This window comes from Siniperca chuatsi, linkage group LG9 (genome assembly GCF_020085105.1).
Source record: "Siniperca chuatsi isolate FFG_IHB_CAS linkage group LG9, ASM2008510v1, whole genome shotgun sequence".
NCBI classification, from domain to species: domain Eukaryota; kingdom Metazoa; phylum Chordata; class Actinopteri; order Centrarchiformes; family Sinipercidae; genus Siniperca; species Siniperca chuatsi.
Window position 1 is genome coordinate 2916038 of NC_058050.1, and position 143062 is coordinate 3059099.

The 143062-nt window shown below is 40.3% G+C and overlaps 10 protein-coding genes and 1 long non-coding RNA gene across 19 annotated transcripts in view; 2 read left to right on the top strand and 9 right to left on the bottom strand.

The window, feature by feature from the left end:
- Positions 1-484: 484 nt before the first annotated feature.
- Positions 485-6473, bottom strand: LOC122882266 (zinc finger protein 391-like). Its single transcript, XM_044209480.1, has 3 exons — positions 6198-6473; positions 5604-6035; positions 485-2442 (listed from the first exon to the last, which is right to left on the bottom strand). The coding sequence occupies exons 1-3, from the start codon at positions 6367-6369 to the stop codon at positions 1328-1330; spliced, it is 1719 nt and encodes a 572-aa protein (XP_044065415.1). The 5' UTR covers positions 6370-6473; the 3' UTR covers positions 485-1327.
- Positions 6474-7151: 678 nt separating this feature from the next.
- On the bottom strand, positions 7152-19835 carry LOC122882268 (zinc finger protein 436-like). Of its 2 annotated transcripts, none has more exons than XM_044209482.1 (3): positions 19583-19835; positions 15959-16291; positions 7152-9281 (listed from the first exon to the last, which is right to left on the bottom strand). In XM_044209482.1, the coding sequence occupies exons 1-3, from the start codon at positions 19752-19754 to the stop codon at positions 8155-8157; spliced, it is 1632 nt and encodes a 543-aa protein (XP_044065417.1). In that variant the 5' UTR covers positions 19755-19835; the 3' UTR covers positions 7152-8154. The 2 variants fall into 2 exon arrangements, with proteins under 2 accessions (XP_044065417.1, XP_044065418.1); XM_044209483.1 differs by lacking the exon at positions 7152-9281 and adding an exon at positions 9331-10372.
- LOC122882270 (zinc finger protein OZF-like) lies at positions 15444-34492 on the bottom strand. 5 transcript variants are annotated; one of them, XM_044209489.1, is made up of 4 exons: positions 34200-34488; positions 33603-34034; positions 29313-29395; positions 26796-27375 (listed from the first exon to the last, which is right to left on the bottom strand). In XM_044209489.1, exons 1-4 carry the CDS (start codon positions 34369-34371, stop codon positions 27208-27210), a joined length of 855 nt encoding a protein of 284 aa, XP_044065424.1. In that variant the 5' UTR covers positions 34372-34488; the 3' UTR covers positions 26796-27207. The 5 variants fall into 5 exon arrangements, with proteins under 5 accessions (XP_044065421.1, XP_044065420.1, XP_044065422.1 ...); XM_044209486.1 differs by lacking the exons at positions 29313-29395; positions 33603-34034; positions 34200-34488 and adding exons at positions 15444-15810; positions 27541-28334; XM_044209485.1 differs by lacking the exons at positions 26796-27375; positions 29313-29395 and adding an exon at positions 26075-26752 and having other exon boundaries at positions 33140-34034; positions 34200-34491.
- On the bottom strand, positions 20472-23372 carry LOC122882271 (zinc finger protein 664-like). Its single transcript, XM_044209490.1, has 2 exons — positions 23070-23372; positions 20472-22907 (listed from the first exon to the last, which is right to left on the bottom strand). The coding sequence occupies exons 1-2, from the start codon at positions 23239-23241 to the stop codon at positions 21790-21792; spliced, it is 1290 nt and encodes a 429-aa protein (XP_044065425.1). The 5' UTR covers positions 23242-23372; the 3' UTR covers positions 20472-21789.
- Positions 34493-40658: 6166 nt separating the features above from the next.
- On the bottom strand, positions 40659-44776 carry LOC122882272 (zinc finger protein 229-like). The gene is made up of 2 exons (XM_044209491.1): positions 44471-44776; positions 40659-43932 (listed from the first exon to the last, which is right to left on the bottom strand). Exon 2 carries the CDS (start codon positions 43527-43529, stop codon positions 42378-42380), a length of 1152 nt encoding a protein of 383 aa, XP_044065426.1. The 5' UTR covers positions 43530-43932; positions 44471-44776; the 3' UTR covers positions 40659-42377.
- Positions 44777-47324: 2548 nt separating this feature from the next.
- On the bottom strand, positions 47325-49396 carry LOC122882267 (E3 ubiquitin/ISG15 ligase TRIM25-like). Its single transcript, XM_044209481.1, has one exon. It carries the CDS (start codon positions 49368-49370, stop codon positions 47715-47717), a length of 1656 nt encoding a protein of 551 aa, XP_044065416.1. The 5' UTR covers positions 49371-49396; the 3' UTR covers positions 47325-47714.
- Positions 49397-56597: 7201 nt separating this feature from the next.
- mettl6 (methyltransferase 6, methylcytidine) lies at positions 56598-60479 on the bottom strand. Of its 2 annotated transcripts, XM_044209497.1 has the most exons (6): positions 59966-60479; positions 59255-59389; positions 58601-58771; positions 58219-58360; positions 57819-57868; positions 56598-57537 (listed from the first exon to the last, which is right to left on the bottom strand). In XM_044209497.1, exons 1-6 carry the CDS (start codon positions 60272-60274, stop codon positions 57475-57477), a joined length of 870 nt encoding a protein of 289 aa, XP_044065432.1. In that variant the 5' UTR covers positions 60275-60479; the 3' UTR covers positions 56598-57474. The 2 variants fall into 2 exon arrangements, with proteins under 2 accessions (XP_044065432.1, XP_044065430.1); XM_044209495.1 differs by lacking the exon at positions 57819-57868 and having other exon boundaries at positions 59966-60476.
- A 254-nt stretch (positions 60480-60733) lies between these two features.
- Positions 60734-70953, top strand: eaf1 (ELL associated factor 1). The gene is made up of 6 exons (XM_044209501.1): positions 60734-60990; positions 62271-62365; positions 63756-63892; positions 64775-64947; positions 65498-65716; positions 67340-70953. Exons 1-6 carry the CDS (start codon positions 60888-60890, stop codon positions 67387-67389), a joined length of 777 nt encoding a protein of 258 aa, XP_044065436.1. The 5' UTR covers positions 60734-60887; the 3' UTR covers positions 67390-70953.
- A 766-nt stretch (positions 70954-71719) lies between these two features.
- bmper (BMP binding endothelial regulator) lies at positions 71720-108517 on the bottom strand. Of its 2 annotated transcripts, none has more exons than XM_044209478.1 (16): positions 106771-108517; positions 100696-100781; positions 89798-89897; positions 86723-86805; positions 85866-85956; positions 85239-85321; positions 84650-84749; positions 83554-83663; positions 83167-83301; positions 81505-81609; positions 77694-77739; positions 76773-76942; positions 75674-75875; positions 74453-74795; positions 73522-73652; positions 71720-72920 (listed from the first exon to the last, which is right to left on the bottom strand). In XM_044209478.1, the coding sequence occupies exons 1-16, from the start codon at positions 106874-106876 to the stop codon at positions 72739-72741; spliced, it is 2073 nt and encodes a 690-aa protein (XP_044065413.1). In that variant the 5' UTR covers positions 106877-108517; the 3' UTR covers positions 71720-72738. The 2 variants fall into 2 exon arrangements, with proteins under 2 accessions (XP_044065413.1, XP_044065414.1); XM_044209479.1 differs by lacking the exon at positions 106771-108517 and adding an exon at positions 91958-92020 and having other exon boundaries at positions 100696-100775.
- Positions 100679-108934, top strand: LOC122882280. Its single transcript, XR_006379323.1, has 4 exons — positions 100679-100810; positions 101929-101972; positions 102293-102928; positions 108511-108934. It is a non-coding gene; the product is annotated as an uncharacterized LOC122882280 (long non-coding RNA).
- Positions 108935-122688: 13754 nt separating this feature from the next.
- The window catches only part of bbs9 (Bardet-Biedl syndrome 9), a 176697-nt gene continuing 156323 nt past the window's right edge, over positions 122689-143062 (bottom strand). For both annotated transcript variants that reach the window (XM_044209474.1, XM_044209476.1), the window contains one exon: positions 122689-123194. In XM_044209474.1, the coding sequence (XP_044065409.1) occupies positions 122845-123194 (350 nt within the window). In that variant the 3' untranslated portion in view covers positions 122689-122844. The remainder of the gene's footprint in view (positions 123195-143062) is intronic.

A 143062-nucleotide genomic window follows, 5' to 3' on the forward strand; every position in this document is an offset into this window, starting at 1 on the left:
ATGCTGTTGCTCAAAAATACTGTAATGTATGTAAATACAAAGACACACCTATCGCAAATCTGTGAGGTTATAAATATTTTTACTGAACTGAAAATTTTGCTGCATGTTTTGCAAGAATATGGCTTCTCACCTGTGTGGACGCTCTGGTGTCTCTGCGCTACTTTTCCATGCATCACATTTGACTTTTTACGTGTGCACGTATCACGGTGAATCTTTAACATGGCAGAGTTATATACATTGTTAGTGTGACTATTGATTTTGTGAGGACTTCTCTGTGGTTTTGGATCTGCGTCTCTAACTGATACGGAGTCTCAGTGCTATTCTTTAAAATGAGCAGGCATTAACTGACAACTGTTTTGATAATCAATTCATGTTTTAAGTCATTTATCAAGAAAAAATGTGGCTTTTATTCTGTTGGTCAGTTAAAGGGAGATTCTTTTGTCTTGGATCCAATGAAGTTGAAATCAACCAGGCCACGAGTCGATTATTAGTTAAGGCTGGTTTATTTACACACACGGTCAGACCCAGAGTAGAACCAAAGTACCATCCAGAATCTGCCCCGAGGTAAGGCAGACACAGCTTATATAGTACTGAGTCAAGTTTATCCACGTGATAAGGGTACACTCTCTGTCAGAGTGAAAAATATGGTTACAGTGACACCAGCTGTTCTTCCAGCTAACCAGGGGAACCTTCAGGTCCATCCATACATACTGAATCAGGTGAATAATACAGACATGGTATCTTATAAAAGATAATAAAAGATATAAAAGTTGATATGAAATTATTATAAGTATATGAAAGCATAGTAAATATGGTTATCTTGTTGAACTTTAAACTAAAAATGATTCCGAGATGGTTCATAAATGGACATTTGGCAAAACCAACAATCAAGAACACACCGTGACTTGAACAGCCACTACTGTGCACTCAGTGTGAAACAAAAAAAAATCCTCCATTTAGGAGATTACCATTGTTTCAAAGAAATACTGCTGCTAACAGAAATATAAATAATACAGTCATATGAAGGAAAACTTTACAATAAGAAACTGACGTCTCATTTTATGGAAAACATTTTAAATGCAGTTGATAGATGTAGATATTGGAAAAATGTATTTCATACATAGGTGAACTTGTCTCCACAGGAGCTTCAGCTCGATGGTGTCTCCTGTGTATATTGATCCTCAGGTGTTTTTTCAAGTATGTGATTTGAGTAAAACTTTTCCCACAAGTGCTGCAATAATACGGCTCTTCACTTCTGAGTTCTTGGGTGTTTTCACCACAAACCACTAGAACTGAATCGTCTCCCACATATTTTGCAAATACAAGACTACTTGCCTGAATGTGATCTGCTGTGCTGTGCCAAACTAGACGCATCAACATATCTTTTCCCACAGATCGTGCAAATATACGGCTTCTCACCAGTGTGGGCTCTTCTCATGTGGACTTTCAAGTGACCAGTAACTCTGAAATCTTTCCCACATGTTTCACAAGTATATGGCTTCTCACCTGTGTGGATTGTCATGTGTTTTTTCAATGCTGAAATGTCACCGAATCTTTTCCCGCAGGTCTTGCAAAGGTATGGCTTCTCACCTGTGTGGATTCTCATGTGGACTTTCAAGTGACCACTTTCTCTGAAATCTTTCCCACATGTTTTGCAAGAATATGGCTTCTCACCTGTGTGGATTCTTATATGCCTTTTCAATTTTGACATTTGTCTGAATCTTTTCCCGCAGGTCTTGCAAAGGTACGGCTTCTCACCTGTGTGGGTTCTCATGTGGACATTCAAGTTACCACTAACTCTGAAATCTTTCCCACATGTTTTGCAAGAATATGGCTTCTCATCTGTATGGATTCTCATATGAACATTCAAATCTGATGTCTGACTGAATCTTTTTCCACAGCTGCTGCAAGAATATGGCTTCTCACCTGTGTGGGTTCTCAGGTGTTTCTGCAATCTTGACTTGTACTTAAAATCTTTTCCAAATGTGTCAGATTTTAAAGACTTTTTACCTGCGTGAGGATTACGGTGAATCTCTGACATGGTAGACTTGTGTACATTGTTACTGTGGCTTCTGCGTTTGCGATCTGGATTCTTTTGTTTTGGCTCTACATCTCTAGTTGATCCTGAGTCTTCATGCTTGCCTCCTTTCTGATCTTGGCTCTCAGCTACATGACAGTCGTGAGAGACGAGCTGGTGGTCACTTTTCGGTTCTGGTTCACTGCGGTCACTTTCCTCGTAAGCAGGAGTCAACATAAAGGTATCAGTCTCCTGCTTCAGTACAAGCTGCTCTCCCTCCTGCCTGCTACAGAGTCCCTCCTGTTCCTCTTTAATCTGTGGAGGCTCTGGGTCCTCTTGGTCCAGACTGGAGTTCCTCTCCTGAATACAGAGCTGCTGGTCAGCGAGAACCTCCTCCTCCTTACGGACATGTTGCTGTGGGAGCTCTGGAGGGACAGAGAACAACAGGAATAGGATACTACTGTGATGGTAAAGGAAAAAATGCAGACATGCGAGGAAATGAGTACCAGTATATATTTAAACAATTTGGATTACATATATTAATCAAATTTTTCTGTTTTGCGTTACTAAAACAGTGATGTTTTACACACCTATCCTTAAAGAACTTTTACCATTAGTTACCAATTGGCATTAAAGGATCCGCACTAAGCTGGTTTAAATCCTATCTATCAGATCCGTCTCAGTTTGTACATGTTAACAGTGAGTCCTCCGTGCACGCCCAAATTAGTCACGGAGTTCCACAAGGTTCTGTGCTTGGACCGATTCTATTTACCTTATATATGCTTCCTTTAGGCAATATTATTAGGAAACACTCCATAGATTTTATTGTTATGCAGATGATACCCAAATATATCTATTGATCAAGACAAATAAACTAACCAGTTAGCTTAACTTCAAGCATGCCTTAAGGACATAAAAACATTGATGACCTGCAATTTTATGATGCTAAACTCTGACAAAACTGAAGTTATTGTACTTGGCCTCAAACGCCTCCGAGACACGTTATCTCAAGATATAGTTACTCTAGACGGCATTGCCCTGGCCTTCAGCACCACCGTAAGGAACCTCTGAGTTATCTTTGATCAGGATTTATCCTTTAACTCCCACATGAAACAAACTTCAAGGACTGCCTTCTTTCACCTACGTAACATTGCAAAAATCAGACACATCCTGTCGAAAAATGATGCCGAAAAACGAGTCCATGCATTTGTTACTTCTAGGCTGTACTAGGCTATTCCTTATTATCAGGCTGCCCGAATAAGTCCCTTAAGACACTCCACTTGATCCAGAATGCTGTGGCACGTGTACTGACAAGAACCAGGAAAAGAGATCACAATTCTCCAATATTAGCTTCTCTGCACTGGCTCCCTGAAAAAAACAGAAGCCTTCTCCTCACCTACAAAGCTCTTAATGGTCAGGCACCATTGTATCTTAAAGAGCTCATAATACCTTATTACCCCACTAGAACACTGCACTCCCAGGATGCAGGGTTACTTGTGGTTCCTAGAGTGTCCAAAAGTAGAATGAGAGCCAGAGCCTTCAGTTATCAAGCTCCTCTCCTGTGGAATCAGGTCCCAGTTTGGGTTCGGGAGGCAGACACCATCTCCACATTTAAGAGTAGGCTTAAGACTGTCCTCTTTGATAAAGCTTATAGTTAGGGCTGGCTTGAGTGAGCCCTGAACCATCCCTTAGTTATGCTGCTATAGGCCTAGACTACCAGGAGACTTCCAATGATGCACTGAACTCCTCTATCCTCCTCTCCTTCTCCACATGTTGACATCTTGACATCTTCTCTCTCCCGTAGTTTTGTGCTTTCTTGTCTCTCGCCTCTTTCCTTCTGTCGCTTTCAGCACCTCCGGAGCTGCAGAAACTGGATCTTTGGTTATGGGCCACCTGCTGCCCCCATGTTCCTGCTCAACAACTGCTACTACAGTTGTTGTTATTGGCCTTGTTACTTGTCATTATTATTCCTATGACTATCATTCCTATTATTACTTACTTATTATTGCTGTAACAAAAGAGTTTCCCCTCGGGGATCAATAAAGTATTGCTGATTCTGATATTAATATTAATATTACTACTACTGTTACATTATTATTATTTAAAATTCTAGGTGGAATTTGCATTGTGCTTCTCCCACCCCCCCACAACCCAACAACATGGCAGCGGCGGATGGCCCAGTAATCAGTAATCAGGCCTATTGTTTTCTGGCTGCAAGAAAACAGCCAGAAAACAATAGGCCTGATTACTGATTACTGGGCCATCTTGAAACTATTAGGTCAGTTCCAGGTGAAACTAGCTATTAACAGATACTCAAGCAGGGCTTATGTAACTCAGAGTAGCTTAAATTTCCAGTTCCCGTCCAATTTTTTCACAATTGAGAATGACTTCCGGATGGGAGCCGAAACGTCTTGATTCTGAAAACAGTGTCCAGATGACTACAACTGAAACCCTTTCTAAGATATTGTAACTACATATAACTATGTAGCTAAGTACAGCTACAAAACTGCTTAAATAGTAAGAATTATTTCATTACAAAACTGATGCTTTTTTCAGTTTTTAGTCTTGTTTCCTGTCCATCAAACTGATCCAGATCCGCCTGTCAGTCTTTTAAAGTGATTGCACACTAGAACTACTGACAAAAACCACAAGACGCTGGTCTTTTGAAAAATAAACATTTATGAAATTTGGCAGATGCTCTTATCCAGATGACAATTGGCCATTCATATTATACCATTAGTTTAACAGCTATTACTGTGCACTCACTGTGAAACTAACAGATTCCCAGGATATAGAAAACTGTGACTGATTGTTCTAAGAAATGCTGTTGCTCAAACATACTGTAATGTATGTAAAAAGACGCAGCTATTGCAAATCTGTGAGGTTACACATCTGTCATCATACAATAACCACCTATCAGTCAGTGTATAAAAATAGCAAAAAGGAGGCATGTTCACAATTTAACAGGACTTCTTATATGGTAATATTAAGCAATGATGTCAGTAAGCCTCAAATGTAAAATCTGACTACTTGAAAAGATGTGTAGGACGCTTCATATGGAACGATGAAATACTACTTAAGGTAAATGGATTTTAAGTCCTTGTTGAACTATAAACAATTACATTTCTTCATAGAGACGCTTCATAAATAGACATTTGGCAAGAACAACAACAATCAATCATTCATAGGTGAACTCATCTCCACAGAAGGAGTTTCAGCTCGATGGTGTCTCCTGTGTATATTGATCCTCAGGTGTTTTTTCAAGTATGTGATTTGAGTAACTTTTCCCACAAGTGCTGCAATTATACGGCTCCTCACTTCTGAGAGTTCTTGTGTGTTTTCACCACAAACCACTAGAACTGAATCGTCTCCCACATATTTTGCAAATACAAGACTACTTGCCTGTATGTGATCTTCTGTGCTGTGCCAAACTAGACGCATCAACATATCTTTTCCCACAGATCGTGCAAGAATATGGCTTCTCACCAGTGTGACTTCTCAGCTGTGTGGGTTCTCAGGTGTGTCTGCAATCTTGACTTATACTTAAAATCTTTTCCACATGCGTCACATTTTAAAGACTTTTTACCTGCGTGAGGATTACGGTGAATCTCTGACATGGTAGACTTGTGTACATTGTTACTGTGGCTTCTGCGTTTGCGATCTGGATTCTTTTGTTTTGGCTCTGCATCTCTAGTTGATCCCGAGTCTTCATGCTTGCCTCCTTTCTGATCTTGGCTCTCAGCTACATGACAGCCGTGAGAGACGAGCTGGTGGTCACTTTTCGGTTCTGGTTCACTGCGGTCACTTTCCTCGTAAGCAGGAGTCAACATAAAGGTATCAGTCTCCTGCTTCAGTACAAGCTGCTCTCCCTCCTGCCTGCTACAGAGTTCCTCCTGTTCCTCTTTAATCTGTGGAGGCTCTGGGTCCTCTTGGTCCAGACTGGAGTTCCTCTCCTGAATACAGAGCTGCTGGTCAGCGAGAACCTCCTCCTCCTTACAGACATGTTGCTGTGGGAGCTCTGGAGGGACAGAGAACAACAGGAATAGGACACTACTGTGATGGTAAAGGAAAAGATGCAGACATGCGAGGAAATGAGTACCAGTATTTATTTAAACCTGGATTACATATATCAATCGAATTCCTCTGTTTTATGTTATTAAAATAATGAAGTTTTACACACCTATCCTGTGTAACTTTATTTCGGGTTTCCAAACGATATCCAGCAGTCTGCGCTGACGGCAGATCTCTTTCTCGTACTCGACGATAGTTTTTCTAAAAACTCCGAATATTTCTTCAGCAGCAGCAGTTAGTCGCTCGATGACAAACTCTCTCAAACACTCAACTGAAGACATTGTTGCTTAATTACAAATCAAATAATTAGCGGCGCGTGAATTCAAAACATGCAGCTAACTCTTGTATTGTTTACTTCCGCTGGATGTCACACTTTTTAAGTTCCGACAGTGGAAGTGCGGGAGCTTTAAGTCCCGCTTTTAACAGATGGCTTTTTATTCAAAACTTGTGTTTATTATCAGCAGCAAGGATTTACATCTACCTCGCTCTTTTTGTTACTTTGCAGATAATAATTTCACACAAAAAACAAATAAGCAGTGGTGGAAGAAGAATTCAGATTATTTAAGTAGAAATACCACAGTGTAATCCACTGTGCATTCAAAATGTTAGTTAATTAAAAAGTTAATTAAATATATTTAAAACAAGAAACGTTAAATTAATCACTAAGCAGAATGGCCTCTGTCAGTGCTACATAATTATACAACATTTAATTTTAATTACTGATGTCAGAACATGTAATATTTGTATGTAGCAGTGAGTCTATGTATATATATATATATATATATATATATATATTTTATTTTATTTTATTTTATTTTTTTTTATCGTAACCTGCAAAGTAACTACTGTAACTACGTATAGCTGTCATATAAATGTTTTGGGATAAAAGGTGGCGAAGGATTACAACACTGCTTACATGTCAACAATTATTTAATTACAAAACTAATTCTATTTTAAGTTTTAAGAGTCTTGTTTCCTGTCCATCAAACTGATCCAGATCAGCCTGTCAGTCTTTCGAAGTGATTGCACACTAGAACTACCGACAAAAACCACAAGACGCTGGTCTTTTGAAAACATTTATGACATTTGACAAATGCTCGTCCACACTACAACTGGCCATCCACATTACACCATTAGTTTAACAGCCACTACTCACTGTGAAACAAAGATTCCCAAGATACAGAACTGTGATTGTTCTAAGAAATGCTGTTGCTCAAATATACTGGAATGTATGTAAAAACAAAAATGCACCTATTGCAAAAGTGTGCGGTTATTCATCTGTCATCACACAAAAACCACCTATCAGTCAAACACATAAGTGAGGCAGTGTATAAAAATACCAAAAAGACTTCTTATATGGTAATATAAAGCAGTGATGTCAGTAAGCCTCAAAACTAAAATCTGACTTCTTGCAAAGATGTGCAGGAGAGTTCTTATATAAATATGAAATACTACTTGAGTAAGAAGGATTATTTTAAGTCCTTGTTGAACTTTGAACAAAAATCATTTAGAGATGCTTCATAAAAGGACATTTGACAAAACCAACAACAATCAAGATCACACCGTGACTTGAACAGCCACTACTGTGCACTCAGTGTTACTAAAAATGTTTCCTCCATTTGGGAGATTACGACTGTTTCAAAGAAATACTGCTGCTAACAGAAATATAAACAATACAGTCATATGAAGGAAAACTTTACAATAAGAAACTGACGTCTCATTTTATGGAAAACATTTTACATTCAGTTGATAGATGTAGATATTGGAAAAGTGTATTTAATTCATAGGTGAACTCGTCTCCACAGGAGCTTCAGCTCGATGGTGTCTCCTGTGTATATTGATCCTCAGGCGTTTTTTCAAGTATGTGATTTGAGTAACTTTTCCCACAAGTGCTACAATAATACGGCTCTTCACTTCTGAGTTCTTGTGTATTTTCACCACAAACTCCAAGAACTGAATCATCTTCCACATATTTTGCAAATACAAGACTACTTGCCTGAATGCGATCTTCTGTGCTGTGCCAAATTGGAACCATTAACACATCTTTTCACGCAGATCGCACAAAGCTACAGCTTCTCACCAGTGTGGGCTCTTCTCATGTGGACTATCAAGTGACCTTTCTGTCTAAAAGATCTCCCGCATGTTTTGCAAGTATATGGCTTCTCACCTGTGTGGATTGTCATGTGTATTTTCAATACTGACATGTCACAGAATCTTTTCCCGCAGGTCTTGCAAATGTACGGCTTCTCACCAGTGTGGGCTCTTCTCAGGTGGACTATCAAGTGACCACTCTGTCTAAAAGATCTCCCGCATATTTTGCAAGTATATGGCTTCTCACCTGTGTGGATTGTCATGTGTGTTTTCAGTGCTGAAATATCACAAAATCTTTTCCCACAGGTCTGGCACAGGTACGGCCTCTCACCTGTGTGGTCTCTTCTCATGTGGACTTTCAAGTGACCGCTTTCTCTGAAATCTTTCCCACATGTTTTGCAAGAATATGGCTTCTCACCTGTGTGGGTTCTTATATGACCTGATAAACCTGATATCTGACTGAATCTTTTCCCGCAGGCCTTGCAAAGGTATGGCTTCTCACCTGTGTGGGTTCTCATGTGGACTTTTAACTGACCACTAACTCTAAAATCTTTCCCACATGTTTTGCAAGAATATGGCTTCTCAGGTGTGTGGGTTCTCATGTGTGTCTGCAATCTTGACTTATACTTCAAATCTTTTCCAAATGTGTCAGATTTTAAAGACTTTTTACCTGCGTGAGGATTACGGTGAATCTCTGACATGGCAGACTTGTGTACAGTGTTACTGTGGCTTCTGCGTTTGCGATCTGGATTCTTTTGTTTTGGCTCTGCATCTCTAGTTGATCCTGAGTCTTCATGCTTGCCTCCTTTCTGATCTTGGCTCTCAGCTACATGACAGTCGTGAGAGACGAGCTGGTGGTCACTTTTCGGTTCTGGTTCACTGCGGTCACTTTCCTCGTAAGCAGGAGTCAACATAAAGGTATCAGTCTCCTGCTTCAGTACAAGCTGCTCTCCCTCCTGCCTGCTACAGAGTTCCTCCTGTTCCTCTTTAATCTGTGGAGGCTCTGGGTCCTCTTGGTCCAGACTGGAGTTCCTCTCCTGAATACAGAGCTGCAGATCAGCCAGAACATCCTCCTCTGCACAGACATGTTGCTGTGGGAGCTCTGGAGGGACAGAGAACAAAAAGAATAGGCCTCTGTGATGGTAACTAAAAAAATACAGACACATGAGGAAATGAGAACCAGTATATATTTAAACAATCTGGATTATTTATAAATTGAATCCCTCCGTTTTGTGTTAGTTAAAAAATTTTATCTAAAAAGATTTACACACCTATGCTGTGTAATTTTATTTCGGGTTTCCAAATAATATCCAGTAGGGATGTTCCTAATGACTAATTTTCCTGTCAATTAAACGGAAATTTAAATTTAAACTAGTCGACTCGTCTAAAACTAAGAAAACATTCAGAAAACAGTCAAAATTTAGCACAATTTAATCAATAAGGTTAAATATTGTCTGAAAAAATATTGCAAGTATTTAAGAACCATTTGAAGGAGGAAGGGGCTGCCACATACAGCAGGAGGCCAGGCATTTAATTGACTCATTGCGCACATCCCTAATATCAAGAAGTCTGCGCTGATGAAGACTGTGGGGACTGAGTCGCCAATCACTGGCCAGCAGAGGGCTCACCTCCTGAATCACCTCCTGAAAACCAAGAGAATGCAGCTCTGAGGCACCAGTCTAGCCAAGTACCTGGACTCGTTGCAGCATTAAAGGAGATGAAGCAAGCCAACGCCGAGCTCCGCCAACAGTTCCAGACTCTGGTGACTGAGCTGAGAGACCCCCACAGACCTGCCACACCACAGCCACCTCCACACTCACGCCTGCCACCAAGCACAGACGACTGTGGGAAAAAAAAGATATCACCCAGCACCGGGCCTGATACAGTGCATCCTGCTGGCCGCAGAGAGGCACACCTCTCCACTCCTGGCCCTGGTGACATGCTGGCAGAGGATTTCTCCCACTTCAGAGTTTCACACCAGGTGGAAGAAGGCCCCTCTCACTCACTCATACTATTCTACCCATCCTCGAGCAAGCTATCCCTGTGCAGACCAGTGGGGCCAGAGTACCCAGCACACACTATTCTGTACACCACGTGAGCCATGGTATGGGTATACAGATGGAACAACACCATCCTCCGGGGAACAGGGAAGGCAGCCGAGACAAGTACTCCTGCACCCCCGCTTGCCAGGAGCTGCAAATACAGACAAGTTATCAGTTACACGTGACTTTTGCTACACGTCTGCTGTGGCAGAGATCTGCAAATGCGTGTGGCAATTTGCAAATGTGTGTGTGTCTCAGTTGCTAAACAGCCTACATACCACCAGTCAGCAGTAGCACCCACATTGCTGGGCTGGGTAGTGGTTGTGAAAATGCAATCTGCATGGATGTATTATAAGAACTAGCTGTCATATGTCAGCCTTGGGGGAATAAAAGTAAAAGAATGCAAAATAATTTAGCTTACCATTTTCAAAGATAAAATGGAAAGCGCCTTCAAATGAGGATTTTCTAAAAAAATTGTAAATTTGTACTCTAGTTGGTACAAATAAATTCTTTGACAGGCACTCTATTAAGTTATTTTACATTCTTCTACTTATATTCCCCCAAGGACGACATATGTCAGCTAGCTTGGAAAATAGCTATATGGGGCACTGAATTTGATGGATTTACTGTTTATCAGACCACACATGAGACAAGCATTGGTTGGAAAAATTTTATTCTTGGGGCTAGACCTTACTACTGTAAAAAAAAACACAACTTTATTCATTGATTTGGGTGGAACTGGATCATATTTTAAGGAGAAAATATTTTCTGGTTTTCCCTCTAATGTCCTCTGTCTCAACTCTCGGTGATTTACGTGTTTCCTGAAGGACAGATGCTTTACTTGTTGTTAAAAGTGCTAACTGCTGCTAACTTTAGCTGCTGTTAGCTAGCTCAGCCCGGTTGGGAGTTTGGAGCATTTGGGGAATGTGGTGCTGTTCACACTACTAGCACAGGAGCTCTGGACCGCCGAGAGAAGGATGTTTTCATGGCCAACGTTACTGTATTTCTTGTCGTCAAACTGGTCTCTGTCGGCCTCGGAGGTTGTGTTCACTGTGAGGCTGCTGAGCCTGGTTCTGGTTCCCATTCTGGCGCCACTCCCTGCCCGCATTCCCTGCTCAACCCCCCCCACCCCGGGTCTCAGAACATCCTCCTCCAGGTGGTCCAAAGTTCCTATACTAGCGGTGTAAACAACACCAACACTGCCCTGCTTTTCCGAGCTCCCAGTCCATCCGGGCAGAGTCCGCTTTCAGGTTGGTAGGTAGAACCAAAGATGCTCTATAATAGAAACGTCTCTGGTAGAACTGTTAATTAACAAAATGACTTAACGAGAAAGTGACAAAAGTGACATATTTACTTACTTATTTGTCTACACATTCATAGATCTACGTACGCATTTACAGATTTGTCTACACATTTACAAATCTCAATACACTTGCATATCTGAATACAGATTTGGAGATTTTTTACACTTGCAAACACAGATTGTGAATACACATTTGCAGATTCCTATACACATTCACAAATCTCAGTACGCATTTAGAGACTATTTTACACATTTACAAATCTGATTATGCGCACACGGATTGAGATACAGTTACACAACTCTCCACTCACATTTGTAAATAGTTCTGTTACAATAATAGCCCCATATGCCTTCCATTCAGGACTTATACATGTCCAGAGTTGCTTGTGCTGCACAAGGTGAATGAGAGAGCAGAGGGCACAGCTCCGGAGACAGCCACGGCAGAGAACTGTCTTTTGAACACCGCCAGCAAGGTCCTGTACATTGACTGCCCATCATACAACTGCAAGGTGCTCCTGAAGATCAGCAAGGTTATTATAAGGAACGGCAACAGGTCACTGGAGGCATATGTGGTCCGAGGTCTCCATGCAGCAGCAAGAAAGGTAGGCCTAAAAGGCAAGAGAGCAAGAAGCAAGAGTTTGACCTCTGCACAGTCAGACAGGAGATGTAGGTGCTTCATGGGGCAACGGCATCTTTCACTACATCCCCTGTTGCAGAGCCAAAGGAGAAATTCCAGATCCAGAGTGCATTCACAGCTGAGCAGCTGGGGCTGGCCAAGCACACTCATCCCGTCGGTACACTGCAGCAGAAGTACAGACACTTAACTGGGTTGCCTCTTCAGTCGTTGAACAGAGTTCACCCAGTACTACTGATCGGCTCTGACTGCACACACCTTATAACCTGTTCGTTTGGCCCGGTCAGAGGGCCAGCCGTGGTGAGAATACGCCTGGGATGGACTCTACAAGGCCCAGCTCAAGACATCAAGCGCAGCCTTGATGCACCACATTGCTTCTTCACGTCCACATTGTCCCCAATTGACCTATTCTCTCATGTGGAGAAATTGTGGCAGATGGACGTGCTTCCTTATCGCGGGGAGAAGTTGACCATGAGATCACGTCAAGACCATGCTTCAAGAGCAGACGGTGAAAGTGGACGTTGACGACACATAGCAATACGACACACCGCTCCTGCGAGTCAAGAACATGCCTCAGCTGCATGCCTCACTGGAAGCTGTGCAGCCACAGCTTAGAGGCATTGAGAAAAGGTTGATGAAAGGCCCCAGAGCTAGCTGCTGCCTACCAGGCAGAGATTTGCAAACTGGAAGAAGCAGGCTATGCTGTGAATGTAGGGCCAGATCAGGTGAAGAAGACAGATGCATGGTATATACACACCATATAGTCCATCACAATGGAAAGAACCGGGTGCTGTATAACTGCTCCTTCCAATATCAAGGCCACAATCTAAACAAGCTCCTACTGCCAGGTCCTCCCTTAGGCCCCTTGCTACTGGCCTTCAGCAATGACATCCGCAGGATGTTTCACCAAGTGCGGCTGCTCCCGACAGAAAGACCAATGCTGCGGTTCCTGTGGAAAGATCTTAAGCAAGTCAGCTCACTGAGTGTGTGAGAGTGGCAAGAACTCCCCTTTGGAACAACCTGCAGTTCCTGCTGTGCGATATTTGCAGTGCAGAAGCATGTGATGGACCACAGCCAGCCAGAGGAGGACATCCGAATTGCCATAGAGAAGTCATTACATGTTGTTAACTGTCTACAGAGCCTGACATCATGAGAAGCTACTAGGGCTCTGGTAGACAAACTGTGCCATCTCCTGGCTGAAAGGGGTAAGTAATGATCCCTCCATCATTAACCACCTCCCCTCTGAAGCCACGTCAGACAGCTGTGAGCTATGGCTCAGCCACAGCCAGCCCGATGTCCAGGTGTCAGCCAAACTCAACACCCGAGTGCACTCATATTTATCTCGGGTGACTTCAACCATGTCAAGGGTGGGATGACCCACAGCTACCTGAAGACCTGCTGTGTTCATGCCGTTCGTGGGAGGTTGAGCTGGAATACCTGCCAAAGATAATGCTGCCGAGGTGCTATGCCAGCCCTGAGATGGACCAACCCAGCAGTATGAGAGATATTCATGTGTTCGCCAATGCTTCAGAGCAGGCATATGGATCCGTGGCTTTTCTTAGGACTGAGAACCCTCAGGGCAAGTTGGAAGTCTCCTTCCTCGCTGCACAGTCCCACTTTGCCCCCAAGAAGCAGCAGTCCATCTCTCACCTGGAGCTGTGAGCTGTGCCTCACTAGTACACAGCTCTCCAAGGAAATTGACCCTCCTCATTCGTAGCCTCACACTATGGTCTGACTCATTGACTGTTCTCATGTGGTTGTTGTCAGACTCGTGTCGCTACAAAGTTTTTTGTAGGCACTCGAGTGGCTGAGGTGACAGGATCTGCTACATGGCGATACGTGCCATCAGGGGACAATCCAGCAGATGACATCACCCAAGGACTACTCTTCTTGACCTGGTTGATGGTAGTATGTGGGACCCATGGCCCATCATTCCTGAAGCGGCAACCAGAGGAGTGGCCTGAGCGGCAGTGCTCACCCCACAACAAGCCAGAGTTGAAACAACCTGCTGTTGCTGTTCTGGTAACTTCAGTTGCATATGTGCCAGATCCACAGCAACACCAGACCCTGAGTAACTACCTGGAAGTCACTGCCCGCCAGCTGCATGGGGTGGCAGATCCTGGAACCCCTGCAGCAGCTGATGACTATGCTGTTGCCGAACTGGAAGCTCTGGGACAGTGGCGAAATACAGCCGCCTCATGTCACTCGTCCCAGAACTCGATGAGACCACAAGATTCATCAGGGTGGGAGGATGTCTACACTGCAGCAGCAACCTTGCATCAGACACAATTTACCCCATGGTCCTTGACTATCAGCATCCCTTCATCAGGCTGATCATAGCTGTCAAGCTGCATAGCCTGAAAGGGAAAGGCCTCATGAGCTCCTTTGCCCACCAACTTGAGCTTCAAGACCAACTTGCCAGCCAGCAGATTTTAGATTTTTTTTTTATTTTATAAGCTTTTTGTAACTATTGTTAACTACTGTAACTACATATAGCTGTCATATAAATGTTTTGGGGTAAAAGGTGGTGAAGAATTACAATACTGCTTACATGTTGACATTTATTTAATTACAAACTGATGCTATTTTCAGTTTTTAGTCTTAAACTGTATCCAGATCAGCCTGTCTTTTTAAGTAATCGTACACTAGAACTACTGACAAAACCACAAGACGCTGGTCTTTTGAAAAACATTTATGACATCTGGCAAATGCTCTTAAGCACACGACAATTGGCCATCCACATTACACCATTAGTTTAACAGCCATTATTGTGCACTCACTGTGAAACCAAAATGTTTCCTCCATTTGGGAGATTATGATTGTTTGTTGTAATACAGTAATACAGTCATATGAAGGGAAACTTTACATTAAGAAATTGACATGTTAAGGAAAACATTTTACATTCAGTTGAGAGATGTAGCTATTGCAAAAGTGTATTTAATTCATAGGTGACCACATCTCCACAGGAGTTTCAGCTAGATGGTGTCTGCTTTTCAAGTATGTGATTTCCGTAAAACTTTTCCCACAAGTGCTGCAATTATGCAGCTCCTCACTTCTGTGAGTTCTTGTGTGTTTTGACCACAAACCAGTGGATCTGAATCGTCTCCCACATATTTTGCAAATACAAGTTACTTGGCTGTATGTGATCTGCTGTGCTGTGCCAAACTAGACGCATCAACATATCTTTTCCTGCAGACTGTGCAAATGTACGGCCTCTCACCAGTGTGGGCTCTTCTCATGTGGACTATCAAGTCACCACTCTGTCTAAAAGATCTCCTGCATGCTTTGCAAGTGTATGGCTTCTCACCTGTGTGGATTGTCATATGTGTTTTCAATGCTGAAATGTCGCAGAATCTTTTCCTGCAGGTCTTGCAAAGGTACGGTTTCTCACCTGTGTGGTCTCTTCTCATGTGGACTTTCAAGTGACTAACTCTGAAACCTTTCCCACGTTTCACAAGAATATGGTTTCTCACCTGTGTGGATTCTTAAATGTGCTTTCAGTGCTGAAATGTCACTGAATCTTTTCCCGCAGGTCTTGCAAAGGTACGGCTTCTCACCTGTGTGGGTTCTCATGTGGATTTTCAAGACACTGCTAAGTCTTTCCCACGTTTTGCAAGAATATGGCTTTTCACCTGTGTGGATTCTTATATGACCTGATAAACCTGATATCTGACTGAATCTTTTCCCGCAGGTCTTGCAAAGGTACGGTTTCTCACCTGTGTGGGTTCTCATGTGTGTCTGCAATCTTGACTTATACTGAAAATCTTTTCCACATGCGTCACATTTTAAAGACTTTTTACCATCTCTAGTTGATCCTGAGTCTTCATGCTTGCCTCCTTTCTGATCTTGGCTCTCAGCTACATGACAGTCGTGAGAGACGAGCTGGTGGTCACTTTTCGGTTCTGGTTCACTGCGGTCACTTTCCTCGTAAGTAGGAGTCAACATAAAGGTATCAGTCTCCTGCTTCAGTACAAGCTGCTCTCCCTCCTGCCTGCTACAGAGTTCCTCCTGTTCCTCTTTAATCTGTGGAGGCTCTGGGTCCTCTTGGTCCAGACTGGAGTTCCTCTCCTGAATACAGAGCTGCTGGTCAGCGAGAACCTCCTCCTCCTTACAGACATGTTGCTGTGGGAGCTCTGGAGGGACAGAGAACAAAAGGAATAGGATACTACTGTGACTAGCTGCAGTTACATGGACAATATTTCTTCAACCTGATTGAAATCATTCTGATTAGAGATTCTAATTTAACTGTTTACATGGACGCTAAATAAAGTGATTCGATAAGATGTGCGTGCCCCAAAGCATTTAATCAGAATAGAACTCTTGTGGTTCCTCCCGCTGTGAAGCGTCTAATCTGCCGGAAATATAAACAGAAGATGTTCTGCTGTTCTGTTTCTGTTTCAATCCTTGCTGCATTCACATGGATTCAGGCAGACGGTAGACGGCAAACCAGACAACATTTTAGTGGACGAGACGGTAAAGTTAGGTGATCAGCACAGAGCTGGGTGGAATACCAGGTAGATAATATTGAAAGTGTGTTATGCTATATTAGCTTAGCGAGCTATCTGGCTAGCTATTAACTTTGTGCAGCCGACATCACCATAGAAACATATCGTCATGCGTGTTTGGTTTCGTCGTCCTGCCATTCCATCAGACTGTTTTCCCATGCCGTCCAGAAGGTGTTGTCTGCCTGAATCCATGTGAATGCAGCACGGTCTCCAACAAAAAAATGTTGTCTCGGCCACAGACCAGTTATGTTTTGCTACCGCCATGTTTCTGTCCCTCCCAGAAACTTGTTCACGTCACCTAATGGTAGCCCCACATGGGTCAAACATGCACAGAAAGAATATATGTATTTCAACCAGACAGAAACGGTCGGATTAAGCGTTACATGGTTATTAAGCGCTACTATTTTTCCAATGAACGAATTATCAAAGGTTTACACCACCCCTTTCAACCTTCCGATCGGGCCGGATCGGGCTGGATCGGGCCGGTCTCTTCCGATTGAGGTGGTTACAAGAGGCATTTTTATTCTGATTGACCTTATTCCAATTATTAGTGGAATATTAGGGTCCGTGTAAACACAACTATTTATTTATTTAGGATCCCCATTAGATATTACTGCAGTAACAACTATTCTTCCTGGGGTCCACTCAAGACATTCAAACATCACATTATATATATTCAACAATATCAACAAAATGAAATAAATATATAATGGCTCTCTTACATTCAGTAAATGGTTAAAACAAATAATAGTTAGTAAGATGGGTATATATAGTATAAATAACTGCACAATACCACTAGTATACAGTGAAGCATTACCCAAGTTAGCACCACAAGTCTAATCAACCATCTCATACAAAATCTCATATGTAGCCTAAACTGATTTATTTCTGAATAATTGTCGTTCTTAATTTCTTTTTAAAACTGATCTAACTGGTAATCGCGTTTAAATGTAGTGGTAGTTTGTTTCAGTGTGACACAGCTCTATACATTACAGTTTTCTTTAAAGCATTGGTTTTAGGTAAAGGTAATGTAAATCGTCACATGAAGGCATATCTAGTGTCATAATAATGTCTATCTCTGGTGTGTGTTATCTGTGAATATAAGTATGTAGGTTTTCCTACGGCACAGATGGTTCCTATATACTGCATCAGGCTACATGCCAGTCTCTCTTCAACTCTCATGACAGCCTGGCATGCATCCCTTCCACATAGTGCCTCATTGAGCAGTTAAGAGCAAGGCGGGCAGCTCTGTTTTGAGTGAGCTGGATCTTATTAAGCTCTTGTTTTGAGGCACTAGACCAGATTGCAGAACAGTAATCGATGTGGGATAAGACTAAAGATTGTTTTACTTATTTAATTGTTATTTCTATTCAAAAGTAAGCGGACCTTCTGATGAGATGCCTCTACTCATTTTAGCATCCATATTATATTAATGTGAGTTGACCATGAAAGTGTTCCCTCAATTGTGACACCCAACAATTTTCCCTCTTTAACCTGCTCAGTGGCTACCCCTTGCAAAGTGATACACAGCTCTTGATCTGTCCTTAGAGCTTCGCCTGGAGCCAAATATCAGGCTCTTGGTTTTTGAGATGTTCAACTTTAGCCTGTTTTCAGAAACCCAATCAGAAGCCAGCATCAGCTCTTCTTGAAGCATTTTGTTAAGCTCCTTGGTATTTTCTGCAGATGCATATATTGTAGTATCATCAGCATAAATACACATGGTAGATCATTAGTAAATATGGATAAAAATGAAAAATAAGACTGTCCTAGCTGACAGCTGTAGTAATATACCATCCAGATTATCATAGCCACACGGTTTATCACATTGCAGTGACAAGAGAAGCTTTTCCATTTCTTCTGTTTACATTAATAAATTCAAATTTGCACTTTTTGTTGTACATAATATGTTGTTTAATTAGTGACTCAGCTGACTCAGACAGCTTACCAGTCACTGGCAACATTTGATTTCTTATTTTATCCACTTTACCTATGAAGTAATTATTAAAATAATTAGCTATACCCTGAGGTTTCAATATAAATCCACCACTAGATTCAATAAATGAGGGAGTTTTATTCACTTTATATGATTACCCATTACTTCATTAAGGGCTGTCCATAACTTTTTGCTGTCACCTTTAATTTCCTAAATCTCGGATTGATAATTTTGCTTTTTCTTCTGTTTATTAATTTTTGTGACACCGTTTCTCAGTGAACTGTAAACAGTTGCATAAATAATTGTAAGGCAGCTTCAGTATAAGTTAATTTAAGCACATTATCCCACTGTATCTTTTTCATGCCATCAACAAATGCGTTTTCACATTTTCTTTGTATTAATTGTTTTGTATATAACTTTAGGCCCCGCTTTAGGAACCTTTGTTTTCCTTGCCACTGTAATGAAGTTGTGATCACTGAAGCCTACTGGTACAGATACAGCCTTAGAGCACATCTCCACTGAATTTGTGGAAAAATGATGTATGCGAGTTGAAGAGGACATTCTTGAACACCTGGTATTAACTCTTGTTGGTAGATTCACAATCTGGGATAAAAGACATACAGTAGCTACTTAACATGTACAAGTATTGGAGAACCAGTCAATATTAAGCTTTCCAACTAAACATGTTTCTCTGTCAGTATCAGTGACTGTCTGTAGCATTGTGCATATGTCCTTGAGGTACTGTGTATTAGAGCCAGGTGGTCTTAGTTCTTGCATATTGTTTGTTAGGCTACAAATGTTGACTTGGGCAATTCTTAGTCGTTTATTTGGTTATTTTATAGATATTTACTGGCTAATGACAGTCTGTGATGGTAAAAAAACAATCGCAGAGGTAATGAGTACCGTCATAAATAGTTAAACAATCTGCATAATATAAAATCGAATTCCTCTGTTTTATGTTACTACAATAATGACGTTTTACACACCTATCCTGTGTAACTTTATTTCGGGTTTCCAAACGATATCCAGCAGTCTGCGCTGACGGCAGATCTCTTCCTCGTACTCGACGATAGTTTTTCTAAAAACTCCGAATATTTCTTCAGCAGCAGCAGTCAGTCGCTCGATGATGAACTCTCTCAAACACTCAACTGAAGACATTGTGGCTTAATTACAAATGAAATTTCAAAACGTGCAGCTAACGCTAGCGCTTGTATTGTTTACTTCCGCTGGATGTCACACTTTTTACGTTCCGACAGTGGAAGCGCGGGAGCTTTAAGTTCCGCTTTCAACTGCCGGCATTTTATTCAAAACTTTTGTTTGTTATCAGCAGCAAGGATGTACATCTACCTCGCTTTATTCCACAAGGACATTTGGTGCTCTTTTCTGAACTACTACTTTTAACTGACACAAGTCTTTTTTGTTACTTTGCGGATAATAATTTTGCACAAAAAACAAATAAGCAGTGGTGGAAGAACTATTCAAATTAATTAAGTAGAAATACCACAGTGTAATTCACGGTGCATTTATAGTATTAAGTAAAAGTACAGAAGTACTATTAGCAAAATATATTTAAAGCAAGAAACGTTAAATTAATCACTAAGCAGAATGGCCTCTGTCAGTGCCACATAATTATACAATATTTTATTTTTATTACTGATGTCACAAGATGTAACATTTGTATGAATCAGAATCAGAAATACTTTATTGATCCCCGTAGGGAAACTCTTTGTTACAGTAGCAGCGAGTCTATGTTGAATAGTTTGACAAAGCATTATATTTTATAAGCTCATTATGTTGTTTATTGTAACTACGTATAGCTGTCAAATAAATGGCTTGGGGTAAAATGTGGTGAAGGATTACAATACTGCTTACTTGTCATGTTAAAAAATATTTAATTTCAAAACTGATGATATTTTCAGTTTTTAGTCTTGTTTCCTGTCCATCAAACTGATCCAGATCAGCCTGTCAGTCTTTCGAAGTGACTGCACACTAGAACTACTGACAAAAACCACAAGACACCAAAACATTTATGACATTTGACAAATGCTCTTATCCACACAATTGGCCAAAGTTTAACAGCCATTATCGTGCACTCACTGTGAAACAAAGATTCCCAAGATACAGAACTGTGATTGTTCTAAGAAATGCTGTTGCTCAAACATACTGTAATGTATGTCAATACAAAGACGCGCCTATCGCAAATCTGTGAGGTTAAACACAGTAGTGAAAGAAGTAATCAGATGAATAAATGAAAATGCTCCACTAGAATGTGAAGGAAGGGTATTAAAAATTGTAATCTAAAAAAATGAGACAAATGAAGTGGAGTAAAAAGTACAATATTTGCCTCTGACATGTAGTGCAGTAGAAGTAAAAAGTTACAACAGATGCAAATACTCCAGTAAAGTACAAGTACCTCAAATTTGTACCTAAGTACAGTACTTGAGTAAATATACTTAGTTACATTTCACTACTGGTTATTCATCTGTCATCATACAAAAACCACTTATCAGTCAAACACATAAGTGAGGCAGTGTATAAAAATACCAAAAAGGAGGCATGTTCACATTTAATAGGACTTCTTATATGGTAATATAAAACAGTGATGTCAGTAAGCCTGAAATGAAAAGATGTGTAGGGGGCTTCATACAGAACTCTGAAATACTACTTGAGGTAGATGGATTTTAAATCCTTGTTGAACTTTAAACTAAAAATGATTCAGAGATGCTTCATAAATAGACATTTGGCAAAATCAACAACAATCAAGATCACACCGTGACTTGAACAGCCACTACTGTGCACTCAGTGTTAATAAAAATGTTTCCTCCATTTGGGAGATTACGACTGTTTCAAAGAAATACTGCTGCTAACAGAAATATAAACAATACAGTCATATGAAGGGAAACTTTACAATAAGAAACTGACGTCTCATTTTATGGAAAACATTTTACATTCAGTTGACAGATGTAGATATTGGAAAAGTGTATTTAATTCAGAGGTGAACTCGTCTCCACAGGAGCTTCAGCTCGATGGTGTCTCCTGTGTATATTGATCCTCGGCGTTTTTTCAAGTATGTGATGTGAGTAAAACTTTTATCTACAAGTGCTGAAATTATGCGGCTCTTCACTTCTGTGAGTTCTTGTGTGTTTTCACCACTAGAACTGAATCGTCTCCCAGATATTTTGCAAATACAAGACTACCTGCCTGTATGCAATCTGCTGTGCTGTGCTAAATTAGACGCATCAACATAGGTTTTCCCGCAGATCGTGCAAATGTACGGCTTCTCACCAGTGTGGGCTCTTCTCATGTGGACTATCAAGCCACCACTCTGTCTAAAAGATCTCCCGCATGTTTCACAAGTATATGGCTTCTCGCCTGTGTGGATTGTCATGTGTGTTTTCAGTGCTGAAATGTCAAAGAATCTTTTCCCGCAGGTCTTGCAAAGGTACGGCTTCTCACCTGTGTGGGTTCTTCTCATGTGGACTTTTAAGTGACTACTAACTCTGAAATCTTTCCCACATGTTTCACAAGTATATGGTTTCTCACCTGTGTGGATTCTTATGTGACTTCTCAATTTTGACATTTCACTGAATCTTTTCCCGCAGGTCTTGCAAAGGTACGGCTTCTCACCAGTGTGGGTTCTCATGTGGACCTTCAAGATACTGCTACTTTTTAAATCTTTCCCACATGTTTTGCAAGAATATGGCTTCTCATCCGTGTGGATTCTTATATGAGCGGTCAAATCTGATGTCTGACTGAATCTTTTTCCACAGCTGCTGCAAGAATATGGCTTTTCAGGTGTGTGGGTTCTCATGTGTGCCTGCAATCTTGACTTGTACTTAAAATCTTTTCCACATGCGTCACATTTTAAAGACTTTTTACCTGCGTGAGGATTACGGTGAATCTCTGAAATGGCAGACTCGTGTACAGTGTTACTGTGGCTTCTGCGTTTGCGATCTGGATTCTTTTGTTTTGGCTCTGCATCTCTAGTTGATCCCGAGTCTTCATGCTTGCCTCCTTTCTGATCTTGGCTCTCAGCTACATGACAGCCGTGAGAGACGAGCTGGTGGTCACTTTTCGGTTCTGGTTCACTGCGGTCACTTTCCTCGTAAGCAGGAGTCAACATAAAGGTATCAGTCTCCTGCTTCAGTACAAGCTGCTCTCCCTCCTGCCTGCTACAGAGTCCCTCCTGTTCCTCTTTAATCTGTGGAGGCTCTGGGTCCTCTTGGTCCAGACTGGAGTTCCTCTCCTGAATACAGAGCTGCTGGTCAGCGAGAACCTCCTCCTCCTTACAGACATGTTGCTGTGGGAGCTCTGGAGGGACAGAGAACAACAGGAATAGGACACTACTGTGATGGTAAAGGAAAAGATGCAGACATGCGAGGAAATGAGTACCAGTATTTATTTAAACCTGGATTACATATATCAATCGAATTCCTCTGTTTTATGTTATTAAAATAATGAAGTTTTACACACCTATCCTGTGTAACTTTATTTCGGGTTTCCAAACGATATCCAGCAGTCTGCGCTGACGGCAGATCTCTTCCTCGTACTCGACGATAGTTTTTCTTAAAACTCCGAACATTTCTTCGGCAGCAGCAGTTAGTCGCTCGATGATAAACTCTCTCAAACACTCAACTGAAGACATTGTTGCTTAATTACAAATGAAATAATTAGCGGCGCTGCGAATACAATAACGCCTTCCAGCGAACTCAAAACATGTAGCTAAAGCTAGCACTTGTATTGTTTATTATTGTTTTCTTCTTCTTCTTCTGCTTCTTCCGCGATTTTACTGGCGGACTACAAACCAACGTTGAAGGTGCATGCCGCCACCTACTGTATCGGAGTGTGTAACATCATGACTTTAACCAAAACTAACAAACGGAAAAAACAAAACAAAAAACTTTGTAAAGATTTTATACTCTAGATATTATATTAGATTTAACAATGCACCTAATTTTATAGTCATAAGTTTTGTTTCTTAAATCTTAACTGCAAAGTAACTATTGTAACTACGTATAGCTGTCATATAAATGTTTTGGGGTAAAAGGTGGTGAAGAATTACAACACTGCTTACATGTTGACAATTATTTAATTACAAAAATTGATATTTTCAGTTTTTAGTCTTGTTTCCTGTCCATCAAACTGATCCAGATCAGCCTGTCAGTCTTTCGAAGTGATTGCACACTAGAACTACTGACAAAAACCACAAGACGCTGGTCTTCTGAAAAATGAACATTTATGACATTTGGTAAATGCTCGTCCACACGACAGTTGGCCATCCACATTACACCTTTAGTTTAACAGCCACTACTCACTGTGAAACAAAGATTCCCAAGATACAGAACTGTGATTGTTCTAAGAAATGCTGTTGCTCAAAAATACTGTAATGTATGTAAATACAAAGACACACCTATCGCAAATCTGTGAGGTTATAAATATTTTTACTGAACTGAAAATTTTGCTGCATGTTTTGCAAGAATATGGCTTCTCACCTGTGAGGACGCTCTGGTGTCTCTGCACTACTTTTCCATGCATCACATTTGACTTTTTACGTGTGCACGTATCACGGTGAATCTTTAACATGGCAGAGTTATATACATTGTTAGTGTGACTATTGATTTTGTGAGGACTTCTCTGTGGTTTTGGATCTGCGTCTCTAACTGATACGGAGTCTCAGTGCTATTCTTTAAAATGAGCAGGCATTAACTGACAACTGTTTTGATAATCAATTCATGTTTTAAGTCATTTATCAAGAAAAAATGTGGCTTTTATTCTGTTGGTCAGTTAAAGGGAGATTCTTTTGTCTTGGATCCAATGAAGTTGAAATCAACCAGGCCACGAGTCGATTATTAGTTAAGGCTGGTTTATTTACACACACGGTCAGACCCAGAGTAGAACCAAAGTACCATCCAGAATCTGCCCCGAGGTAAGGCAGACACAGCTTATATAGTACTGAGTCAAGTAAATCCACGTGATAAGGGTACACTCTCTGTCAGAGTGAAAAATATGGTTACAGTGACACCAGCTGTTCTTCCAGCTAACCAGGGGAACCTTCAGGTCCATCCATACATACTGAATCAGGTGAATAATACAGACACTGTAACTTATCAGAGATAATCAAAGACATAAAAGCTGATATGAAATTATTATAAGTATACAAAAGCATAGTAAATATGGTTATCTTATGTCATCATACAAAAACCACCTATCAGTCAGACACATAAGTGAGACAGTGTAAAGAAATACCAAAAAGGTTGGCATGTTCACATTTAATAGGACTTCTAATATGGTAATATAAAACAGTGATGTCAGTAACCCTCAAATGTAAAATCTAACTACTTGCAAAGATGTGTAGGAGGCTTCATATAGAACTGTGAAATACTACTTGAGGATTTATCCTTTAACTTCCACATGAAACAAACTTCAAGGACTGCCTTCTTAACATTGGCTGCCTACGTAACATTGCAAAATCAGGGACACATCCTGTCTCAAAATGATGCCGAAAAATGAGTCCCTGCATTTGTTACTTCTAGGCTGGATTATTGCAATTCCTTATTATGAGGCTGCCCGAATAAGTCCCTTAAGACTCTCCACTTGATCCAGAATGCTGCGGCACGTGTACTGACAAGAACCGGGAAAAGAGATCATATTTCTTAAATATTAGCTTATCAGCACTGGCTCCCTGTAAAATCCAGAATAGAATTCAAAAGCCTTCTCCTCACCTACAAAGCTCCTAATGGTCAGGCACCATTGTATATTAAAGAGCTCATAATACCTTATTACCCCACTAGAACACTGCACTCCCAGGATGCAGGGTAACTTGTGGTTCCTAGAGTGTCCAAAAGTAGAATGGGAGCCACAGCCTTCAGTTATCAAGCTCCTCTCCTGTGGAATCAGGTCCCAGTTTGGGTTCGGGAGGCAGACACCATCTCCACATTTAAGAGTAGGCTTAAGACTTTCCTCTTTGATAAACTTATAGTTAGGGCTGGCTCGGGTGAGTCCTGAACCATCCCTTAGTTATTCTGCTGTAGGCCTAGACTGCCGGGAGACTTCCCATGATGCACTGAGCTCCTCTCTCCTCCTCTCCCTCTGTATACATTTTTATCTCATTACTGCATGTTACTAACTCAAATCTATATTTCTGCCTCCAGAGCTGCAGAGTCTGGCTCTGTGGTTGTGGGCCACCTGCTGCCCCCGTGTTCCTGCTCGACAACTGCTACTACAGTTGTTGTTATTAGTCTTATTACTATTATTATCATCATTATTATTCCTATCACTATCATTTCTATTATTATTATTAATTATTATTATTACTTTGTTAACATTACAACTACCATTAAATTATTATTTTAAAATTCTAGGTGGAATTTGCAAATTAACTGTATTTGAACCTTGACGCCTTTTCAGGTGTAAACCACCAAATGCATTATTACTGGATCAGATTGTAAGTTTACAATCATGTCTCTGTGTCTTTGATCGATATGTTTTTCATCATCAGTTACTGGCCCCTGGGTTTTGTCAGATTAAAGCTAAACAAATGTATTTAAAGTGGAAAGTAGGCAACACAGTCAGATTCCATCACTTCATCATCCATTAAACAAATGTAAGTCTGGTAAATGATGAATTAATAGACAACACAGAATAAAAAGTTATGGACACTTTCCCCGCTCTCGGGCTAAAAAAAAAATTGCACAGTCCGCATGTACATGTACGTCCACTGGATTAAAATGGAGGCTCTGCCTTTTATTTACCTGTTGCCCTGGTGAATCATACTATTGGAGCTCCATTGATGATGGCTTTTTTCATTCACCATGCACGAGCTTAACTTGGATCGGACATACTCAGAGTCGATTGAACTGACTCTGACCGGCTGTTCTGAAACAGGTACCTGAAATCGTCAACCACATATGTTCCCGCAGGTCGTGCAAAGCTACAGCTTCTCACCTGTGTGGGCTCTTCTCATGTGGAACATCAAGTGACCACTAAGTCTGAAATCTTTCCCGCATGTTTTGCAAGAATATGGCTTCTCGCCTGTGTGGATTGTCATGTGTATCTTCAACGTTGACATGTCACAGAATCTTTTCCCACAGGTCTTGCAAAGGTACGGCTTCTCACCTGTGTGGGTTCTCATGTGGACCTTCAAGTGACCACTGACTTGAAACATGTTTGCAAGAATATGGACCTGTGTGGATCTTTTGAGCGGTCAAATCTGATGTCTTAGTGAATCTTTTCCCGCAGGCCTTGCAAAGGTACGGCTTCTCACCTGTGTGGGTTCTCATGTGTGCCTGCAATCTTGACTTGTACTTAAAATCTTTTCCACATGCGTCGCATTTTAAAGACTTTTTACCTGCGTGAGGATTACGGTGAATCTCTGACATGGCAGACTCGTGTACAGTGTTACTGTGGCTTCTGCGTTTGCGATCTGGATTCTTTTGTTTTGGCTCTGCATCTCTAGTTGATCCTGAGTCTTCATGCTTGCCTCCTTTCTGATCTTGGCTCTCAGCTACATGACAGTCGTGAGAGACGAGCTGGTGGTCACTTTTCGGTTCTGGTTCACTGCGGTCACTTTCCTCGTAAGCAGGAGTCAACATAAAGGTATCAGTCTCCTGCTTCAGTACAAGCTGCTCTCCCTCCTGCCTGCTACAGAGTTCCTCCTGTTCCTCTTTAATCTGTGGAGGCTCTGGGTCCTCTTGGTCCAGACTGGAGTTCCTCTCCTGAATACAGAGCTGCTGGTCAGCGAGAACCTCCTCCTCCTTACAGACATGTTGCTGTGGGAGCTCTGGAGGGACAGAGAACAACAGGAATAGGACACTACTGTGATGGTAAAGGAAAAGATGCAGACATGCGAGGAAATGAGTACCAGTATTTATTTAAACAACCTGGATTACATATATCAATCGAATTCCTCTGTTTTATGTTACTACAATAATGACGTTTTACACACCTATCCTGTGTAACTTTATTTCGGGTTTCCAAACGATATCCAGCAGTCTGCGCTGACGACAGATCTCTTCCTCGTACTCGACGATAGTTTTTCTAAAAACTTCGATTATTTCTTCGGCAGCAGCAGTTAGTCGCTCGATGACAAACTCTCTCAAACACTCAACTGAAGACATTGTTGCTTAATTACAAATGAAATAATTAGCGGCGCTGCGAATACAATAACACCTTCCAGCGAACTCAAAACGTGCAGCTAACTCCGGCGCCTTTTCGGGCTTTTCTCATTGTTGCTCCTCGCACCCCGGTCCTCCTGCCTGTGACCCGGAAGTCGACCTCAGCGCGTCTCCTTGAAGGCCGTCTCAATTCCTAAAATGCGTCTCGAGGAGAGAGGAGGTTCGCCGGAGGAGCTGTGAGTGAGGACACACCGGTGCATCCTTTGCGGAAGTCTTTTCTGCACGTGTTGTACACAAGAGGCGTCACACAGCTGGAGCAGACAGACTTCCAGATGTGATCCTTTTGTTTTCACAAGTGGTATTAATGATTTAAGATGATCAAACTTTCTGCCCTTCACCGTTTCCGCGTAAGGTGCGCTGTTCTAACCGCAGTTCACCTTGATATTAATTGCGTTTTTGTCGGCTACACCCAATTGAACTGCTATCGTGACGTGATGTTTACAGCTGCAAACAGCTGCAAACGTCCCATTATTATATCAACAACAGCATGCTCTTCTCAGCACTAATCTGCTGTATTTCATGTTGGCATATAGTTTATTGCCCATTATGTTGTCTGCAAATGCTGCATTTGAGATCAATTTTACTTTGTCAGTGTGTTTGTGTATTCCTATATAACTCAGTCACTTATATAACTGTATATCCCTCAATCACACACACACATATATATATATATATATATATATACACACACTGTATGTCACTTTATCTGTATAGTACTTTTCATACAAACATTTGCAATGCTTCACACAATAAAATATATAAAGGCTATATACTGTACGTGTGTGTGTTAAATAAAAGGAAAAAGTGTGACATCCGTACATTCTTGTCTCATTGACACGTTGAGTTATGATCACCTGACAGAGATAACTAAACAAACCTAGCCCATAACAGTGGACAGATGATGCAGCTGACGTCGCTTTAAAATGACGTCTCATTTCGTTAAATGCCTGTTGCCTCGACTCCTCTCTCCTTTTTTTTTTTATTAATATTTATTTCAAAAACCATACAGGCTTATTAAACATTCAATATTTCAAGAAGAGCAGGTCGAACAATTGAACAAAAATGAAACCAAGAACAAAGAAAGCCATAATTACAAAGTTACAGGGTTCAAAGAAAGAGCTTCCAGATTATTACATAGCCAAAGTGCATTCCTAGAGTTACAGACATTCAAAGACTCTTTTAAAGATGACATATCATGAATAAAAACATTAAATAAAGGCTTAATATTGCCAAATTTACATTTGTGAATGAAAAAAATTGCCATAACAATCATGCTATTAATTGTTAAATCTTTTGATTTGTCCTCCAGTACAACGCCAAATTTAACATCATTGTAATTGAAAGAACGGACACCTAAGTTGTTTTGATAAACCCAAATACAAAAACTATCCCAAAATATCTTTGAATAAACACACGAGAAAATGAGATGCTCATCTGTTTCAATGTTAGCTAAACAAAAAGTACAAACATTGTCTTCAATATTAAATTCTGAATGTAAAAATTCTTTGCATGGATAAACATTATTTAACAATTTGAAACGTACCTCTTTAGAACTCCTCTCTCCTCTCCCGCACCTCCTCCTCCAGCGTCTCCGGTGGGAGGGACTGCGACGCGAGGAGGTACAAACTGAGAAATGAGAAAGGCCTTTTACTTCCGCTGGATGTCACACTTTTTAAGTTCCGACAGTGGAAGCGCAGGAGCTTTACGTTCCGCTTTGAACTGATATTTTATTCAAAACTTGTTTATTATCAGCAGCTTGGATATACATCTACTGAACTGCTACTTTTAACTGACAGACGACTTTTTTGTTACTTTGCGGATGATAATTTTGCACAAAAAACAAATAAGCAATGGTGGAAGAAGTATTCAGATTAATTAAGTCAAATGTTAGTTAAGTAAAAGTGCAGAAGTATTATTAAATGGATTAAAATATATTTGAAGTAAGAAACATTAAATGAATCATTCTGCAGAATGGTGTCTGTCAGTGCCACATTATATAACATTTGATTTTCATTGCCGACGACATAACATGTAACGTGTGTATGTAGCAGCGAGTCAACGTTGAATAGTTTGACAATGCATCTTATTTTATAAGCTCGTGGTTTTTTCATTTTAACCTGCAAACTAACTGTTGTAACTATGTATATCTGTCATATAAGTGTTTTGGGTCAAAGGTGGTGAAGAATCACAATACTGCTTACATGTTGACAATTATTTCATTACAAAACTTTCAGTTTTCAGTCTTGTTTCCTGTCCATCATACTGTATCCAGATCAGCCTGTCAGTCTTTTGAAGAGATTTCACACTAGAAGAAGATACAGAAGACTGTAATTGTTCTAAGAAATGCTGTTGCACAAACATACTGCAATGTATTGTTGTGGTTCCTAGCCGATACCCCCTCCAAGCAAGGATATATTACCTAATGACGGCTGACTGATGGCCTATGACCCCGGTATCAGGCCGGACCATCTACCTACGCAGTTAAACATTATGTTAGAGCCTGCTTAAGAGACCTTAGTTAACTGTTGAAAACCAGCTTGGTTGTATCACTTCTTTCAGGCCCAAAATGTCTTAGTAAATGTTCAGAGACAGGCTGGATAGCAACCGAGTGTATGTGCTGCAGTTTAGGAGAATCTGGTGGTACCTCAAATAGTCTGGGACTGCCTGAGGGAGACTCGAGACTGGGTTCAAGAGCCTCGCCCGGTTTACCGAGGCGGAATCAAGCCTCTTACAACCCTATCACTTTAAACAAAAACTCAGATTTGATTCAAAACAAATCCTCCGTTCACATATTATCAACCAATCATCTACACATCAACACCCCTAGCAGCCAGTCAAAGTCAAATCAATAGCTGTAACAGCAGATCAAATACAATTCAATGCCTTCTGGAACTAATCAAATTCATGACAGTATTTTATAGCAAGGAATCAAATATAACTCAATACCTTTAGACACCAATCTGTGAGTATTCTATAGTATTAGCAACAATCTCAAAATTATTCAGTAGTATTAACAACAAATCAAATATTATTCAACAATATTAGCAACAAATCGTAGAGTTGACCTATAACTGCTCAATCATGCATCAGGTATTGGAACTGAGGGATGTAATTTTAGCAGCAAACTGTTCAACACCAATTTGATTATTTTGCATCAAATAATTACTGAATTTGTCCACCGATCCCAAGGAGAACAATACCTTTTAGATGTTAGGCTGTCGCAGTCGGCGTTCAGAGAAGAGTCCTACAGAAACTGTATTCTGACTGTAGAGTATACAGTCTGTTTTTATTTAAAGCTGCACAAATCTGATATGGATTATCAAAATACTCTATGCAAAAAGCAAAAGCTTGCTAAAAATGCTATATTAACTGGTAACAAAAACTTCCCTCTCTACCTCTCAACAAAATGGTCAATCAAGAATATCAAATCTAAAAGAGTCTAGTCCACAGAGACTAGAACAGCAAAAACCAAAATGAAAAAAGAAAAAGAACAAGCTGTTATCAGCAAGCCATTATTCATTTTAAGTATGCATAAAGTTGGTATATAAAAAGGTGTTGATGTCAGTCACAACCTGAAGACACTTATACAGGATGTTTTGCACAGCGAGAGGCCCCTAGTTCAACCGCCTGCTCAACTGGAGGTGAGAACTTAACCTTTAGCACAGGTCACACAGATGCTGCAACTGTTGGAGCAGGATGTTGTGGTCAAGTACGTGCTACTGTTCGCGGTGGCAGGTGCTGCCAGAATTCGTGAAGACATGGCATAAACTGTCAGATGTGCAAACAGTGCGTGTCATTCTTGTGTGTCCGCTGTCATTGTTTAATTACTGTCCTCAATTGTATATCATAGTTCCGTGGGGGATATCAAGGGGTGAGGCTCGACCATACTCCATCCAGCCGGACCCTCAACAGTATGTAAATACAAAGACACACCTATTATACATCTGTCATCATACAACAATTACAGGTTTTTGTGTCAGTCAGACACATAAATGAGGCAGTGTATAAAAATAACAAAAAAGGAGGCATGTTCACATTTTATAGGACTTTTTATAAGTTAATATAAAACAGTGATGTCAGTAACGCTAAAATGTAACATCTGACTTCTTGTAAAGGTGTAGGAGTCTATGGCTGCGTTTCATTAGTAGTTCCACTTCCCTCAGCCCTTGGTATTGTGTAACAGCATACGTTACACAGAGGACACTTGCTACGGGTTTATATCTTGCAAAACTGCAATTTTCCCATGCGTTTACAGGTAATGTTGGGAATAAAGAAACCACACAAGCTAAACAACAATCCAAGTAAATACTAACTGCAATTAGTTATATGGCATTTTTCAGTGAATGACATTTTTCATACATTTTTCTTTTAGGAGTTTTATAAACATTACTGCCACCTAACCATGGATGTATTTTCTTGCAACAAATGCGTAAGTGCAATGCATTTACACCTCAGAGTGACCATCGTTGTGGACTCGCTCCCTCGGCCCTCCGGGGGTCGATCTCACCAAGTTTACTTCAGTTTTTCAGACAAATGGAGACACTTATGATGGCGGCAGGGATTCCCCCGAGGGCAAGTGCCGAGGGGAACGAGGGCTTGTTGAATAACTAATGAAACGCAGCCCTTATACAGAACTCTGAAATACTACTTGAGGTAGAAGGATTTTAAGTCCTTGTTGAACTTTGAACTAAAAATGATTCAGAGATGCTTCATATACGGACATTTGGCAAAACCAACAACAATCAGAATCAGTAACTCTTTGTTACAGATCACATCAGAGAAACTGACGTCCCATTTTATGGAAAACATTTTACATTCAGTCGAGAGATGTACATATTGGAAAAGTGTGGTTCCTTCATAGGTGAACTCGTCTCCACAGGAGCTTCAGCTCGATGGTGTCTCCTGTGTATATTGATCCTCGGGTGTTTTTTCAAGTACGTGATGCGAGTAAAACTTTTCCCACAAGTGCTGCAATTATACAGCTCCTCACTTCTGAGAGTTCTTGTGTGTTTTGACCACAAACCACTAGAACTGAATCGTCTCCCACATATTTTGCAAATACAAGACTACTTGCCTGAATGCAATCTGCTGTGCTGTGCCAAATTAGACGCATTAACATACGTTTTCCCACAGATTGTGCAAATGTACGGCCTCTCACCAGTGTGGGCTCTTCTCATGTGGACTATCAATCCATTACTCTGTCTAAAAGATCTCCCACATGTTTTACAAGTATATGGCTTCTCACCTGTGTGGATTGTCATGTGTGTTTTCAATGCTGAAATGCCACAAAATCTTTTCCCGCAGGTCTTGCAAAGGTACGGCTTCTCGCCTGTGTGGATTCTCACGTGGACTTTCAAGTGACTACTTTCTCTGAAATCTTTCCCACATGTTTTGCAAGAATATGGCTTCTCACCTGTGTGGATTCTTATATGACACGATAAACCTGATAACTGAGGAAATCTTTTCCCGCAGGTTTTGCAAAGGTATGGCTTCTCACCTGTGTGAGTTCTTATATGACCTGATAAACCTGATAACTGAGGAAATCTTTTCCCGCAGGTCTTGCAAAGGTACGGCCTCTCACCTGTGTGGGTTCTCGTGTGGACTTTCAAGGCATTGCTAGTTCTTAAATCTTTCCCACATGTTTTGCAAGAATATGGCTTCTCACCTGTGTGGGTTCTCATATGACTTGATAAAGCTGATATCTGAATGAATCTTTTCCCGCAGGCCTTGCAAAGGTACGGCTTCTCACCTGTGTGGGTTCTCAGGTGTGTCTGCAATCTTGACTTATACTTAAAATCTTTTCCACATGCGTCGCATTTTAAAGACTTTTTACCTGCGTGAGGATTACGGTGAATCTCTGACATGGTAGACTTGTGTACATTGTTACTGTGGCTTCTGCGTTTGTGATCTGGATTCTTTTGTTTTGGCTCTGCATCTCTAGTTGATCCCGAGTCTTCATGCTTGCCTCCTTTCTGATCTTGGCTCTCAGCTACATGACAGTCGTGAGAGACGAGCTGGTGGTCACTTTTCGGTTCTGGTTCACTGCGGTCACTTTCCTCGTAAGCAGGAGTCAACATAAAGGTATCAGTCTCCTGCTTCAGTACAAGCTGCTCTCCCTCCTGCCTGCTACAGAGTTCCTCCTGTTCCTCTTTAATCTGTGGAGGCTCTGGGTCCTCTTGGTCCAGACTGGAGTTCCTCTCCTGAATACAGAGCTGCTGGTCAGCGAGAACCTCCTCCTCCTTACAGACATGTTGCTGTGGGAGCTCTGGAGGGACAGAGAACAACAGGAATAGGACACTACTGTGATGGTAAAGGAAAAGATGCAGACATGCGAGGAAATGAGTACCAGTATATATTTAAACAATTTGGATTACATATATTAATCGCATTCCTCTGTTTTATGTTACTACAATAATGACGTTTTACACACCTATCCTGTGTAACTTTATTTCGGGTTTCCAAACGATATCCAGCAGTCTGCGCTGACGACAGATCTCTTCCTCGTACTCGACGATAGTTTTTCTAAAAACTCCGAATATTTCTTCAGCAGCAGCAGTTAGTCGCTCGTTGACAAACTCTCTCAAACACTCAACTGAAGACATTGTTGCTTAATTACAAATGAAATAATTAGCGGCGCTGCGAATACAATAACACCTTCCAGCGAATTCAAAACATGCAGCTAACGCTAGCGCTTGTATTGTTTACTTCCGCTGGATGTCACACATTTAAGTTCCGACAGTGGAAGCGCGGGAGCTTTAAGTTCCGCTTTCAACTGCCGGCATTTTATTCAAAACTTGTGTTTGTTATCAGCAGCAAGGATGTACATCTACCTCGCTTTATTCCACAAGGACATTTGGTGCTCTTTTCTGAACTACTACTTTTAACTGACACAAGTCTTTTTTGTTAAAAAACAAATAAGCAGTGGTGGAAGAAGTATTCAGATTATTTAAGCAGAAATACCACAGTGTACTTCACGGTGCATTCAAAGTGTTAGTTCAGTAAAAGTACTTAAGTACTAATAGCAACATATATTTAAAGTAATAAACATTAATCATAATTATATAATATTTGATTTCAGTTACTGATGTCACAACATGTAACATTTATATGTAGCAGCCAGTCAATGCTGATATCAGTTTTGCCTATTTTACATCCTGTTGGATAGTTTAACAATGCACCAAATTTTTTAGTCATTATAAGTTTTGCTTCTTAAATCTTAACCTGCAAAGTAACTATTGTAACTACTTATTGCTGTCATATAAATGTTTTGGGGTAAAAGGTGGTGAAGAATTACAACACTGCTTACCTGACAATTATTTAATTACAAAAATTGATATTTTCAGTTTTTAGTCTTGTTTCCTGTCCATCAAACTGATCCAGATCAGCCTGTCAGTCTTTTGAAGTGACTGCACACTAGAACTACTGACAAAAACCACAAGACACCAAAACATTTATGACATTTGACAAATGCTCTTATCCACACAATTGGCCAAAGTTTAACAGCCATTATCGTGCACTCACTGTGAAACAAAGATTCCCAAGATACAGAACTGTGATTGTTCTAAGAAATGCTGTTGCTCAAACATACTGTAATGTATGTAAATACAAAGACGCGCCTATCGCAAATCTGTGAGGTTATACATCTGTCATCATACAATTACCACCTATCAGTCAAACACATAAGTGAGGCAGTGTATAAAAATACCAAAAAGGAGGCATGTTCACATTTAATAGGACTTCTTATATGGTAATATAAAACAGTGATTCTTCAAAATAAGACGGTGTAGTCCCTCATTCGTCCAGGAGTGTTCTATCGTAGAAAAGGTTTCAGTCGTAGTCATCTGGACACTGTTTTCAGAATCAAGACGTTTCGGCTCCCATCCGGAAGTCATTCTCAATTGTGAAAAAATTGGACGGGAACTGGAAATTTAAACTACTCTGAGTTACATAAGCCCTGCCCTCAGGAAGGAATCTGCCTGAGTATCTGTAAATAGCTAGTTTCACCTGAAACTGACCTAATAGTTTCAAGATGGCCCAGTAATCAGTAATCAGGCCTATTGTTCTCTGGCTGCATCTACTTCATCACTGCTAAGTGCCTGATTAGCATGTGATAGGCGTGACCAAGGTGATAATACACTCTGATAGACTTTGGGCAGATAAAATCTCAGACCACCATTTCTGTTCAAAGAGGGGTTCTCTTTCTTCACAAAAATGGCTTCCTTGACGCCCCGTTCAAACCAACTCTTCTCTCTACTAAGAATCTTCACCTCGCTGTCTTCAAATGTGTGGTTTGTAGCTTTTAAATGCAAATGCACGGCGCTCTGTAATCCTGAGTTAGCGTGTCGTCTGTGCTGATAAAGTCTTTTGTGCAGTGGCTGTTTGGTCTCGCCTATGTACCGTTCTTTGCAGTTTTCCTCACTGCACTGAATGGAGTAGACAACATTGCTCTGTTTCTGGCCAAAGTCTATCAGAGTGTATTATCACCTTGGTCACGCCTATCACATGCTAATCAGGCACTTAGCAGTGATGAAGTAGATGCAGCCAGAGAACAATAGGCCTGATTACTGATTACTGGGCCATCTTGAAACTATTAGGTCAGTTTCAGGTGAAACTAGCTATTAACAGATACTCAGGCAGATTCCTTCCTGAGGGCAGGGCTTATGTAACTCAGAGTAGTTTAAATTTCCAGTTCCCGTCCAATTTTTTCACAATTGAGAATGACTTCCGGATGGGAGCCGAAACGTCTTGATTCTGAAAACAGTGTCCAGATGACTACGACTGAAACCTTTTCTACGATATAAAACAGTGATGTCAGTAAGCCTGAAATGCAAAGATGTGTAGGAGGCTTCATACAGAACTCTGAAATACTACTTTAGGTAGATGGATTTTAAGTCCTTGTTGAACTTTAAACTAAAAAAATTCAGAGATGGCAAAATCAACAATCAAGTTCACACCGTTGTGCCACTACTGTGCACAAATGTTTCCTCCATTTGGGAGATTACGACTGTTTCAAAGAAATACTGCTGCTAACAGAAATATAAACAATACAGTCATATGAAGGGAAACTTTACAATAAGAAACTGACGTCTCATTTTATGGAAAACATTTTACATTCAGTTGAGAGATGTAGATATGTGAAAAGTGTATTTAATTCATAGGTGAACTCGTCTCCACAGGAGCTTCAGCTCGATGGTGTCTCCTGTGTATATTGATCCTCAGGCGTCTTTTCAAGTATGTGATGTGAGTAAAACTTTTATCTACAAGTGCTGAAATTATGCGGCTCCTCACTTCTGTGAGTTCTTTTGGGTTTTGACCACAAACAAATAGAACTGAATCGTCTCCCAGATATTTTGCAAATACAAGATTACTTACCTTTACAGTGATGTTGATAGGTTTTCAATGTAGTGAGTCCCCGGGACCCATAGGTGGTCATTTGAGTGGGTCCCAGTGAAAATGAGTAGATCCCCAATAAAATGTGTGTTTTTGACAAATTGTAGTGTAAAACTTGTGTTTGATGTTATATGGTTAGAATTATGGTTATTCATGTACGTTGAAAATGTATCTGAAAATAAAACAAATAAAAACCTCAAATCTGTAAATACGCTACAGAAACACGGCAGCTGTTATATTAAACACAGAAATATTAGCTTTTTCTGGGTGAATAAATGTTAAAAAAGAAAAAAAAAACAGCAAAGAGAATGCTGAGCTTTCAAGTTTCATCATTGAGTCATAATACCATCAAGCACATCATGCTTAATTAGAAAAGTATTTTAAAAACATGCACACAAAGGGCAACCATTTACCGCATACTGCTGCAAACTGAGTACAATTAGCTGATAATTAGCCTGATCAGCCACCATCAGTAATCAATACAAACACACATTATTAGACTGTAAACCAATAACTACCCGCAGTCAACGTCAGACAACTTTATCATACTTTAGCAGTTACCTACTGTTTCTGTAACGGTGACAAAACATTAAAACAATATACATCTGCTAATACTGTATTTTTTAGCATTTAACAGAGGTTCCCTGCACGCTCTGGGGAAAATATTACGCCAAACTCCCTTTAAGAAATATGACATATTAACAATTCCTTATGTGTCCGCTAAAACACATAACTCTAGAAACACAAGATAAAAGGCGTCATATGTCGACAGTCTTCTTGTCAATTTGGCATCAATATAATCCATAAAGATAAACTGTATTTCCGTACTTACATACTTTCCGTACTTCGCATTTTGGATTTTGTCGCCTCAACTCGCTACCAGCCTCCATTGTTTAGCTGTGCTACTTTACTTTTTGTTTTTTTTCACATCAATACATTCATCATTAAGACATTTACTCATTCCATTACCACATCACAAACATACATATTCATTGGCATCCTCTCAAATTGTCATTAACACCAACCGTCCATCGTAGCCCTAGCTCATATATACAAACAAATAAATAAACGAAATGAAATAAAAACACATCAGAAATACCACAAAAACATATTCATCTATAGTTGCCCCTCTATTTTTTGTATGTTGCTAACAAGTTTGCCCCATATTCTATTAAATTTCATTGGTTGCCCTTTAACATTGTACATTATTTTTTTCTGGGGTGCAATATGACAGCAATTGTCTCCACCATTATTTAATTGATGGTGAGTGCTTAGCTTTCCAGTTAATTAATATCATTTTTTTTTGCTGCAGTCATTATTAATAGTATTCATTTCTTTTCATCATTATTAAATTCTTTGAGCATTTCTACGTCTTCCAATTTAGATATTCGAGGGTCCGGTGTAACTACTTTCTGCAATATCTCTGACATATGTCCATAAATGTTATTCCAAAAATACTTCAAGTGTGTACATTTCCAAAACATATGTATGAGATCCCCAGTATCTGAGTTACATCTTTGGCATTTAGAAGATGCCTTGGGGTTGAACTGATGTTGCCTCTGTGGAGTATAGTACACGCGATGAAATATGTTGAATTGCATAAATCTGTTTGGTGTTAACCAGGATTTTTTGTGACTTTTGCAATAGATTTCCCCCATTCTTTCAGTGTGTAATCATATCCAACATCTTCCTCTCATTTATGTTTGTGCTGTACAGAGTTATGATTCGTTTCACTGTTCATAGCATTATTTAGTTTAGATATCATTCCCTTTTGTGAGTTAGTGTTCAGAATATTTTTTTTCATTTGGAGTGTCTGGAATATTGGGAAAGTTCTTGATGATCGTTTTTAACCAACTCCTAATCTGCAAAAATTTAAATAAGTGTGCATCTGGAAGCTGATATAAATCTTTCATTAAAGTCAGCAAATACATCATTATCGCAGAGATCCCCAAGTTCTTTAACCCCTTTTTCTTTCCAGCTGGCAGTAATACCATCTATTATATTGTCTGGGACTAGAGGGTTAAACTCCATAAAGGAGTATGTTTAAATAAAACATTACATAGACCCATTAGCTTATGGCTTTCCTGCCAGCATTCAAATGTATGGCACACAATCTGTTTTTTGTAAGTTTGTACATTCTTTAAAGAGCCAATAAATGGAACTGATCTTAAAGAGATAGGATTAACCATTTGTTGTTCTATAGTTGCCCAGGATGGGCTTACAGTGTCTCTTTGGGTCCAGGACCACACAGCCCGCAGTTGAGATGCCAAATAATATATTTTGAAGTTAGGAAAGTTCAACCCTCCTTTAGATAGGCGGGCTTGTAATATTGAAATCTGATATTTTTTCCTGCCCATAGACATTTAGAGATTATTTTATTTATTTCTGTCAACATTTTGGAAGGATATTTTATTGGGAGTGATTGGAACAAATACATACATTTCGGCAAGACATTCATTTTAATATTATCCCTACTGATTAATGATATATGGAAAGCTGTCCATTTCTGCAGATCATTTTTTACCTTCTCTAACAATAGTAGATAGTTTGCTTGATAAGCTTTATTTAAGTCATTTGTTATAAAAATCCTCAAATATTTTAATAATTTTGATTGCCATTTAAACTGCGAAAGCAACCGATGAGTATTAAGGTGTGTGAGCATTAAGTGGCATCGCTTCCATTTTTCCGTAAAGTTTATATCCTGATAAATCGCTATATTCTTGTAGTGTTGTAAATAATTCTGGTAATGACTGATCTGGTTTAGTAATATATAGCAATACATTGTCAGCGTATAGTGATACCTTAATCTCTTCCACACCAAATTTTATTTAATTAATGTATGCATTAGTTCTAATAACAGCTGCCAAAGCTTCAATGGAGAGGGCAAATAATGAAGGTGAAAATGGGCAGCCCTGCCTGGTCCCTCTTCCTAAGGAGAAGGATTTTAAAAGGATTCCGTTTGTAAGGATCTGGGCTTTGGGAGTTATGTATAGTAGTTTTTTATAATCCATGAATGTCTTGCCAAAATTCATTCATTATAATAATAATAATAAATAATAAAACTTTATTTATAGAGCACTTATCAAAACAAAGTACAAAGTGCTTCACAACAAGAAAAATAAAATAATAATTATATAAATAATAATAATTTTTTGGCAAGAGTCAATACGCATATTTGAATATGGAGTGAGGAGCCTATCTCTAAATGTCCTAAAAAACTCTATCAGGAAGCCATCAGGTCCCAGGACTTTCCCTAATTGCACATGGTCCATTGCCTTTAGGATTTCATTTGTTGTGATGTTTTCATCAAGCTTTTCTTTTAAATCTTCTACTAACCCCACCTCATAGCAGAGAATAAGAATCAAAACAGCACCGCACAGGTAACCCATTTTCTGTTGGCTAAGAGTACGTCTCTCTACTACAGTATCTACCCCCTTAACCCTGCTTTCCTCCAGATCATATATAAATGTTACGAAACAATTCACAAAAAATAAAATAATTAATTGAGCAGTAATATTTTATTTTAATCTAAACAGATCCGCAACAGAAAGAAAGAGGAAAAAAGGAAAAGAAACCCTGAACTAAACACTCCCTTTCACTGTCTCTCACACACACACCTAACTCTCTGTGGTCATTGATATTTTGAGAGCCCAGTATATCATCATCAAAAGCAAAGCTTATTTCTAGGAACAAAGGATGTATGAGATACAATTCATCATAATCACACTTCATCAATAAGCAGTTCATTCAGTATACAGTCACTGCAGCACTTGTAAATGTGCTATCTTACACTGTTTTAATTTTATCTGCTGTTCTTGAACTGTCTAAAGACAAAAACAGACCAAGTTCAGTTGGGGCTGGACCGGTACATCAGGCATGCGTTCATCAGGTTTTCAATATCCTACCCGCCAGGCAACTCCAACTCTCGAACAAAGTTCTCAGCTGCAGTTAGAGTATTAAATATTGTTGTGGTGCCTTTATATTGAACTCGAAGTCTGGCAGGATGTAGTATGGAGTATGTTATTCCTTTTCCCCTCAGTTTCTGTTTCACACGGTCATATTCCTTTCTTTTGCTCAGTACGTCAGGGCTGTAATGGGGGGGGGGGCTTTTGTGGTGTTGTAGTAAAGAGCTTTTTTCTCACGTGCCAAGCAGAGGATTCCTTCCTTGGCTCTTATGCTTTGAAGACGAATGAAGACAATTCTCTGGGAAGCGGTGCAGCCACATGTTGCTCCAGGCAACAAAAGCAACCAGGTCCCGCTTCTCGACGCCCTCGGGAAGCCTCACCAGGCATAAGTTTGCCCTTCTCATTTCATCTTCTCTTTCTTAGTTTTTACATTTCAACATGGCAACTTCTTTCTCAAGTGTTGCAATGGTGGCTGTGGCACTTAGCGCTGACCCTTTGTTGAATCTCCTCGATTTGTTCTTCCAATGTTGTCATGGAGATTTAAATGTTCATTAGTTGACTTTGCACATGGCCAATTTTAGAGTCAATGTGTCGGTGCCATTATCTTGTTTTATGAAAAAAAAACAAGATAATGACTCTTTCTCCTTTAGTTCGGCATGATCATGAGGACTTTCTTTTTTCTAAGCTTAATTCTTATATTTTGCTCAGCATTGCAAATTGTTTATTTTAAAAAGACAAGCCTAAACACGATGACTCACTCAGCAGCAGCCATCCTGAAGCACCTCCAGTCAGATGGCTGAGAGGAATACTGCTGCGCTACTTTAGTGGGAGAAGACTGTGGGAATATGAGGCAAATGTTCAAAAATTAAGATTTCTCACTAAAACACATGCTGGTTGGTGGATCAGATACATGCCGAATTAAACACAGACTCATAACACTGTTAAATCACCATCTATCACGTGTGAGTGTGAGACAGTATTTGAGTTTTTTCGGCTGTTACCAAAGTAACTAACCGGTTTGTGCTGGAGAGACAGTATATGCGCAGATGGTAAGAAACAGGTTTTTTGACAGCAAGGTTTCTTTTGTTTATTTCAATGATTACAACACGGATTTGTTGTTCACAATGTAGCATTATCAGGGAACAATGTTGCGTGTTCCCTGGACTCATCAACAGTGAGTTTACTGCGTCCTTTTGGATTTTAACATCATAGACGAAGGACGCATACCTAGCAACATCACTGCCTTCATATGATCTGCTGTGCTGTGCCAAATTAGACCCATCAACGTATCTTTTCCCGCAGATAATGCAAATCTACGGCTTTTTACCAGCGTGGGCTCTTTTAATGTGCACGTTCAAGCCACCACTCTGTCTAAAAGATCTCTTGCATGTTTTACAAGTATATGGCTTCTCACCTGTGTGGATTGTCATGTGTGTTTTCAATGCTGAAGTGTCACAGAATCTTTTCCCGCAGGTCTTGCAAATGTACGGCTTCTCACCAGTGTGGGCTCTTCTCATGTGGACTATCAAGTGACCACTCTGTCTAAAAGATCTCCTGCATGTTTTACAAGTATATGGCTTCTCACCTGTGTGGATTGTCATGTGTATTTTCAATGCTGAACTGTCGCAGAATCTTTTCCTGCAGGTCTTGCAAAAGTGCGGCTTCTCACTTGTGTGTTCTCTTCTCATGTGGACTTTTAACTGACAGCTAAATCTGAAATCTTTCCCACATGTTTCGCAAGTGTATGGTTTCTCACCTGTGTGGATTCTTATATGTGTTTTCCACGCTGACATGTCACGGAATCTTTTCCCACAGGTCTTACAAAGGTACGGCTTCTCACCTGTGTGTTCTCTTCTCATGTGGACTTTCAAGTGACCGCTAACTCTGAATTCTTTCCCACATGTTTCACAAGTATATGGTTTCTCACCTGTGTGGATTGTCATGTGTGTTTTCAATGCTGAAATGTCAAAGAATCTTTTCCCGCAGGTCTTGCAAAGGTGCGGCTTCTCACCTGTGTGGGTTCTTCTCACGTGGACTTTTAAGTGACTACTAACTCTAAAATCTTTCCCACATGTTTTGCAACAATATGGCTTCTCACCTGTGTGGATTCTTATGTGACTTCTCAATTTTGACATTTCACTGAATCTTTTCCCGCAGGTCTTGCAAAGGTACGGCTTCTCACCTGTGTGGGTTCTCATGTGGACTTTCAAGTTACTGCTACTTTTTAAATCTTTCCCACATGTTTTGCAAGAATATGGCTTCTCATCCGTGTGGATTCTTATATGAGCGGTCAAATCTGATGTCTGACTGAATCTTTTTCCACAGCTGCTGCAAGAATATGGCTTCTCAGCTGTGTGGGTTCTCATGTGTGCCTGCAGTTTTGACTTGTACTTAAAATCTTTTCCACATGCGTCACATTTTAAAGACTTTTTACCTGCGTGAGGATTACGGTGAATCTCTGACATGGTAGACTTGTGTACATTGTTACTGTGGCTTCTGCGTTTGCGATCTGGATTCTTTTGTTTTGGCTCTGCATCTCTAGTTGATCCTGAGTCTTCATGCTTGCCTCCTTTCTGATCTTGGCTCTCAGCTACATGACAGTCGTGAGAGACGAGCTGGTGGTCACTTGCACCGGTTCTGGTTCACTGCGGTCACTTTCCTCGTAAGCAGGAGTCAACATAAAGGTATCAGTCTCCTGCTTCAGTACAAGCTGCTCTCCCTCCTGCCTGCTACAGAGTTCCTCCTGTTCCTCTTTAATCTGTGGAGGCTCTGGGTCCTCTTGGTCCAGACTGGAGTTCCTCTCCTGAATACAGAGCTGCTGGTCAGCGAGAACCTCCTCCTCCTTACAGACATGTTGCTGTGGGAGCTCTGGAGGGACAGAGAACAACAGGAATAGGACACTACTGTGATGGTAAAGGAAAATCAGAATCAGAAATACTTTATTGATCCCCGAGGGGAAACTCTTTTGTTAGAGCAGCTCACTGTCACGTCAGTGCACACAGGAATAGAAGTACTAGCAAAAAATATAATACACTATAATACAGGTCAGAAAATAAATTAAGTACCAAGTGGGTTTACCGGTTGATGATAATAATATGGTATAAGGTAATGGTGCATGAACTGTCAAGTTAAGTGTAGCTTATTTAAGGTTATAATGAGACGGAGGATATTGCACAGCAGTAATAGAGGGATGAGTAATATCAATATCAATAAATCAATAGGGAATTTTAAACTAAAATATTGCACAGGAGTATTACACAGAATATTGCACAATTATGTCAAGTAGATGATGCAGATGTTTGACATGCGAGGAAATGAGTACCTGTATATATTTAAACAATTTGAATTACATATATCAATCGAAATCCTCTGTTTTATGTTACTAAAATAATGACGTTTTACACACCTATCCTGTGTAACTTTATTTCGGGTTTCCAAACGATATCCAGCAGTCTGCGCTGACGGCAGATCTCTTCCTCGTACTCGACGATAGTTTTTCTAAAAACTCCGAATATTTCTTCGGCAGCAGCAGTTAGTCGCTCGATGATGAACTCTCTCAAACACTCAACTGAAGACATTGTTGCTTAGTTACAAATGAAATAATTAGCGGCGATGCGAATACAATAACACCTTCCAGCGAATTCAAAACATGCAGCTAACGCTAGCGCTTGTATTGTTTACTTCCGCTGGATGTCACACATTTAAGTTCCGACAGTGGAAGCGCGGGAGCTTTAAGTTCCGCTTTCAACTGCCGGCATTTTATTCAAAACTTGTGTTTATTTTCAGTATATGTACATCTACCTCGCTTTATGTCAAGGTAATTTGGTGCTCTTTTCTGAACTACTATCTCAACTCCTTCTTCTTTTATGTTTATTGGCGGTTGGTATGCCCCCTCGTGGTAGCAACTTCCGGTTATGGTGCCTTCCGGACACATACATACTCAATCACACACACACACACACACACACACACACACACACACACACACACAGCCTATATACAGTACTTATGATCACACACACATACGTACTAATCACACACATATATACATACTCAAGCACAAACATAAATACATTCTGACACACACACACACACAACATGTATTCTCACATTCATATACATACATACTGAAATGCACTCATATACTCATACTCATACAGACATATTCTCATGTGTATGTATGTATGTGTTTATGTATATACACAGTATACTGTATATATTTATGCATGCCTGTATGTATGTACATGCATGTATATACTGTATGTATGTACAGTAATTAATATATATATATATATATATATATATATATATATATATATATATATATATATATATATATATATATATATATATACATATATATATATATACATATATATATATATATATATATATATATATGTATGAGAGTGTGTATGTATGTGCAAGTGCTTTGTATCGGTATATACTGTATAATGTGTAAGTGAAGTATTACATTTTGGCCTAGGCGGCCAATTCTACATCCATTTACGGCGGACTGTGGGAGTGGAAATGAGGCTTGTGGATGTTCGCCCAGTTCCACAAAGATTAAGATTTATAAAACAGAGCAAGGTATACGGGTATGCAGGTATGCAGCTTTATAAATGTGATGAAAAGAATGCATCTGCAAATGAGTTTTATGCATCTGGCCACAGGTGAGTGAATATTGGACATTAGAGGGCAGAAATACAATTCCAGTGCAATTCTAATGTTGCTGAGAATTGTTTGCTGACCAACAAGTCAGCGGTATGTTTCTGTTGAGTTTGTTTTGGAATTATTCTGCCGCCCCTTTGATATAAAAGATCTTTGTCATACTCATGCTCTACCTCATAGGCCGCACTTTTTTATTTTCTTGCTGTTGTAAATGATAAAGATGGCGACAATCTTCAAAACCTCCCTTCAAAAACCCAAGGGTGGCGTCACAGATGTCACGTCCATGTCATTATTAAAGTCAAGTGACGCGTGATTTCTGGAAATTGCAGAGCATTTATAGTTTACAATTGAATCTGAGGCTACTCTTTCAAATGACTTTATTTTTTAACCCCTCTGACAATAATGGGACAATAATTACAAAATCAAATGGTGAAGCAAAGCTTTGTGCAAACCCAAACAACTTTATTTTAAAGTCCATAAAGATCCAAATAAGGCTCTGTTTTTTGGGGGGAACAGGTATAATATGTTGCACAAGACATCTAAAATATACTAAGTTGGAATAATGGCACAGCAATGAAAATCTTGACTATTTCATTCAGTGTAAAACAAGGTGATGGAAGAGATACCGATACAGAATAAATATATGATATTGTTACAGAGTATTTCTGACTTCTAACTTTCTCAATCTAAATAGCAACTTCAGGAAAATGTAAGAGGAAAATCAGGATCCAAGCGGTTTAAAATAAATCTATTCTCATCGAATACAGACATACAGTGCCGTGCAGTAAAAGCGAATTTTTCAGACAAGCTACGTTAGACATATTCCTTAGATGTCCTCTGACAGATGACAGCTGCCTGAATCATTATAAACTGATCAGTGAAACAGGATGCTGCATTCAAGGCAACATAAAAATGTTACTGTGCAATGCCTTTTGGTGCAAAACAAAACTCAGTAATGGAACGGATATCTATCAAAGATCAAAAGAAAGTGCTAAGTTTCTAGTGGTCAGAGGGACTGGAAACACTGCTGTATAAATGAGCACAGAGATACGTATCCTCCACCCACACAACAGCAGTACATCATGCAGGTTATGCATCTCAGTGAATGTGAAATCAGTAACTGAGTGTTGTGATACTTTCAGCTTGTCTCTGCCATTTTTAACTCGTGCTGTGTGGTCCTCGTGTTCACCTTAAGTGTAACCTTCCAGTGTGTGTGTCGGATCATGACTTGGCTTACTGGACCTGCGGTGCTGTTGTTGGTGACTTTGTGTGTGTCGTCCGCCCAGGAGAGAGGTTAGTAAACAACTTTACACGTTCTTTGTTTTCTTGATACAAGATGCAGCCTAGAGTAGAGCTACATGTGAAGATTACTTTGCTGCAGTATATATTTGCTGCGCACTGTCCCTGCCAAATAAACATGACAATAAATAAGAAACAAATGCATATTGAAGGATGTATCTTAGGTTGAAAACGTTTCTGTAAACTTCATGAAATATTTGCAGACAAAAGCCTCAGTGTAGCAGCATATACTTCTATGCTTTCCATGTAAGGATCCACATTAACTTCATCCATACATTTACAGTAACCTGTTGCGCTTTTAATTGATTTAATAAGTAACAAAACAAGGAGAGAGCATAAAATATTAGAGAAAACATAAAGATGCAACAATCAGAAGTGACTCAATTTGCTGCTGTAAATACTTGCTGGTTTCTGGGGAAAATCCTCTGCAGGACAAAAAGTGATGCACAAGTTTCCAGTTTGAGTGAAAAAAGAACAAGAGCTGGGTCACCAAACACTCAAACTGCATCAGCAACATTTTAAAGGAAGAAGACACAACAGTCCAGCCCACCTTGTTAGATTAATAGGTGATCTCTAAGAAGTCCAGTGTCCACTGCAGAGAACACAGTGCAACATAAGGCAAACTTATTTTAAAAACTAAAAACAGAATCTGTCCTATTGCCTCTTTTAATAGCTCTTGTCTACTTTAGCTCACACAACTCAGCAGTGTCTCCAACCCAGTAAACCCAAAATCCAGCATAGAGCGGCTGAGTGAATGTGGTCTGGACTTTGTGAAGGAGAGTCATGGTTTCAGAGATGCTGTAGAAGGACAGAGTTCCTGCCTTGTGATCCAGGTACACTCCTACTCTGGAGGACTGAGGGCCTGAGAGTAAAGTTCTGATATTGTTATGTCTGAAATAATAAGTAATGTCGAAACATCCTAACGCCCAAGACTTGTCATTGTTTCCAAAACCACTTTCACTCCCTGTTCTGCTGATGTCCTTGTATGCAACAGCTACTGAAACTCCCCCACTGCTTCTCTCCACCTCCCAGTAACACCGTCCAGTCAGACTCTCTCTACTGAGGACCTGAAGCCAGTCAGTGAATCTGTCTGGGTGACTAGAATATAATTGCTTTTCTCTCCTTACTGTTGCTTTTCTGTCCCCTTCAGATAACGACAGCCAGGCGTTAATTGTGTTGGGATTCAGTGTGATTTGACGGGTGTATTGTAAGAATTCATCTCTGGTCTTGGGCTCTGGTTGTGGCAGTAAAACATCTACATCAATGACTTTTAGTGAGATCTTCGCCCATTCCTCATTGAGAATATCCTGTAGTTTATCTTGGGCCTCTGATACAGCCTCTATCACATCTTCAAAGTATCGCAGAGGCTGGATCTTTAAGCTGGGTGAGTCTGTAGATTCACTGAGATGTGACAGCACAGGGTAATTAAGTAGGAAATGGATGTGATCAGTGTGCGAGACCTCCTCCAGCTCCGCATCCTTCCTCCTCAGTTCAGCGATCTCCTCCTCCAGCTTCTCCTCAAGCTCTTTGGCCCGACTAACTTCGATTTTATGCTGGGATCTGATTAGTTCCTTCACAGCAGAGCTTCTTTTCTCCATGAGACGGATCAGCTCAATGAAGATCTTCTCGCTGTCCTCTACTGCTTTATCAGCAGAGCGATTGATCGCCTCCACCTCCTGCTGAAGCACCTTCACATCTTTCTCTCTGTCCTGGATTCTCTGCTGGATTTTTTGCCGACTCATCCCAAGCTGCCTCTGCTTCTCGTTCCTTTCTACTGTAGCTGAGACTGTGTCGTGGCCTTTATGTCCATCCATGGTGCACAAAATACATATGGTCTGCTGATCAGTACGGCAGAAAATCTTCATCATCTCATCATGATGAGAGCAAAATTTCTCCTGCAGATTTTTGGAGGGTTCAATCAGCTTGTGTTTTTCAAAGGCAGGGGATTCATAGTGAGGCTGAAGGTGGAGCTCACAATAAGAGACCCGGCACACCACACAGGACTTGAGGGCTTTCAGCTTTCTCCTAGTGCAGAAATCACAGGCAACATCTCCAGGTGTGGCATAGTAGTGATCAGCTAGAGCAGCTTGAAGTCTTGTCTTCTTTAGCGCTTCCACTAAATCAGCAAACATGGCACTTTTCACCAGGACAGGCCTCTGTGTGAAGGTCTGTTTGCAGTGAGGGCAGCTGTAGATTTTCTTTGGATCCTCTTCATCCCAGCGGCTTTTAAGACAGCTCATGCAGTAGCTGTGCCCACAGGGAATTGTCACCGGATCCTTCAGGAGATCCAGACAGATAGAACAGCAGAGTTTTTCCTGGTCTAGCTGCAGCGCCATTTCACTTCACAATAAATGTGAAAGTAAAACACAATGTGAATATTAAATAGACTCCCCGAGAAGGAAGTGGGAGTGGTGGTCAGGTTTCGCAACATTCCAGTAAGAGGAGCGGTTTCAGAGACCTGCCGTGTATTTAGTCCTTGTTTACTCAATGGTTTACAATGGAGCCTCAGAGAAAGTTGATAGAAAGCAGATTCACTTAGGAAACACTGTTCAGCTCAGTTTTCAGTTGGCAAATAAGGTTCTCCCGTTGGGTGCAGCAGGTCTCAGATATTGTTAGGCGTCCATTGTTTCACTCTTTTCTTTTTGTAGTTTTTTGATACCTAAGCAGCTCTGTTATGCGTGTAGTTAGAAAAAGTTGATGAAATAAAGGAGGAAGGAAATATAATCCCAATTTACATGATAATAATCAGACTGATTTGCCAATTTGATTTCACTTTATTATTTAGTCTGACATGGTATTCACATTAGCTGTTTTCTGTGTAGGATGGGGGCAAATGGCAACCTGACAATGATGAAGACTTTCTATATAGTTTCTGCTCCTGGCCAAGAAAAAAATCGGGCACAAAACCGCAACTTGTGTGTCTTTCTACGTTTTCTTTGTACATATACTGGATGTGAGAGTGATACAAATCCTCTCATCTAACTCTCGGCAAGAAAGTAATCAAATGTATTTCCCAAAATGTTAGTTAGTAAATCAATGAGTTTATGTGACCAAAGTGGAAACTGCCTAATAACTTTTGGTTTTTCTTTCACATTGTTTCCTTTTGTGCTCCAGTTGAGGTTCGTTACCAACAGAAAAACATCACTACTGCCAGAGGCTCATCGGTCAAACTATCCTGCGAGGCATATTATGACTTCGAGCACTGCGGTCTGCTGCATGTTGTATGGTGTCATAAAAATGTTGAGCTGACTAACCCCAGCAAGTACTTCACTACAGTAAACGAGACAGTCTCTAATGACAACTTTAGACTCAGACATGTCGTGACAGAGATTCTCAACCTGACAGAGGACCACAATGAATTTCAATGCAAGGCTAAATGTAACAGTGGAGAAACAGCAATGGGACATTTCATCCAGATCACTGTCAAAGGTATTGCCGTCATCAAGGAGGAAAATTATATTAACTCATTACATTAACATGAAATGTTGTATTCATGGTCCCCAGAGTCCTGAATCCTACCCACTTTCTTTATCGTGGCTTCTCACTTCATTCTTTCAGCGATTTATCAGTTAAATGCAAAACAGCCATTTTATGCTGTACATGCACACTGATGCCTTGTTCTGCTCTATGTCCTCTTGCAGGTTGATCAACTGACTGAGTTGGCTCTGTTCACAAAGGATTAAAATGTTCCAACAAGTTTAAGTGCACCAGGCTATATTTTCCAAAAGCATCTTGAGACAAACCTCATCTTTGTTCTGTTTTAAGTGAATGAAATCAGTTGAACAACGATGAAGTTTCACAAAGGTTTATTCCAAAGCAACATTTTGTTTTGTCTTTTTGATGTTTCGCCATCTATTGTAACTGCTTTAGTGGCCTTTGCTCAGCAGATTAAAGATCTACAATATGACTCTGTCCCAATATTTAAAGACATTACATTAAGGGTGGGCAATATGATGATGATTGTTATTATTGCAAAACAATATACATTTGTCAACCATCAGAGATGTTTTGGTATGTATTAGGTTGTATTGTGTTGTGGATATTGGGTTTTTGTAAGATTTTTGCATAAATGCAATGAAGTACTTTCGTTGTTAAGTTTCTAATTTGCTGGATTAGCAAAAAAAAACAAACTGTGTTCCTGTGTCTGGGTATCTTATCCATTTACAATATCTCCTTTGATTTTCCCGAAAATGTATTATATCACATACAGGTATAGTATAGTACAGTACAGGTACATACAGGATTTTATTCACATTACCCACCCCTAATTTACATTGGGACAAAGACAGCATTGCCAAAATAATCAGTTTCTGTGCCCAAAGTCAAAATAATGTCATTAAAATTTGGAAATTTTCATGGCACTGAACTAGAGATTGTCAAGATTGTTTTGGGAAACAAAGCCCTGCACACATTTCTAAAGTGAAGGCTGAAAAACCAAGGAACCCAGTCTGACAACTTCTGCAACAAAGATTCAACTGAACAAACAAAACCGTCAAGTATCACAAGCATAATAGCTGATTGTGTCAAGGTGTGAAACGCCACTGACACTATCAACATCTAAACTTTGTGTCAAGGCTGCAAATTGTTAGTAGCACTGTAAGCAGTCTGCCCTCTGTCACAGTCTGTCTTGTTCTCTCCAGTCACTCCTCTTCACTCTGCACTCCCTCACCTGAGTATTAATTCCCAGCACCTGTCACCCATCGCACACCTGCACGTAATCAGCCACTCCACTCACCTATATAACCCAGCTCCTCACTACAGTCAGTGTCTGGTCTCGTTAATGCCACAGGACAGAACGCTAGTTCCCCTGACTTTGTTAACGCCTTGGACTCTATCTACCTGTACGGATAATACCACATACCCCCAGTACCCAGTATCTCTTCTCCGGTTCCTACGTGCTCCTGTCCTCAGAGTCATTCTCTTCGGCTCCAGTCTCCGTGAGTCTCCAGGCCTCCGTGAGTTCTTCTCTCCAGCTCTGGGTCCCTTGTGTCTCTCTTCAGCCGTGAGTGTTTCTCCAGTCTCCTAACCCGTGTGGATCTTCTCCTTTGTGCTCCGCCACCTCCATTCAAGAGACTGTATACTTCCCTCCATTCCCGATCTTCGCACCTGTGTTAAAATAAACTATACTATACCTGCCTTGTGTCTCCGGCCAGTTCTGTCCGTAACACCCTCATATAATTTACTTCTCACTATTGTTTTTTTAAGGGCTGAACAACCCCAACTAGAGAGTACAAAGCCACATCTGTAGAAGTAACAGCAGCAAGAATTAACCTAAACTATGTAGTGATTTATAAAATGGTCAGGTACAACCACAGTCAGATTTTTTTAAATCACATTCAACAATGCTGATAATCTCCATAAAGCACGGAAGTCCTTACTTTATTAGAATCAGTTGCTCTGTTAATTTTGATTGTTAACCAAGATCTGCTGTGCATTCAACTGCTTTTTGTTCTTTGTACAAATCATTTAATTCAGCACACAAGCACTGAGTGCAACGGTTGAAAAGCCATAAAAACTGAGATAGTTGCATTGCTCTGTCATATCCATCAAGAATAAACTTGCAGATGTGAAACCATTTCACATACATTTGTTTTTCATCACACTAGTGGAGGGCTGTACTAGCCAAACCACAGGACAGGAAACTGCATCGGTTAGAGCGGATTGTTTCGAAACCACGTTTAAAGTACTGTGCACAGTCAGATTAAAAAGGAATACCACACATCATATAATCCCGTGTCATGGTTAGGGGTTTTTGAACTGTGTAAAAAGACATCTGAGTACAGTTAGTTTAAACTACAGAATTCTGTTTGATAAACGTTTTGTCCCTGATGTGAGAAGAGTTTGTAGCTTTGCAGGTAAGGAGATAACAGTAGATAAAGTAAAATTTGTGATTAGAATAATCATTTTAGCCATACTAGCGGCGTGGCTCTAGGGATGGCAATGTCAGTCTGTTGGTCCACCACTTTGGTCCAGACTGAAATATCTCAACACCTATTGGATGGGTTGGCATGAAACATTAATTTTAATTTAAAATTCAATTTGTTTCCTCTAGTGCCACCAGCAGGTCAAGGTTTCACTTATTCATATATATATATTAACATCTACCATTGGATTGGCACCACGTTTGGTTCAGATATTCCTTTTTTCCCAGATGATGATGAATCATAATGACTTTGGCGATCCCCTGACTTCCTTTTCAGTCTTTTACCAAAATATCTTGACAACAATTGGATGACTTGCTTTGAAATTTGGTTCAGACATGGTCCCCAAAAGATGAATTGTTTTAACTGTTGTGATCTTAGTCACTGTGAGCATGTTAGCATGCTGATGTTAGCACAAAGCCCCGCTGTGCCTAAGTACAGCCTCACTGAGCCGATAGCATGGCTGTAGACTCCTAAACTGGAACTGTGGGCATAAGCGAACACACACAGGTGTCGTTCTGACACGTTAGCGTGTGTGTTTCTTTTATACTTGTATGGATTGAGGGTATAACATTGTGTCAACTAGAAAGCAGTGTCATGTTTAGCAAACCACAATGTAAAGAAAACATAGAAGAAATCAGGAAATGGAAATCAGTTTCACCCCAGTTTAAACAAACCAATACATTCCTTGAAACAAACATAATAATTTGGATTTATCAACATAAAAGGATGGGACTATGACAAAATGTGCAACAATATTAAGTTCCTTGACGAGAATTTAGTTTGCTATGCTCTGCTAGAAAATCCTTTGTGGTAATACCATACCATGTGAAGAAATGGAGAAACCTTCCCGACAGGCTCACGCACTACATGTTGAGATTTTTGAGGTGTGCTCATTGGCTCCTCTGCAAGCTGACCCATGGTTATCAATAATAATAATAATAAAACTTTATTTATAGAGCACTTATCAAAACAAAGTACAAAGTGCTTCACAACAAGAAAAATAAAATAACACAGTGAATGACGAAATATAAAGAAATAAAACACATGAAATACAGAAAAGCAATAAAATAAACAGTAAAATAAACAGCCAGTTCAGGTAAAATCAGGATATGCTTTTAGATAAAAATGTGTTTTGAGACGAGACTTAAACGAAGACACTGACTCAGACAACCTAATTTCTTGGGCAAGTTGTTCCAGAGCCTCGGTGCCCTGATAGCAAAAGCTCTGTCCCCTTAGTTTTCATCCTGGACTCAGGAACAGACAGGAGACCCCTGCCCGAAGATCTCAAACTACGTGAAGGTTCATAAGGGATTACAAGGTCTAAAATATAATCTGGGGCCAGGCCATGAAGAGCCTTAAAAGTAATCAACAAGATCTTAAAATCAATCCTAAAACCAACAGGGAGCCAGTGTAAAGAGGCTAAAACAGGTGTTATGTGGTCGTACTTCTTGGTCCTGGTTAAAAGCCTAGCAGCTGAGTTTTGTACAGTCTGCAGTCGTGTCAGAGTTTTTTGATTAAGACAAGTGAACAGGCTGTCACAATAATCAAGGCGTGAGGAGATAAAAGCATGCACAACAGTTTCTGCATCACTAAGATTTAAAATAGCGGTTCCACATAACACCCTTCTCTGCATAGGTTCACAAAGACTTTTCCATGTACCTCCGCAGAAGCATAATTCCTGCTTTAGTTAGTGTTTTCCTATACATTCTCCCATGCTGATAATGTCTTGTGAATAAAGCGCCTAAAATTAAAGTAGTGCTTGTTTGGCAGGAGATCCCTCGTAACTTCTTCAGTTACAGGGGATCTCGTCAACAGTTTAGTAAGCCTGGACAACAAGGCTTTGTCACTGGTAAACATCAACAACACTCTCAAAGCTAGTACACAGAGAAGACTCAAAATAGTAACATCAGGGTTTTAATCTAAACCTGCCCCACAAGACAATGATTATAAAAAACAACAAATACCAAAAATACAAAACACAGATTTTAACTGTAGCTATACATAATGGCAAACATTTTAAAACAAAGCTCTTTTGCTTTTTTGACACACCTACGTTTAATGTGATTTCCAATATGTTTACTATATAAAATCCTTCATAACATGTTGAAAATGCACTTGGTCAAACTCTTATCAAATATAAAATTCCGTTTCTAAGACGTGCTGAGAAGTACTGTCGACTCGCTGCTTCCTGAGTTTCTCTCGACATAATATTTTCACCTTTTTTTTTCCATTTGTGCGTTTCTGTGGAAAGATTTGTCCCCGTAGTTAACAGTGGGTGACACACTAACTAAACAGGAAGCCATATTTGGAGCATGTTGCAAGACCACAGTGGTCTTATTTACAATAACAGTACCATGCACGCTGTGCTATAAAGATACATGGTATTATGCTATATTAAAAAGGTAAATACTGTGTGATGAGTGTTGTGAAAAAGTAAATAATTCCTTCTTCAGTCAATTTCTATTGTCATTCATGTATAAAAGGCCTTAAAGTTTCCAGACTTAACCACTGACAGTCACAATAACCTTCACCTGCTTGATCCAGTAGGATAAATGGGGTTTGGCTGTACAATCTCATTTTCTAATCAACATTCGGCCTTTGTGTAGCAATGTTTACAAATCACATGAACCCTGATGGCTTCCTGCTCAACAGACATGCTGCTTGTTGGTGTTTGTGCTTCAAAAGGCAAAAGTTTTACACCTTCCCCAAGGTGATCAACCTTATATTCTTGTCAAATCCTTTGCTTCACATGGGACCCTGCTAATGGATGGTTGTGGCAACATTATTTTCTACTTTTATTCACTGGCATTTTGAAAGCCTCGTATCCAGTGGATGTCTCTTCCAATAAATGAAATCTAACTTTATGCCAGTACAAACCAAAATTTATGAGAAAGCACCGGAAGTCACAAAGCTAGTAAAACTTTATGGTTAACATTAAAGGTTTAATTACTGAATCTTTCCAATATTTCTTCTAATTTTTCACCTTTCAATTAATTGTTACTCCAGAATCAAAAGAGGAAATGCAACAAATGTTTAACGCCGATATTTGGATCCATGAGCATTGTGACGGGAGGTATGACATAATGGATTCCAATGAGTTACTTAGGAGCAGTAACCAAATATATTATCAAAACACAAACTCATCTATAAAATGGACATCGATGCATAACTTGGTACTTTAAGTATATCTGGCAGATAGTTATGGAATGAAATGTTTCGGTCTACAAGCTGACAGAAAATGTCCGAGCAATGATGCGATTAGGAAAACTGTGTCACGCACTCAAAAAAAAGCATGGTTACTTGGGGTATTAGTCACTGTTACTATTTCAGGGCTCTGCTATGAGCTCAGACTGTACAGGAAGTTTATGAATAACCATCATGAGTCACTGATAGTGCTAGACTGACAACAGGACATCTAGGTCTTAATATTGTCTAAGATTGTCTGCATTGTCTTGCGAGCTAACCTAAGTTTGTATGCACTTTGAAACCAGTGACAGTCACTTTTGGTGGGCGTTGAAATAACCTGAGGTTGATGTTTTGATTCCTCTACACTGTAACTTGCCGACAGCGCACTCCTCTGTGCGACTTGTGTAATGTCAAACAATCATCTGATGATTTTAAGACACTTGAAAAACCACCTAACCACCAAAATGTTTATTTTTAAAAAGTCACAATGTTGATGTACACGTATGATTATTATCTGCCTCTGTGGTTTACAGCAGAAAATATTTTTATGTGAAATGACATAATGCAGTTGAACACTGTTTTTGTTTCGAAGTAGATGTAGGCAAAGATGGTGAAAAGCATTAAAATTAATTAACACATAATTAAAAGTACTCACCACATTGAAAAATGATCACATTAACTTAATTTCAGGGGGAATAAGGGGTAGAGAAAATTACACTGGAGACAATCAAAAACTTCTCATGGTGATGTTACATGCTGGTCAGAGTTTGACGAAGACAGTGAAATGGAGTTTAAACTGACCTGAACCACTAAATACTGTTCACAGAGATTCACTATTGAATCCAGCTAAAGGCTTTGCCGAACAGTCATGCTCCTGTTGGCATTTTTGTGCTTCACGTTCATATAGTTCCACCTGATTCCCAGTACAAGCACCGTCTTCATCTGTTGGTGAAGGAGCAGCTTCAATGTGTCAGTGAGCCAAAGGGCAAAAGACAGCAGTTGATTAGTGGGAGGAGACATTATCAATCTATCTTACCCACCTCCATCTCCCTCATGGTCTGAAGGATTCAAAACCAGCAGCGTGTAGGCCACAAGCCCCCTTCTGTAACGTTTAGGCTATCAATTCTCCCAAAGAATATAATAATTTCTTTGGCATCCAATGTCAAGAAGACATTTCAGTTTTATGTTTCTCGGCACCTTTGGAGATTTATGAGGTGACAGACACAGGCCAAGTGACATCAGCAGCCCTATGATTGGCCGGGCTTGGTGAATTTGCTCTGTAGGAACACTCTGGGAACACAAAGCCCCTCCTTTTTGTTAACCGTCTCTCTCAGGACATAGTCATTAGCAACAGATTGGAGGCCTGCGTCCGCAAACAGCTCAGCCAGCAACTCTGAAAGCAGACGAAAAGAGAAGAGTGAGACTTTAGAGGGAGGGAACAACCCAGGAAAGATTCGACTACTGACTGTTGTTATGGTACGTCACCGTGTCCTTCCCATATTGTATGGGAAGCTGTATAATTCACGTGATAAATGGTTAAACTGTTGAACAATTCAAATCAAGAATTTGCAGAGGGTTAGGGTCAGACCATTATTCTATGTTAATTCATACAGCAAACACCCCTGGGGCAAATAAATATGTATTAGCTCTTAAAACAAGTGAAAACTTGCTTACTGCTAGTTGCAAGCTGACCACTTCTGTTTGTGAAGCAGACCAACCAAGAACTGAAATAAAAAATGGTTACTGCATTGAAAAACACATTGAGGAGACTGGAAAACGCTTTAGCTGCTTTTGTTTTGGACAGTGGAGGAGGATGCTGTACAAAAAGAAGAATATTAGAAAAAGAGGGATCCATGAAACTGGAAAGTAGGTAAAAAAAAAGTATATATTTTTAGTATCTATCCATCTACCTATATCTATATGCAGTATCTATCTATAGTATATTCATCTACATGGCTATAGTATCTAGGCACCTATAGTATCAACCTACCTATCTACCTTTCTATCTATCTCCCGAACAGTCTCAATTCCACACACAAATATAAAAACGACTTTCCTGAAGTAATTTACTGACCTTTAGAGAAGAAGTAGGACCTGGTGCAATCTTGGCGGACGTAGAAGTTCTCCCCCAGCTTGCTGCCAGCTTTAAATCGGAGCATGGCGTGGTCATGCAGGCCGTAGTCCCTGAATAGGACGATGCCTCCGGGCTTCAGCACCTTAAAGCCACATGTATGTTACATTACATCATTTGAACCAGCTTGTATTAGGGCTAACAAAAACAACATGGGAACTTATCACCAGACACAAGCTTGTCAGTTGCTGCCTTGAACTCAGTCACATTAAAAATTTCAATACATTTTGTACAGCATTGTACCATTTATTTCTACACACACTGGATTATGTGTATATTAGACATGTATGTATATCATTGTGTACTTTAGAGAAGAAAACCCCACCTTGCTGATGTTCTGCAAAGCCAGCTTCATCTTGTCAGGGTGGATGGCCGACAGGACAAAGATGAGAGTGACAACATCCACGCTGCCCTCAGGCACATTTTCCCTCAGATCATCTTTAGTTAAATCACACTGGAAGGCACAGCAGCGCTCAGGGGAGTACAGAGGGTTTTGCTGTCAACAGAAAGTGGATAAAGTGGTTTTATTTGTATTATTATTATTAAAGTGTCATTATTGGCTAGAGATTTGCTGACCTGCTTCATATTTTGCTTTGCAAACTGTCCTGTACGACCAGTCTTCTACTGTTATGTGCTACTGAACAGATCTACTGCAGTGGCTCAGCCATAATGTTTTGAGAAAGTGGTGGCCTAGAGGTTGGAGGCTTGTGACCAATGGCCAGTGATAAAAAGTCTTCCTGTAAATTTAGTATGAAGCCATGAAATCCTCCAGCAGAACTGCTCAGCAGCCAGCAGTACAAGACTGAGTTTGTACTGTTCAGCTCGCAGGTGTAAATGTGTCATTCTGAGTGAATGTAAAGCAGTGCGACACTAGAAAAGAGCCTGGAGCTTAGTTGACCTACAAAAGTAAAAATAGAAAAAAGATGATTCACATACACATATATATTGTAGATATAGATTTGATGGATAGATGTCTTACTTTGACAAATTCTACAGCTCGTGGTGAGAAGTCACAGGCATAAACAAAGATGTTGAGGTCATCCTCCAGCAGAGGGAAGATGCAGTTTCCTACACCGCAGCCGGCCTCCAGCAGCACCAGCCTCTGGGTCTCAAACTGCAAACCAGGAAGCAGGACAAAGGCAGAGAAGGAAATACTGACACTTTGATTCCATGCTTTTACAGTGTCCCTTATGGGAAACTTTTTTTCAGCTGCCAGCAAATTGAAAAATGCATCTTCTGTAACTGGAGCACCCTTATTCCCATAGCTTTCTTCCACAAAATTCACAGTAGTACGTGTACATTGGAAATATAAGGAACCACATTGTTGATTAATGGATTATCTATATGCCAAAATTATCTGCAGCCCCTAATGATTTTAAAACGTCTAATTTTATGTTCTATCAAGCTTGTCATTTTGCAGATAAGCAAAGTCTCATAAAAACTGCATTTTTTGAATGAGGTTTGGTGAGATGTTCTCCCAAAACATGAAAAACCATATGTTAAGGGTATTTTAACCTACAAGAAGTAGTGATATGTTATACAGCTCATTACTTAAACAAATCTAATAGTAAGAGAATTATAAATGGGGTTAAAGAGGACAAAATTCAATAAAAATTGGTCTCTTGAGATGTAGTGTTGGTTTTCTCATGCAAATGTTGGGAGTGATCCCCTGTTGTATTCTCTTCCTCACCTCTCTGCATGCCTTGAGCTCTTCAAATTCTCTGGTGGTCCAGTGTCTGTCCTTGAAGAAATTTGTCGTGTTTCTTTTGTAAAACAAGTCCCAGTTTTTCTGAGCTTCTTTCTCCAACTTCATCTGTTTGAAGTCGGACACCAGAGCCCGCTCACCGCTGAGTCTGTTCAGCTCCTCCTGGGTTAAAACTCTGGCGGTCGAGATTTTGGTCTGTCCCGGTACACATGGAGACCTTTTGGAAACCACTTCTTCTTCAGGAGGTGTTATTGTAGTATCACCAGGGAAACTTTCATTTTTCGACAGTGCCATGATCCTTTTTGAAAGGATTTTACTGCTTCCCAGTTTCTGTCAGCAACGTTACTAATCGTTAATTTATTGGAAAGCAATCATTTCAACAAGATCTACAGTGACTTCAGTTATTTAAATGATGAACAACGCTAAAACTAACTTAAGGTTTAAAAAATCTTGCGCCTTATTAAAATCTTCCACATTTGACGTCCATCTTGTCCGTTATGTAAATTCTTCCGTGTAGCATTTACAATTCGATTCCGTTTCTTTCCGTATGACGTCAATATTATCGTTGCTCGTTACCTAAAATAAAAGTACAGTGGATATCATCATACGTAATTATCTAATTTGATGTTTCATTCTTTTGTTAACAGCGTTTATATTTTACTGTAGTAAAAGTAGTAATAGTTAAAGTAGAGTTGCTAAAGTAACCGTGTTTCGGTGACATTTGATAGCCGGACCAGAAGCGTAAGAGGAGTGGCTGAGTGACGACAGGGATGTTTTGCTAAAGGTTAGCTACAGTAGGCTAACTTTGTGTTATAGTTGGCTTCTTATTCAAATCTCCCAGAAGTAGCCAGATACGGCTTGGCTCCATTTCACATAAATGTGAATTTATTTTAAAATAAACCGAGACATGAATGGGAGTACGAATCCGCTGCTGGACAAAGAGGAGCATGTTTTGAAGCTCGGAGAAAGCTTTGAGAAGAGGCCAAAATCTTCCTTTCACACTATCAGATGTGAGTGTGAAAACCCGAGTTATGTGTTAAATGAAACTTGTAAAACGTGTTAAATTGACTGTTGTGTGGGCTTAGTCAGCTCACATGGACGGGGAGGCTGTCTCTTACACAACCTAGCCAATTATGTGGATAAGTAAATTAAGTAATTTGCATAGAAGCATATCGTTACGCCCACTACTTTAACGTTGCAGCATCCACTGGAATATCTTGGGATGATTTTTGAACAACTCTCAGGTTATAAATAAGTGGGAGTATTACTTATTATATTTTTTAATATTATTACTTATAGGAGGGCAAGAAAGTTCTGCTGACAGTATTGCAGGTTAATGAATATTAAGGAAATTAACAAATATGTTGTTTCCTGACATTTTTATGTCATTACTGCTTATACCTGTTTAAAAGATGACGTTTGCTGGATGTGCACACTAACCAGGATACTGTGGTTATGTACACGTATTTTTCTATTGAAAGATGCATGAATAAGGACTAACTTAGTTTGACATAAAAAGTAGAAAACATTATTCATTCTAAATATTTTGTTCCGATGTTGTGAGGTGTTGTCCTTACAAAAATTAAGAAAGTATTTGCTGCAAACAAAAAGCTCTGGACCAACTTAAAACTTATTAGTGGTTATTTAAACATTGTAAGTGGAAGAGCAAGAAATTAGATTTGTATAAGCTTCATCAGGCTTGCTCATCAGTTAGGCAAACAAATCATGTGATAATGATCATGTAATCACAAGCTCCATATATAATATTGTGCAGTGAAACAGAATTACAATCACATTGCACTACAGCGCCAATATTGGCTTATAACAGATTAATTGGTATTGGCAGATATGGTGGCTGAAAATGAACAAGAAATTGCATTACAGAAATGTCAATATGTTTGAGGTAATTTAGAAACAGTGTTGCCATTACATAGTTTGTCCATCAGACTTTATTTTTCATCTGTAAAATGTCCCTTTCATTACATATTATGGTCACAATTCTTTGAAAAACAGATTTAAAAACAATATTGGCTCATACATCATTATCATATTTTTTTAACTTTCAAATATCAATATCAGCCTTAAAAATCAATTAACAGTCAGGCTCTACATTATATACACAGTGTGACATCTTCAAATTTACAATAAATGTACAGTTATATTCAGAAACTTCAGAAATGTGTGGCATGTGTGTTTTTGTTTTTTGCATTGCCTGCATTTGACCAACACCTGACCCAGTGATAGTACTCTGCAGGGGACTTCTGAATTTTTTCCTGTTCTTCCTTTTCAGATGACTTCAAACCAGCATCTATCGACACAAGCTGTGAGGGAGAGTTACAAGTTGGGAAAGGAGATGAAGTTACCATAACGTTACCTCACATCTCGGTAAGACTGTCTGTTGTTCCCCTCTGGTTAACTGATTGTTAACCAGCCTAAGTGAAGTCTTTTTGCAAAGAAAGTAGAAAGCCTGGTTACAAATTCACCAGACGCTTAAACTGTTTCACCAACCCTTTAATTGCAATACTGCTGAAGAGAATGGCAAGCTACTGTATGTTGTCAGAAAATCCATCCGAAACAATGAGCAAATGTAAGTGTTTTGAAAAGGGTTATGTGAATTTCATTGTTTTGTGAATTAAAAAGGTTGCTGTTTGGCAACCAACCCCAGGTTTTGGATGTTAGAGTATTCATGAAGACAACATGAAGGATGATTTTTAAACAGTCCCTGCTTTCAACTACATTAAAACATGATGATAACACAACTGTGATGGTTTGCCTATTAAAAAAATGTCATATGACTCCAGGCTGATTGTCTTAGCGAACTGAAATGAACTGAAACACAGTTGCTGTCTGAAAGGTAGGACATCAGTCTAAAAACCTATGGTAGGCTTTGTAAAATAATATTTTCGTAATTAATGGGCTAAAACATGACAAGTTACTGTTATTATTCCTTAAACATGGACTAATCATATAGCCAGATTGATTAATTTACTATAACTGCTACAGACAATTAAACAATTAAAGGAATACTGAAATTGTTTGTTTCCTTTATCAGGAGTAAGAAGTTTTTGCATTCCTCCTTCAGTTCCCCTAATATTGTAAATGGATTCAGTGCAGTGGTCTGATCTCAGTTAAATTCACGTGAAACCTTTTTAAACATGTAGGTTTGTCATAAAGTGTTTTTGAGAGAAGAACTGGACGCAAGTCCCTAAGTTTTTTGAAATACTGTTTTTCATTCTCAGCCAAACCCACTGACAGTTTGAATCAAAATCAACTTTATTGGTCAAATATGTTGAAAATAGAAGAAATGTGACTCTTGTTTTCAGTTCTTCTCAATATTGTTACATTGTACAAGACACAGAGAACAAATGTACAGTAAGATACACATATAGACGTGCAACTAAACAAAGACAACACAGCTAAACAAAGATAAGCTGACAAACATATAGCAGTTTTTTACAAACAAGAGAAATTAAATGAGTAGAACCGAGGCAGCCGTCTGCAGTGCCATCTTGTTTTATCTGAGCTGATTTGGTAGAATGCCCCAATAAAAGTAAGAGTGGAGGTACCTGCAGGTAAGTGTCAAGTTGATCAGGACACTTACTGCTTCATTTATAATTAATCACTCCGACAAAAAAACATTTCAATTTGTGCTATAAGGTCTAAAGCAAACAAAGATTAGATTACATTCAGCTTTATTGTCATTGCACAGAGTACAAGTCCTGAGGCAACAAAATGCAGTAGACGGTACATATTCAAATTATTGCTGTCCTTCCAGGGCTCCACGCCTCCTATGACAGTATTCAAAGGAAACAAGCGGCCATACCAGAAGGACTGTGTGCTCATCATTAACCACGACACTGGGGAATTTGTACTGGAGAAGCTGAGCAGCAGCATCCAAGTCAAGAAAACCAGGTGAGAGGTCAAAGGTCTGAGAAATTCAGACCAACGAAAACGTTTTGTGAGAGATGTGATTGTGATGTTGAATTAGAGCGCTGTCGTTAGAGAGGAAAGTGTAGCAGTCTAATCTCTGAGCCTCTGTTAAGATAAATTTGTGTTAAATTTATTTGCAATTAACTTGCAGGTTTTTCACGAAGTGCTTTTCCGAGCAACAGTTGACATAACTAAGCATAAATGTTTGGGGGTTTTTTTGTTTCAAAAACATTTTATTGATCTCAAACCACATAAAACACAAACAGTATGTGTAGTTATTCCACCAAAACTCCATTCACAAATTGAAATAGAAAGCCTTTATTGTCATTGTACAGGATACAACGAAATTAGGAGCGCTACTCATGATCAGTGCGTTAAAAGTCACAAGGAAACGGGACAAAACAAACAACCAACAACACAGGTTCTCAAATAATAAATAAAATAAATAAATACAATGTAATTTTGCCCCAGAATAGGTGAACTTATTTCACTAGAATAACCGGAATTATTGTACTAGATCCAGTCGGTTTGCCCTAGAAACCTTTTAGTACTCAGAAGTTTACATTTTATTGTCTGTGCATTTTGTTTAGATTTCTCTTTATCCATTAGAATTTTCAGCATTCAATCCTTTGATACTTCAAAACTGTCAAACGTCATCGACATCTTTGGCTCCATCTTTTGGACGTTGATTATTATTACACCAAATTCCACTGATATTTCCAAAAAAGTTGTCTGTGTATTTTTGGGGGAGAGATAATCATTGAAATTCAACTTCTCACCCAAGAGGATATTCCTTCAATTAAGATTCAGACAGATCAAGAAGAACTGCTGAAGATCATAAAAGACTTTGTGTGGGTGTTTCAGGGCAGAGGGCAGCAGTAAGATTCAGGCCCGCATCGAGCAGCAGTCAGTTCGGTCCAGCCAGCCCAGCTCTCAGTTCCGGGCCCCGACCAAGCCCGGGTCCGGGGTCAAGACCTCCCCATCTCCTTCTAAGGATAATCCCTCCCCAGAGCCTCAGCTGGATGACATCAAGAGAGGTAAGGAGGTGCAGCAATACAAACTTAATCCTAACATAATCATGATACATGGAACATAGAATATATTATTTTAGGTAACACTTTACTTTAAACCCCCCCCAATTTAGCATTTCTAAGCACTATATAGACATTTAAACATTCACACTATATAAACATTTCTTAGCAGATGTGACATTTTAAGTGTTTTTTAATGTGCAGTATTAGTCAACAATTATTATTAGGACAGCTGTGTTTTACTAAATTGTCATTCATTATCTGTTTGTACAACAGCCTCCATGTATGGATGCCCACAGGAGGAGTTATAGTTGTTGACATTAATAAACAATTATATCTATTTACAACTACATTATAGTGTTATACATCGTTTATTACATTTTATATACTGCTTATAAATGTTAAATGGGGGGTGTTGCAGTATTGTTTTGTATTGCATGTATGATGTGTTTTAACAAATATTTGGATAAACGGATCAGTGAAAATGAGGGAGGAAGGGATGGAATATCCAACAAGAACCCCTCTGATTCCATGCTGCCCCCCCTGCTGTTGGCAGAGCTGCGAGCGGAGGTGGAGGTGATAGAGCAGATGAGCAGCAGCGGCAGCAGCTCCTCTGACTCAGCCAGCGCCTCTGGGAGCGGTGACGACAGTAGCAGCAGTGACGGTGAGCACGACGCCCCCCGACCGCTCAGCCAAACCTCCCCCAACCGCCACACTATGGCCAACGGAGGAGCCGACCGGCAGCAGGGCAACAACCAGCTCATGAACACACTCCGTGAGTATCTCATAGTTATGCGTATGATTAAAGTGGCAATCCTTAAGATTTCAGTCCTGGTTGATTTAGCGACACATAGTTACTGGTGGTAACAGCAAATGCGGTTTAATACTACAGGTCACAGAATTCTGGGAGCAGCAAAACAAACCGTTGTTGTTTCAATAAAGAAGTCAGGCAGTAACTGGCCTTTGTGTAACATCTGATTTTATGTTGCACACGGCGTGAGTCGGCAAACAGCAGGGCATAGCAAAAGGAGTTGGTTACCTCGCTGAGAAGATGGAGGTGTGCAGCCTGTCGCCTGCAGCTCCTCATCTAACAGCTCACTGCGGCTGCTCCTTGTTCCATTACTCCCTACAATACTTCAAACTTATCCGTTGTCAGAAAATGTCGAAAATTACAGTTGTTTTGTAGAGGCATAACCCTTATAACTTGAGGTTTAGCCGCATAATCATCATGTGTAGATGTTTTGTTCAGTATCAAAAGTAATACACTGATTGATGTCTCTTGTATTCATGGTTATGGCTCAAACAGGAACTGCTAATAGCTAATGCAGCATGACTTTGGTGGTAAAAACAAATATAGGGGGGAAAAAGGGCTCAAGTTGAAGCCTACATCACTCTGATTCCATGGCAACAGCATACTCTATTACCCAAAGCATGATGGGAACAGTAGTACCAAAACTGAGGAAATGTTTCTCCCAAATAGAAATAAGAAAAAGGTAGGAGTGCAAAACCTATGAATTTTAGCTTTTCACTCACACCATCAATTTACACCATTTAGACAGTACTAAAGCTCAGAATATCCTATCAGCATTGTTATTATATCCCTGGAACACTGACACTCCCCTCTATCCATTCATATACAGACATCTGTAGTGTGTTGAAAACCTGTGGACATACAGACAAAAAACTCAAACTTGCTCTGGAAATAACACTATATGGCATTCCTAGCTAAGACCTGTAGTGACAATACCAAAAGTAGGACCTGCAAAACTAAGTAAAAACAGCCCAGAGTTCAAAGGGTTAATGATAATATAATATTTTGGTCATGTACTGTGACTTGAAATGGTTGAAATTTGTATCTTGGTATTACACCCCCCACTCTTCACGCGTGTATAACAAAAATCTTTAATAACTAATTTAGTCAGTTTTTAATGACAATCAAAAAATTCAACAGAATGTTTTAAAACGATAACACCATATGTTTGTATCATCCTAATAAGATAAACAATAATCTATTAATGATATAATTGTTGCCCATCCCTGTCTTCACTCACTTTGCACCTGATTCTGAAGTATTATCCACTTTGTACTTAATTTATCTGACCTGTATTATAGTGTATTATATTCTGATTGCTCAGTACTTCTGTTCCTGTGTGCACAGACGTGACAGTGAGCTGCTGTAACAAAAGAGTTTCCCCGCGGGGATCAATAAAGTATTTCTGATTCTGATTCTTGGTTTTGTACAGTATATGGGCTGATCCCTTCAGCAAGTAGACACACACCATCAGTCTTCAAGCTGGAGATGGACATCGAGATACCATACCGAATCAGTATTTCTCTAATTATGACAGGAAACTCTTCAGTAAACAATGTTTAACCGTTTGTCTTCTGGTCTTCACAGGAAATGACCTTCAGCTCAGCGAGTCGGGCAGCGACAGCGATGACGACTGAACTCTGCTGGTCAGTTTCTCTCTCTCTCTCTCTCTCTCTCTCCCTCTCTCCTCCTTTCTGCCTGGTTCCCGTGTTCCTTTGCTGTGATAGCTGACCCCAGCTATATATCTTGGTTTGACTGTATTTTTTATTTTATTTTAGTATATCCTTAAAGCTGGCCTGCCTGGAACTTACTACACTAAGAGTGTATTTTTATTAGATGTATATTTTGTTTTGTATAGCAAAACTTTAGAAAAAGAAACTTTTACTTGAGAGGTTTGGAAGATTATATATTAGAGTGCACATACATATTTTCTGTACTTAGAGCAGCTAGTTTTATCTACTTGTATCATCTGTTTTTGTTAGGTTTTGTCTGTATGGTAAGACAAGGAAGAGATTGTGTTGAAATATCTCTCACCTTGTCTCATCATTTATCCGAGAAGGTTGTGTGAAGCCTTTCCACATCAGTGTCGTGTTTTTATCGGTTCGCTTAGAATACAAAAATATCAGAATTGCACAGATACTCTGCGCAGCCTGCGCATGAGTAACAAATCAAAGAAAAAAATGCATCCATTTTGTCATCTGCTTATCTAGTGTGTTGAGATAAGTGTGGAGCACAAAACAGTCGGCTGTACTCTGTGCCTTCCTAATCTCAACTTTGCTTTCTTAGTCATAGTTTTAAACAGTTTGCTGATTACGTTAGAAATGAATCTCAGCCTTATTGTCTCGTGGGATTTGTTGACAATAAGAAAAATATAGAATTTTCTTCTTTAAACAGGTATCTAGTTACAGAGGAATTTACCTAAATTAAATTTCAGGTTGCTGTAATGATTTCACTTCAAGTTCAAGATAGTTGTTTAGTGACATAGGCTTATAGGAAATTTGATGTAGATTTCTGGCATCACACAGCACAATATCTACAATTTTGAGCCAAGTTGCAGATGTTTACGCTGCATTTAGTGATTTATTTACCACTAGGAGGCAGAAAAGACTCAAAAACAAACTCACAGAAACACAAACCTGATATATGTATCAGCTAATCATGTTCCTAATGTGTTAGCAAACAGGTGAATGTAAGTCTAGTATTCACTCTCCCTTAAGCTCTGGTTTGGTCTCCACCAACTCCTGAGAAAAATATCTTGTCTACAGCTGCTGTTGAGAGCCTCACAAACTCAAACATACAGTCTGCGTGTAGCTGGAGAGTCTAAAACAATAAGCTAAAGAGGCCAAAAAGCCCAGTTCAGCTGCAGAGTTGGCTGTTATTGGCAATGTTACCAAATAAAACCTTAGGCATTGGAGTGTACTCTACATGCCCTGCATCAAACAGAGAGGAGTTAGTAAGTTGATCATTTGCTTCTACAAATTTTCTCAACTGTGTGTTGGTATCTCCGTCATCACTTCCTTCCCTCTCATCCTTTTCCAATGTCACAAAAATCCCACCGACTCACAGTATAACCAGTTACAGTATCAAAGAAGGTTTTAGAGAATTACTGATGATATTAAAACCTCCACAGTCATTAATCAGTTGACGTTAATAAATTAAGTTAATCAAAGTTAAAAGTAGAGTCTAGATTTGAGGCATGGGTGTCAATAATGGCAATTACAAAATTTCACATACCCATTAAAAAAAAAACACCTGAAATCCAAATTATACAGGAAAAGGGAGAAATCCTCCAAAGAGTTTCCTATTATTTTTTTCTAAATGGCCACTATTTGTTTCAAGTTTGTTGTATCAGTCGTGTCATTGTATTCAAACAGGAAATATCTTATTTTTGATCCCAAATTTTCATAAAATAATTATACTATAGTACTATTCCATGCCTTACAGCCTTTCAGTTTGGAAATAAAGGTGAATTTGTCATTTTCCTGAAAATACCAAAGAGCTGAACTGCCCCTCATGTGCAGAGTGCAGAATGTTCACAGTGTAACAGTGTCATGTCAGTGTGTAAATGTCTTCATTTTGCATTTATCCGAGACTGTTTGTTTTTGTGCATGTGAGCAGTGAAGTCAGTGATGGTTCCCCTTATCTGCAGGAGCCACTGGTGTTAGTGAGGATGATTTGGTGTTGTTGTTTGGTTGTTCAGTAAATCATTATTAATGCAACACAACAACCCACAGTCAGAAACACAACTGAAGAGTTTCATTGCAAAATGCCAAGACTTGATTTCAGTTAAGAGTTTTTTTAAATGGAGCGTTTGTTTTTCCATCCTGACAAATGTAAAATTCAAGGGTGAAACACTAAATCATGCTAATTTTCGGGGATTGGTCCAAAGTTTTGGGAATTACAATTTAAAAGGGTTGTTTCCTCCTTATTAATTAGACAACTAATCTGTTGTTAGAGTCCAGAAGAAATCTTTAATACATTTTTTTGAGAAAGGAGGAGGAGCTATCCCCACTGGTGTTTTCACTTATTTTACCTACTGTAATCAGACCTCTTCTCAACGCTTTGTACTTCAGAGTGTACAGAATGTAAGGCTGCAACTAACAATTATTTTCATTATCGACTAATCTGCTGATAATTTTCTTAATTAATCGATTCATTTTGTCTAGAAAATGTCAGAAAATAGTAAAACAAAACACCCTTCACAAGTTCCCAGAGCCCAAGTTGACATATTTAGTTAACTATCATTGAAAGCCAGAAAATATTTACATTTGAGAGGCAGCAACCAGTGAAAATTTGTCATTTTTAATTCAATAATAACTTAAACAATTGATTATCAAAATTGTACTTGATTGACATCTGCCTTACTCTCCTGTTGCACCTATTAAGGTGGGACAAACTTCAACAATTGGTACATTGTAATACATGTAATTCCCAGCATAGCTCCATCCAACTCCAACCCGAACAGTGGACTAATCAGCCACACTGAGTGAAAACACCTGTGTGTTTGAAAATAGCCCCACAGTTTCTAACATACAGTACAAAATATCTGTCATTGGCTGCTTAAATCCAGAAATATCTAACAACCTGCATCAATCATTGTACATCCGCTTCTATAAATGTTTTCTGGTAAAAATGTATGTATGAAAAATCATAGTGTTTTCTGCCATCCAAGACATTTTTTCATTACATAGTCAAAGTTTAGAGAATGTCATCTACATTTTTAAACATATACTAAGGAACATTGTATATTTTTAAACCCAAAAGCTTATGTAGCATTTTGAAATGAAACCCTTCAATCACATGTCATATTCAGATTGGGGAACATTGTCATATTGATAAAATGATCTGCTGTCATAAAAGATGTAAATGTTGTTGTTTGTATTTTATATTATAGCTGCGTTTCTCAAAAGCGTCTTTAGACAAGTTACTGACCTACCACGCAGTTCTCGAAACCAGAACAGTTTTAAGTATCCTCCTCCTTTTTACAAAGCACCAGTTTAGTGTGGAAATGAACCATCTGCTAGATGGTTGGCTGTGGACGATTAGTTTGTCAACCCTACACGGCCCATCAGTTGTTGCGCTACTCAGCTTCTGTTGTCGAATGGAGTTTGATGTATTTGGTGCTTGTTTTAGTGCTACTTTTATGTGAAATATGTTTGTACAAATTTGAAGTGTATTAAAAGTGTGCAAATTCATTGTTAGAATTTGGTCATGGGTTCTTATTGAGTGCTGATAAATCAGATTACTTTTGTCTTAAGGGGGATTTATAGTTGTGCATTAAGAGGTTACAGTGAAGCTACGGTGCATATACAGGTAGCCGCCATGTCATCATTAATTAACGTGCATCTCTAAAATGTAACTACACGTCGGTATCGATACTTCATGGGGGCCGCAAGAACTGTGTTTGGTCAACTTGGGCTGCTTACTCCTACAAGCTAATGCTGGTAGAATAGTTTAAAGTGAGAACAATATTAAGCAAGTTGAAAAAAGACTTGTCAGACTTCTTCTTTTCACACTAGCACATCATCCTCGTCATTCTATCACAGTGAGTGACAGAATGTGTACACAGCGAATATTATCCCATTCAGTATAGAGACAAGACAGGCCGTCCAACTGTTGCCATATTTCACAAAGTAAATGAAAGTAAATGACTGTCAAAAAGAGGAAAATGGCAAAAAAAAAAATATCTTGAATCCAGCTTTCCAGCGTTACAACAGAAAAGTCCGAAAAATAAACGAAATTTTGTTTATGAGAATTTAGTTTCTTTTTTTTTCCTATTTTGGAAATCATCATCATCAAATTAAAGGACACGTGCTTTGCTCAAAGGTACAAGAACTTCTTCAGTTTTCCTGCTCCAGATGTCTCAAGTTCCTTTGGGGATTTGAACCAGCAACCTTTGGGTCAGGCTTTCTTCTCCCACAGTTATTAAAGGTTAACACTCTAGACAGTAAAGACAGCAGTCAGAAATGAACTTCGATAAAAGATTATATTGCTGGTTTTAAATAATTATCGTCAAGTGAAACATTTGCTTAGATGAACACCTTCAGTTTGATACGAACCACAACAACCTGTACATGGAGCATAACACAATACAGTACTTTTTCCCTGCGATGGTGCAACAACTGAGTCACATTTGGGCATTTCTCTTCAAACAGTAACACAAAAGTACACAACAAATACATAAATAGCTTTTGTTTCCCTTTTTAAATCATTTATAACGCAATTATATTCATGATCCTGGCTCTTGCTACGACATGTCATTTGACCGATATATAAATTAACAACATCAACAACAAATAATTATAATTATAATTAGAACAATAATAATGTAAAAGCTGTTTGTCTTTCATATAAATCTGGCTAGCTTACAGTATGAAATGATGGAATAGAGACCACAAGGGCAGTTTGATATGATGCATCAGAGAGTTTCTCTGCTTTGAATCTCTAAATGCAGATGCTCAGTTTCCCACTTTAGAGTGTTTGTGAGAGAAATCTGGGCACCGTGTTGGCTCAGACAGGAGTCCACTGGCCCAAACTGTTTCCTGAGGGTCCATGGCAGCGCGGACAAACGTTCCTCAGATCGTGGAGACGGCAAAATCTCCAAATAGGGCCCCTGAGTTTTTGCTTTCAGTTCAGTTCTTCCTCTATAAAACTGAAATTAGTGCCTCCGGTGGTGGTGACTGGTATTGTGACAGTACATTGTATTTTACAAGAGGCACAAGGAAGTCAGAAGCTGAATGTGGTGGCGAGGATCAGCTTCCCATCCACTAAGTTTCCCTTCGGTCCATCACCGCAGCTTGTATCTCTAACGTCTAAGTCACTGCAACGATTCCTTGCGAAAAATATGGACCCTGAGTACCTTGTCGCATCTCATCTGTCGACTCGTGTCCTCCCAACTCTTCTCGGTTTGTTTGGCCCCCTAATTGTGATACTATAAATGGCCGTCGCTAACCTAGTCCCTCCCCCTCCCACCTGGGTCACAAGGGTCACCGTCCGGGGCAGGCTATGGGTTTGATGCAGCGTCCCTGGAACAGCACCAGGTTGGCGGGGCAGTGGCAGCCGGCCACGCAGGGCTTGTGGCACGGTCCAATCTCATTCCAGTTGTCGCAGGTTTTGGTGCAGCCCGGTCCGCAGGTGTCGTACACTGCACCGTGTTTACACTGAGTGGCTGGAGGTTGGAAAGAGAAGGTAAAAAGAAGGTAACAATTTCAGCCAAACAGTCTTAATAATGGTGATGTGAATTTGGTTACTGATGCATTTGATGGACTAATGATTGTTACTGTGTAAGTGTAAAAGCAGCTTATGATAAATCAGTTTCTTGGAATGAACTGCTTCCTATGGTCCATAATAACATTATAAGATGTTAAAGAGACAGTACACCATGATACACGTCAGACCAGTTTAGATGATGACATAATTTCACGGTCTCTGAAATGACCGAACATTGTGAAAAAATGCTTTTAAACTATTATGTTTTAACAGTTTGACAATCGAAAGCAAACATCGGTGGCAGCCCAGTTCATGTTGATGTCTATTTCACTATGACAAAACTGTCAACCATCTGTTACAGTCTACTTGAAATGGCATCTGTCCATCACAAAGTACTATTAAGCTTTGCTAAACCACTGTAAGCGCAGCAAAAAGGTCTGACTCATCTGTGTTCTGTAAGATAACTTCAAATTACTCTATATCTTCATGTGTGTGACACCCCGTCTTTGACTATTCATCTCATGTGAAATTGCAATTAGATCATGAGTGCTGTCACTCACCCATACAGGCAGTGTCGGGCCTCCAGAGGACGGGTACTCCCTCCCTCTCGCAGGCTCGGCTATAGGCGATGAAGGACTCACAGTAGCAGTTTTTATGGACCGGACACTCACACATGTCCGTCACACACGACCTACAGAGAGCAGGTAACGATCAGTGATGTTACTGACTTTATCAGACTTTGTACCTCTGACCAATTTGGGCTCTACACCTGTGGGGTGCAACCATTTTGGCTGTTATGGCTTTGGTTTAGAGGTAAGGTTAGGATACGTAAGGATAACTCATTCAAGTCAAGTCAATTTTATTTATATAGCCCAAAATTAAAAAAAATGCCTTAACAGGCTTAAGAATCTGTACAACATACAACACCCCCCTATCCCTAGACGCTGGGTTCAGAAACTCCCTGAAAAACCCTTGAACAGAAAAAAAGGGAGCGACCCCAAGTACAAATCATCCAAAATCCTTCACATGATGCTATAGTCATGGGCATAACTTTATGATTTCGAAGTCTAACTTAAGTTGTTTGTAGTCTAAATTTAGTTTATGTTGTAAAGAGAACAATTAGAGGTCCTGGGGTTGAAATGTGTTGATAGTGCTCATATCATGAATGTACTCATAAATTGTAGGATTTGTGGTAAATTCAGGTTCTTTTGGGATTATTACCAAGTTTATGGTGAGGTTGCAGTACGGTTAGGATAAGTGTCAGGGGGTACAGTACTTATTTGGGTCAATAAATCATAAAAAAGTGGGTGACTTCTAGCACTTTATTCAACATGGGTGGGGAGTTATATCATCTTTTGGTAGCTCATTGAACATCTCCATTCTTCAGGTTTACGCCCCGAAACAGGGGACTTTAAGTGAAATAACACTTTCGGGACATTTCTTTGCATTATTATTACAGCACACTGAGACAGTGAGACTCTGTCCTCTAACCTGTAGAAAGGGGCGAAGTCAATCACACGGTGACACTTCTGAAACTCCCATGATTTTATCTTCTGGCACTCCCGGTGGGCGCGGAACTTGACTTTGACGCTGCCGGGGCACAGGAAGGACGTCGGCCGGCGAGGCAGAGGCTGCTGGGAGCAAACCTCATTTCCCTCGACTCGCCACGACTCGGCAAACTCGTCCACGTCAAACTTGAACTGGCCGTCGCCTCCCATGGTGTCGTCACGCTTGTGGCCGTTGTAGTTGCCACAAAGGCCGCAGAGGCGTCCACGCAGATGGGGAGCAGCCACAACCTCCACGAAACTGTCGCCATCCCACGTGATCTCCAGACCTGCAGGGGTGGGAGGAAAACAAAGCTTAATGTTTAAGACTGATGATAATTTCTTTAGACTGTACTTCTCTACCCAGCAAACAAACAGAGGTAAGTGCATTTTGTGTGTTTTAAAGGTCAAAGATCAAGAGATGGAAGTTGTCATGGTAGCAGTGTGAGACTTTTACAAATATGGACACATCTTCAAAAACGTACAAAGATTGAGCCTGAAACTTCACTCTTGACCTTGGGTTTAAGATTTTGGTCTTGAACTTTTTGGTTTGGAAAATAATCTTAACTCATAGCTTTCAACCGCACGGTCCTCATCAGCTCAGTTGAAATTGGTTGAAAAAACTAATAAGTGGACCTTGAGTTGAGATTATTTTGTCAAACAACAAAAAGTTAACTAAAATGACCTGTTGGCCCTTTTTTAAATAATATTATTATTATGGATATTGTATTAAAGTGTGTGGTCAGAGTAATTATACACTTTAAGTTTTTAATTAATTACAAATTAATTCATTAAATTTGCGCTTAAATTATGCATTAAAAACACACACTAGATTATAGTGTATTTATGTGACTTGTAATAATCCATGTAAAAGTCTATATATAAAATATAAAAAAATATAAAAATAATAATTACATGAGGAGGACATGAAGGCTGGTAATCCACTGGCCTACTTAATGACACCAATAGGTATCAATATATTGATTATGAGTAATCACATTGACAGTTTGAATCTTTTTCAGTTGAACATTATTGTTGTTTGTAACTAAATGTAGGTAGTTTGTATTTAAATAAAAAAATGTTAAAGGAAGCTGTTTGTCTGTGAGGCTTCACACTAAAGAAATTCAATTGAGTTCCTGGCCTCCTAAAAAGAGTGTTGTGTGCTGACCTGCAATGGTGGTGAGTTTGAGCAGGTATCCGTCGAGGTCGATGTGCACCCCGGGGCCGTGGTAGGGCAGGGCGATGCGGGTGCCGTTCCTCCGGACCGTCAGGTGCTGGTGGAGACTGAGGATCAAACCTCCCAGCCTAATCTCAACAGACTGAGTCCAGGAGAAGGAACGAGTCCGCCGGGCGTCGTTCTTCACCAACACCTAGTAAAGAAATGGAAAATACAGGTTAAGCTCCCTTAAATTCTTTGATTTGTTGATTTAAGCGGAAGTGAATTTGGGCACTTTAGGTATTTTTAACCAAAAATAAAAACGCTTAAAAATATATATTTACAAATTCATGCAAAGCGATGGTCAATTAACCCCAGAGTGTAAGTAAAGAATAGTGTTTATAGAGAAAATGTCTCATCATGTGTGTCATACAAAATTTACTCCTCCAACATTTTAGGAAATGCAGTTTTTTTGTTTTCTTCTTTTCTTACATGGAGTTCGACAAGAATGTTGACATCAATTTCATCTCTGTGCGTTCAGTACAGAGGTAGCTCTGTGACACTTTTAGCCTAGCTTAGTACAAAGACTACAAGCAGGGGGAAACTGCTAGCCTAGCTCCGTCAAAGGTGCCTTTCAACAACTCCTAAGTCTTATTTACATGTTTTTCTTGAATATTTAATACAGGTAGAATTATGAAACAAGGCATTATGTTTAACAAGCTTAGTGTACAAATTGGAGCTACTGGAGGTAACCAACAACAGCAGGGTGCAGAGAGACTGGCGCAGGATGTGTTCAGCTTGTCATCATCATGAAGTTGTTGGATTTGCGCAGTTTCCTAAATCTGAATAAAACCCTGCTGACTCTTGGATGTTTTGGTGGCTAGCTTGTAAGCTAACAAGTTAAAACGTATAAAATCAGTCACTGGAAGACATATTTTCCCCTCCACTGGCATAGGCTAGCAGTTTCTCCCTGCTTCCAGTGTTTGTGATGAAATTCATATCTTTCTTTCTCATCTGACTCTCAGTAAAACAGCAAACAAAACTGTCTCCCCAAATGTCAGTGTATTCCTTTAAGGCTGTATAATGTCCTAAACTTAAACCCCCGTCCTACCATGAAGCTGGAGTCTGGGCTGTTGATGTTGATGTTATTTCCTGGTCCTCCAGAGGCGGCGCTGCCACAATCACGAGTCAGTACGTACTGACAGGTTCCCTGAAAGTTAAAGGTCCTGCCATCGAAGGTGTTGTAGTGAGGGTCGCCAAAGACTGTACATACACCTGGCTCTGCAGAGGGACGGAAGCAAAGGCAAAGAGAAAAAAAGATGGAGTAAATGCAGAAATCAGTGAGAAAGAACGACCAAAAGAAACAGAAAAAAGTTATGGAAAAAGTAGCTGCCGTTTGAACCTTGTTGGCTTAAAATACCAGCACTGGGACACATAAAAATTAATGTCTCTGTTGTCCCAGGATAGCAAGAGACAACCAAAAATGCAGGGGTTTAAAAAGGATACATGTTGATGCCTAACAGCCAGATAATTAACGATAAATGGTGAAATGTGAGGCACTAATCTGACTCACTCACAAGTGGGACCAGGATCTGTGGTGTGGTAAAATGTCTGCTTTACCAGCTGAACTAAACTCCACATTATGAAGAAGTGAGGTTTATGGAGTCACAGCCAAAAACCAAAGTAAAATGACCCGAGGGCAAACCACAGTCTGGACTGAGGTTCATGGGAAATGCTCAGCTGAAGCTACAGAGGCTGGACTGAGATCTGTTTTCATTGCCTTTAAGAAGGACGATTCATAGATTTTACTTTATTTTGATTACCTCACTAAATATCACTCAATACAAATAATCAATACCTATTTTCACAGCTGCATCAAAACACAATTTTAACTACAAACAGACTTACACAAATATATATATGATATTTTAAGACTTTTTATGGCCTCAAATGAAACTTTTCTTTGATTATTTAAGGATGTATGAATACTTTGGGAAAGAGGAAGCTGGACGGTTGAGAAGGACTTACTCACTTTCAGTGCAAACTGGACAGCAGCCAGTCCTGTTCAGGATCTTATTCTGCAAGAGACGAGGCAGAGACACACGCTGTTAGATTCTCTCAGAGGGATTCAAAGAAAAAACTGAAAATCTTTGACAGAATGCAGACTGATTGTGAGCAACATCACCGGCAGACCAGACGGAAAAGATCGGAAGAAACTAAAGACACAGAAATTTATAATAAAATATAGAATACATCTGAAAACTTTTGCACGGTTGAAAAATTACAATACTGAAATGTTATCCTGTCCTATCATATATCTTATAATTAATGTTCCATTGACTGTGTTGTTCATAGCTGCTATCTGAATCTGATTACAGTCAGGCTATCAGTAGTTTTTGCTGTGGCTTCACACACTTTTATATGTGTCTGTGATGCAAATGAAGCATCTCTGAATCGACTATATTTTGAATGAAAGATTTTTTAATTTATTTAATTTAAAGTGTGAAGAACAGAGAAAGCAAAAAAGAAAGAACTAAATGGAAAGGCAGGTGAAAAACAGAGAAACAGGGAAGACAACAGTTTATGTGAAACATTTATGATAAGAATATTGAGATGGAAAAAAACAAATACTCAGACACTCGCAAATCTACTTGAAAGCTTAACAATTCTCTAACTTATATAGCTACAGCCACTGTAACAGTTTATACTTATTTGCACTTAATTTTTTCATCCTTCGGGTTTGATTTACTGACGAAAATAGCATGTGACATGAAATGAAACACTTTTCCAGGGTTTTCCAGCTGCAAATAAAAACAACAATTCAAAATGACAGTTGAGAGCTAAAACATCTGGCTGACGTCCACCAAAGATCAACCAGATATTTGGAGACAAGCAGGTAACAAACAGTTAAACTGACGGGGATGAAAACACAACCTTTTTCCACATTTTGTTGGCAGAGGCAACAAAGGTAACAATCCTGTTTTCATGCTGTCATTCAAACAGATGGAACAGAAATGAAATGAAAGATAGAAATGGAGGAAAAGTTCACATTTGGACAAGTTCACAGTCAAACCAGGACAACCACAAAGACACTGATACTCCAACTTCAACCACTGAACTCTGTCTGTGTAACAGGACACTCTCTGTGTGTGTGTGTGTGTGTGTGTGTGTGTACAGTATGTTTCAACTTCCATCAGAGGTGCAGATCAGAGGACTCTTTCACACACTTAGTTTTTGTTGCCTCAGGGAAACCCTTCATTCGCGCAAACACACACTCTTTTTTCCTCTCTGTCTCTCTCTCTCTCTCACACACACACACGCACACACACACACACACACACACACACATACATACACACACCACTCATCTGTCATCACATACAGAAATTCTCCGTACACTCAATACACACTCCAGAGTCCTAACCTCTGCACAAAGGGCACTCTCTCTTTGAAGAAGGCTGCCTTTTGACAAACGGAGGACACACACAAGCACACACACTCTATTTCTCTCTCTCTCTCTCTCTCTCTCTCTCTCTCTCTCTAACACACACACACACAGTGACAGAGATTGGTTTTCAGGGGCCTAAATATAGGGAACCTCTTCTTTGCTGTCACTCAAACGTCACACAGACAAAAGGCTGTTCGGAGACACACTGTCTCCGCAGGGACGCACACACTCTGCCGACCTGCCGCTGACCGCAGGATGACGGCATGGGAGAGTGTGTGTGTGTTTAGAAGGTTGAGGTGGGCTGTGGTGACCTCTGTGAGAGAGATGAACCACACTCATGATAACTTGGGACAGGTGTGTGAGTTTGTATGTTATGACCAAGCTAAAGTTACCTCCTCACATCAATGTAGAGGTAACATTAGTTTTTGACTTTGAAATGTTGGTTTGTTATGAAACGGTGCGACAGGTGAGTGTGTGTAAACTCCACATGGACATCAAGTACACAATGCAAGTAATTAAACCAGCCCAGTCTCCAGGAATTACGTTCATACTGGACAATTCTCAATCACATGATTTACGCCCAGTGACACCAGTCAGTGCCATTGCAGGAAAGAGTGCAGGGGAGGGAAGGGAGTGGAGGTCCGAGGGGTGGATGGATGTGTAGGACGTTCAATTTTCATGTTGGACAATGGATCAGATCAATAATTGATTGATAATTGATTGATAATTATGTTGGCTCTTTATAATATCTAACCACTACAAAATTCTTTCCCTAACCTTAACCAAGTGTTTTAGGTGCCTCCCTTTAACCACAAAGCAGTTGTAATGCACAGATATTGCAAACATTGTCATTGTATGTAATCTATGGTTTTGCAGACTTTAGTGTGAAAAAAATAAAAATCCAAATACAGAATTCTTCATCAATATTTTGATCTGTTATGTTTCAAGATGCTAAAAGATTAAGAAGCACTGTGTTCCAATTGTTTTTACCATAAATACTATTTACTAGTGAACATAAATAAGACATCTGTTGGTTTTTTTCGTGAGCTATGATATCTCCAACACTGTGTCATAAATGAGCAACAAGTACGGCATATGTAGCAAACAGGAACTTCCAGAAAAATAAAATTATCTAACATAACAATCGATGTAGCGACTGCAGGATGCCATCCCGTTCTCCCTTTTTGTTGCCATGATGCCATGCTAATGCAACATTAAACCTTGTTCCATAAAAGAAGCACAGCTGTCACATGGTTGTAAAGATGAAGTGCATTGCCATCAAAGGCCTAATCCCAGCAATTAAACATCCCATAATTATTAAAGATATCATAAATGCTTATTTCAAAATGCTGAGAAATGTGAGAAAGATTTGTTTACATGTGAAGTAAACAACCAGGCTGTTGAAAAATATTCTTAAATTACTAAATCAACAACATGTAGTGAGTGAAATTTTGTCTTTTCACAAAACTCACTGCCGACCACCTACATCACCCTGCAGTCACCTGTTCTGACCACAAACAACAGGCGAGGGCTTGTTGTAACCGCTGGAAACGTGTGAACTTGGACTGACGCTGACACCGGCTTTGACTGCGTGACCGCCAGCGGCTGGCGGTATGTGAGGAATCCACTCCATCGCCCACCGGCCGACAGATGACCCCCGAGCGACCGCTGCGACAGGTGAAGGCAGCACAAACCTTCCTCCTGCCAGCAGTTCCCAGAACGATTGACAGCTAACGCCACGCTTCAGCTGTGCGTAACATCCCTAATGTTCAAAAAAGGGGACCTTTCTATTGTAGAGGAGAACCCCCACTGTTATAGATAAGTCCTGGAAAATGACTGTGTCTTTTAGCAAGACACTGATCCCCTGCAGGAAAGTGTTTGTAACCTTTTTGGCTGTCAGAAATCTGACATAAATGTATTATATAAATCTATCTATTCACCTAATAACACATATCAAACTGACCTAAATTGCACAAGAAAATATAATGTAAGAAGAACAAGTCACATTAGTAGCTTTAGATTAGAGGAGAAGGATATTAATGATGAAGTAAGCCAGCCGTGTTTCTTTCAGCCTTCAGTGTTTTGGTTCAGACTTTTTAGGTGAAACGGTGGAATTTGAGTGAAATGGTTATGGCTGCTCCGCCAGTAAATCAGAGGAGTGTCGCTGTTTTGAGGCGTCACGCATGTGAAGTGGAAATGATGGAGTTAGTCATGGGTTGTAAAGTGTGAGTGTCAGACAGATCATGCAGACAGAGGAAAACTGATAAAGTGGAGTGACAGAGACAGAGTTGGTGGCTGTTAATAAGTTGCAGGTCGAACAACAACTTTGATACCAGGATGAAAACCCTACAAACAGGATGTAAGCTGGTGATTGGCTGATGGGCCTTTCACTCACCGAGGGGCAGCTGGTGATTGGTACACAATGTTTGGGCCGACACTCGATGCTTCCTTTAACGCACGCACAGAGAGTGCAGTTAACTGACGACCACATGTCTCCTTCCTGCAGGACAGAAGAAACACCTCAGGATCAGAAAACAACCATCCAGACATAAACACACCCAACCATCATTCATCTACTATCTGTCTGTCCTCCATCTGTCTGTCCATCCATCATTCATCTAGTATCTGTCTGTCCTCCATCTGTCTGTCCATCCATCATCCAAGCATCATTCATCTACTATCTGTCTGTCCTCCATCTGTCTGTCCATCCATCATTCATCTACTATCTGTCTGTCCTCCATCTGTCTGTCCATCCATCATCCAACCATCATTCATCTATCCATCTGTCTGTCCATCCATCATCCAACCATCATTCATCTACTATCTGTCTGTCCTCCATCTGTCTGTCCATCCATCATCCAACCATTATTTATCTACTATCTGTCTGTCCTCCATCTGTCTGTCCATCCATCATTCATCTACTATCTGTCTGTCCTCCATCTGTCTGTCCATCCATCATCCAACCATTATTTATCTACTATCTGTCTGTCCTCCATCTGTCTGTCCATCCATCATTCATCTAGTATCTGTCTGTCCTCCATCTGTCTGTCCATCCATCATCCAAGCATCATTCATCTACTATCTGTCTGTCCTCCATCTGTCTGTCCATCCATCATTCATCTACTATCTGTCTGTCCTCCATCTGTCTGTCCATCCATCATCCAACCATCATTCATCTATCCATCTGTCTGTCCATCCATCATCCAACCATCATTCATCTACTATCTGTCTGTCCTCCATCTGTCTGTCCATCCATCATCCAACCATTATTTATCTACTATCTGTCTGTCCTCCATCTGTCTGTCCATCCATCATTCATCTACTATCTGTCTGTCCTCCATCTGTCTGTCCATCCATCATCCAACCATCATTCATCTACTATCTGTCTGTCCTCCATCTGTCTGTCCATCCATCATCCAACCATCATTTATCTACTATCTGTCTGTCCTCCATCTGTCTGTCCATCCATCATTCATCTACTATCTGTCTGTCCTCCATCTGTCTGTCCATCCATCATCCAACCATCATTCATCTATCCATCTGTCTGTCCATCCATCATCCAACCATCATTCATCTATCTATCTGTCTGTCTGTCCATCCAAACATTCTGCCATTGTCCATTCATCTGCCTGTCATCTGTCCATACTGTATATCCATTCATCCAACCATTTGTTCTTCCAACTATTCATCCATCACACCATCCATCATCCGTTTATTCATACGTGCATTTTCATACATTTATCTTTCATCCATTCATCCATTATTGTGGATACCCATCCATCCACCATCAATTCATTCATCCCTCGATTCATCCAACTATTGTCCATTCATCCATCATCCATCTGCTCAATCTGACCATCCATCCATCTGTCCATCCATTCATCCAGTGATCAACCATTCATTCTTTCATCTGTCCATACTGTATATCCATCCCTCCATCCATCATCCACCTGTCCGTTCATCCATCCATCCATCCAATATCCATGCATCTGTCCATTCTTCTCTCCTTCTCTTCACCCGTCCCTCCATCCTTCCAGTGTCCACTCGGCTCTCTCACCCTGTAGATCTTGTTCCGGACTCTGCAGTACTTCACCTCCTCCACCTTCACGTAGGACAGACACTCTTCGCAGCACTGGTCGCCATGGCAACTCCCCGGCCGAGAGCACCGCCTCTCGCACACCACCGTGGAATCCTGAGAAGAAGAAGGGCCAAGCAGGGAAGGGGAGGCAATGGTCAAAAGAACAAATAAAAAACAAAACAAAAAAATAAGACTCAAATCGCTTCATTCACTGAAGTGATGAAGCGATTTCAACAGTAAAGTGTTGTCTATAAAAGGGCTGTGGATTAAACTTTACATGCAATAGATAAAATACATAAAAAGAACACAGGGTCTTTATTGCTGTGATGATGGTGGAGGAGGAGTGTTTGACATCCAGGTCAGTACCTTGCAGGTGCAGGTGGTGCAGTTGTCGTGTATGAAGCAAGTGCCGTTCTCGTAAACTTCGCTGTGGAACAGACAGCTTCCTAAAGACAGATCAAACACCTTCCTCTGACCTGAAGACAAAGCAGGAGAGAGTCAAAGATAAGAAACAGAGAGACACAGAAACTCACAATAACGACTTATTTGGGGACTTTTTCGGGTTATTTAGCTGGCACGAGTTATTTGCTTACAGTTGTGGTTCACCCTTTTCCATTCAACAGTGCATTCAGACACCGCACGAAAAATTAGAAGGAGTGCAAGTCAATGTAAAGTCAGTAGAAGGAGGTGCAACTTTGCTCAGTAGTGAAGGAATGATGAACAATGTGTCTGCAGGTTTTCATTTCCACCAGTCACCACAGCAGCTGTTTTTAAACACCTTTAAAGTTGTAAAATACAACCTTACAGAATTAAAATAATTAATATATATTATCATTCAGTATTAATTAACAACTAAGGTCAAGCACTTGCTAGATGACAGGACAAGTCCCAGATGAAACATCCACAGATTTTCAGAATCCCAGCATGGTTATTAGGAGCCTTGTCATCCTTCTCTAAGATGGTTAGGGTGCCTTTGTTTCATTTCCCGCCTTATGCTCCTGACTTCAACTAGAATGCGAGGGGTGCCAATTGTTTTTAACATGAGTTATATTTTTGTCAGCAATCTTCTAGTGTGCTACACCCAATTGTTGACTCTTCATGTGTTTCAACGTGAAGATGGAAATTAAAGTTGGGAAATGTGAGCCTTTGACCTACAGTAAACCCACCCATGTCCCTGGAATTGTCTTTGCCATGATGTTGAGACATGGTGAGTGAGGGTGTCAAATGGACTCGGCCAGTGACAAGTTATGTGTGGAAATCAACGATTGCTAGAAGCCACACAGCAAGTGGGGTCCCCACCAATGATGGGGAAAACAGGAAACAAGAAACAAAAGACCATCAGCGCTAAACATTAAAAACCACGTTGAACATCAGCATTGCTTCTACATTTCCAACACCTGTGGAGGTTTTACATCAACCTCCACATAGGTAACAGGTCAGAAAGGTGATCACTGGTGTTTACCGAGACATCTGGGACAGCAGTGTCCAGGCGGGGTGTGGCTGAGGTGGGCGGGGCAGGAAAGGACAGGACACACCTCCCTCATGCAGAGAGTCCGCCCTCCCTGGAACAGCAACAAAGCATTATTTAATTAACATGTGATGGTTATTCATGCAGTAACATTTCCCCCTGGAGGAAATTCTTCTTGCATCCAGGTGATTTACATCCACATTATAACCTGGTTGATAAAGGTGTTTGCAGGTTTTTTAATATTTGGGAAATTGTTTGGTGGCTTAAGTGGAAAAAGACTGCACTGGTGTATATTGACTCCACATGAATGAATTTAACTTTAAACCGCAACTATTTGTTTATATAAATACTTCTGCAGCCAGTTCATTGCATGAACTTTCTCGTTTATGTAAAACATAAAGAAGACCTATAGAAATTATTATATTTCAACTGGAGGATGTTGTTCCAACCAAAAGTTTGTGACTCCCAAACTACAAAACTAACTTATTTAGAGGACAGAGGCCCCACTGACAAACACTCATACTCCGGTCAGAATGTAAACACAACAGTGTGTGTGTGTGTGTGTGTGTGTGTGTGTACTCACAGTGCAGGTACACTTGATGCAGGGTTTGCCCTCTGGACTGAACTCCTCCTTCTCTTTGTACAGGCGACCCTCAAAGATACAACCTGCAGGAAGAGAAGTTGCACACAACATTTTAAACGCATCACTCACTTGTTTAGTTTCACCATCACTTACACTTGTACACACACATCTATCGTCTCACCTCAAAATTTTGGAGGCAGGGAATACAAAACATTTCATTTGTTTCTGTAGTTTATTTTATTTCATATTTCAAATTTATTTGTATCTCTACATGTCTTCGAATTTATCCAGTTTGATGAATGTCTGAAGGGTCATTAAAAATACTAAAATACACAAAGTAATGACTCAAGACTCAAAGGTGGCACAAATTTAAACATCAGCCAGATCTTTTTTTACTTGTGATCTTCAAGTCAAATAAAAAACAAATGTGAAATTATTTATAACCTGAATTGTTTCTTAGAACAGAGAGATGAGGGAATGACTCAAAAAAATCTTTTTCCAAGGCCACCCAGTCACTAAAAACATTAAAAGCTGTCTTTTATTTTCTTGAAAATCCTAAAGCTTTTGAACTAAAAATATAAAACCTACAGAAAACTGGACTGTGACTCAGATTGAGCTTGTACTCACTGGGGCAGGTGGGGCAGCACTTCTTGGGGTGGATTTTGGGGTTCTTGCAGTGGATGACACACTGTGCCTCCGCCTCAGTGATGACACCTTCCTGTCACAACCAGGAGGTAAATCATTTCTTCAGTTTGTACATTTTGAAGACTTTTCACCTTCAACCTTTCCTACTTCTTCACTTCCACTTTTCCTACTGTTCCTGCTGCTCCTCACTGTATTTTAATGTTTCTTACCTCAACTCCTTCCTTCCATTCCTCATTCCCTCCTTGCTTCGATATTCCTTTCTTTCTTTTCTTCTTTCAATCATCCCTCTTTTCTCCTTTTCCTTAACCCTTTCTTCTTACCCATGTTTTTTTCTTTCTTGCCTATTTGCTTTCTTCCATCCCTCATTTTTCTTTCTGGTTTTCCTTTGTTACTTGGCTTCTCCCTCTTTTCCCTTTATTTTTCTACCTTCCATTTTCATTTATTATTTCCTTTCTTTCCTCCTTGTTTGTTCCATATCCTCTTCCTTTGCTTCCTCCTTTCCTACCTTCCATGCCTTTCTTTGTTCCTTACTTCCCTGCCTCTTTCCTTCCCCTTGCCTTTTGTTCCTACATCCTTCCTTCCTTCCTTCCTTCCTTCCTTCCTTCCTTCCTTCCTTCCTTCCTTCCTTCCACCTCTCATACCTTTGTTCTTCTCTTCCACTCCTCCCTTCCCCTGTATCTCTACCGCCCTCTAACAGCATGTTTGTGTTGTTTCAGATTCGAGATGAGAGGTTTCCACATGATGTCTGAGCTGAAAAAACACTGTCTGCTCGCTTCACCTCTCATCTGCTGACAGTCAGCGTAGCCAGGTGGGTTTCAAAGACACACACACACACACACCTGACAGCGTCTGGTTATGCAGGGTTTGGTGGAGCTGGTCCAGGATACTGAGCTGTTATAAGATTGTCCATCCAACATGCATCCTGAGAGAGAGAGAGAGAGAGAGAGAGAGAGAGAGAGAGAGAGAGAGAGGTAATTTTCATACAATATAATACACAGAATTGGACCTCTGTCTCTTTCTGATTTTGAGAATTTAACAATTTACCTAAGTTATTTTGTATGTATTAATTTGATTTATTTAGGCAAGATCTTTTCCTACACCTAACCAAACTGCGGCCGTCACCTGACATTTCTCAGCAAGCTTTATTTTGAAAGTCTAACTGGACTTTGCATATTTATTATTGCTAACTAGACCGCGGAATGAGAACGTGTTGAAAACGTGGCACTGCCATGCCTAGGCGAGGCAAAATGTAACACTGCCACAGTGGACTGCGGTGGACCGGCGTGTGTATTACACGCTTTGGAATGATACCGGGTTCGTGTCTGTCTACTGTTTGATGCTGGGAAGGTAGCGGGTTATTATTAGAGTTATTAGAGTTTTGTTTTGCTGAACACAGCTGCCTGTTGCATCTGGAAATGTTAATGAGAACGGTACGAGTGAAATAAAACAGTAAATGTGTTGTAAAACCAAAACTATGAGCTGAAAGATGCTAAAACTCTCTGTAGAGCTGAGGGGAGCCGCAGAATCAGGTGATAATTTGCTGTGGTATGTCACAGTATTGCAAAAATACTAGCAGGGCTTCAGCAGCAGTATACTGGGAATCAGAGCTATTTTTTCAAGTCTTTTGGGGCAAATCCAAGTCAGAACAACACTATCCTTTCAAAGCTGTTAATAGTGTTTTTACATAGACCTTTCAATGCTAACACCTAATAATTTATAATTCAAGATGTGTGGCTTTGCAAGGATTGTTCCAGGATTTTACCGGGTCAAAACTGGAGATGTGAAGGATTTTGCTGTCAAGTATCAAGTAAGTCAAGTCTCACAGCAGTCAAGTCCAAATCAAGTCCAAGTCTCAAGTCAATACAGCTCTGTAAGGAATCATACTGCCTCTTTACATGGTTTGAACGTATAAACTTGTTTTAAATTTACATTTTATGAACTTTGGTGATAAAAATCAACACATACACACTAATCTCTACCTCACTCTCTCACATAGACAGTGTTGCACCGTGTGTTTGAATGTAACAGCTGCTCAGTAACTCCACACACACTGACCTGTCCACTCAGCACTAAATGAATAGCCTGTTCATTTCATCCTATTTACAGTAAGTAGTCTCAGATCAATGTGTATTTTCCATACAATGAAACCTGATCACAACCATTGATCTTCTTTCCTCAGTGTAAACCAAACCCCCTGATACTGTATAACTGCAGAGGGGAACATACAGTATCTTAGAGAAAAAAAAGATCAGATTAGATGGCAAGAGATCCCTCAGAGACTCATGTCCTGTTCATACACTCAGTCCTCACTAATGCAGATCAATATGACAACACGTCTTCTTTCCTCTGGTTCGTTGACGTTCTCCATCGCCGATAAGAGAGCTAGAAAAAATATTAATACATTATTTAAATTAATGTACATTTTTGGATGTTCTAATGATTCTAAAGGTTGTTTCTAAAGGTTGTATATAATATATAGTTTTTTATTATCTATTTTGAATACACTTCAAGCCAAGTATAACTCAGTGCTCTTACATGACATAAATGGTTAATTAAGGCAATTTCAAAGTAAACTGTTCCCAATAAACTGATCCGGTCTGGCTGTGAGTCTCTAACTGTGTGTATGATTTCATATAAGTGAGAAAACAGTGACAAGTAGGAGTTGGGGTGTTTTCCAAAGCAAAGACATAGAGGGGTCCTAAATCTGGTCACAGCGGCCACAACTCAACCACACAATAGAAAACTAACAAGGGTTGTCGTGGTGACGAGGGGCTTTCCATGTCCGGGTTGAGCTCGTTCCATCTCTCTTAACGAAGTGCTGCATTGTAAAACGCTGAACCGCAAACAAAAGGGCCGCGCCCCTGCTGACAGCTGGGAGGTAGGTGTGCGTGTGTGTGTATATTTCTATAGAACCACATAGCTTCATAAGCACAGAAAAACCAGGAACATCCTCCAACATCAGGACTTTTTAGTGGCTTCTCACTTTGTTTAATGACTTTATTCAGCGTTTGACTTGACTTGCATATAATTAAACAGTGCATGGCCACCTGTAAATATGAAAAAGATGCAGCAGAGAAGTCCACATGAAGACTTGATGATTTGCTTTTGTCAGAAACATGTCCAATAAACATTTTCTGTTAAACCCCATAGAGCCTCAGTTTAGTTTAAGACTAGTCAGATTGATTAGGATCATGTTAATGTTAAGGTTGACCACGGTGAGTTATGTTTGGGAGTTAGGGTTCTCAAAAGTATAGACAAATACATAAACATGCATGTGTAGCAGTAGAGCCTATGTGAGGAGAGAAGAGGATGAAGAGCAGAAGGATGAGGATCTAAGAGATGAAGGTATATTGAAGAGTTTCTGGCTCATAAAAGCAACTGTATATCTGTGGCCTGTAAACCCAACGGTGAACACCTTCAGCGGCCACACTGTCTCCACACACTGCAGTTGTGTGTGTGTGTGTGTGAGAGAGAGAGAGAGAGAGAGAGAGAATGCCTATATGTGAGGTAAATAAAATATTATGTACAATACCTGTTTAGGTATTGTACATAAAGTGGTTCCTGTGTGTGCGTGTGTGTGTGTGTGTGTGTGGAGAGGCTCTGGTTAGCATCTCTATTGTTTTTGTACCGGTGTGTTATTACAGTCTCCTATTAGTGCTGTGCAGCTGCAGTTACTGTAGTCCTATAATAAACCATCGTAGTGTTATTATTATTATTATCACTGTTGCAATATCATGGTCGAAAAAACAGAGGAACACAGACATCACTGTCTTTCTCGATCAGTTCAATTTGGAGAATCAGAGGGCAGTAGACGTAATAAAACTTTTAACTATGAATATTAATTAATTATTTTTTTATGTAGTTTCCACAATCCCCTTATTCTGGCTCTGTCCGTCCGTCCACCTGTCTCTTACCTTTACACCTCTCGCAGCAGGCTCCGGTCTGTTTCACCACCAGAGCACAGTCGTCGGAGACCAGCGGACATTTCTCCTGTTTACAGTCTGCCTTCCCCTCCTGCAGCAGAGAGAGAGAGCGAGAGCGTTAACAACACATTTCTTTTCATTTAGTTCAAATTTTTATTTTCTCGATCCTTTAACTCTGTTATTTTCCCTGGTGGAAGTTAAAAGGGAAGTTAAGTCTGGAAGTAAAAATATATATAATTCGGTCTTATACATATTATACAAAAAATACTGAAAACCTTGTACATAATTGTGTATTAATTAATGTAATTTTTAGTCTTGTTTCAGTTTGGCCACCATGAATTTTAGAGTTTATCTGGTAGTGGTAGTATTTTACCCACAATGGAGGAAGTTATCTTTGAAAAAGCCTCTGAAAACTTGAAACTTTCTCTATAAAATAAATTATTCATGACTCATGGTTGGAAAAAAACAGCATTTTTAGGTTTAAGAGTTTAACACTCAAAAACTCTGATAATCTGCTTTATTGGGACGGTGTGGGTGTGGTTAAATCAAATCTGATTGACATTGGCCTGGCAACAACAAATACAGGTATTTTTGCAGGTATTTGGTCATTAACTGAAGTATTGGGCAAATTTAAATTTTGACTTGATGGTGGCACTAGATGAAAAGTCAGAGGATCAAAGTTATTACAATTCATCCTGAGGGGGACATGTATATCTGTAAAAAAAAAAATCATGGTAATCCATCCAATATTTGTTGACATTGTCATCCCTAGAGCCAAGCCCCTAGCATGGCCAAATCACCAAAATTGGACTTGAAATGTTTTCACAACAGTTTTCACCTGATACACCACCTCTGTGCTCTGCTATCAGACTTCATCAAAGGTTTGAAGGTTGCAGCTTGAGTTTCTAAGTAAAAAGTGACTCAATTTTCGCAGTTTAGCTGTGAATTTTCACACCAACTCAACAATCCTCCTGTCACCTTCAGAAACACTGCACACTGTATCCGTCATCACCACTAACTGCACTGTGGGACTGGACAGAATCTGCGCTTATTTAATCCGCTCGACTTTCACACCCAGCTTTTATTGCTGATTTTATCCACACGCTGTGTGTGTGTTTTATTTTACACACTGTGAGGGTTTATAAAGTGGAGGCTGGCGGGTCCCATGGCCCTGTGGCACCGCGGCAGGCGACTAACGAGGACGGATCAAAGGAGGGCGAAAATAAATCGGGGTGGTTTAATATAGCAGCAGGGCTCCGACTAAACCCCAACCACACTGAGGACAGATGATGTCATGACAGAGGAGGAGGAAGGAGAGGGACAGAGATGGAAAGAGGGGATAGAGAAAGTAAAAGAGGGAAAAGAAATCAGATAAAGGACAGAGGGAAAGGACTAAATCTCCCGTTGAACATTCAGCTTCACCCAGAAATATTTCTGGAAACTTTCTATGTGAACACGAGATAGAGTCAATATTCTGGAAAAGTTGATCTGGCAATACAGTGGAAGAGGTTGTTTCACTTATTACTTTCTGTGTATAGACAATTTTAGGTATTAAGATTAGGTATTAGGATTAGGATCATCTGACCACAGCACCGTCCATCTCACTCCTGCTTATAAATACAAGATCAGGAAGAAGCTGCAAAATGTTGTGAAACAGGGAAGTAGAGCAGTTGGTGAGCAATGTCATGAACATGTTCCTGGACCCCAGAAAGTTCCTTAGGTAGGACTTTCTGATGGTCCATGAGGTTAGAGTTTGCATTACTGAACATTACTGAATGGTCAAAAAATAAGCAACAAACTGCCACAACAAGAAAACACTGGTTGTAGTACTAAATATTCAGTTCCCACCTCAGCACGTCTGCTTTCGAACATTTACTCAATTATAACAGTTGCACAACAGCAAATTACAACAGCGCTGTGTGTTGCTGTCTCGTCACACGCAAAAATTGCTTACAAAATGGTCTTTTTAAGCTGTTATAAGGCTAATTTGTCTAATCTTCATTGGTTCTTGAGAAGCTGTAAAACCACTAAAACGATGCACTGAAGCTCCTAACTTTGTAGTTCCTGGAGTTTAAAGGACCACACCAGTGTTTTCTAAAGTTTTTATACATATTTACATTTTTGCTGACCATTTTCAAATGCATGCTTTACCCTTTTAGGTTCCAGGGTGTATTTTTTCTACTGCTCCAGGACGCCATTGGCTTCCATTCAGTTCTGAAGGGTAGATTAAATATATTAGTATACTCTTCAAACTCGTTTGAGTTGTGTTGTCCAACACAGAGAACATCAAGTCAGCGTTAGTATTTCGTAAAACTTCATTATCATGGTGCAGTAATGCAGTTTACATGCAAATTGATTTGTGAAGTCTGTACTGGTCTTACCTCATAACAATAATGCAACAGAAACCAATGCATATACTCCATGATGCTTGATGTTAGATAAGGTTGAAGAGTCTACTGACAGATTTTCGTAACTTACAGAAATTAAACCATTTGTATTGTCTGGCACAGAAGAAAAAATACATTGAAATCTGTAAAACACAGCAGCAGCTTTGTTTACAAAATGGTCAGCTGTGATGTAAAGTACATGTGATTTGTAATAAATGGACTAAAATACGAAGAAACACTGGAATGTCGCTTTAAAGAACCGTGGACAATTTGGTCACCAAGGTCATGTCCTTCTCTGTCTCTCTCTCCTGTTATCCATTAGCACAAAGTGGTGTTAGTACACGTGAACCCCCCCACACACACACACACACACACACACTCTTTCCCTTCTTGTCTCGTGGTCAAAGGTCACAACGGGTCACCACGCCTTATAAACACTCGACATACCACCGCAGCACCAAGGCTGGTAGACAGGACGGCTGTCTGTTGCCGATTGTGATGACCCCCCCAGCACACACACACACAAAGTGGGATAAAGCATCGGTATGCTCGTAAGTGTGTGTCAGAGAAAGAGAAAGTGTGTGTCTGTGTGTATTCTGTGTGTATACATGCTACTGTAATCAGCTTAAACTGAATTCCACTAATACATTTGTGTGTTCAACCAGTTGTCCCGTGAGACCTCCTGACTTATTTTAACTTCACCACAAAAATAAAAGTAGCAGAGATTCAAGTTGAAATTTCGTAGTTACAAGGTTTTCACCTGACAGTGACAAAGCATGTGCAGGAGGACACATGGAATTCATGATTTCGGTGACACGAGGTTTCGGTGTGAGACAAAAATAGTTAAACGTACTTAAAACGTAATCAGATTTTATCCACAGCATTTAAATTCAATCAGTTCAATTCAATCATTACTAACTTCATTAGTGAAGGTTAAGATCAACTACAGTAATTCCATTGTTTCATTCCATTTCATTAAAGCATCAGTGTTTAAGTCTACATCATGTACGCTTTTTTCTGCTTTCGACATCTACATTAAAACATAGAAAGTAAAATTTATTTGGTGAGAATATGTTAGAAATTCAAATAGTGAAGAGAATAATAGTCATCATGTGACTGCACTTTATTGTCCGTAAAGAAAAGAGGAGCTCTTAAATCTTTCTACGTTCACTGTGAAGAAAAACATGAAAACTGAGGTTATATGTCAATATGGATACAGATTGCGTTTGCAACAATTAGTAACCACGACAGTTTAAAAAAAGAAAATTATGGCTTATGAGATGTAGGTTTTTTTTTTGGTAATTTATGTTTGCATGTTATTGACTTGGAGGGGTTTTACTGATGTTTTCTTTACTGTTTGTCAGGTTTTTACCAGAATAAAAAACAAAGTTAGTTCAGATTCCATCAAGGGACCGAATATGTATTGCTCATCATAATCTTGGACAGAAATTGCAAAAAGACATCAAAAACAAGAGCTTTCAATTTTGAAACCAAACTGATCATTAAAAGACTGACAGAAAATGTAATAGTTCTTAAATTTTACATTAAATAATCTTTTATTCTTCTTGAATGGATAAAAAGTCATTTGTGTGACAATTAGGCTGTTCTGCCACTAGGAGGTGACAGTGCTTACTATTTCTCCTCATAGGTGATTTTTTTTCTTCCTCACTTCTTCTCCTCATCATCACTCAACTCATGCCCTTCTCTTTCTCCCATCATCCATCACTTTTTCTTCCTCTGTCTGAAACCTTTTCTCTTGTTTTCTTTCTTTTTTCCTCTCCAATTTCAATTTCACAAGCTTCACTGGCCTAAATATTGCCAATCCTTTCTTACTCTCTCACACTTTGTTTTTCCATCTTTCTCTCCAATTTAATCACTCTCTCCTCTGTGTTTGAGATGTTTCTTCAAACTTGAAATCCTCTGTCTTACTTCTACCCCTCCTCTCTTCCCTTTCATGCTTTCTCTCTGTCATGGTGAAGGATAGAGAGATCAGTCAGGGTCTGTCAGCGCAGGAGAGGAGCTCTCAACTTAAAGGCCAACTTAAGCCCTTGGACATCACCCCTCCCGATCCCCCAAACCGTAACCCCTTTTGCCACTGTGACCTTTCACCTTTCACCCTTCCTCCAAAACAAACAGGTCACGATCCCCCCGCCAGAGAGCAGGAGCCACAGTAGCTTAGGGACGAGACGGGGGGAGAAAGACGCCAATGGGAACAGGTTTCCCAAAACTGTTTCGACGAGTCGTCTTTTCTGCCAGAGGAAGAACCTGAATGTCTATGTATGTTTTCACTAAAGCAAAGCAATAATGTCGCCCCCAGCTGGTTGGAGTAGAAGACACGTAGCACACTTCCACGAAGGCTGATATGTTGACTTTACTTTGAGCACGATGGCCGCAAATATAGTGTGGACCAACATAAAATCCAGCTTTCCCCTTTTCTATCCCCTTAAGTATCTTTAAGGTTATTAAAATCATCTTATTCCACACTTAAATCACATTTACAGTATATTCTGTATCCGCTTGTTCCAGCTCTTCATTAAAACTATATGATGTTTACACTGAGTATAATATTCAAACACAAGACTCTGTGTTTTTCTGGCTGAACCAAGTAAAATATTATATGTCTTGTGCATCATTGTACACGTTTGCCAAAAATTCATTCAGATATGTTTGGTATTTTTGGAAACTTTGGGATCTCCACTTGAATTTTAAATAAAGATATATATGAGGGTTTGAACAAAGTTTGGCTGCACAGCATGAGTTTGGGTTGACTGCAAATGAACAGCCAATTGTACTACAGTGACCTCTGATGTAATAGTGATGTAGTCATCTTTTCAGAATTTAAAAAATGTAAATTGTGATAAATGACACTTTTCTTTGTAAGATATTTCCTGATATTTGAAGAAAACATCGTGAAAGCAATCCAGAATATCATGCTTTGACATGTAAGTGGTCCAACTGAAAGAATATCAATCACATGACATTAGATAGTGGCAGCTTCAGGGCTGCAACTAACGATTATTTTCATTGTTGATTAATCAATCTATGATTTTGACAATTAATCAAACAATTGTTGTGTCTATTACTACAACTAAGTTCTCAGTCAGATCAAATCCCGCACCCTCATTTCATGTCACATAGACAAACAGCACCGGTGCCGGTGATGAAGGTCCGAGGGCCGAACTAGAGTCAGTTCAAGTCATAGTTATGTCTATAAAATGTAAGAAAATTGTCTTATTGCTTATGTTTGACCAACAGTGTAAAACCCAAGAATGTTCAATTTACAGTGATATGAAACAGAAAATGCAGCAAATCCTCACGTCGGCGAAGCTGGAAACAGCAATTGGCATATTTCTTTGCTAAATTATGATGAATCAATTTTCTGTTGATTGACTAATGAATTAATCTCCTAACTGTTTCCGCAGTAGCCACCTTCATCCACAAAGCCATCAGCCCTTAAAAAACACTGCCCCCTTCTCCCGAATGCCTGCAAAACACTTATCATTAAGACTCTTCTGGCACTGAGGCAACAATAATATTTAAATGAGTTAATTATATTCCAGAGTTTGTTCACTGAGGCTTTTTATTGTAACTGTTGGACTGACTACCGGGCAGGAGTTTTGACACAGGTTGTTTACTTGTCTTTTTATCTCCCTCTCTGTCCACTCACACTCTTTTCATCTCTTGTTTCTTCCTCACTTCATCCTCCTCATTCTGCAGAGACAGAGGCGGGAAGAGGGGAGGTATGGAGAAGAAAAATCTACAAAAAGCAAAATTACATAAAAAACACAGTAGGTATTAAATTATTTTTTTTTATTTCTGTCACCTTTATAAGTATATTTATTTTATATATTCATTTTATGTTTTACATTTAATCTGGATTTTGCTTTTATTTTGAAACACTAGTGAAATGTGATACATCATTCGTGTTTTACTGACTGATATTTTCCATGTTTCAAACGGCAGGAAGCAGGAGTAGAATAGAATGGAGCTGGTGTTGGTTCAGTGTTATCAGGTGGTTATCAGGTAAACCTCGCCCCTCCTGTATTGATCAGCTCCTGTTTGAGTTGAGACACTGACAGGAAACAACCTTTGGCCTTTCTCTCAGATCGATCACTGCTACTGAGTGTAAAACTCCTCGCCCACAACTTCTATGCGTAGTGCATCTGGAATGTTTGTTTGATCGATTAACGGGCTGCTGTGACCTCTGACCTTTGACCTCCTTACTGTCGGGTGCTGCTCGCAATGTTGGAAATGAAGGAATGGAGGCTTGTTCTGATATTAAACTCATATTAAATTAATTACCCAGTCAGAGTGAATTTTTTTCCTTTTGTGTTTACAACAATTTAAACGGCAACTACTTAATCACAGATGTGTACATTGCACTCACCTTTATTTTTATTTTATTGCAAAATGAATCATCCCTCTTGGGGAAGTAAAATATTAAGTTAAACAACCAGCGCCAGTCGGAACTACGTAAAGGACACACTACTTCCTGTTGTTTTGAACGTTGGCATTGGACGTATATTGTGAAGTGTTGAGTCATCCAATATGAATGTAATCCCTATAGGGATACCGAGCTGGCTTGTCTGGTTCATTCATCTGCCACTGTAAAGACTGGGGAAAAAACTTTCACAACTTCCTGCTCACAAGTTTGCCAGAATTCTTACAGCATTTTTAATGCAAGAAGAAATTCACAGTATCCTTTAAAAAAAGCAATATTTGCTTAATATTTGTGGATATAGCTTTTGTTTTTTAAGCCCAGGTGCTCACTAGACGTCCCATTTGAGTTTTTAACAGTGTCATTGTTGAGCCTCGTCACACGACTGTGGTATGAAGATTGTCTGTGATTTTGTTACGCACATGTTTAATATTTTTATTACTGGTCTTTTAGTGTGACCAGAATAACAAGTAGTATCAAAGTCAAGTCAGGAAATACAAGATGTCCTCCTTCAAAATATACAGCTGATATTTCACCTGGCATTACACCGAAAACAGACTCCAGCTCTTGTTCCCACATGATGCCGAGAGGGAAAAAGAGCAGACATTTACAGGTTTTGGTGAATGCGAGAGAAAATCTGAACTACAAGTGACGGAGTGAAAGAAAAAGCAGCCAATCTGAGGGCGAGCGAGGGGACGAAGAGCCGATGAGAGAGTGGAAAAAGACATGGAGATGAACAGACAGATAGACGAGGATGATGAAGAGCGTGACGGAGATGGACTGACTCCCTCCAAGATAACAGATCGTCATGGCGACCGGCCTGTCAGTCAGTCTGTCAGCCACATCCACTCCTGGCCCCATTACAGCGCTCAGCCTCACCCTGACTCACACAATGGCTCTTCTGTGTGTGTCTGTGTGTATGTGTGTGTGTGTTTGTGTGTGTCCCTACCCACAGAGCTATTAGCAGGTACTCTGGACCAACTGGAGAGCCCAGCCCCCCTCCTCCATGTATGAGTGACACTGGAGCCCTGATGGCTCCCCAACCCCCGAAAGACAGCACGGTGACTTAGAAAGTCCATCTTTTGCGGTATGAAGGAAGCAGAAGTGTAGTCACTGAAAAATACTCAGTTTTTGCTAAAGGTCTGGTTTAACCTGATTTTAACCTGGATGTTATGTTACCAAACATCAGAAAGTTTCCTGTTTCTGCGCGAGGAAACTGTTCACCAGAGTAACCAGGATCCACCACTTCAGAATATACTTGTCAGAAGGTAAAGAGAAAAAAGAGCAAAATATCTGCTCATTGTGCTGCAAATCAGACATAGTCCACAGAGGTAAAATAATAATAACAGCTGTTATTAAACTTAGCAATACAAGCTTTTCTCATATTTCAACAAATAAATTAGTCATCGTATGAAACAAGCAGGTAAAATCTGTGAAAAGGACAGATTTAAATCTAAATTTAAATTTAAAATGTAGAAACAGAGCAATTATCTCTGTATTTGGATTTGTGAAACATTTAATAATTTGTTATATACAGTTTTTGTTCTTTGACTTAGAAAGAATATTGAAACTTTAAATTTATCAGGCGAACGTGGTGACCAATAAGAACAAGTGAAACTGGAAACTGATATCTGACTGATATGAGTTTGTGCTCGAAGGCAAAAAATAAACATGCATCTCAGGTTTAAAAAGTTTTTAGGAGATAAACAAAGGCCAAATTCAATAAAGATTGAGCCCTGAATGTATGTAAGTTTATGAGTGTGTGTGTGTGAAGGGGGGGTTAAAGTAGAGATGAAAGGCCGGCCATTGCCTGCTGATGACTGATAGCATTCAGCAGGGCTTTGGCTGATGTCTGCCTGATAACACAGAGGACGGCTCAGACTGCAGGCCGAGGGGAGCCTCAGAGCAGCCAATCAGACGCCAACAGAACATTTTAAAAGGCCAATCAGGAGCTGGGGTTTGGATAACGAAAGTTGTATTTGACATGAATAAGTGTCAAATATGAATAAGTATATGTATAAACTGTACATGTGCAAGGTGACATAGTCCCATTATAAGAAATCAATAGCCAAAGAGGAGGCAAATATGCAAAAAAAAGCCCTCGGAGTGCATTAGCTCTTATACCATGACAACTAAACACAAAAACCAAAAAGGATCATCATCTTTAACTGTCGGTTTAAAGGCCTCAGAGGTAGTGGAACATAAGGTCTTGTCAGATTGTCTAACAGTGCCTGACGCCACCTTTCTGACGTCAAAATGTGGGATATTCTAGATGTCTTGTGCATCATTTTCCCCATCACAGTTCCCCAAAATATTCTGATATAACCAACGTATGTGGTTTCTTTGGAAACTTGTGTCATATGATCTATACTTTATTTCAAGCATACTGAACCCACAGGAAATGTGCTTATTTGCTTTTTTGTCGAGAGATGGATGATACCACTCTTGTGTTTTTCCAGGAGTCACCGCTGGTTGCCTGGCAACCTTATGGTGGTGACAAAACTCCAGGAAGTCACTGCATTCCCCCAAGAAATAGTTCAGCACATACCCCCGTAACACCACATGTCGTTTTTTATGGTTCTCTTTTTGTACGGATTAAACAAACGGAATGTAATGTGTTAATCAGTGAGCTTTATGCTGGTAGGTGGATTTTGTTACCTTTGAACAGAGCCAGTCTTTCCGGTCTTTGTGCTAAACTAAGCTAACCAGCTGCTGGCTGTAGCCTCATATTTACTGTACAGACATGAGAGTGGTATCTTATTTTCAATGTTTACTCATTTAACTCTCTGCAAGAAAGCAAATAAGCATTAAAAAAATGTTGAGCTATTCCTTTAACTGTTCTGTATTGTTGCTATGGTTACGTACAGTCTAATACAGGCTTAGCACTGATTGAGATTGGACAATAAGACTAATGACTGAATATGTTTTAGGTGTCCTGATACACACTTTTAACTTGTCAGCCAATCAGAAACAAGCATTTGTCATGGACGTGGTGTAGATAATTGTATCGGGAGTGTTGTACAGTATATAAAGTGTACAGTGAGGATGCAAACGAACACACATGGACTTGGACTTGTGCGCACACACACACACACACACACACACACACACACAACATGCATCTCTCAATTTCACACCCGCGTGCTTCCTGGAGGGTAAACTCTGGTCATGTGATGCCTTTTAAAAACCAAAACCTCTCATTCAGCCGCTGTCGAGGCAGTGACACAGAAAAGCCTTGTTGGTCCATTCTCATCCCCTAAAACAAAGACCTCTACAGCAGTAATGGGGGTAGAGGGGTGGTGCAGGGGTCAGGGGTCAAAGAGCACATGTTCCAGGAAAGAGTCGTCCCCTAACATTTTGTAGGCTGGTTTTAACAGCCGTGCCGAGCTAAGACAGTGTGACGACAGGCATGTCTGTTAAAACAAACAATCCCCACTTCATGTTTCACTGCATGTTTGTTGAAAATCCTCAGAAAACAGTAAAGAGTTGCATTACAAAGTGCTTTCCTGCACTCACAAATCACTTGCACCGTTAAAAAAAAGCTGCCATCCTGATTTCATGTGCCACAAAACATGTTCTAAAGAGAAAGTTGCGTTATAACATCCAATTCTACTCTCATAAATTGGTTGTACTGATAAGTACTTTTTAACCACAATATCAACTTAATCTTTTACTGAAAATGTTTTGTAAATACTTAAAAACTGCTTACAAAAGTGATTTAATGCCAAAATTGACCATCAAATCAGACTATCCATACTTCATGTCTCACCTAACATCCCGCCAAAAACGTGCATTTCAGAGTCCTGTCACAGTGTTACAAATCTTTCACAACCTTCCGATAAGAAACACCACACAAAGCTCAATAATCAGCTTTACAAATATCACTATCAGTGCTTATCCTATCAGCCCGAGTGGAAAACCTGAAGCAGCAATTACACGTCAATGTGTCGAGAACAAGCAGGGCGGGCAGCGAGTCATTCAACTAATAACTAAATGTCACTGTGAAAAACTGCCAGCTCTGCAACATATTTGACAGTGCAGAAAGTGAAACTAGTTGTTCTTACCAGACATACGCAGGTGATGCAGGGGTTGTCGGTGATGTTGGGGATGTGGAGGACTTCTCCTTCGTTCTCACAGCTGGCCTCGGTACCTGCGAGGGACAGCAGGAAGGTGAAAAAGGTGAGATGCAGACTGAGGGCGGGGCTGAGAATGAAAAATGGGTCTGGACTTTTGACTCTCACCAACCCTCCTGAACTACACAATCACCTGTCGGGACCACGTGACGTCACACAGGCTCGTGTTAAATAAACTGTGAGCTGAAAGCAGGTGAAGCATGACCAGAGGATCCACCACGGTTATTTAAAGCTGCACTAATCAATATTTTTATATTAACAAGCGTCGCTCGTTGTGACAAACCAGAGAATTATCACCCGAACACCTGCCTTTGCGCTAAGTTTGCGCTAAGCTCATTGTTTTGGCCCACAACATTACTGTATTGGTTCACTCTCACCACTCTCATGAACTTCATTTCCAGAAGAAAACGAAGGACAGAAAATGTTAGCGTCTATCTGGTGAACATAGTGGAGCATCTAGCTGCTAAAGTGCCAGATATTTTTCTCAGAAGTTGGTGGAAGCCAAAGCAGAGCTAAAAAGAGAGTAAATATTAGACTTACATTACTTTACTTACTTTTTAGGGTGACATCCTGGCTACTATACCTGATTATTTCTTCTGTTTGTATGACTTATCCATTGTGTGCTATTGGCATCAATTAATGTGCATAAAATTATGCAACGCTATGTGGCGCCACCAACACGTGTAGCTCTTACTAAAAATCCTGGCCAATTTTTCCATTCTATTTTTTTTACATGAACTAACATTTAGGCAAGAATCCCCAAAATCTGGTTCATAAGAAATTGACCCTGGCCATATATCGGTCAGGCTTCATTCTAAATTTTAGGGTCAGCACGTTCTGAGTGGATTATTTAAACTCTGCGGTTTAAGTCCAGTTTGTCTGTCCAGGTAAAAGCAGTGACATTTAACCTGAGGTCTGGTCTTAAAAACTTGAGTCAGTCAGTTTGTTACGAGAGCAAATGTAATCTGAACCAACTACAGGAAACGACTCCAAACATAAGGGTTTATGGGTAGAAGCAGACAGATGTCAACATCTCACAGCCAGCAGCTCCTCCTGTTCGGAGAGCTGCAGCAGAAAGAAACAGAGTCCGGACCGATGCTCAGCTGTTTGTTCATGTGCCAGGTTTGTTTTGACTCTCTAAAATGAAAACTTCCTTCCCGGTAGGAAGTTAATGTCATGAGCTGGGAGCTGAACCAGGGTCATCAGAGGTAAGGGTAAATCCCCACCCTTGACCACTCTGTTTGAGTGTCAAACTACTTCCTGTTTCTAGTCACATCTTTTCCTTTGATCCTATCTCTCGCAGGAAAAGAATTTCTCTCACTATTTTAGCACAAAGCACTGTAATTATGTTTTAGTAATTGGTTGACATTGTGAAATTTCATGATACACTGGACTGTAGCCTACAACCACTGTGAATCAAGAAAGCAGAACGCTGTTGCCTCATCTTGTATTTCTATCCAGATGTGCTTGTTTTCTATTGTTTATCTATTTATGTCTAAAACCCTGATTCGTTCATTTTCTGCTTCAGTTCATCAGCTGTAATGTTGCAGTTTCTCCATCGGGATTAAGGCTTATCTCATCTTACCTTAACAACTGTTAAACCTTCTACACTGCACAGTGATAAAACGCGCTAAACACACCAAGACTGATACTTGTAAACATAAAATGAAAGACTAAGACCTTTTTGAGCAATATTTGGTCAATCTCTTATCAGTGTACTGTGACCGCTGACTCTGCTGGCTGTTTGGTTTCTCCTAATGTTGATGATTTAGTAATTGAATAATTTGTGGGGTTACAGGTTACGTTAAAAAGCCCAATTTACGACCACCACACCCACTGTGTTGTATACTCTGTGAAAGCCCGTCCTCCATGGTCACATTAAAAGTGGAACGTAATGTTAGTGATGGGAATTACGGCTCTTTAAAAAGGAGCCAGATCTTATGGCTCCATTTCTTTTTGAGAGCCGGCTCCTTCGGCTCCCAAACGGCTCTTCATTCATTACCACTTCCACTGGTCACTGGTCAGTTACATTTTATTTGTTGCAAGAAAAAAAATGTGCAAGATTCTTCATCTGCAATACATTGAAGATGGGAGCTGGCTCATAGAGGACGTACTAGGACTAACTAGTGCTACACTGCCATGCAGTTCTTTATTTCATCAACCGGTGAGGATGCTGACTTTTTTTGCATAGGACCTGTTAGCTTTAGCCTCAGTTCTTTGACACATTATCATGTATATAGCCCTGAAGTGCATATATACACCTTTTAGAAGATTCTTGTTTTAAAACAAGTCAGCTGGAAACATAAAAAAGTCAGCAGGATACAACATTTTTAACCAATGATTAATTAGCTAGCTAGCTACAGCTGATAAAATCTGCTAGCAACAGGTGTCATTTCAGTCGGCAAAATTGATGGTCGCTGGCTTGAAGTGAGAAAGCTGCTTTGTCTGAAATCAAGGACCCCTTGTTTTGAAATTTAGTAAGAATTCGGATGGTAAATCTGCCACCGTTACCATTGTAAACTGTATATGTGTCGGGAACGGAAAGATGGACAACCTTTCTGACAGTAACCTCAGCTGATGTCTGTTTGAAGCTGAGAGTCATAAAGATCTGAACAAAGTTTGTATCAGGGCTGTAATGGACTAAATTTAACCAAACTCTTAATCCACTCTACAACAATAGATCCTTATAGCAGCGAGACGTCCCGTCTTGTTTCTGAGTTCAGCCGAAAACCAGCCTGTGGATTCTGGCAGAGCAGACAAACCCTGCCGACTCCACCATCACTGTAAAATTTACAGCCTTCGAGTGTAATTACTGGCAGGGCTGTAAGTGGTGGGGGGTGAGGGTGGGGAGGGGGTGGAGGGTGCAGGGGGCTTGGTCTCTGAGGCCTCGTCCTCAGTCTGACAAAATACCTTTCTCTTCTGTTTGTCAGCTGCGGTGTTTGCCTCATATCTATCACATCTATCCAGATATATGTCTACCTACAGATAGTAATGATATACTGTATTTATACATATCACCATTTTCACCTTCAAACCTCAGCACTAAATGTTTTATTAAAAGGAAAACAGATCTGAAACTATTGCAAGCAAAAAGCAGCGAAAAGGACAAAATAAGAAGGATAACATACTTGGAGAAAACAGTGCAGAGTCATTAAAGAGGCTGAAGCAAGAAGAAAAAAGGACACCAGGGGACTGAAAACTGTGACCTCGCTTCAGTTAGAGGTCGCTCTCCCTGACCTACTACTACTTCCATTCATCTGCCTCTCAAAGTCTTTAATTAGCTTCAAATATGCATGTATTGCACATTTTCTGTTTCCAGTGGAACAGGAAGAATTCAGATCCTTTACTTAAGTAAAAGTAGCAGTACTGAAATATAAAAATAATCCATTACAAATAAAAGTCCTGCATCAAAAATGACATGCATCATTAGGAGTATGTACTTAAAGTATCAAAAGTAAAGGCACTCATAATGCAGAAAAATACCCTCTGTACTGTACTATTATATATAGTATTATTATTAATGATGCATTAATGTGAAAGTAGCTTTTTATTGCTCTAGTGGTTCGAGGTGAAGCTAATTTTACCTACTTTATATACTGTTGGTAGTTGAATCGATAACAGTGCATCCTATTTTGTAAACTCATATGTTTTATGTGTAAAATCTTAATCTGTAAAGAAAAAGTAGTCAAATAAATGTAGTGGAGTAATGAGTACAATATCTATCTCAACTATCTCAATTTTGTACAGTACTAGAGTAAATGAACTTAGTTACATTCCACCACTGTCTCTTTCAGAATAACCAGGGCTGTTTGAAAATAACATTTATGAAGGATTATATACATTTAGATTCGCCTAGAAAAATTCTGTTACAATTGCATTTTATTACATTTCTGAAGGTGTCAAATATGGCAGGCTATTACCGAAGAGTAATCCAACTAATCGGTGAAGTCGGGGAGGGTTTTGGTGAAACTGACAGCAACTACGGGCTTACAACAGTCTCATAGCTAATACAAAACTTACCCAAAGGAACTTTTATTAAGGTTTTCCTGCAGTGAAACCATGTCACTAGCTTTCCTGACTTCAAATGGATCAATGGTGAACACCTATGAATTTATAAAAGTATCATAAAGTTCAGATTCAGTAAAGTGCTATCAAACCCTAGTAGAGAGAGAGACAGGAGGAGACAGGGATGGCCAGCAGCAAGTGTCCTGGACCAGATTTAAGCCAGTAATGCTGTGGTTATGAACACCGTAGATACAATCCTGAAGCCAACAGGATGACCTCTGTACCCGCTGCTCCACCTGCTGCAGTGACACATTCAGCCGCTCAACTATAAGACCTCAAACCCCCAGAACCCTCTGGTCTGTGGTTCAGCAGACAATAGACAGGATGATACAGTGCATATTTGGGATACCAGGTGGAGGAATCTGATCTGCTGGGATCATAATGGTGCAGCCTCCTCAGCTGATACAGAGAGGTTGTTGGTTCTCAGAGGTTTCCTACACTGTTTCATGTCAAACAGATACACATGTTTGACTACAGAGGCCCATCTGGTACAGGTTTTGTCCCCCATCTGATTCCCATCTTTCTGTTTGCTTCAGGAACAGAGATAACAGCCAAGAGAGGGGAAACCCTGCTAATCAGAAATTATTCTTATCAGGGCCAGAACGGATGTGCATAAAGTTATTTCTGGATTTCCATGTCATGTCTACATTAATGTTAAAAGCTGAAGAGAAAGTGAAACTTCTGTTCTTAAGATTTTCTCCTTCAATTAATGAAATTATCATGAAATTCAACTACTGTGTTATGGAAACCCCCCCAAATGACCCCTGGAGGAACCGAAACCAAATAAATAATCATAATCAAATGCATTTAATCTAATGCCCTTTCCTCACAGTGCCAGAGGAGGCAGGTCAGGTCAGTAAAGCAGAAGTCCCGTCCCTCACGCTGCTGATAAGACGCATGTGGGCTGACAGCAGAGCCCGGCCTGCGCGCACCACCACATCCACCTTCCACTCACTCCGGTTCTATTATTCTCATTTCTCAACGGCGCTGCAGGGCAAACAAACGATATCCTATGATGCAGTGCGGCTGTCAAAGGGGGAGCAGGCCGGGGAGCTAGCGCGTTTGGACCGGGAGAGAGAGTCAGGAGGGAGGACAGAAAAAAGCTGTTAAACGGAAAGCGATTTACACTTTACAGCCTGCTTTTAACTAAAAATGTGGGTTAATTATAACCTCTAGTGGCACAAACAACAATTTGAGTAAAGATCACTTATAATTTTACGCAGACCTTTCATCCTAAACTTGTAAATCCGTGTATAATTCCCTTAAGTTTGATATAAATTACTTTGATATTGACTTGTGTTTTTCTGTCCCAGGGTGGATTTTGGTGGTATTTCTCTCCAGTGCAATCCTGTTTCCACTGGAGGAAACAGACCAATTCCTTGCAGGGAGGTACAGAGAGGATAACCCGGGTTAAACTGAAAACCGAATCTATTTTCGTTATCCAGCGCTAGGAATTTCACCTGAACCCTCGGACTCTAGATTAAGACGCTTTCCAAAACCACCACAAACGCAATTTACTGACATTTTTCTTTGTAAAATACATTTTAACCGCATTTATGGTAGGTCTATGATAAAAACTAATTTGATTTAATAAATTAAGAGTATGCGGTGATTCAAAATATAGGAGGGAAGTTGGGAAAAGAAAATAGCCTTCTGACCGCTTTTTCCGCATTCTGTTGCTTTTGTGCTTCCTGGTGATCATGCACCAAACTGGAGGTTATATTGCCTGCATGGACCCTTTAGTTGACCACCATATTACTGGTAACCAGAAATACAGAAGCTGATGTGACTTTGATTTGGGTGCGCTCTCCGGCAGAGTAAAAACAGACTGAAGGAGCACGGAGACGCGGCAGACTAAATAACCGGGGGTTTGGGTAGCTTTTACGCACGGTGGGTGTTGTGATTTGTTATTATGAAGCCATATGATCCCTTTTATCTTACCTGTAATTAGCGGAGAGGAGGACCGGGGCGTTTGGAGCAGCAACAAAAAACAGAAGAGAAACCTACAGGTGGACCAGGAGGGAGGGTTCAAGCAGCGGAGCAACATCCTCGGGTTTTCTCCAGGAGAAAACGGAGAAAACGGAGGAATAAATAAATAAAAATCAATCCAAAGGAAAACAAGATTAAGTGAAACAGATCCACGTTCAGCGTTTCTCCTGCAGACTTCTCGTCTTTATTCCAGCCAGGAGAGAAAACCTCACCAGCGTGTGCTGAAATGCAAAGCGACAATCAGCCAGACGCGCGGAGATTACACCGACATTAAAATTACAAAGACGCGCCGACAGGCAGGAGACAGCGGGGCTTCTCATGTCATGCGCGGAAAACAGGAGTCCGGAGATGAATTGAAAACATTTCAAGATAAAATCAGTCGCAAATCCTGCAGATCCTGAGAGGAGCAGCCGATGGTTTTGAGGTTTGAAAATGGATTTCGCTCCACTCCGGCAGTCAGAAGAGGCCAAACCAAAGTGTCCGAGGAGATTTGAGCTCAGATAAACATACACAGCTGATTTATAATAGCTGCAGAGTTTCAAAACGGCTCTGACTCCCTGCCGATAAGTAAGTAAGTGAAGTTCTTTCCAGGAGTAGACTCGCCTCAATCTGCGCTCTGAATCCAAGAGTCCGTTTGGCACATGGATGCTCGATGCCGACTGTCCGGTACGGAGGACTTGACTGCAGTCTCTCTCTCTCTCTCTGAGCAGTGTAAAAGAGTCGACCGGCCTCTCCTCCTCCTTCACTGGTATTAAAGCGGACCTCTGGTGTCGGAGCGCACCACAGAGCCAGAAAGTCCTGCCTCCTCTGTGAAACCCGGGACCTCCTCCTGCCTCCAGACCTTTCCAAAACCTCCTCCAAACCCTCCAGACCCTCTCTGGTCCTCTGCTCCAGATCTCCTGCAGACTTCTCCCAGTCCACCTCCTCTTCCAAAATCCTCCTTTTGTTATTTTGAGTTTTAATAATTACAATCTCTGCTCCTATCTGCCCCTGTCTGCCTGCTGCTGAACCTCTGAGTACCATAACTGATAACTGCGTGCGTGTGTGTGTGTGTGTGTGTGTGAGAGAGAGAGAGAGAGAGAGAGAGACAGAGAGAGAGAGACCAACCAACCTCCTGCTTTGGGATCCAGTTTCATTACCAACAAGCCAGGGGAGCTACATGTGCTTCATGTCTCTATGTTGTAAATTTAAGTGTTTTAGAAGAAGAAGAAGAGAAACTAAGAAGAAGAGACAGGAGGACTGAAGTCAAGTGCAACATTTGTGCTTCCTGCAGAGACAGAAGTAAATTTTGTTCTAAAATGCCCAAAATTTGAATGAATTAATAATAAAGTATTTTTTCCAAATCTACCTCGTCTTCAATAACTCCTTCAAACTCTTGGTGATACTGCTGCTGTGGCACATCTGGAAGGAGAACACAGAAATGACTGTCAGACCATCATGACTTTCCACATACTTGTTTTCTTTCTTCTTTAATTTTAGATACTCCAGTACACAGAATTGTCCTTCTTTCTTTTTCTGATTCTGAGTATTTCTCACTATATTTAGAAACTAGTATAGCCAAAACACATGTGGTAACTGCTGTCTTCATACTTTTGTTTTTAATGCTCCAGCATACAATGATATTTTAGACAGTGTGCTTCCATCTTTGTGTCAACAGTTTGTGTTTGTCCCTTTCCTGTTTCAACATGACAGTGCCCCCACGCACAAAGCCAGCTCCATAAAGAAATGGTTTCCCCAGGTTGCTGTGGAAGAACTTGACTGGCCTGCAGAGACCTCAACCCCATCCAACACCATTGGGATGAACTGGAACTGGACTGTGAGTCAGACCTGATCACCCAACATCAGTGTTGGACCTCACTGATGCCCTTGTGTCTGAATGGGAGCGAATCCCTGCAGCCAGGTTCCAGCATCTGGCTGAAACCAGCAGAGTGGAGGCTGTTAGAGCAGCAGAATAATGCCCATGGTGTCGGAATGCAACGTTCAACTTCATCACATATGGATGTATTGTTCGGGTGTGCACATACTTTTGGCTATGTAGTCTACTCTGTTTATACATATGCTTTGGCACCATGTTTTAGATCAAAATGTCATGGCAATAAAGTTTTGTTGAACTGAATATTCATGCATTATATTCATGTCATCTGACTATTAACTCCCTCCCTCCTGCGCAAAATAAATCAGTCCTTGTGGTTGTCAAAAGTGCAGTCAAGGACTCATTTGGGGCTCTTGAAGGAGTCAAAGATTCCCAAACTGGCGTCTGGGAGAACCTATAGGGGACACTGATCAGACCCTGACAGGACTCAAAGTCAGTTAAGAGAGAGTTAACTGATTATTCTTAGTTCTCTGCTATTCTTCATTTGAAAGAAACAGTTCCTTCAACAGAGGATTTTAAATGCAACGCTAAACCATAAGCAAAAACTTTAATGGGGTTTCTTTTGAACAAAATCCTCATCAAGTGAATGTTGGCAGTTTGGGATGTAACATGTGACTATTAGCAGCTCTGTTTCGTGCAAACAGAGAAAACTTCTCTTTCTTGTCAAACTCAACACGCTCCTCCACCATATAAACTCCTCTACATTTTAGCATTATGTTCCCATAAATCTGCAGTCTGGAGTCGACATTAAAGTCTTATGTGACAGATGAGGTGGGTTGCATGACTGTGTGTGTGTGTGTGTGTGTGTGTGTGTCTAGCCTCTTTAAAGTGAAGCTCGTCAGAAGCTCAGACGGGGAGGAAAAGTGAGTCTTCAAAGAAATAATTAGGACCCACCCAGCAGCTTTTAACTGAGCGTCAGCCACCGCTCGATCTGTGCTGCTGCACGCTGGAAACACACACCAGCCAGGCACGGCCCAGGTGTGTGTGTGTGTGTGTGTGTGTGTGTGTGTCTGTCAAAAAGACAGTGAGGAGGAGAGTCAAAAGAGAAACGTGTCAGAGAGTGTGTGTTAGTGTCGTAGATAGAAGGTTTGAGTGGCGAGTGTGTATTTAAAAGCAAGTTTGTCAAACAGAGGAAAGGAGTGTGTTTGTGTGTGTGTCAGAAAGAAAAACAAAACTGCATAAAGTGTGTATGAAAGAGACCATCAAAATCCTATGAAAATGTGTTTCTTTTAGAGGTAAAGAGTGTCTCAGAGTGTGTGTGGGGTTATATTTCAGTAATATTAACCACTAGATGGCAACAGAGAGGGGGGGGGTGACCTGGCCTGACCGCAGACACACACACACACACACACACACACACACACACACACACACACACACAGAGTACTTTAATGACCTCCTCACACATCGTCCAGCCATGACACACACACTTCAGAGGAGCTGACAGGGAGTGAGCAGGGGAGTCGGTGCCTTGCTCAGGGCAGCAGGAGTCCCAGTGGGTGCTTTTGGGAATCAAACCTGTGACATTTAAATTGAAAAAAAAAAAAGTCTGCAGAAAAATGAATGCTGCAGGTTTAAAGGAGTCTGTAGGTTTAAGAAAATCTTAGAAAAATTTGAAATTTTATTCTATCTTGATAAACAATTAGCAAGCAAGTGTCTGACTTCGGTTTTAAATTCAGTTCAAAAAGAGAAATTAAGGAAGTACGTGCTAAAAATAACCTGACGTACGTGCAATTTTGGGTTCATCTTTAAGTAAATGAAACTTGAGTGTACTGGTTTGCGCTATGCCCAAGTTAAATTCTAAATTTGAAATGCTTTGGCGATGGAAGCAGACATCATCGCATCAATCTAAATTTACAGTAAAGACATTTTTGATACTGCGTTTCAGTGAACTTACAGATACAAGGAAGGAACTCCAAAGAAGGTCTGTAGGGAGTGAAGCCATGTCTGATGTACCGATTAAATAAACGTCTTGAATGCAAGGACAGTGCACAGGAATCTCCTTAGATACTGAGCTCCTCTCTGACGCACCTGTGTAAGAAAAACTGGAGGAAAGTCTTTTTCCTTACCTGCCAGAGGTACATTTCCTTATAAAAGATCACATCAAGGTGGAAACATGGATATAACATACGTACTGAAGACAACAGATCAACCCTGGGACATAAGATGGTGGTTAAAAAAAGGATCATACAGTATCTGTTTTTTTAAAACGCCTGGAAGAAGGGAGAGCAGTTAGACTGTAGAACCAAACCAACCAACTGAATCCCAGCTTTTCATGCAGCGTTAAAGCCGTGATACATCAAGACCGACTGGGTGAAGAGGTGATGGAAGAGGAGGAGGGGGATTTCAACCCAAGATGAAGTTTAATGGAGCTTTAAGCATTTAGTTGAGCAACATCCAATGAGACAATCAGCATAAAAAGCTTCAATTAAGCCCAAAAGTTTAACTCCAGAATTTTAGAGATTGAGCAATTTTCCTGTAACCGCTCGAAAGATGTGAAACAAAGAGTGAGGAGTGAAACAAAATTAGAGCAAAGGAGGAAATTGATAATGTTTTTAGAATGACTAATGTTCACATTGACCCTATTTCATCAACCCATCAACCTCAAAAGAGCAAATGTCAAGGAGTTAAGAAGATAAAACAAATGGTTCCTATTAAAGGAAGATGTTAGTCTGTAGGAAGTGGATTTGAAATAAGGAGGAAAAGGTGAAACTAGGTGAAGACATTACTTTGCCTCATTGTGATGGATGGAGCTGCTGCAGGACTGACCTGGAGGGAACAATGTCCTCAGAGGTTTTCAGATCGTCTGAGCATCCTCCTGCCTTCAGACCGGCTGCAGACAGGAGGCAGCGGCCCCGGTGGCCCGGTGGCCCTGAGGTTAAAGCCCCCTGCAGCCGGCAGGTCTGGCTCTGAGAGGCTATGAGGGGGGAGGAGGTTAGACCCAGCTGTCTTGGTCGGGCCACACCAACACTATTAGCTAAGTGCTAACGTCAGCATGCTAACATGCTCACAATGACAATGGTAACATGCTGATGTTAAGATGGTATAATATTTACCATGTTCACCATCTTATTTTAGATTATGTTAGCATGCTAATTACTAATTAGCACTACACAAAGTAGCATTGAGGCTGATGGGAAAGTCATTCGTTTTGCAAGTATTTGGTTATAAATCAAGAGTAGTCAAGATATTTCAGTCTAGGCCAAAGCGGTGGACCGACCGACCAACAATGCCACCCCTGGAGCTACACCACTAGCATGGCTAAAAATAAGTGCATTGTAACATTTAAAGCTGTTAACAGTAGGTGTGAAGCATGTTTCTGTGAAGATTTCTCTCAAACTGATGCCTTTGAGAAGTAAGTACATAGCAGGGGCTCACAACATTCAGTGGCAAGTATCCAGCATCAGTGATGAGTTTCAGTGCCAGTGTGTCTGGTAAATGATTAATGCTTCCTGTGCTGTCCTGTCCTGTCGAAGTCCTGAATCAGACGGAACCCGCAGCACAAAGGGCGGAACTACACAATAAACACTGTTAGTGACATGTAATTGCTTGCATTTTACATCCTTATAAATACATTAACTGCAGATATTTTAGAGGTTTATGGAGCTTTTTATGAACAATTTATGTACTTTTTCACAACAAATGAACACCCGGGAAACACATGAGTAAAAAGTTGAGGGTTTGATGCTGCATATATTTCAGGATGTAAAGAAGCAAAGTGTTTTCCATGTCTTGTTGGGGGATAGAGAAAAGCAGAACTAGAGTGGGAGGTCTGGGATCTATCACGCTCCATACTCCCCTGGTTTTACAAGCTTCTCACAGGGAAGTTGAGCTACGAGTTAATCTCTTGGCGTATTTTGCTGTTGTCGGACAGAAGCTACATATCTGCAGAAAGTCAGTTTTTCAGGAGGGAAGAAAGGAATGCTTTTCTTACAGGTTTCAAGGGCCCAGAAGTCATGAAACTCACTCAGCACATAACTGACTTTGTAAACTTCAGCTAAAATACGAAAGAGAAAAACAGTCAAATTCCATTCAGGACTGCAGCAGAGTTCAGTTCTCGGTTCCTTACCTGCTGCTCTGGACCAGAACATGAACACACACACACACACACACACACACACACCAGACAGCCTCCTCCTACAGGCAGAAACACAGCACATACATTGAATGTGGCTGTTTTTAAAGGTCAAAGGGAAAAGATGCTTTAGATGCAAAATCAAACTCAACTCACCTGCTTCAATGTGGTTTTCAATGTGATTGGGCCCTTAATCAGATGCTGTGTTAGCTGGTTAAGGGGGTCCTCTGCCCCTCTAGTGGTAGAAGTGTTTCTGTGTCTTGAGATTTCCATTTAAAGCTTTTATGAAATAAGTAATAATAATTCTGAATACATTTTTCTATATTTTTCTACTATAAATCTGTCTGTGTGGTGGATACAGAATGTAGTTGTGTTATTCAGGGAATTTTATACTATCTAACGTTAGTCAAATCTTTAGTTAATCTAAAGTTTAAACTAAAAAGTCTAAATAATGATAAATAAAAACTAAAATGAATGTATTTATTATTTATAAATAATATTATATTTCAAAAAAGGAAGGACCAAGATAATAACCTGTATCATTCCTCATACAACAGAAACATAAGGTATGAATATGAATGTTACCAGTGGAGGAGAAAATATGATCTAAAATAAATTTTCTATCTATCCACATAGAAGAGAGAAAATGTTGTAAAGTAATTTAGGGAAAGAAAAACATGATGTAGCTGTGTTGCCAAGGAAACAAAATATAATTTCTGGTAATTTTCCCCTGGGATCAAAACACGGGATCAGTATTGTTCACACAAAAAAGAAATCCGAGCCACTTAACTTCCCTGTGGCGGAGGTGAAACGTTGCTGACGCTTCAAATCTGCAGCGAGAGTAAAATGATGCGGCAATTATCTAATCCAGTTTGTTTACGCCTTAAACCCCCGAGAGACAGAAATAAGCGCCGAGATAAAACCCACACTGAGCCGGCTGCTCCTCAACGTCTAAATCCAAACTCCACTTTCATTACACTCTGTCCAAACTGCTGCGGCCCGGTTACACTTTGATTGTTGAAGTATTGTTGTTTGATGTTTTTAACAGTTGGGTGTGTGCAGCCATGTTTGGTGGTTCCTCACATCAGAGCCGGTTTACTGGGCCGAGGCGAGAATGAGGGAAGAAGTTACTGAGGAGGAAAAAACAAAATCTGGAAAAGTGTTTAAATCACAAATACAAAACGCAAACCAGAGAGCAAAGGAGGAAGCAAGTGAAACTCTGGAAGAAAGACTGATGAGACAAAGAAAAGTAAGAGAAGAAAGATGTAAAGACGTAAAGAATTAGAGAAAGAGAGAAAAAGGGTGGTGAAGAACTAGTTTTGTTTGAGAGAAAAGAAACGGTAGGATGGACGAGAAATGACCCCGGATGTCCACTGGATGTGGCTGCGTCTCCGTTGTGGTTCAAATGTCCACTGGCAGACAGGCCTTCAGAAGCAGAGCATCTTCAGACACATTTCCTTTACTGTTTGGTTGTTTTGCTTCCTTTATTTGTGTTTTACAAGCATATTATATAACCTTTATTTCTACAGGTAATCTCTCTTTTGCAAGAGAGACCTGAGAACAGCAGAAGAAAATGGTACACAAAGAAAACACACAACAGACACAGGCAGTCACACACAAACATCAGAAACAGACATCTAAAAAGTCCAAAATTACCCGTTTAAATTCAGCCAAAGGGATGAGACGTTTTAATTGGACACACATACGTTTGTGTGTTGTCCCACAAGCACATGAGCGTCCAAGCTGTGGGCCTATCTCCCCCTCTCTCCCTATTTTCTCCTCCTTGTCCTCTTTTTTCACTCAGACTTCTCTGTGCTGGACCATCGGCCATCCTGGGACCAGATGTTTTGGATCAGGAGATTCAGCCTCTCGTCTTGTCTCTCTCCCTTGTGTGTGAATGGTGCGCTTGAGTTTTGCCTCTTGTGTGTTTGTGTAGTCTATCCTCTTTCCAGGTCTCCATTGTGGAGAGGAGTTTGTGTGGCTCAGGTCCTCCTGCATCTGTTAGGCGACACCTGGAAGTTGCTCTACATCCTCCCGGATCCATATTCTTCTAATCTATTTATAATTTTGCTTTTTTAGTCTATTCTGTACACGCAACATGTATTGCATGTCTGTCCGTCCTGGAAGAGGGATCCCTCCTCTGTTGCTCTTCCTGTGGTTTCTTCCATTTTTGGGGGGGAGGGGGGTTTCCTTATCTGAATCAAGGGTCTAAGGATAGAGGGTGTTGTATGCTGTACAGATTTAACGCCCCTTGAGGGAAATTTGTGATTTTGGGCTACATCAGTGGTTCTCAAACGTTTTCTGCCATGAAGCCTACATTTTTTCCCCTGCAGTGGCTCTACGCCTGCCAGTTTGAGAACCACTGGGCTGGATAAATAAAATTGACTTGACTACACGTATGATCGATGCTCGTTAATGTGATAAGAGATACTTTGCGGCTGTACTACTTGTTTTACTTACTGTGCGCAGCATGCCGTCTTAACTTTATTTCTTAGCTGTATTACTTGTGTTCCAGCAAAGGGAAAAACATGGTGTCCAAAAACGGTGGTTGTGTAACACACAAAGTTTGTGTTTGACCAATCAGAGATGTTTATTATTCTAAACAAATATTCAAAACAAAATTCCAACATCAGTTTTGTGGTGCTTGGATGCACAGATTTTTTACGATTGGAAATATGGCCAAAGAAATTAAAGTTGGAACCAACTTGGACACAGGGAGTAAAGTTCTTGAGTTCTTGAAAAAAGTTCCACAGTTCCAGGAAAAGATCCCGTGGGTGGGGAAGGGTGGAGAAGGAAACAACAAAGAGAGGCTGATCATTTTGTGAGGGTTGATAGATGGAGGGATGTAGAGATCGGAAGAGAGAGATTGAGAAACAGTTATTGCTAAAGGAATGACCCCGTCAGAGACATTGACAGAGAAGAAAACTAAAATGGAGTGAGTGATGGTGAGAAAAAGGTGGGGGAAAGATTTAAAGCTTTGAAAGGAGATGGGAAAGAGTACAAAGAAAAGGAAGTCACAAAAAACGTGGGGGGAAAGATGATTGATGGGAAATTTCAAAATATAGAAATGAAGGGAAAGACAACACAGAGGGCGATGAATAGACTTGAAGAGAAAGACAAAAACAGAGAAAAAGGTTGACATGGGGGAATTTAAAAAAGATGTAATAGGGAGGGGGATAAAAACAGATATGAGCTGCGAGAGTGAAATGTAAACATTTGAGTGATTGAGAAAGAGAAACAGAGAAATTGAGAGAGAAGAGTGTTTTTGTGGGAGTGTAACTCTATCTGCAGCGCTCCTATATGTACACACCAAATTAAACAGCAGCAGTTCTGCTTTAGCACTGTTACCCAATCTGCAGCTGACCTCGCCTCCAGAGCCCGAAAGAAAAGAAAAGAAAAAACAAAATCACTTCAAAAGCCGTCAGACTGAGTCCTGTTCATCAACTTGACAAGTGTTAGGTTTGTTTCTACACTTTGTCCGCAGCTCTCCGGGGAACACAGGGAAACGTAAGAATCGTGCTGTGTTCGGGAGACGATGGAAAGTCGGAAATTCAAACTCTGGAAATATGCTACAACTCCAAGGTTTTTATGCAATGTCAAGCCAAAATGGTGGCTTAAGGGCAACACACATTGTTGCTGCTGCTGTGCTGTGGGCATCAATGGCATGATGCTACACACGCAGCCGAGGAGTGTTGGACTTTGGCCTGTAAACGCCAAATTGCATTACATTAAGTTTCTAATTCTCCAAACTCACCTTAGCTTAAAAGAGTTGGTCACAACTTGGGTCGTATTTTTGTAGTTTTGTCCATCATTTCCATTGGTCATAACACAGGACTCACTCAGTTAATAGCTGACTTCTGGGAACATAAAAAAGCCAGGTGGGTCAAGAAACACGAGCAGTCATAAGAACAGTTTATCCAGATTATCTAAACCACTTTTTTTTAAGAGAAAAACCTGAAAATAAAAACACCTGAAAAACAGTGTTCACACAACTATGGTAAGTACAATAGGTCAAAGTTGAACCAGGAAGTTGGTCTGTAAACTGTGAGGGATGTTTACAACAGACATAATAATAATTAATAATAATACTTTTACTGTTTGCCTTTATTTTCTCTTCCAAATAAGTTAACTTGGGGGCTAACCCCGGGGGTTTGTTGTCTGACTGCTTGTTTCTCTTCTCTTCTGCAACGCCGCCATGTTCCCAGATTTTAGCAATGAACTCTGGGAGTACACAGTTATTATTTTCATATATAAATGGCGGCATAAACTACAAAAATAAGAATCAGGTTGTAATAAACAAGAATTACACTTCATGTTTCAGTGTCACATGACTTCATTTATCAAAACACCTGGGTGGTAATTGGCTAAACATACATACATTACATTTAAGGTGTCAAGTTACACTTACAGTTTCCTGTGTTCTATGCTAGCTAGCTAACATTGCAAACGAACGTATTATTTGAATTTTACCCAATGAGCTGAGAATTTCCAGGCGATGAAAAGAACTTCCTGTCTGGATGAGATTTGTATTACAAAGCAACACAAGCAATGTTGTTCCTAACTATACACATTAATTAATCAATTCATTTAAATTGATGATAAGATATTTTACTTTAAGTTCAGACCATCATAGCATGAACTTTGTGACAATTATGATCTACTTACAGCTTCAATGTCAGTGCAGAAGGAAGACGACCCAGCGCCTAACTCTGAGGGAAAAATGACTATTTATATGAACTAACTTTTAATCTGGAAGGAGCTTAAACTGGCAGATGACATCATCTGCTTAAAATGAGCAGATTGAGAATAATTCAGGTGAAACTGGCATTACTCAACCCGATCATTCCCATCCAGACAAGCAAAGACAGACATAAAAGGAAACACTGTATTTTTCCAAACTGTTACAATGAACAAAATGGCAATAAAGCACTAATTGAAGGCTTTGATTACTTACAGTAGATTACTTTTATTACTAAATATTTCATAAATAAAGTTTATTTCATTCTCAAACTCCTTGGTTGGGGATCACGTTAATGACAACATAATCAGTTGTTTTGAAGTGCAGAACTTCTCCTTTTGGAATGAAATGTGGCTATAAAAGCAGACTCAGGACAGGAGCCTGGTACTTCTGAACAGCTAATACAACAGTGCAAAACCTACAAACAATCAACAAACAATCATGGTATTCTGAAACAGTAACATGTAACGCCTTGTGTCCAATGGGAACCTCTGTAACATCACCGACTTTTCTAACTATCGTCCTTGGCAAGGATGAGCCGATGCTTGTCAAGTTCATCTATTTTCATCTGTGCTAAAAGTCCAAATATTTCAAATCTAACCCTAAAAAATACAGCCAACCTAAATCAGGTTTTTGATCAGTCAGACAACAACAAAAGAAGCAATGACCAGTGGTTCAGTCAGCTAAATAAAGCTTCCCAGTGGACAGAAGGCCTGAAGCTGAACATGCAGACATGGTGCAGACTTGTAGTGTTGTACAAAGCTGCTGGGATTGTCATTTGTTAAGCTGGCACAGCATCTATGGCTGAAGTCTATAAGCCTCAAGTCTGGCAGAAATACAGCTCAAAGCTCCTAAATTATGTGTGTGTGTTTGTGTGTGTGAGTGTTTGTCCAAAGCCTTACATTCCTACAATGAAAAAGAAAAACATTCTTTAAGCTTGTAATTCAATATCTCCAACATCAAGAGGTTCCAGTCTGTAAAACTGTCAAACAAGGACATATGTGTTTGTGACCAGAATTTGTCTTCATTTTGTTCAGTTTTAACAAACAGTGGTGACTTCATCCTGGAAGAAAACGCCTCAAATAGCTTTTTATGTTTTTTATATCATGAAATGGGTCCAGACAGATTCCCCAACTGTTTCATTTTAAAGCGCGTGATTAATTTTCAAGTTTACTGATCAAGTTTTTCTAATTTTCTGCATATATAGTAAACTATGCAGTAAATCTGATCATACAAGAAGCCAGTTACATAAACCTGCACATCTGTAAACTTGTCAACGACAAGATTTCTTTATCAACAAGTAAAAACTCTATGAAGATACTCAATCAAACAATTCTTTATCCTGTTTTTATCAATGTTCTTTATACCATTTTTTGGGTGGTTCACCCAAAGTACAAAATAATTGTTACCGTATTTACTGGTATCAAATCATGCAGATAGTTTTGGTTTGATTAGCCCAGGTCTTGAGATATCTGTCTCTCAGTTTTTCTGCCTCCACCCCAATAGTATAACAAAATTACATTTGCACTCAGTAGCATTTTGTCTTTCCAAAAACTGTGTCCCTCTTAAAGGTGGGGTACGTGATTCTAATCCAATACAAATCTATTTGTCAAATTCAGCAAATATCTCCTCACGGTCCGCTAGCTGTTCAGTGTGTGCGCTGAAAAAAAAGTATTGCTGTCTGGAGCTGGTTTGCTGGCTCTGGGAAACCGTCTCGTCTTCTCTGGCTGTTAGCTTCGCAGCGGCTACTGTAGCGACAGTTTGCTAACCCACAACCTAGCTAAGCTAACCTATAACCTAGCAACATTAGTTACATTGCCTGCTGTGTGGTTCGCTCTATATCATAGTATTTGTCATGGTATTGGATTTCTCCAGAATCGCATACCCCACCTTCAAATGGGATAATTCACAGAACGCACAGATTTCACTGGAACTCCTTTCTACAGTAGAAATAGTCTCTAACAAATCTGTTTACAGGGTGGACACTGTTTCTGGAAAGAAATTACATTGTTGAACTTTTTAAATACACCACAAACAAAATTTTATTCACCTGAAATGTATTGGGGAGGAGGCAGAAATCTCAGTGACGGATCTCTCAAAACAAAAGCTGGGATTTGTTTCAATACCAATATCAAAACTTTTTTACCGATACCTTACTTTGATGAATATAAACATGTTTTTTTCTTTTTTTTATCAAAATAAGCCAAACTTCTTTTTCTCAAATTTTAAATGTTGTCTAAACACAGTCAGCCATACAAGGACTAAATAAAATACAGTCTAGAATTGGTAACATTTAGATTTAAATTGTAAATAGCTGATTAAAGAATAACTAGAAACCTGACCAGACATTTGATGCCAACTTTCTGTACTGGACAGTTTTCAATAACTGATACCCTACTCAGAACGTGCACAAACCAAACACTACACACACTACCTATCTGCATGGTTAGATACCGCTAAAAGTAAGAAAATATGTTTCTTTGTCGTAACTTGAGTGAACTAATCTTTTAACATAACTTAGTACCTTATGCAGTTTATTCTAAAACCTACACCCGCTGTATGTTTATTTGCTGCTGAAAGACTGTTCTTCCTCTGGCACTAGTTATGGTCATCTTACAGTAACATATCAAACCGTATCGTATGGAGCTGGTTAAATATGCTGCAGACGACACAAGTGCCTCGGAGTGTATTTAATATCCAGCCTATAATGTTCTTGAAAATGAGCAGAAAAGGCCTCGGGTGTTAAACTGGCCCTGCAGGCTCTTCTCCCCTGCTGATTGCCACCCTGCTTTTTCCAGAAACGCCCTGTTGGTTTCCACTGTACAAAAACAGTCTCAGGTTCGACCCCGCAGCACCAAGTATGTGTCCATCAGCAGCCGCGTGTCCTTGAGTGTCCCAGATTTAAAAAACAAAACTGACTGGAAGAGGTCAGAGGGGGTGGTGGTGGTGGTGGCGGCTGTAGGATGTGGCCTTGATTTACCCGGAAGCAGTGGGGCTGCTGGACACGGCAGGCGATTTATTCTTAGCGGCGAGGCGGGGGAGGCTCTGGCGAGGCCCGGTGCCACGCGAGGGGGCGAGAGGGCGGGTCTGACGTCACATCCAGAAGTGTGCGTGGGCGGGGGGGTGGTTTGGGGCCTGACTGGGATTAGGGAGCCACAGGGCTGTGGGTTCAACTGCTGCTGAGGATAGACAAAGAAGACGAGGAGGAGGAGGAGGAGGAGGAAGGAGAGAGTCAGCGAAATGTCTGAAGAGAGGAGGAGGATTTCGCCTTCATCGCTCTCTGTGGGCTCAGACCTCAGCATGGCTGCCCAGCGTGCACAGACCAAAACTACTGGATGTGGTGTGGTTCAGCAGCAGCAGCAGCCCAGAGACATAGGACATGTGTGTGTGTGTGTGTGTGTGTGTGTGAGGATCAGCTATTACTAGACAATGTAAATATGCGCCTGGGAGGACATTGCTTTGCTAGTGAGATATATGGCCTTGAATGAGTATATTTACATGTAAATATATATTTAAACTGCATATATGAATGTGTATGTGTGTATGGTGTCCAGTTATGTGGCCTTGTACAGTGCCTTGCGAAAGTATTCGGCCCCCTTGAACTTTGCAACCTTTTGCCACATTTCAGGCTTCAAACATAAAGATATGAAACTGTAATTTTTTGTGAAGAATCAACAACAAGTGGGACACAATCATGAAGTGGAACGAAATTTATTGGATATTTCAAACTTTTTTAACAAATCAAAAACTGAAAAATTGGGCGTGCAAAATTATTCAGCCCCCTTAAGTTAATACTTTGTAGCGCCACCTTTTGCTGCGATTACAGCTGTAAGTCGCTTGGGGTATGTCTCTATCAGTTTTGCACATCGAGAGACTGAAATTTTTGCCCATTCCTCCTTGCAAAACAGCTCGAGCTCAGTGAGGTTGGATGGAGAGCATTTGTGAACAGCAGTTTTCAGTTCTTTCCACAGATTCTCGATTGGATTCAGGTCTGGACTTTGACATTCTAACACCTGGATATGTTTATTTTTGAACCATTCCATTGTAGATTTTGCTTTATGTTTTGGATCATTGTCTTGTTGGAAGACAAATCTCTGTCCCAGCCTCAGGTCTTTTGCAGACTCCATCAGGTTTTCTTCCAGAATGGTCCTGTATTTGGCTCCATCCAACTTCCCATCAATTTTAACCATCTTCCCTGTCCCTGCTGAAGAAAAGCAGGCCCAAACCATGATGCTGCCACCACCATGTTTGACAGTGGGGATGGTGTGTTCAGGGTGATGAGCTGTGTTGCTTTTACGCCAAACATAACGTTTTGCATTGTTGCCAAAAAGTTCAATTTTGGTTTCATCTGACCAGAGCACCTTCTTCCACATGTTTGGTGTGTCTCCCAGGTGGCTTGTGGCAAACTTTAATGGATATCTTTAAGAAATGGCTTTCTTCTTGCCACTCTTCCATAAAGGCCAGATTTGTGCAGTATACGACTGATTGTTGTCCTATGGACAGAGTCTCCCACCTCAGCTGTAGATCTCTGCAGTTCATCCAGAGTGATCCTGGGCCTCTTGGCTGCATCTCTGATCAGTCTTCTCCTTGTATGAGCTGAAAGTTTAGAGGGACGGTCAGGTCTTGGTAGATTTGCAGTGGTCTGATACTCCTTCCATTTCAATATTATCACTTGCACAGTGCTCCTTGGGATGTTTAAAGCTTGGGAAATCTTTTTGTATCCAAATCCGGCTTTAAACTTCTCCACAACAGTATCTCGGACCTGCCTGGTGTGTTCCTTGTTCTTCATGATGCTCTCTGCACTTTAAACGGACCTCTGAGACTATCACAGTGCAGGTACATTTATACGGAGACTTGATTATACACAGGTGGATTCTATTTATCATCATTAGTCATTTAGGTCAACATTGGATCATTCAGAGATCCTCACTGAACTTCTGGAGAGAGTTTGCTGCACTGAAAGTAAAGGGGCTGAATAATTTTGCACGCCCAATTTTTCAGTTTTTGATTTGTTAAAAAAGTTTGAAATATCCAATAAATTTCGTTCCACTTCATGATTGTGTCCCACTTGTTGTTGATTCTTCACAAAAAATTACAGTTTCATATCTTTATGTTTGAAGCCTGAAATGTGGCAAAAGGTCGCAAAGTTCAAGGGGGCCGAATACTTTCGCAAGGCACTGTATATGTTTACATGTACATGTACACACTGTATACATATATGAATATTTATATGAGCGAGCCCCTGGTGTGTATATGTGTATGATGTTTAGACATGTATCTTGTGTTTTGTTTATGTATGTGTCTGTATGCATATCATGTGAGCATATTGCACCGCTCCTGTCAGCCCTCTCCAGCATCTGGCTCCTTCTTCTCTTTCACTTTTACAGACAACTTCCTGGACACTTTCTTGTCCCCTGACTCCTTGCTGGCCTCCTTCCCTTCCTTGTCTTTGTCCTTCTCCTTCTTCTCCTTTGATGACTCCTTCTTCTCCTTGGAGGAGGATGATTCCTTCTTGGACTCCTTCTTCGCCTCCTCCTTGGGCTCTTTAGCCTCTTTGCTTGAATCCTTCTTCGACTCCTTCTTCTCCTTTTTCGCCTCCTTGACGGGTTTCTCTGCGCCTCCCACTTCTTCTTTCACGTTGGCCTCAGACGTCTCCCTGGAAACCTCCTTCTTCTCTTTGGAGTCTTTATCTGAATGAGAAAAGAGAAAAAAGAGATTATTAATGCACACATCTTCACATACGACTAAATATCTTCTTCCTCCTGAAGGTTATACCACTAACAGTGTGTTTAAATGGAGCAAAAGTCACAATTTAGTTGTTCTCATTTACATATTTTTCTGTTTCTGTTGTCAGATAACTGAACGAGCATAAAATAGTGATTTGATCGCTTCTGCACTGGGATGTCAAATCAGATCAAATCACAATTTATAATCAGAAAGTCCCTTGACAAATTAAACCTAAATACAGGTTAATAATAACCCTTGTACTGTGTGACTGGCTATATTGGCACTCAAAATGAGGGCCCACAGAGCACAGAGAACTGTGTCTGAGAAGATATACATCATAGTTTTCAAAAAGCTCAGTTTTCTTAGTCTAGATCGAAGCATAAGGCTAGAGTTTTCAGATTTATCCACTTTGAAAAGCTTCGTTTTTGAGTGTGAAAAATGCTGTCTTAGTTTGGACGGAGTGCCAAAGCAAAGAAAATTATTTTCAGATTTACCCGGGTGTAGTGTAGACATGGTCTAAACTTCACGTCTTATGTTGACTGACAAGTTACACAACTAATGCCTAATTGTAAATAACCAGGTCAGAAACACACAGAAGACAGAAACATTAGTCGTTCTACTATTTTAACTTAAGAGTCAAAGTACATCTGCATTAAGCCGGCTAAATTAAAAAAATTTTCTCTTCAGTTTGGTCCTCCATCTACACTAAACTGGTCTTTGTCTCACCCAAAAATGTAGCTTTACCTAAATGATCTCCAGAGTGAATAAATCTGCGTGTTCACGGAAAACTGAGCTTTTGCAAAATGATGACGTAAGCCTGTCCAGTGAGGGTCGGGGGCTGTAGTCAAGTTTGTCTCCTCTAATTTTCTCTGTGATCAATCATTCAATCATTCAATATAGCTGATCACAAAGGACAGCTGTAATTAACCTGTAATTATGGTGATTTTATCAGCACTGCAGCGCAGCAGCCTGGGAATGACTGTGAGTGACTGAATCAGTATTTATGAGCTACGATCAAATTACTATTTTATACTCTGTTATCTGTTGTCTGACGCTGTCTGGCTTCGTGTGGATGCAGTCTCAGACTGCACTGACAGGGGTTGTGGTCAAAGTGTTAATGAGGCACATGTTGTCTTTACAAAGTATGACTTTAGATTGGTCGTCACATTGTAAATCAGTTCATCCGGAGTGAGAATGAGGATTAACTGACGTTTGAACAGTCAGCTGTGTTTTGTTCTTTAACACACCGATGCAAACTCACTGCAGCTCTCACAAGTCTTTAGCATCAAGACAAATTGAGTGACAACAACACCTGTTGCATGACAAAGGACCCCCACTTAATCAAAATACCCCCCCACCCCTGTAAAACACACACAGACACACACACACACACTCTCTCTCTGAAGCCCCGCCTCCTCCAGATTGGACTGGCTCTCTGATAAGATGATAACGGGACTGTTGTCTGCCAACAATGAGACGCACTTCTTATCTCCATGAGAACGGAGAGGGTTTAGAGACTGGAGACTGCAGCCTGGTATCTTACTGTGTGTGTGTGTGTGTGTGTGTGTGTGTGGGGAGACTATAGCTCAACAGCCTCTAAACGTGTCTGCATGTGTCTATGTGTGTGGATTTATCTGTCTTTGCGTGTACATGAAGACTACAGACTGCTCAGTAAAAGTGTGTGTGTGTTAACAGACTCCAGAGAGGAGCTCTAATCAGATGGCTCATCATCGAGGGCTTACAGAGAGAGAGCGAGAGAGACAGAGAGACTCGTGTGTGTGGCAGGCAGACGGGTGCCATAACCGACAGTATGTAACTCACTGAAAAGCTCTGGCAATTTCATTTTTATAATGAAGTTTAGACAGTTTATTTTTTGATGCTGCAGATCAAGGGACGTTTAGAATTAGTTTTGAACGTTTGATTTGTCAAGTGACCACACTCACAGCTGAAATTAATTTAGCATCTAAGATGAATTCATAACACTGCTTTTGGTTACACTTTACTTGGATGGTCCGCCTACACAGTTTATAGAGTAACATTTTAAACAGCTGTTGAGATTAAACAATTCAACTGTTTCACAAATAAGGGTTTGGTTAGGTTTAGGCGCAAAAAACATACTTTATTGATAATCTGATAAACATCTACAGACAAATGCGAAACAGTTGAAATGCTACAAATACTCTATAACCTCTGTAGGCGGACTATCCCAGTAAAGTGCTTTTAGTAAGGATTGAACATGTGGTCGGAGATAAAAACAAATACATTTCAAAAGGAAAATCGAGAAAGCAGAAATTTTCTTAATGACTAAAATCAATAATTTTTTTGCCTGCATATCAGAAGTATGCAGTTTTGCAAAGTGTTCAAATTGGGCATTTCAGCGTAATTTCATTTCCTTTGTTTTTAAACCTGCTCACACAGGATAGAAAGTGAAAATATACATGGAGGATGATTATACATCAACTGATATGTTAAATTCAAGGTGTGCAGCTATTTTAGGTTTCACATTAACAGACAGTTTAATAGACGCTAACTGAGGAGGCTCATTAAAGTGTTTTTCCACCTACAGGCAGTTGTGTGCCCACCCATCCCGTACTCAGCCAACCAGGGGCAAATAACTCCAAATAACCACATAACCTCAAGACTGTAACAGTAAATACAGCCAGGAGTTACATTACACAAGAATACGGCACATACAAACATGAACATAGTCTGTCTGTCTCCAGGACACGCAGAGTGCACACGAGAACACAAACTCACTCGTACACTTTCACACACACATACAACAAATCTTCATACAGAACAAGTGAGAACAAATCCATTTGCACACACACACACACAAGTAGGCTACCACAAATTGTGTAAAAAGTGCGAATTTACACATTGACATGCAAATGCTCTCTCAGCGGCCTCAGAACTTTTACAGTCAGACATGAAAGAAACGCTGAGTGAGGGAGTGTCTGTATCTGAGCAGTAAAAAAAAATGAGTGCCACAAAGCAAGTGTGTGTCTGTGTCTCCATGTGTTTGGGTGTGTGTGGTCAAGAGGCCATGACAATATGTGTGAATCAGTGCTCTTATGTGTGTGTTAGTGACCATTTCATTAGTGTGTGTGAGTGGGTTAATCCTGTAGAGACAGTCTAATCCAGATTGGACGCTAACTGTCTGGTCAACACCACACACACACACACACACACACACACACACACACACACACACACACACACACACACACACACACACACACACACACACACACACACACACACACACACACACACACACACACACACACACACACAAGTCCCTCCTCTGAACATCACTCCTCAGCAGCTGAACCAACAGATACCAGCAGACTGTGTGTATGTTTGTATGCGTGTATACATGTCTTATGCGTGCATGTGTAAATTTGTGTGTGCTTAGCTGACTGATTGATTTTATTTGATGATACTATAACTCTGCACAGCAGTAGTTACAATCAGAGGATAAAAACTCAATAAAACTTGATAGTCCTACAACATACAAAACAAAATATAGGTTACGTGTTTAAAGCTCTCTTCCATAATATAGCTGTGAAACTTATCAGAAAACTTCGGTTTGTTGACTAAATTCCCAAACCTTTGGACTGATTCATTTATATTTTAGCTTCACATGAGCCGGTCCCATCACTGACTGTGAGCTCTTCATGTATGCCGATTTATCAATTGGGCTCTAGTAAATAGTTGGGGAAAATGCACAATAATCAGTAATTAATTTACTACAGAGAGAAAACAGTGAGAGCGCAGTAAGGTGAGAAAAATGAAAAATAACATTTAAAATTTTTTTTTTTGTCAATTCAATTTTATTTCTATACCCCCAAATCACAGGTTTGTCTCTTTCATGGCTTTACAATATGTACAACATAGTATACTCTCTATCCTCAGACCCTCGATTCAAATATATTTCACTGAAAAAAATATTGTAATTGCTGTTGCTTGTGTTGTAGTTTTGTGGTGCTGAATGGACAGCTCCCGGAAAGTTGACTTTACATGCATCTTCTAATATGTTGCAATATTCTTTGCTGTTGGCACTGGAGGGTTTTCATTGTCACAGTACTTTATGTATTCCTCAAATGTTGATTATAGAAGTGCTGATGCTCCTTTTGGCGCTCTCTGTCGCTCTCTTGTCCTCATTGACTACCTCATTCTGTGTGGTAGCTGAATGGCCTTCATTGTTATTGGTGCATCTTTTGATGTGTGCTTTGAGTTCCCCAATGTCAGCACTTTTGTAGTCAGAGGTTGAGTCTCTGGGTTGCTTTAATTGTCACAGAGTGGTAATTCTTACTAAGATGTTGATGAAAAGGAAGTCATGGTGAATAAGAGGTCTGATGGGAACGACACAGGACGTTCTCATGTAGGGTCTGTGTATCATAACACTCCTATAAAAACAGACTGAGCAGATTTGTGAAAACTATCCCTGCACTTGTATGTCAAGACCATTTGCCAGCTCTCGGGGAAGCTACCTTCCCCTCCTAGGTTTTCTTTTCTTTTTTTTTTACTCTCAGCAGGAAATAAAAGAGTGTGTGAGAGCCGGGTCCTCTTGGGAGCAGTAGCAAGGGGTGGATAAACACTGACGTTGTAAGACAAGATGGCAGCTTCCCTCCTATATGAAAATCCAGAGGGGTCAGGTCACATCTTGTCAGTCTGCTACTTCAACAAACTAACAAAGTGGAAGTCTGTAGACTAAACAGAGCAAAGGCTGGTCCTCCACGTCGCTCTGAGCGGCCGGGAATGAAGTGACGTTAAACCCTTTTCACATGGGACTTGAGCTACCTGGAAACGTCTGGTGGTTTTCGTCAGGATTACCACAGTCCGCAGCCATTTTAATCCCATGTGAATCTGCTACAGCCATGTCTGGATGGGATCAGTTTGACAGGAAAACGTGGGCAATGTAGTTCCTTACGTTGCACATCATTGACTTCAGTGAATGATCCTTAAGGGAATGAATCTATTATAATATTGTTCCCCCAAATTACTGAGGAGGTGTTTCATTTTCAGGAACACTCTTTTCAGTGCGGAAAAAAGTTTGGCAAATCACTCCGCTCATGCAGAGGCTGCCGGGCCTAATGACATGATTACCCTTGTGTGGTTTGTTAGTTGGTTCTGTGTGAGGTATGCGGTTGTACGTCTCCTCCAGCCTTAGTTTGGGTTTCCATGTTTCCATATTCTTTTTAGAACATTTTAATTTGAACAGAGATGGTTTATTAGTCCATTGTGGAATCTTCACCTCAACCATATGATTATTGTTTTGTCATGGAATCAATTTTTGTGTGTATATATTACTCAGGTTTTGGTTTGTGGTTGCCAGTTCAAATCCCCTGGTAAACTGCGGATGGGAAAAGTGAATGAGTAACGCTCCGTGAACACCCAGCTGCTGCAGGGAAGCTTCTCAGTTCCTTTAGCAGAAGACTGTGGTTGTACTGGGCAGCTCCCAGTGTGAATGTGAGGCTGGAAAAAAGCACGAAGCTGAGCTGACCTTTTCTGGAAGATTGATTTCTTGTTTGAAGTTACACTGTTGTTGTTCTCCTCACCCAACCTTACGTTTATATACAACTAATTTGCAACAGCAAATATGTTTTGAAGGAAACATAATACTGACCGGATTAAGTTTTCTATTAACATAATGAGGAATTGTTGTTAATTAATGTATCTGGCAAGCTGCAAAAATGTTGATACTGAATGTATCAGTAAAATGTTCATTGACAATGTATTTCATTTGTTTTTCACCAAAATATCCAATCTTGCAAGACATTATTGACTTGTAGTGACACATTATTAAACTTCTTTAAGGTTAGGAAAAGATAGTGGTCTGGTTTAATACAGAAAAAGTCTGCAGTGACTTGAATCACGAAACACAACGTGATTATCAACATTTAACCAAAACCAAAATCTTTTCCTAACATTAACCAAAGTACTTCTGATGCCTAAACTCAATTACAAACAGGACTCAGGATGTGAATCCCGGCCCCTGAAGTCAAAGTCCTGCGCTGTGTACTTCCTCCATCCACCACGACTGCCTCCTTGTGACTCCGGTGCAGTAGAGGTAATTCAAATGTGACACTATTCTGGTGGTCTGATGTTAAATGATCAGAATGTAATAAAAGTCTAAATTACAAGCTAAATGAATATGTTAAACAATTGCCTGTTCTTTGCCTTATAGAGATCCCAATTTGGACAAAATGATGTCCCCCTAACATGTTTCTAAATTATCTTAGGACAAAATTCGTCCTGCAGCACTCCCTGCTTTCAACATATCACGGCTCTTCATCTTTCACTGGAGTTTAGAGGGCAACACTTGTTTGTTCCTCGTGGAAGAAAAACAAAAACCACAGCAACAAAAGTCAGTGTGTCGATTAGATAAGGAGAGCGACGCTATCTGCGCTGCGTTCAAAGCCCACACGTTCTGCCTGGATTCGTGTGTTAGCGGCGGATCACGGCACTGCATTCATCTGCAGGCAGCCGTAGTCAAAATAGAGGCGGCCGCACAGATCACCCGCATCCTGACCAATCAGCATGCAGGAGACTGCAGCTGAAACCTGCGGATTTACAGAATCCACTCTGCAGAGTGTGTGTGTGTGTGTGTGTGTGTGTGAGTGAGTGAGAGAGAGAGAGAGAGAGAGAGAGAGAGAGAGAGAGAGAGAGAGAGAGAATCTGCCAAGGGTTGACTGATTGGATCTGTGGTGTAGCGTGTGTCTTTGAGTGTGTATTTGTGAGTGTGTATGCCTACTGAGAATACATGTGCCATTGTGTGTGTGTGTGTGTGTGTGTTCATGCGGTCCAGACGAGGCGGTCGGACAGGACACAACAGTATTATGTGAAGTCTAAAAACAAAGCTGTGTGGTCGACAGCGTGGGAAATGACAGTGTGTGTGTGACAGAGAGAGGAACAAATACACACATACAGACATCAGACAGAAAAGGCTAAAAAGTAGATTTTCAAAATTGTATAATTTTAATTTTAAGATATTATCCATAAAAAAGAAGACACCGCAAGTTCATTACTCAACTCAATAAAAAACCACAGTATAAACTCATACAATAACTGACTTACATGGAGACACACACAGTTCCTCAAACACACGAGTGTCATCATAGGACAAAGGCGGTCACTCAGAATACCTTACGTATAGGTTTGAAGTGACCCTTCCCTGTAAGTGGACAAGTCCTATGTTACAGTGCATGACAGCATACTAATGGCTTAACTGTATCATGCAATGGACATGTATTGTTTTAAGTGGCTTCATTTTGTAATTTAAACATTTTAAGACCCGGTCACACTACCATTTAAAACTGAAATTTTGTGGCAAATTCAGGTAATTCCAATGGAATCACCGCAGTCAATAGATAAATAGATTTGCTCACACAGGCGAAGTAAATCTGCACAAATTTTGTTCAACTTTGTTTAACTCTGATTCACGAATTTGCACTGTTAAACAATAGCAAGCCATCTTGGCAGTGCTGACCTTTAAGGGAACGGAGAGTTGGAGAGTCCAAAATGGAGGAAGCTATCGTAACTTATTAGCTTTTATGTAACCTCCTCTTTTGCTCCACAAAAGAGCAAGACAGTTAGGAGACTGAAGTAGATGGTATAAATGCGTCTCTTGAATAAGCTGTGTGAACTTATTGTCCCGTGAGTGACCGAGCTAAGCTAACGAGTTTGTGACCGTTAGTAAACACATCACTATGTCACCAAGATCGAAACAAATACTTTGCAAAGATGCGCAGATCAACTTTGTGGTGCCACTTTCTGGTGGCCTTTACACTTCTTCTCTACTGGAGAGAGCGCTATCACTTTCTCCAACCACATGTGACAGACATGGCTGAAAGGAGCAAGTTCACAACTTTTGATGGCTGCTGGATGGCATTCTGGGTAATGCAGAAACCAATTAACTGAAGTAAGCAGAGATGACGGAGGGAAAAGTGGGTTCAACAAAATAAATCACAAAAAACAATAACTCTCAAAACAGTTAATAATATCTAATGATGCAAAAGCATTTGATGGAGAAAGAGAGAGAGAGAGAGTGTGTGTGTGTGTGTGTGTGTGTGTGTGTGTGTGTGTGTGTGTGTGTGTGTGTGTGTGTGTGTGTGTGTGTGTGTGTGTGAGAGAGAGAGAGAGAGAGAGCTTGACAGTGGCTGGACAGGCAGTATTTAATACTATTCTTGGTGTGGAATGTGCTGTTGAAGCACAACAGGCCTGTCCATCGCTCTGTGTGTGTGTATGTGTGTGTTTGCAGACCACTGACGGCTCAGCTAAGATTGAGCCTTGTGCTACACCACCCATAGAGCACTACGCACACACACACACACACACTCACATACAAAAACGGTCTTTGCGGGAAAAACAGATATTTATGTGCAAATGGGCACTCAGGCACGTACACACACTCACAAACACACTAGTTATTATTGCAGTCTGCGTCTCACAGTGATGATGGGGAATATCCTCGCCAACCGTGGAAATGTTTCTCATGCAGAGAGAGGAGAGAAGAGAGGGGTTGGGTTTGGAGATCATTTCATATACCCTACGAATGTGCTTATAAAATCAGAATCCTTTCAAATCCTTTACTGAACGTAATTAAGTTTAGTTTTCAAATTCTAAATAACTTCATTCAAAGATTCAGTCAATCATCTGTAACCACATTTTGTTGGCTGAGAGGGTAGAAACACTTTTCCACCAGCAAAAGCAATAGTCAGCGCTGGCACCACCAGAACTCTTTGTAGATAGCACTTTTGCAGAAATAAAGAATTTGATACGAGTTGTGTTAGGTTTGGAGATTAACAAATCCAGGTACTTTATTAATCTGGAACTGGATTTAAAACGAAATCCGGTATCTGAACCCAAAACTAGAGAGGAGAGGACAAAGAGAGGAGAAGGTAGGTAAACATGGAAAATAGAAAAGAGGCAGAGATGCACGCAGATGCAGTATGAATTAAATAAGAAAAACAGACAGATGGTAATTCATGCAATTAAAATAAGACAATAAAAGAGAGAAAAGCAATGAGAGACAAAGATCTGAAGAGAGAGAGAAGTTGACTGAGACCACTGCTCGCTCTCTCCTCTCTGGGTGTGGTATAGTGGGTGGGTTAATTCCCGTGGTCGGCCAAGATATTTTCTCTCTGCTCAGCTACGCCCTGGTACTAACCAACACACACACACACACACAAACGCAGACACGCACACACACGCATAATGTACAGAAAAATATACAGTGGCCAGTCCGAAGAACCAACGTTTTGGCCTGATACAAAAGCACATGAAGTGTTCCAGGTCTAGTGGTGACATAAAATCTCTCTGTCTCATACACACACACCCCCTTGTACTTCTGTCTTTGTGAGGACCGTCATTGACATAATGCATTCCCTAGCCCCTTACCCCTAACCACCACAACTAAATACCTAACCCTAACCATAACCTAATTCTAACCTAACCCTTAAAACCAAGTCTTAACCTTCAATCAGCCCTTTGAAGTTGTGAGGACAGGCCAAAATGTCCTCACTCTGTAGGTAAAAAATGTGTTTCAGTCCTCTCTATGTAAGATATACAAGTACACACACACACATATACGAACACACACATACATACACGCCTCCGTCAACTTCCTCAGTGCTCTCTGCACTCTGCCTAAATACAGCCAGCCACATCAGAGAGGACATTTACAACACTGGGTAAGTTACACACACACACACACACACACACACACACACACACACACACACAGCAGCCTGACAAATTATTTTGCCTGGTTTTACAGAAATCCCTCTGCATCACACACCCTCCAAATATGCCCAGTATGCTTTAGTTAAAAATATAACCTGTGTGTGTGAAGATGGTTGGATTTTCAGTCTGGTTGAGCCACAAATGGTCTGCCCCCCCCCCCGGGAGGAGCTCACAGTTTTTAAATAGTTGATGTGTCTAGTGTACAGTGCACATGCCGCTCGCTCGGTCATCTTACTGAATGAATGGTTTATAAAACACAATTGTCTATTGTCACTTTTAACCTTTCGAGAGAAACATTCACAAGGTGTAAAACGGAACAAATTAAGATTGCATTTCCAAAAAGCCCTGTTACACTATCTGTCATCACCAGAAACTCTGAAAGCTTTGGCTTCATTTGATCTAAATCAACAGCCCTGTCTCCCTGTTTTGTGCCGTAAAGCAATCCGTCAGATTTCTCTCCAAAGCTGACCCAATGGCAGAGATTGATAATGTTATTAATACTAATATTAAAATGACCATGCAGCATTTCAAGATTTTTATTCACTTGCCCAGTCAGACAACTGCTGGCATCGAGGGATAAGTGTATATTATTTGAGTTAAAAAAAAATCTGCTAGTGAACAGAGCTGATGTGAACAGATTTTTCCAGTCAGAAGATTTGAATTAATAAATGCTTCTTTATTGGTGATGGAGATTTACTGGTGCTGGACCTAATCTTTTTACAAAAGGGCCGTGTTTCCAGAGATTTGAGAGTTAAATGATTTTGTAAACAGATGTGAGACTAACACAAAGTAACATAACCACAGCAGATCATCTACCATGTTAGATAATATGGTAATATAATATCGAGATCTGTTGTGGTTAAAGATGGCCGCTGCTGTCTGAACATGTGTTGCATGCATGGTCTGCATTACTAGGGCCTACAATGTGTTTATAAATACTGTGTTACAGTTTTCGGTGGTTTTTGGTCTTCATTTGGTAATCCAAAATTGTAATCTGGTGGCTTCTTGGAAGGGCCTTCTCACAATGGATCACCATGAGATCTCTCTCCAAACAATTTCGGATGCCTTACAGCAGATCAAATCTGAAATGCTTGCCCACTTTGACAGAAAAACTGATATAATTCGAGTCAGCCTGAATAACATTCAAGGATCGCTCACTACACTTGGGGAACAAGTGTCTGAGCTGGAACAGAGAGTGAGTTCAAATGAGGACAATGTTCATGATGTGGTTAAACATGTGGACACTCATGAAAAAGAAAATTCCTACCTTAAAACTAGGGTGGATGATGCTGAAAACAGAAGCTGATCTTTGAATCTGCGTTTCATTCATGTCCCGGAAAAGGCTGAAGGCCGTGATGTTGTAGGCTTTGTGAAAGATCTTAAAAGAGAATTTTCCGACTCCCCAGTCACTGAATGGGCTACTCAATGTATCTTTGCTTTATTTGATTCTCTACAACTGTCTCTGAGTTGTCACTCCCCCATACCCTTTTTTAGGTTTGGAGTTTGTAAACTGTATATGTTAAAGTAAATTGAGTTATCCTGCTGGATTGGTTAAATGACTTGTAGGATTTGTATATTGCGCACAAACTGTACTCAAGACTGCTTCTTCTTGTGTTCTATTTTGAGTTTATATGTGATATTGCAATATTGATATAAAGTTATAATGACACATTTTGAAACAACAGTTTTTAAGTGTGTTGCTGTACTTCATCATGTTTATGCCAAAACCCTGTAAATCAAATTTTGCCATCTATCTGTCCAGCTCATTATTTTGCAACACTGCCTCAAATGGCCAAATACAACCGGAGATATCAAAGTGATAAGTACCTCAGTATAGAAGGTATAGGTCAATCTCTGATGGTAGACAAATTTATATCATCTGACAGTTTATATCATCATACCGTCAAAACCTAGTGGCTGCTGGCATCTCACTCCTCGTGTGGAAGCTGATTTTAATCTCTCACTCGGTTGATTTGCTGGTCTGTGATGTAGCCCTGAATCCATTAAAGTAAAGAAATTCACTACTTTTTTATCAGTCCATCCAAAACCATCAGACCAACAGCAGTATTTAATGTTGAACCCTTCTATTTGTTAAATCTAACCTCACTGATCTTGAATTTACAGCTCATCCTGCTGTTGCCCTGCTGTAACTCTCTCCTGGATGACAGCATGAGTGAAACTCCCAACATGTGAAATGTAAATGAAAAGAGCAGAACCAGCAGGGTTGTGACCTCGGCTGTCCGTTATGCCAATTGTAAAAATATTTGCAGATATTTTAAGACCTTTTCATATTTCAGGGCGCTGGGTGTTTTCCTTGTCGCTCACGCGGAGCGGAGGGAGAAAGGGGCAACACCCAGGCTGGCAAGCCACAGACAGAGCACCCTGCTGGGGGAAACCCTGCACACACACACACACCCTCCCCAACCGCCAAACCAAGCAGCAAGACCCCTGAGGAGCTGAGGGATGCCACAGTGTATATACACATATACATTACAACATGTACACCAAACCACTTGTGCCTACAAATTAAACGCTACCGAGACTCTCACACACACACATATGTATACACACACTCAGGTGTTTAATAAAATGCAGTTGCAGACAGGTATTACACACACACACACACACACCAATCTAGTAGGTAAACTGTGAGATTGTAAACAGGTTTCAGTCAAATATGTGGCCAACAAATGGAACTCGTGTGGTCGAATTTTCAACATGGGAAGTTGAATTCACACTGTGATTTGTTTAAATAGTGAGAACACTGTTGCTAGGTGACCAACAACAACACTTGTTTACATTGAAACTTCATTCTTGACCTTAGAAACAGCAACTGACAAAATAATCTTACCACAAGGTCCATTTAGTAGCTGTTCTGGAGCTTTCCATTATATCACATGATCTTCATCAGCAGAAGATGTCGTTGTGCCCGAGGTCAGGAATGAACTTTCAATGTCAGCTTTTAAGCCAACATGGAAAATAAGTCCTTGAAAGTTTCTGATACTTGTGCTGATACAATACTTAAGATATGAGCTTTGGTACAGATACCAAAACGATACCTTGCTTTGACGAATATAAAGATATTTTTGTACAAAACCTTTATTTCTCATTTAACAAAAGAACCTAGTGTTCTCAAATGTTCACGGTTGTCCAACCACAAGCAGCCTTCCAAGATGCCAAATATAAATATCTTAAATTTGTTGTAGCAATTTGTTTGTAACCAGGGTAGGGGGCTGCATATTAGCTTACAGTACATCTGTTGCATTGTGTCCCCCAAAGTAACAAGGTGTATCTGTATTGTCCCTGTTAATTAAACCAAAAAACTAATAAACAACAAACAAATAATAAATAAATAAACAAAACAGAGTTTAAAATAGACAAATATTTTATTTTAATCAGGAACCGTCAAATAATACGTAAAGACTACGAATCTGACCGGACATTTGATGCCAACTCGTGGTACTTCACAGTTATAAATACTCATACATAAGGGGTACCAAAAAAGTACCCAGCCCTAATGCAACCCTGTTCACTTTTTAAAAATTGGTGAATTATTTTGCCTTTTTTATTTGCATTTTTATGTCATGTTTAGAAACTAGAAGGGACGAAAAGTGTTGTTAAAATCTACTCTCTTCTTCTGAGTTTCAGTTCTTTCTTAATTCTTTCAGTCCTTCGCTTCCCTCCTCCTCGCCTCCTATCCTTACCTCCTCTTTCCTACCCATTGTTTCTTCCCTTTCTCTTTCCTTCCTTCCTTCCCTCCGTACCCTCTCCCTTTTCCTCCATCCACCATTACTTTCTCTTTCTTTCTTTGCCCCTTCAATCTCACTCTCCCTTTCTATTCTTCCCATTCAAATTTCTCTCTCTTCCCATCCCTCCCACTTTCTTCCCTTCTTTTTCTGAATGCTTTCTCTCTAAGATGACACCTGTTCAGCTTCCTCTAGGACTTGTAACAGCCGTGGTTCTGTGTGTGTGTGAGTTAGCTGTACTGTGTTCAGTCATCATTCCTCCTTCTCCTCCTCTTTACCACCTCTGCCAAAGATACATTTCACCTCACCACATCGCCGACAGAAAAGAAAAAGTGAGCAGAAGGAAAGGAAACCATGAAGGAATGTTTCTGACCCCCCTCGGTAAAAACAAAAGGGACTTTATACTTGGGAGGCGGAATCCATACTTCCCCCACTCCTCCACCACCATCTATATATTTAAAAAAAAACAAAAAAACTTTCCTTTACCTTTGATTTATTTCTTCCTCTGGTATACTGTAGTGAAATTGGGATACTCTCGAACCACTATGACCACAATTCTGATCATCAATTACTTGTTTAAAGGGTAATTATGGGATTTTTAAACCTGGGCCCTATTTTCACATATTTTGGGGTCGAAATGACTAGTAGGCACAAAAAGTTTTGGAATCCATGCAGTCGATGTCTTCAGCCAGAAGCCGCGAACCAGCTGCAATGGCCACAATGTATTCGTTTGTTCGGGTGTTACTGGGTGAAACATGTAGGGGTCCTTTCCATGATGTTGTCAGATACCTAGTATAACAATCTGAACATGTCAGTGGCAAAAAAGAAGCACTTTTTGTGGAAGTAATTTTGACAGGCGCAATTGCCCCAAATTAATACATTGTAGCCATTGCAGCTGGTTCGTGGCAGACGTCACCTTGGGCTCTAGGAAAAAAAAAAAAAAAGACAGCTTAATTGATGATAAAAATAATTGTAAATTGCAGCCCTAATCTTATTACTCTTAACAGTGGTACTAATTAAGATTTTTTGGTGACGCTTTCTTTTTACGGATCCATAATTTTCCTAATACTCTCCCAAGAATTTCCCTAAAAAGAACTAATTTGGTAATAGTTCACTCTTCATTTCAATCCAAGTAAATATTCATTCAGTGGTCACCTAGTATTGGAAACTGTATTCTATACATTTATTGAATTGTATTGGTTGACTGCACACTGTTGCACTTTTAGCTAACCTGCTGTGCACTGACTAAAAGACTCTAGGTTACGCTAGCTATTACTACTACTAGAAATCTATCGATCAAGAAACTTGGAAATTATTAGAAAAATGTTATGACATTATGGACATGGAAAATAAAGTGTTACCAAATTTTGAATCCAATGTTTAGACCTTTCAGTGCAGGTGCTGTGCTAGTTGACATCAGAAAAAAATTCTTTAAAAATAAAGTTAGTGCTGGAAGACAAACTTTGCAAATGAGCTCTGTGTCAAAATATGACAGAAATCTGTTTCACCATTCTATTGCATTTTAATTTAATATTTTTCTCCTATGATTTCATTTCTAAATAGCCTAATAAATGTTCCCTGCAAATGAGACTGACTGCGTATAAGTGTCCACTGATCCCTCACGCTGGGTGTTTGTGTGCATTTGTGTGTGGTATTAAGGTTGCCAGGTTTATGTCTAACAGATTGACCTATCATTGGTTAACCACACACACACACACACACACACACACACACACACACACACACACACACACACACACGTAGACAAACACACCAAATTCACTGCAAACACACTTTATTCCACTGAATTAACTAGCGGAAAAGTTGTGCCTGGAAACACATGGAGCTCTTTCATAAACACACCAAATTAATTCCACAAACAGCCTTCAAGTGATGCTCAATATAATTTTAAAATTACTCAGTTATTTTAATGACATGTTGCCTTAAACACACACACACACACACACGCACACACACACAGGCCCAACTGGAAGGAAAAAATTCCTCGTCAACGAAAGTGTCTTTGGTTTTGTTGTTTCCTGTTTTATTTTGTAAGTGTGGTACCTCATGTGTCTTGTGTAGTTTTACTTCCTGTCTTTGTTTGCCTTTCCCTCCAGTTTTGATTGTTTGCTCCACCCTAATTAGTTTCACCTGCTATCCTTCCCTCACCTGTATATATAGTCTCTGTGTTTCCTTTGTTCTTTCTCAGTTCGTCCCAGTTGCTATATTGGCTCTGGATTCTCTGCCTTTTGGATGTATATCTGCCTGTTACCTGTCTGTTGCCTGTCTACCTGCCTGCCTGCTAGCCAACCTGTGTACCTGTCTGCCTACCTGTACCTGTCAGTAAGCTTCAAATAAACTACTCGAGTCTTCGTTCTGCCTCCTCTGTCTGCATTTGGGTCCTTTCCCTCTTCTCCGCTTGCCAACACTGTGACCTTACGAACTGACCATCATGGACCCAGAAGACTATTCAGAGGAACTCTCAGACTTTGATTTGGTTTAAAGACACATGAAGGAACGCTCCCTGTGAAAGTTCCAGACAATCAGCTCTTGCCACTGCTCGCAAGAAGGTGTTGGCTAAACCTTGGCTTTGGAGTTCATTACCTGAGTGGATGATGAGATTTGTTAGTAACCCTTCACTCAGGCCCGCGAGCAACTAACCAGCTAGCAACCTTCCTGTACCTAGCCTGTGTCCCTGTCAGCTAGCTTCTAGCATGCTAGCCTCCGGCCTGCTAGCATCTAGCATGCTAGCCTCCGGCCTGCTAGCATCCAGCATGCTAGACTCTGGCCTGCACCCCTGCCTAAAAGCCTCCAGCCTTCACTCTGGCCTGTTAGGGCAGTCACCAGTTCCTGCGCTGCAACCACATGCTGCTCCGGTTGGGCTGCCGCAACCACGTCCTGCCTCTGCTGGATTGCAGCAGCCACGTCCTCCTGCTCCTACTGGGCCGCAACCTCCTGAATCTGCTGAGCTGCAGCTGACTCCTGTTCTTGCGGAGATGCAGCTGAATCCAGCTCCTGAGAGGGCTGCAATCGGTTGTTTCTGAGCTGCCGCAGTCTTCGGAACCTCCTGAGCTGCAGCCTCCTGGTTTCCTGGAACCACCGGCTCCCTCAGCGAGTCTCTCTGTCGCGGATGTCCAGTCCTGTTGTCTTGTCTCCTGCTCAGATCTCCAGTCGTTAGACCCCGGTCCTGATTTTCAGCCACATTGCCGGCCTCCCGAGGGATTCCGCCTCCACCGCCGGCCTCCCGTGGGGTTCCGCCTCCACCGCCGGCCTCCCGTGGGATTCCGCCTCCACCGCCGGCCTCCCGAGGGGTTCCACCTTCGCCACTGGCATCCAGAGGGATTTCGCCTTCGTCGCACCTCCTGAGTTGCTCCACATGTCTAGTCACCCTTCTGACTTGCTCTGCCCTTCGGCCCTGCCTCCAGGCCATCCGCCGGAGGTTTTCTGCTCCGCACCTGTCCCGCCTCGGGCTGTCTGCTTGAGGTCCTCTGCTCAGACTTTTCCCTGTTATCCGCTTGCCAACGCCACGACAGTCTGTATGGCAAATCAATTTCTTACTTTCCTTCTTTCCATCTTCAATAGGAAAATAACTCCAATATTAAAAGGTCACACTTTAAATCTGACACAAAACATAAAATCTCTGTTTTCAGATTACTGTCAAATTGAAGCTGTAACACTGAAGGCATTCCCATTGCCCTGGAGATGGGGTGTTGGGGAGGACACACACACACAGTAAACATCCTCTACTGTATAATCAAACAGTAACTCTCTTTACTTTCACGCTTAATTTTCAGTTCCCATCTTCCCTCTCTCTCTCTTGCTATCTTGCTCTCTCGCCCATACCAGTAAACTCTGTTATACGTAAATTGTTGCTGCAGTCCTGTAATCACGGCTCCAAACAGCCGACAACATGGCCACCGCTGTGAGCTCGAGCCAGACTGTAAACCGAAGCAGGGACAAAATGAAGTACTAAAGTATATTACAGCTGATTACAAGAACAAACGTCATCAGTTAGTTAAAAAGTGTTTTTAATAAATACCGCCCAGTTTCAGTTTCTGCACCTACATTACCAACATTAACCTCAGCATTATCCTATGATGTAGAGAGAAAGAACAGCTAAGAATAGATAGATTTTATTGTGTGTTTTTGGAGTATGTAGATAAATGAGTCGGTGAAAGGGCATGGATGTGAGATGATTTCACACAGTGAGAAATTAGGTATGTTTCAATCCAATTCTATAATTTTCAATCTGCACATAAATAATCTGAGCAAAAAAGCCAAAATATTGCGAAAAAGGTTTGAAATTTTGGCACATTGAAAAAGAGCAGATGTGGGAGCAAATTTTACGAGTACATATTGGAGTTGTGATACCTGCATCTGCTTCCTCTACTGTGCAAGAGGGCTCAATGTACTGTATGCAATACATATGTTGCATAATGAAACAAGTTGTAAATACAGAAAACGCAAGCAAATAGAGAAATGTTGCAAGTCCAGTATAACAGTGGAGATAAGCTGCAACTCAATTTAAATTTCCAGGGACACTTAAAACGGATCTACACACTAGTAATTAGTAAAAGACACTACATAGATCTACATTTCTTTGTGTTGCATTGGAATTACAGCCCAAATATATGAATAAAAGAGCAAAGTGTCAATGAAGTGCAGTGATGTATCAGAGTAACTGGTGCTCCATTAATTATGTAATAGTCATGTATTCTTAGATATATTCAGACGTAACTGATGAAAACATGCACTGATTCACATTATTTTGAGACAACACCAAACAGTTTACTTTTCAACAACCTCTCCCATCCATTCTTTGAATAATGGTAATAATAGTGAGCAACTAAACATAGGAAACCTGAGAAAATAAGAAACAGAAGTCTGAGAGAGGGTCAAAGAAAGAGTTTACAATCTCCACATCTTTGGCATATCCAGCAAATTTCCTGTTTCCACAGGTGTGACTGTGGGTGGAATCAGCGTGTGTTTGTGTGTTTAAGTGATCTAGGAAAATGTACTACTCATCAGCACAAACACACCCACACACACACACACACACACACACACACGCGCAGTGGATGGATAACTACAGTATGTGCTAATTTTTGCTTTACATACACATTCAAAGCCAGTCAACCACACCAGTGTACCAGACACACACACACGTTTTTAGTAATTTTTGCTTTCCTAGTCTTCCAACCACTCTTGTGAGTTTTCAGTTTCTCTACATGCTTAAATTTCAGTTTCTCTGGTTGTGTTTGTCCCTCCAAATCTACCTTCCACCCTCAAATATATATTATCTTGCATGCCTGTGACTGGCTAACCATACTGTTAAGTAGTATATATGCATTTAATGGGAACCTCCACAATGGCTATAACTGTGAACACACACACACACACACACACACACACACACACACACACGTAGACAAGTGATTAATCTGACCACTCCTGTTCTTGGCAGTATGCTTCCGCAGTAAATCTAGGGCCCCCTTTCCACACACACACACACACACACAGTGTACAAACTAAACAGACCAACCTTAACGAAGACAGCTCATACAGTCATATCCACACATGCATACACCTGCAGAAAAATACACAAGTACCAAAGTATGCTTCTATAAATCCTAGTGCAAACACCCACCTGGAACATTCACACTCACTCACAGTTATGCTGCTGTTATGCATTGAAATTGTACCATTTGCAATTTACATATATTAAGTTCATGTAAATTTATTGTTAAACAAAACATTTCAAACACAACCACAAAACAGCACTTTATTGGTAATAGGCCATTTTTAAAAAAGGAAAAAAATCTACTTTGCCTCAAATGATGTTATTAATGCTTAAGCTAAAAACTATATTAAAAGCTGTTTGCATCTGAACCTAACTGAAAATTATGTGCATGAGTGTGTGTATCCAAAGCCTGATATAGCTTACTCCTCTGTGACATAGAGCTCCATTACAGTTCAAAAAATATTAAAAAGACACCTTTGCACTGACATGTTCCTTCATTACCATGAACACACACACTGTAGTTTATTTTGACTCAATCCCACACACACCGTCCTGCTGCCCCAAACACTCATCAGAGCACCAAATGTGGATTAATCTGCTGCTGACAATATTCCCCAACAAATGCACTATGCAGTTTGAGTAACATTTGCTAAAAACTACAGTGCCCAGCTGTTTTAGGAAATTAGGAATGACTGTGTGAGTTTCAAAAATGAAACTATATTTGTAAGCTGTTTGCAGCAGGAAATTACTGAACCGTTAAAAAAAAATTAAACAATATATTTTTAAACTTTTTTTAAAGACTTGTGTCTTCAGT

What these genes read in the sequence shown, in the direction of transcription:
- LOC122882267 (XM_044209481.1), bottom strand. Translation starts at nt 49,370, where the DNA reads ATGGCGCTGCAGCTAGACCAGGAAAAACTCTGCTGTTCTATCTGTCTG.
- LOC122882271 (XM_044209490.1), bottom strand. Translation starts at nt 23,241, where the DNA reads ATGTCTTCAGTTGAGTGTTTGAGAGAGTTTATCATCGAGCGACTAACT. An exon ending in AATAAAGTTACACAGGATAG is followed by an intron (nt 22,908 to 23,069) that starts GTGTGTAAAACT and finishes CTGTCCCTCCAG; the next exon opens with AGCTCCCACAGCAACATGTC.
- mettl6 (XM_044209495.1), bottom strand. Translation starts at nt 60,274, where the DNA reads ATGGCACTGTCGAAAAATGAAAGTTTCCCTGGTGATACTACAATAACA. An exon ending in AGCTCAAGGCATGCAGAGAG is followed by an intron (nt 59,390 to 59,965) that starts GTGAGGAAGAGA and finishes CCTGGTTTGCAG; the next exon opens with TTTGAGACCCAGAGGCTGGT. An exon ending in GTCCTACTTCTTCTCTAAAG is followed by an intron (nt 57,538 to 58,218) that starts GTCAGTAAATTA and finishes GTCTGCTTTCAG; the next exon opens with AGTTGCTGGCTGAGCTGTTT.
- LOC122882270 (XM_044209484.1), bottom strand. Translation starts at nt 34,371, where the DNA reads ATGTCTTCAGTTGAGTGTTTGAGAGAGTTTGTCAACGAGCGACTAACT. An exon ending in AATAAAGTTACACAGGATAG is followed by an intron (nt 34,035 to 34,199) that starts GTGTGTAAAACG and finishes CTGTCCCTCCAG; the next exon opens with AGCTCCCACAGCAACATGTC.
- LOC122882268 (XM_044209482.1), bottom strand. Translation starts at nt 19,754, where the DNA reads ATGTCTTCAGTTGAGTGTTTGAGAGAGTTCATCATCGAGCGACTGACT. An exon ending in AATAAAGTTACACAGGATAG is followed by an intron (nt 16,292 to 19,582) that starts GTGTGTAAAACG and finishes CTGTCCCTCCAG; the next exon opens with AGCTCCCACAGCAACATGTC. An exon ending in CTCAGGATCAACTAGAGATG is followed by an intron (nt 9,282 to 15,958) that starts GTAAAAAGTCTT and finishes CTGTCCCTCCAG; the next exon opens with AGCTCCCACAGCAACATGTC.
- eaf1 (XM_044209501.1), top strand. Translation starts at nt 60,888, where the DNA reads ATGAATGGGAGTACGAATCCGCTGCTGGACAAAGAGGAGCATGTTTTG. An exon ending in ATCCAAGTCAAGAAAACCAG is followed by an intron (nt 63,893 to 64,774) that starts GTGAGAGGTCAA and finishes TGGGTGTTTCAG; the next exon opens with GGCAGAGGGCAGCAGTAAGA. An exon ending in GCTGGATGACATCAAGAGAG is followed by an intron (nt 64,948 to 65,497) that starts GTAAGGAGGTGC and finishes TGCTGTTGGCAG; the next exon opens with AGCTGCGAGCGGAGGTGGAG.
- LOC122882266 (XM_044209480.1), bottom strand. Translation starts at nt 6,369, where the DNA reads ATGTCTTCAGTTGAGTGTTTGAGAGAGTTTGTCATCGAGCGACTAACT. An exon ending in AATAAAGTTACACAGGATAG is followed by an intron (nt 6,036 to 6,197) that starts GTGTGTAAAACT and finishes CTGTCCCTCCAG; the next exon opens with AGCTCCCACAGCAACATGTC. An exon ending in TCACCGTAATCCTCACGCAG is followed by an intron (nt 2,443 to 5,603) that starts GTAAAAAGTCTT and finishes CTGTCCCTCCAG; the next exon opens with AGCTCCCACAGCAACATGTC.
- bmper (XM_044209478.1), bottom strand. Translation starts at nt 106,876, where the DNA reads ATGTTGCTCCGCTGCTTGAACCCTCCCTCCTGGTCCACCTGTAGGTTT. An exon ending in CTCCTCTCCGCTAATTACAG is followed by an intron (nt 100,782 to 106,770) that starts GTAAGATAAAAG and finishes TGTCCCTCGCAG; the next exon opens with GTACCGAGGCCAGCTGTGAG. An exon ending in GTGCTGCCCCACCTGCCCCA is followed by an intron (nt 85,322 to 85,865) that starts GTGAGTACAAGC and finishes CTCTTCCTGCAG; the next exon opens with GTTGTATCTTTGAGGGTCGC.
- LOC122882272 (XM_044209491.1), bottom strand. Translation starts at nt 43,529, where the DNA reads ATGTCAGAGATTCACCGTAATCCTCACGCAGGTAAAAAGTCTTTAAAA.